Source organism: Magallana gigas, chromosome 9 (genome assembly GCF_963853765.1).
Source record: "Magallana gigas chromosome 9, xbMagGiga1.1, whole genome shotgun sequence".
Taxonomy (NCBI): Eukaryota; Metazoa; Mollusca; class Bivalvia; order Ostreida; family Ostreidae; genus Magallana; species Magallana gigas.
Genome location: NC_088861.1, coordinates 45850238 through 45994416, shown reverse-complemented (window position 1 = coordinate 45994416; position 144179 = coordinate 45850238). Strand labels below are relative to the sequence as shown.

The following is a 144179-nucleotide window of genomic DNA, read 5'->3' as shown; positions in this document are numbered from 1 at the left end:
TATTAAGGTCTTCCGTTTCCAACGGAAGACCTTATTGTTTTTCTTAGGTTTCTTTTTCCCTATTATTAGGGTCTTCCGTCTTCAGCGGAAGACCCTTCTATTATTCTATTGTTTCTTTTTCACTTTTCTTATTGTTATTAAGGTCTTCCGTTTCCAACGGAAGACCTTATTGTTATTGCTTTGTTTCTTTTTCCCTATTCTTCTATATTATTATTATTTTTTTTTCTTACAAATTTTGTGCACGCGAGATCTCGAGAACTACTCAATTGATTTTCATGAAACTTTAGGATCTAATAGAAGATGATATGAACCGTATTGCAATTTTTTTTTATTGATGACGTCACTTCCGGTTTTGAGATATAGTCGTTTTATCGATTTTCAGAGGGGTATTTTGTCGGCAGTACTCCTCTTAAACTATAGCAGATATAAACTTGAAATTTTCAGCGATGGTAGACGGAAGACTGAAAATGTGCATGAAGGTTTAAAATCATTTCGATCGCAAAAAGTGTCGAAGCTCGCCTGCACCCGAAAATTGAGATTAAAAAAACGTCGTAATTTTTTGTAGTTTTCTTTAATTATCTCTTTTCTGAAAAATATTTTGTTAAGACATGTAATGTAAAAAGAGTTTCTATTTACAAGACCTTTCTTTTAAAATTAAGAAAAAGGGGCTGGCCCCTCAAATTAGGGAACCAAAGGGCTCTAAAGTCTTTAATCTGTAGCCCTTTACTGAACGATATTTTGTGAAATGTTATAGAAGCAAATATGTTTATCTCACAGTTATGTATCCAAACAATGTAATGATTTTTCCATGTGTTACGTAATTAAGGGTTTTTAGGGGCCAAAAGTCAAAATTTTGATCACCCATATCTCAGAAAGGAAAAATATTTTGTAATGCAATACAGAGGAAAAATTGTTCAAATTAATGTTCTTAACAATATGCAACCTTCAAAATTTTGTTAAACGGCCCCCATAAGGAGATAAAGGATCGGCCCCTAAAACCTTCTTTCTCATATATCTCCAAAATGGTAACGAATTTCTAAACACTTGTTGAACAAAATTTGTTTAGAATTAAATGAACTTTCATTTAATATGAAAAAAAGGGACTGGCCCCTCAAATAAGGGGACCAAAGGGCTCTAAAGTCTTTCATCCGTAGCCCTTTACTGAGAGATATTTTGTGAACAGTTATAGAAGCAAATATGTTTATGTTACAGTTATGCATCCAAGCAATGTAATGATTTCGTAATTAAAGGTTTTTAGGGACCAAAAGTACCAAATTTTGATCACCCATATCTCAGAAAGGAAAAATATTTTGTAATGCAATACAGTGGACCTTCTTTCTCATATATCTCCAGAACGCTAACGAATTTTTAAACACTTGTTGTTGACAAAATGTTTTCAGAATTAAATGTTCTTTCATTTGATTCCAAGAAAAAGGGGCTGGCCCCTTAAATTAGGGGATCAAAGGGCTCGAACTTTTTTATATATAGCCCTTTAATGAGAGCCATTTTGTGAAAGGTTATTAATGCTAGATTAGGAATAATACGTTTCTATATCCTTACATTATAATTATTTTCTCTTGCGTTACCCAATTACGGTTTTTAGGGACCAGATGTAAACAAAATTAATCTTTTCAATCTTAAATGGAAGAAATTCAAGCATGTAAAAAAGCAATGTAATAGAACTTATAAAAAGCGATGCAATGAAGCATTAGTACTTCACTCCTGTTTCCATATAATGTTTTGCTGTCGAGAATCAAAGAAGATGATGTCATATTTTCTTCTAAAATCGGACGGAACACCTCATCGTTGCTCGCAACGAGATCGTGTCTAGTTATTTTTGGGGGTTTTTTCTTACAAATTTTGTGCATGCGAGTTCTCAGAAATGGCTCGGCCGATTTTCATGAAACTTTTAGATCTGATAGATATTGATCTGAACCTTATTGGAAATTTTTTATTTTAATGACGCCATTTCCGTTCGGGAGATATTTACGTTTTAGCTATTTTTGGAGGGTCAGCTTGTCCGTCGTACTCCTCCTAAATGACAAAAGATATCAAATTCAAATTTTCAGGAATTGTAGACAAATAATTGTAGTTTTGTCTAAAGTCAATCATTTATGTCTGGCACAAAAGACGCCGAAGCTCGCCTGGACCCAAAAATTGAGATGTAAAAAATATAGTGATTTTTCTTGGTTTTCTTCATCTATCTTTTTAATCAAAAATATTTTGTTAAGACATGTAGAACAATTAAAATTTATTTTTGAAAGATCTTTCAGAGGACATCAAGAAAAAGGGGCTGGCCCCTCAATTTAGGGACCAAAACGTCTCTGAAATCTTTCTTCCATAGCACTTTACTGAGAAATATTTTATAATATATTTAAGAAGTAAAAATGTTCATCTTACACATATAAAACTAAACATTATATAAATGTTATCATGCGTTACGTAATTAGGGGTTTTAAGGGGCCAGAAATCCAAAAATTCGATCAATTATATCTCAAAAAGGACAAATTATTTTAAGAAGCAATATAGAATAAAAGATGCTTAGAATGATGTTTTAAACAATATTCAATTATAAAATTTTTGTTATCTGGCCCCAAAAAGGAGGTCAGCCCCTAAAATGTCCTATCCCAGATAGCTAAAAAACGGTAACGAATTTCTTAACGCTTGTTGAATAAAATATGTTTAATATCAAAAGACCTTTCATTTGATGTCAAGAAAAAGGGGCTGGCCCTTTATTTAAGGGCCCAAAGGGGCTCTGAAGTCTTTCTTACATAGCACTTTACTGAGAAATATTTTATAATATATTTAAGAAGTAAAAATGTTCATCTTACACATATAAAACTAAACATTATATAAATGGTATCATGCGTTACGTAATTAGGGGTTTTAAGGGGCCAGAAATCCAAAAATTCGATCAATTATATCTCAAAAAGGACAAATATTTAAAAGCAATATGGAATAATAAATGCTTAGAATAATGCTGTAGTTAATATTCAACCATCAAAATTTTGTCATATGGCCCCAATAATGAGATAAGTGGTCAGCCCCTAAAATGTCCTATCCCAGATAGCTCAAAAACGGTAACGAATTTCTAAGCGCTTGTTGAATATAATATGTTTAATATCAAAAGACCTTTCATATAATGTCAGGAAAAAGGGGCTGGCCCTTTATTTAAGGACCCAAAGGGGCTCTAAAGTTTTTCTTCCATAGCACTTTACTCAGAAATATTTTGTAAAACTCCGATTAATTATAATTCAAAAAGGACAAATTTTTTGAAAAGCAATATGGAATAAGAAATGCTTAGATAGATGCTCTAGTCAATAATCAACCATCGAAATTTTGTCATATGACCCCAATAAGGAGATAAAGGGTCAGCATCTAAAACAGTCTTTACAAAAGACTGGTAACAAATTTTTAAATACTTGTTGAACAAAATATGTTTTTAATATCAAAAGACCTTTCATTTGATATCAAGAAAAAAGGGATAGTCCCTCAAATTAGGGGCCAAAAGAGCTCTAAAGGATTTAATCTATAGAACTCTACAGAAAAATATTTTGTTATATGTTTAGGAAGCACAAATGTTTATCTCACATTTATTTAACAAAAAATTATAATTATTTTATCATGCGTTCCGTAATTAGGGGTTTTAAGGGACCAGAAATCCAAAAACCTTCATAACGTATCTCAAACAGAACAAATATTTTAAAAAGAATTATTTTGAAAATCGATATAGAATAAAAAATGCTGAGAATGATATTCCTAATACTATTAAACCAACAAAATTGTTGTGTTGCCCCAATAAGGAAATAAAAGTTCAAATATCAAAGTCAAGGTCATATTACCTTCAAAAAATCGCACGGAAGACCTCCTCGTTGCTCGCAACGAGATCATGTCTAGTTATTATTATTATTCTTTTTTTTTCTTACCGATTTTGTGCAGACGATTTCTCAGAGATGGCTCAACTGATTTCATTCAAATTTTCAAGATTAACGCGATTTTATCTGAAGTTTATCGTTTTTTATCCATTTTTGAAAATACACTTCCGGTCGGAAGTTATCGTCCGTTTACGATTTTAAAAAGTCAATTTTGTCGGTCGGGTTTCTCAAAAACGAGTAAAGATAAAAGGCTGAAATTTTCAGAGATGATAGATGTACCGTTTTTCTGGTGCACCTCGGTCAAGAGAATGTCCGCCGTTACTTCCGGTCGTCACCGGAAGGAAATTTCAAAAATTGAATTTTTCGACTTTTTTATTTTTTAATATTTTTCTTTGAAATGTTAACATCTTATAGTGACCCTTTTACTGATTAAGAATATGTAATTTGTTTAAAAATCGATCAAGGCATTCTCGAGAAATTAAGCGTCAAAGTTCTGAAGCGGAGTCCGAGTAGCTCAGTCGATATAGTCGTGGACATGGCCCAGGCGACCCGGGTTCAAGCCCCGAGTGCCGCAAATTTTTTTTTCATTTTTTTCGCTTAGATTTCTGTTTTTATCTTTGAATTGTTAAGTTTGATCTAATCTATTCAATAATTGAACGGAAGACCCACTCGTTGCTCGCAACGAGATCGAATCTAGTTCTTATTAGGGTCTTCCGTCTTCAGCGGAAGACCCTTCTATTATTGTAATGTTTCTTTTTCAGGTTTTTAGGGTCTTCCGTCTTCAGCGGAAGACCCTTCTATTATTCTTCGGTTTCTTTTTCACTTTTCTTATTATTATTATTATTATTATTATTATTATTATTCTTTTTTTGTCTTACAAATTTTGTGCAGGCGATTTCTCAGAGATGGGACGATCGATTTCTCTCAAATTTTCAGGACTGAAGCCTCGTTATCTGAAATTTATACCGCTGAAACAGATTTTGAAAATTCACTTCCGGTCGGAAGTTATCGTCCGTTTACGATTTTAAAAAGTCAATTTTGTCGCTCAGGTTTTTCAAAAACGAGCAAAGATAGAGAGCTGAGAATTTCAGAGATGATAGATCTATCGATTTCCTGGTGCACCTCGGTAAAGAGAATGTTCGCCGTCACTTCCGGTCGTCACCGGAAGCAATTTTAAAAAATGAAAATTTTCAACTTTTTATTTTTATATATTTTTTCCAATAAGATGATAGTGACCCTTTTACTGATTCAGAATATGTAATTTGTTTCAAAATCGATCAAGGCGTTCTCGAGAAATTAAGCGTCAAAGTCCTGAAGCGAGAGTCCGAGTAGCTCAGTCGATATAGTCGTGGACATGGCCCAGGCGACCCGGGTTCAAGCCTCGAGTGCCGCAAAAATTTTTTCTTCATTTTTTTTGCTTAGATCAACGATTTTATCTTTGAATTGATAAGTTTAATCTAATCTATTCAAAAATCGGACGGAAGACCCACTCGTTGCTCGCAACGAGATCGAATCTAGTTTTTTTTTCTTTTTCTTTTCTTTACAATTTTTGTGCAGAAGATTTCTCTGAGATGGGTGGTCCGATTTTTGTCAAATTTTCAGCATCGATCTATTATTATATAAACTTGATACCCTTTTTATATTTTGTAAAAATCACTTCCGGTTCGGACTTATCCGCCATTTTGTCATTTTTTAAAAAGTTCTTGTCCACGTATCTCCTCAAAAACGAGCAAAGATAGAAAGCTGAAATTTTCAGGAATGATAGAGGACATGAACGTCTAGCCTCACGAGGAAAATCATTGTCCGGAAATTCCGAGTACGGAAGCTAGCTGGGGTCAAAATATAGGACACGTTTTTGACGAAAACGTCTTGTCCACGCATCTCCTCAAAAACGTCCAAAGATAGAAAGCTGAAATTTTTAGGAATGATAGAGGACATGAACGTCTAGCCGCACGAGGAAAATCATTGTCTGGAAATTCCGAGTACGGAAGCTAGCTGGGGTCAAAATATAGGACACGTTTTTGACGAAAACGTCTTGTCCACGCATCTCCTCAAAAACGTCCAAAGATAAAAAGCTGACATTTTCAGGAATGATAGAGGACATGATCGTATAGCCTCCCGAGGAAAATCATTGTCCGGAAATTCCGAGTACGGAAGCTAGCCGGGGTCAAGATATAGAACACACTTTCGATGAGTTTTCATTGTCCACACATCTATTTGAAAGCGAGAAAAGATAGAAAGCTGAAAATTTCAGGAATGATAGAGGACATGATAGACTAGCATCACGAGAAAAATCATTGTCTGGAAATTCCGAGTAGGGAAGCTAAATTTTAAAACTCATATTAAATGTGTTATAATGACCTCAGACTAATTTTAAAACATAATATCTAAGTTGCATTTTAATTCTACGTCTAATAAAATCTTTTTCCAATTGATGGGATGAAATTTAAATTTTTTTGAAAATTTTAAATTTAATTAAATCGTTATAAAATGACCTCAGACTAATTTTAAAACATAATATCTAAGTTGCGCTTACAATTTTTTGTCCAATGAAATTTTTATCGAATTAATTGTATGAAATTTAACTTTTTTAAAAATTTAAAATTTAATTAAATCGTGTTAAAATGATCTCAGACTAATTTTAAAACATAATATCCAAGTTGCACTTACAATTCTGCGTCTGATGACATCTTTTTCGAATTGATTGGATAAATTATAAATTTTTAAAAAATTTTAAATTTAATTAAATCTTTATAAATTGACCTGAGACTAATTTTTAAATGTAATATTGAAGTTGTGCTGACAATTCTGCCTCTAATGACATCTTTCTCGAATTGATTGGATGATTTTTAAAAATTTTGAAAATTTTAAATTTAATTAAATCGTGTTTAGATGACTTCAGACTAATTTCAAAACATAATATTTAGGTTACGCTTACAATTTTAAGTGTGATGACATCTTTCTCGAATTGATTGGATGAATTTCAAATTTTTAAAAAAATTTAAACTCATTTAAATTGCATTAAAATGACCGCAGACTAATTTTAAAACATAATATCTAAGTTGCGCTTACAATTCTGCGTCTGATGACATCTTTCTCGAATAAATTGAATGAATTTTAAATTTTTAAAAATTTTTAAACTCACTTAAATCGCGTTAAAATGACCTCAGCCTAATTTTAAAACATGATATCTAAGATGTGCTTAGAATTTCGCGTCTAATGACATTTTTGTCGAAATGATTGGATGAGTTTTAAATTTTTAAAAAAATTTAAACTCATTTAAATTGCATTAAAATGACCTCAGACTAATTTTAAAACTTAATATCTAAGTTGCGCTTACAAATTTGCGTCTGATGACATCTTTCTTGAATAAATTGAATGAATTTTAAATTTTTTAAAAATTTTAAACTCATTTAAATCGCGTTAAAATGACTTCAGCCTAATTTTAAAACATGATATCTAAGTTGTGCTTAGAATTCTGCGTCTACTGACATCTTTGTCGAATTGATTGGATGATTTTTAAATTTTTTGAAAATTTTAAATTTAATCAAATCGTGTTTAAATGACATCAGACTAGTTCTTAAACATAATATCTAAGTTGCGCTTTGAATTCTGCGTCCAATGACATCTTTCTCGAATTGATGGGATGAATTTAAAAAAATTTAAAAAATTTAAATTTAATTAAATCGTGTTTAAATGAGATCATAAAAATTTTTGAACATGATATTTAAGTTGCGTTTTGAATTCTGCGTCTAATGATATCTTTGTCGAATTGATTGGATGATTTTAAATTTTTTGAAAATTTTAAATTTAATCAAATCGTGTTTTAATGACATCAGACTAATTTTTAAACATAATATCTAAGTTGCGCTTTGAATTCTGCGTCCAATGACATCTTTCTCGGATTGATTGGATGAATTTAAAATTTTTTAAAAAATTTAAATTTAATTAAATCGTGTTTAAATGACATCAGAATAATTTCCAAACATAATATCTAAGTTGCACTTACAATTCTGCGTCTAATGACATCTTTGTCGAAATGATTGGATGAATTTTAAATATTTTGAATTTTTTTTTATTTTTTTTTAAATCATGTGAAAATAAATTATTGGACGGAAGACCCACTCGTTGCTCGCAACGAGATCGAATCTAGTTATTATTCTTTTTTTGTCTTACAAATTTTGTGCAGGCGATTTCTGGGAGATGACTCGTTCGATTTCCTTCAAATTTTCAGGGCTGATGCCTAGTCATATGAATTTTATACCGCAGGAACAATTTTTAAAAATTCACTTCCGGTCGGAAGTTAACGTCGTTTTACGATTTTTAAAAGTCAATTTTGTTGGCGATGTTTCTCAAAAACGAGTAAAGATAGAGAATTGAAATTTTCAGAGATGATAGATCTAGCAATATCCTCGTGCACCTCGGTCAAGAGAATGTTGGCCGTCACTTCCGGTCGTCACCGGAAGCAAATTTAAAAAATGAAAATTTTCAACTTTTTGTTTAGATATATTTTTTCAAATTAGATGATAGTGACCCTTTTACTGATTCAGAATATGTAATTTGTTTTAAAATCGATCAAGGCATTCTCGAGAAATTAAGCGTCAAAGTTCTGAAGCGGAGTCCGAGTAGCTCAGTCGTTATAGTCGTGGACATGGCCCAGGCGACCCGGGTTCAAGCCTCGAGTGCCGCAAAATTTTTTTCTCTTTTTTTCGCTTAGATCTATGATTTTATCTTTGAATTGATAAGTTTAATCTTATCTATTCAAAAATTGGACGGAAGACCCACTCGTTGCTCGCAACGAGATCGAATCTAGTTATTATTCTTTTTTTTTCTTACCGATTTTGTGCAGACGATTTCTCGGAGATGGCTTGGTCGATTTCTCTCAAATTTTCAATATAAACGTGTTTTTATCTAAAGCTGATATATAATTTTTATTTTTGGAAAAAACCCTTCCGGTCAGAAGTTATCGTCCGTTTACGATTTTTAAAAGTCAATTTTGTCTGTCGAGTTTCTCAAAAACGAGTAAAGATAAAAGGCTGAAATTTTCAGAGATGATAGATCTATCGTTTTGCTGGTGAACCTCGGTCAAGAGAATGTCCGCCGTCACTTCTGGTCGTCACCGGAAGGAATTTTGAAAAATTGAATTTTTCGACTTTTTTATTTTTTAATATTTTTCTTTGAAATTTTCACACCTTATAGTGACCCTTTCACTGATTCAGAATATGTACTTTGTTTAAAAATCGATCGAGGCATTCTCGAGAAATTAAGCGTCAAAGTCCTGAAGCGAGAGTCCGAGTAGCTCAGTCGATATAGTCGTGGACATGGCCCAGGCGACCCGGGTTCAAGCCTCGAGTGCCGCAAAATTTTTTTTCATTTTTTTCGCTTAGATCAACGATTTTATCTTTGAATTGATAAGTTTAATCTAATCTATTCAAAAATCGGACGGAAGACCCACTCGTTGCTCGCAACGAGATCGAATCTAGTTATTATTATTTTTTTTTTCTTACCGATTTTGTGCACGCGATTTCTCGGAAACGGCTCAACTGATTTACGTCAAATTTTCAGTTCTGATAGGTATTGATCTGAACCTTGTTGGAAATTTTTTTTGTTTATGACGTCACTTCCTGTCTTGAGATATCATGGATTTATCGGTTTTTACAGGGGTATTTTGTCACGAGAACTCCTCTTTTACCATTTAAGATATGATGTTGAACTTTTCAGGGCTGATAGACGAAAGACTGAAATAGTGTCTAATGGTCATTAATCATCTTTATCTCAAAGAGCGCCGAAGCTCGCCCGAGCTTGAAAATTAGGATAAAAAAGGCGTCGTGATTTTTCTTGGTTTTCTTTGAATATCTCTTTTCATGAAAACATTTTGTTAAAACATGTAGAACAAAAAAACTTAATTAAATCAAGAGCTTTCATTTGAAATCATGAAAAAGGGGCTGGCCCTTCAAATAAGGGGCTGAGGGGGCTCTAAAGTATTTTAATAATAACTTTTTACCGTGAAATATTTTGTGATGCGTTATAGAAGCAATTGTGTTTATTCTTAGGTTATTTACCTATACATGGCAATCATTTACTTCTATGTTAAGTAATTAGGGATTTTAAGGGGCCAGAAATCCAAAACTTTGATGCTCAATATCTCAAAATGAAGAAACATTTGGATAAGCAATATTTAACAAAAGATGCTCAAAATATAGAGCTTAACAACCTGAAACCATAATTTCCTTGTTATGCGGTCCCTAAAAGGAGTTACAGGGTCGGCCCCTAAAACGACCCTCTCAAGATATCTCGAGAACGGTACATAATTTGTAAACACTTTTTGAACAAAATGTGTTTGAATTGACAAAAGCTTTCATTTGAAATCAAGAAAAAGGGGCTGGCCCTTCAAATTAGGGGCTGAGGGAGCTCTGAAGTCTTTTAATGATAACCTTTTACCGTGAAATATTTTGTGATGCGTTATAGAAGCAATTATGTTCATTCTAAGGTTATTTACCTATACATGGCAATCATTTACTCCTATGTTACGTAATTAGTAATTTTTAAGGGGCCAGAAGTCCAAAACTTTAATGCATAATATCTCAAAATGAAGAAACATTTCGATGAGAAATATTTAACAAAAGATGCTCAAAATATAGAGCTTAACAATAATCAACTATAATTTCTTTGTTATGCGGTCCCTAAAAGGAGATACAGGGCTGGCCCCTAACACGACCCTCTCAAGATATCTCGAGAACGGTACAAAATTTGTAATTACTTGTTGAACAAAAAGTGTTAGAATTGACAATAGCTTTCATTTGAAATCATGAAAAAGGTGCTGGCCCTTCTAATAAGGGGCTGAGGGGGCTCTTAAGTCTATTAATGATAACTTTTTACTGTTAAATATTTGGTGATACGTTATAGAAGCAATTATGTTCATTCTAATGTTATGTACCTGTACATGGCAATCATTTACACTTATGTTACGTAATTAGGGATTTTAAGGGACCAGAGGTCTAAAGCTTTGATGTTTAATATCTCAAAATAGAGGAAAACTTTGGAAAGCAATATTTAACAAAAGATGCTCAAAATATTGAGCTTAACAATGTACAACCATATATATTGTTTTTATCTGGACCCTAAAAGGAGTTTTAGGACCGGATATCAAACGATTTTTCCCAGATATCTCAAAAACGGTAACCAATTTCTAAATACTTATTAGTGGTACACAAAAATACCTTTTGACTAAAATGAATGAAAAGGAGCTGATCCCTCAAATAAGGGACACCAAAGGGATAGATAGTCTTTCACCCATTACTCATAGATCCCGCCTCCTTTTCCGATTACGTTTCGTTGATGAAGGTCAAGAGTAAGGTCATTGCATATTCTAAAAATCGGACGGAAGACCTCCTCGTTGCTCGCAACGAGATCGTGTCTTGTTGTATTTATAATCAAAGCAATGGATTTCAATCAGCTGAATTTATAGAGGATTTGTAAGATGAAATAACTGTTATATGCATATACTTATTAATATGTTTGTGAAGATTTTTTTTCTTTACATTTAAAAATGAGATTTCAATAAATGTTATATGTACATTAATTTTCTTAAAACTTCAAATATTGGTTTTTATTATAAGAATTATTATTTTGTTCTAAAGTGTCACAAAAGGATATTACCTGAATAAACTATTTTCTTTTATAAATATAGAATATTTCCATTTTATTGTATGTAACGTTACACATCATCTTATATATTTGATATTTTTTCTTTTCAATAAAACCAGTACCATTAACGAGGCCGGGTCTAATTTTTTCTGCCGTAGATTTTTGAATGAAATTTTTTACATGAGTTTCTACTGATATAATTATTATTTTAAGATAAAAAAATAAGACATTTACCACACCGTTTGTTTAAGGGGTCATCTCAAAGTTTGTTAATTTTTAACATAGGACCCTATGGGATTTTGCTTGAAATGTATCAATTTTGCACATTTTTTACAATTTCTTAAACTTCTGCCCTACGCAGCACAGTTAAGGCTGTCAATAAACTCCGTTCAGACAAAAAGTACGGGAAATGTGCATTATGACATCACAGTATATTACAAACCTCGAAAGTACTTATTAATCTATTTATTAGTAAAATTAACTTATACTAATCTTTTAATTAAAAACAACAAATGCTATTACTTACAATTTTGATGTCCGTTATATCGTACACACTGAAAAATAAGCGAGATGTCGTTCTCGCTGTACTACAAAATATGACGTCATATGCTTCAAAATGATGCATTAAGTTAAATCATTGAAGGCTATCGTGCAGTTTTATAGCGAAGAAAAATAAATGTCATATATTAACAGAAAAGTATAAATGAAAATTTTGTTTAAAATTATTATTAGTAGAATGCTACCTATATAGTCTTATTTTCATTTTGTTAAAAGTATGCATCGTATAAAGAAGCCACCTCGGTTTTGTATAAAATATCGTATATCTAAAATCTGAGTACCTAAATAAATCACTTAATTGCAAGGGCATACACTTACCTGATCCCGACAAACTTTTACATGTGAATTTGAAATATGCTATGTAACTTAAAAACTTCTACGATTCTTGTAAAATCTTACAAATTAATTATTTTTTAATGAAATTAACCCTGTGACCTTCAAAATTATTCAACATATGCATTATGAATTACGGTTTCTACTAAAAAATATTCTTATCTTAAAAAGTTCGCACCGTTTTTCAAAATCTACGATATAACATCAAGTTATTTCATAATTCAGTTGTGAATTTTGACATGATTATGCCCTTGCAATATTGAATTTTTTAAATGACCTCAAAACCACAAATACATCTGCTTGTACCATGCGACTGCCATATCACGTGACCACTATGAACATAAAATATTGTACTGTTATATATATATATTAGAAATATATTGCATTTGAGTGACTGTTATTGATTTTAAAAAGGACATGCCAGTTTAAATAAAGTATAGGTGTTTTCATCACAAAAATTTGCCCATATTTTTGTTGACCGCCTTAACTGTACTGCGTAGGGATTTATTTTTCTATTCTACATTTTAAAGTTATTGCTAAAAGGCATCAAATGGTGAGATAAAAAAAAACCTTTTACCTCCTGGTTTGTTCCAGGGGTCTTATCAAATTTGTTTTTGGTATGCCCAATTTCCCAGTTTGTCAGATAATGGCTATTTTTTATTTGACAAAGACAAAACTGGTGATCGTTATAGTATTATTAAAACATTCAGACATATTTTAGTAATAAATAAATATATAACTTCACACATTACAGGTCATTTATATAAAATACATGATTACTGTTTTGAAATATATGAATTTAGCTATATTTAGGCGGGTTAAGAAAACGTGACAGAGGGCTAGGCTTGCTGAACCCTCTTCACGTTTTAAACCCGAGCCCAAATATAGCTTATACTTCGAGACATTTATGTTTATTCCACAATATAATATCAATTTTACGCATTAAACGAGCTATTTTCAACAAATTTCGCTGAATATCTGCAGTTGAAACTATCACGCCATGGCGTCAACAAAGCAAAAATATGACGTCACGATACAAATGAAACGCTGCGCGAAAGCGTGCGTACTTGTTCTGTACTCGGCCTCGTTAAATTCCATCTTTGTTGCAATTTCAATTTTCTTCAGCTTTTATCTTTATTGATTTCTAATTATTTATCTTATCCGTAACTATGTTCGATTGTGAAGATTTTCTTTTTTTAACATTTTAAGTCTTTGACTTCTTAAAACCATCGAATCGATTTTACCACCCTAAACAAACAATATTCCTTTGTGACGGAATAATGAGTCGTCCCTTGCCAAATAATTGGGTCCTGATTAAACAAAAGTAAATATATTATTGCTAGGAAGCTTTCGCGAATCTGAAATTAATCAATATAAATGTAGACTATAAGATTGTTTTCAACCATCCTTCTTTATATTTTGGTTTTTAGACGGGGTCACGTGACCCCTTCTATTGGTTTACTGTCAGCCGAAGTCTCAAACCGGAAGGCACGCGTAGAACACATGAATTGAGTCTATGCGTAAGAAAATAGTGCAGAAAGTTTTCATGCATTTCAGTTAATATGTATTATAAAAACACGCATTAAATCTTTTTAAGTCTTCAGTGTATGAACACAATTCTATTTAGAAAATAAACAAATAGTTTTATTGATCAAAATATTCTTGCTTGGGTTCAAATGTGGAATAAGTTACGTAACTGAATGCACAACGCCGTTGAAGATTCAATTGGTGTACGAGTTCATTGATCAATAGAAGAGGTTGATGTTGGAATCGGTATTAGAATTTCCAAACGCAATGTGCCATTTTTGAAAAGTTGTGAATTTTACTTTGACAATCTTTCACCTTATTAATACCAAACTTCATGTGCAAGCCGAAGTTAAAATCGGGATAGGTTACACACAGATGTTTTACAAATTAAATAGATATTTCATTGGCTTTCAGTCTACTTGAGGTGTATGACTGCTGTTCGTCTCTAAAGGAATTTTGTACAAAGAAAATTCAAACAAGTCTGAATTTGGCTTCTCGTTCGTTAGCTCTTTAGTTGATTAAATTGAATTCGATTGAAGAACCAAGTTAAAAGTTAATGTTCATGTTTTCCGGCTGAGTTGAAATCAGGGTTGGGGTGAATTACATTGTAAAGTAATACATTACATTAAAATTACTTCATGAATTAGGGCATTAAATTACCATTACCTAATGATCTTGAAGTAATGCATTACATTACCATTACATGAGTAAAGTAATGCATTACGATTACTTTGTGTAAAGTCAGTAAGTTTTAAAAAAGTAATTTAGTAATTTAAAAACTACAATAAGAGTTTATGTAAATATTTCATAAATAAAACATGGTTAAACATATTTACAGGTGCATGTTCATGTTCACTATCAGGTTCAAATTTAATGACTAATACAAGATTGCTGTTGCACTTGTAGTTCTTAAAGTAAGGTTGGTCCCGTAACATGTACACGCTTATGGCGGAGTTGCCAATTTCTGTTATTTATGTCTCTGATTTTCGGAGTATGATTTTTAATGAAAGGAACGGTTGTATCGTAATTCGTGTAGGTGATGCACGAGTTTACACAAAAAAGAAGTTATGGCGATCGGATTTATATTTACCTATTAATTTTGCATGAATCGCAAATGAACAAAGGTGTCATATAAATAAGTCAGTTTTAAAAATCAAAATGGCGACCATGACCAATCTTTTTATTGTTAAAGTTCTTGGAATCTTATTGTAAAAAAATATAAATAACATATAAATTACATGAGTAAAGTAATGCATTACGATTACTTTGTGTAAAGTCAGTAAGTTTTAAAAAAGTAATTTAGTAATTTAAAAACTACAATAAGAGTTTATGTAAATATTTCATAAATAAAACATGGTTAAACATATTTACAGGTGCATGTTCATGTTCACTATCAGGTTCAAATTTAATGACTAATACAAGATTGCTGTTGCACTTGTAGTTCTTAAAGTAAGGTTGGTCCCGTAACATGTACACGCTTATGGCGGAGTTGCCAATTTCTGTTATTTATGTCTCTGATTTTCGGAGTATGATTTTTAATGAAAGGAACGGTTGTATCGTAATTCGTGTAGGTGATGCACGAGTTTACACAAAAAAGAAGTTATGGCGATCGGATTTATATTTACCTATTAATTTTGCATGAATCGCAAATGAACAAAGGTGTCATATAAATAAGTCAGTTTTAAAAATCAAAATGGCGACCATGACCAATCTTTTTATTGTTAAAGTTCTTGGAATCTTATTGTAAAAAAATATAAATAACGTCAGGTGCCTGTGTTTGCAATCGGTATACAAGTGTTCACTTTGTTAATTCAGCAGTTTAAGAGTTTTCGGGGCTTTCATAAATTTTTTATTACGGATACCGTCCGACTTGTGGATTTTCCCTTGGATCACAAAATTGAATAAATAAAATGATTAAAATTATCTACTTTGATATACATGTAGTTGTTTGATTTTCCCGGTTAGTAGTATTTTTTTTTTTTTACATAAAATACCGTTGTGTCAATTTTCCACAATTATGAAGGTCGGGATTGAGTAAAATTTAGACAAAGTATCAGACAATTGCAAAAAGCCGGATTAACATCGATTGTAACAACTAATTCAAACTAATTTTTGGAAGCATATTCGAGGAAATCAAGGACAATTACAAATTCAAACTTTCAAGACCACGTCTTTTAGTACTCTCAGTACTTTGATCTTATTAAGTATAGAAATTAGCAAGTCTACAAAACATTCCTATTTAATCATGCCGTTAACTCTTTGTCTTAGATTTCGGGAAGGGTTGTTCAATATAATGTACAAAAAATTTTTTGAAGCAGAAATTAGACTTCAATGGTCAAGTTTGATGGTATTTACTTTTTTTGCTGATAAAGTAGTATTTTTTTTTACCGCTGTTTGGATTATATTTTATTTATTGAGGTTTTATTAATAGTTTGAGTTGTGAATGATTTAATTCGCGGAACTGGCTACTGATATTTACGTAATTCTAAAAATATTCACATTGGCATCTAACTATAAAACTAAATGACGCGAGTGTGTATTTTCCCATTTTCCCAATAAGTAAATGTAGGTTTGTCTTCCAATCCAATATGTCTATTTGATAAAGAATAAAGGAATCTATTAAAAGATAACTTTTATCGATGATATATACTTCTTTGAAAGGTTTTGAGAAAACTATGCATATTGCATCAAATTAACTGTTCAGTGTAGTGTTAATGTAGTTAATTTATCTTAACAGAAAATGTGGAGAAAAATTCAAGATACACATTTTAAAAGGATTCATAATTTAATTTAAATATAATTCTTTCAAATAAAATAACGTCCGGATGGTCTTTAAGTAGTGCTTTGTTTTTTACATTTATTCTTTTCGATCAACATTTTGCTTAATTCTTAAACTTATTTTCTAATCAGCTAAGAGCGTTAAAATTCTATCGTTGAACCTGAGAAAAAAAATTGGCATGAAATTTTTATGTTTCTTTTCAAAAAACGGGAATTTCCAGCTAACTAGACATTCGATATTTGTGTTTGAATAAATTAAGGTTTGTCTTGCAAATTAATACGGATTTGTTTACAAATTATTTTGCAATATATTTAAATAATTTTCTTAGTACATTGAATAGTTTCTTGCCTTTGTAACTCAATAACTTTTAAAAAACTGATAAAATTTAAATGCCCAATATCTAAAAACTGTTCGTGACTGGATTGGTTTATCATGAACTTGATTCGGTCTAGATGTCCTTAACTTGAGAGACTTTCTGGTTTTCAAGGTCGTTCAAAGGTGCTCTTATACGACTAATGCGACCAAAAGAAAACAATGTGCTGTCAATTAGGTATAATATGATTTATATGGCACATACTTAATAAAGGAAGTCACTGTAAATTCCAATCTTAACATGAATTTAATATTAGTCTACTTATATCACTTTGATTATCCAGCAAGAAAATGCCTTTTTATGAGAGAGAGAGAGAGAGAGAGAGAGAGAGAGAGAGAGAGAGAGAGAGCAAATACTTTTTTCAAAGAAATATCTGATTTTAGTTTTCCTTTTTTAGTAACGGGTAAACATTAACATGTTGTAAAACTATAACAATTCGTATGTAATTTATACAGTTGCAATGTTTTAAAGATTTTTATCAATACCCATTGATATTCTTTCCTGTTTTTTCTGTGTATATTATAGATTAATCTTTTTTGTTGAAATAGAATTATATTGAGAATTATTTGTTCTTCACTTAACCAGAGTTGCAAAAGTAATATATATATATATTATATTTCGTGCAAAGGCGGATTTTTTAACAAGTTATTTTACAACATACTTGATTAATTCTTTAGGTTCATTGATGTGTTTATCCCTCTGAAACTCAATAGCTTAAAAACCTATAAAATTAAACGCCTAATTTTTGAAACTGTTCGTCAATGGGTGGTTAAGCCATTAACTGGATTCTTTCTATATGTCCTTTAAATGGAAGACTTCTTGGTCGTTAAATGATGCATCTTTTGATTTGTGCCACCTAATTATTTTAATATGTTTTCAATCAGGTATAAAATGACACACACACTTAAAATGAAGGTCGCTGCATATTTCAATTTTAATTTGTATGCATTACATATCTGCGAATTAACAAATTGATAACCAAGCCAGAAAAGGTAAATCAGAGAGAGAGAGAGAGAGAGAGAGAGAGAGAGAGAGAGAGAGAGAGAATATATATAGGGATAACGGATAGATAAACATTTCCTTCTTTAAAAAGGAATGTCTAAGTTATTGTAATATATTGTAATTCTTTAAAGGAAGCTTAACAAATCATATGTAATTTGTCTCCAATAAAACTGATAAACTTGAGATATATATTCATTTACGATTTTGACCGTGGTGTTTTTTTTTATGATTTTTTCCTCAGGTTGTTGACCTTGAAGTTCTATTTTACCAGGCTAAGGCTAGCACCCACTCACAGCAGCCACTAAGCCCGTAGAAGCTAGCAGTCAATAAGGAAATTGATAAAAGTTCTAAGAGTACTAAAAAAGAACATTAAATTTTACTTTATTATCGGCATATTTTAATTGATATCAAGGAGATTTATGCATAGATAATTTCTCTGAGCATTAGCAACTTCGGAGGCAGTAAAGATCGTCTGGATCAAATTATCATTGCGTTTGTGTCTAAGTAATTCAATTGAATATAGGTGTTTGTCTATTCATATGCTTAAAAATTGATCCCCAAGTCATTTTTCTTCACACACAACATAACATACACCGAAAATCATAAAAATCCTCATATTATTACAAAAATGGGAAGATCAGACTTCTTACATTGTGATTTAATTCTCCTCAACAAATTACCCTCAATTGAAAACCAATAATCCAATGATACAGGGGATAAAAGTGGTCCATTATCTATCTTATCTTTGAAGCGTGCATCACACAAATACCAGGGAAGTGTAGAGGACTTATTGTGCTTCTATTTCCCGGTCTCAAATTTGGGCTGTAGGGGTAGCACCAAGTGGCTCCTTAATATTTTCTATGAAATGGGGATGAAATGTCAAATGAAGTTTGGATGCGCTAAACCTACCCTTTGATGGGTCATTTGAGCTTTCTAACACTTGTTATGAGTACCTCTTGGGGTCTTATACATAACCATAGTGTTTATAAGTTCTCGTAATCAATATCAAGGGAGATATAAACCCCTGTAATGAGCCTTGGGTGTTACTTGGTTGCACCCCTACAGCTCCAATTTGAGAGCAGGAAATAATAGCCCTTTAAGTCCCTACACTGCCTTGATTTTCATTTTAATGCAAACTTCAAATATAAGGAAGATGATGTTCCACCTTTTACCCCTATTTCATAGTGAAATGTTAAAATATGACAAAGTTTGTGTGAGCGAGACGACTCTTTTATGGGTCATCAGCTTTTAACACTTGTTATAAGTACCTCTTGAGGTTCTCTACTTAACCCCAGTGTTTCTTGTAATCAAACTCAAGTCAGATATAAATCCCTGAAAAGGGCCAGAACCCTTGGGAGCCACTTAAAGGGGCATGGTCACGATTTTCGACAAACAATATTTTTCCAATTTTTATGTTTACTATGCGTTCGTAAGGCATTTTCTAATAGTCAATCAAAATTCGAGTGTCATTCGTTGAGTTATAATTACAGAGCTTACAATTTTTTGCCATGTAAACAAATCGTTTGTTTACTTTTTGAATGTTGAAGTGAAAATTCCAGTTTTAGACCAAAAATAATTGTGTTAAACGTTAGCAACTGTTTATCTATGATTAAAATGAATTAAAAAACCCAAATCAGCTTAACAGATATTTTTAACGGGTATATTGAACCTATGTAAACAAATACAGGGCAAGAGCCTTGTTTACATGTCAAAGAATTGTGAGCTCTGTATCTCTTTTAGAACTCCATGGATGACTCTCAAATTTCATTTGATTATTAAGAATAGTAAATATTCTATTTAAATATAAATTAAGAATTGTAAATAATAATATAAGAAAATTAGAATTTGGCCAAAATCGCAACCATGCCCCTTTAATAGTACCCCTACAGCAAAATTTTTAGACAGGGAAATAGTAGACCAATATGTCCCCTTCACTGCCCTATTATCCGTTTGATGCACACTTCAAAGATAAGGTAAATAATAAACCACTTTTATCCTCTATATCATTGTGAAATGCTTAAATAAGAAAAAGTTCGTGTGAGCTAACTGAACCCTTGTTGGGGTCATAGGTGCGCTTACACGCTTATTATTAACACCTCCTGAGGTCCTATACCTAATAATAGTGTTTCTAAGTTCTTGTAGTCAATTTCAAGTGATATAAAAACTCATGAAATGAGCCCGAACCCCTGGGAGTCACTTGGTGATACCCCTACAACCCAAATTTGAGGCCGGGAAATAGTAGCCCCATCTGGTTACATTTTTCAAAAGTTTTAAATGATAAGTGGATTCGATTAAAAAATTAAAAAAGAAATAGTTTCTGAGTTATTTTTTGAGCAACGGCATGGTTTAGTTATCCTTATCAATAAGTGCATGAACATAAATTTGCAAACGCTCAAATATTTGTATTCTATGGTAGTAATGTTTAAAGATTTTTGAAGTCATCTTTTCGTAAATTCTATTGTCGATACAACTACCTTGTCAGCATATACAATTTTCCACTGGATCGCATGCTGACTGGCGTTTTCCTACTAATTGTTAGACCATAAATAATCACCTAATTGTCTACGGACTTTTCCCGTTTTTCCCGATTACGACAAAGAGCACACGGCACGCGTGACCGGTCAGCAGAGGATGATCACTCTTCCTAGGCACCTGATCCTACCTCTATCTTTTTTTAGGTCCGTGTTGCTCTTCTTTGATTTTGCATTTCGTTTTAAAGATTTTTGAAATGGTTCATGGTTTGTTATTGTCATTTTTTTTCATGTCTATTTTTTTGTTGGCTGTAATTTATTACTGTGCTACTCATTAATTTCCCTTTATTCATTTAATTAGAATAGTTTAGTTCATTTTAGATAGAGTTGCGACAGTGATCGTATCAAACTGCACCCGTTTATTGTGGTATTATTGTGGTTTATTGTGGCATTTTATATTGGTATATTTTACGTTACAAGAGTTTTAAAATATTAATTCTTATCACCAATGCTCAGATATATATAAATCTACTAAGAGTTAAATAGAAGAAACAAGTTTTGGGACGATATTCTGATGTTTTCTTTAGAAAAAATAATTTCCAACATGCTTAGACACCAAACATTTGTTCATTATTCGATCAGGTTTTGTCATGAAAATAAAGCTATGTTTGAAAATTATTTGGCAACATTCTGAAATCATTTAAGTACATTGATTTCATACCTTTGAAGCTTAATGACTCCAAAAACCGTTATTTTTTATTGCCTTGTGTTTAAAACTGTTCATCGATTGATTGGTAAACCACGAACTGGATTCGGTCAATATGTGTAAAAACCAATAAAATTAAATTTTCATGTTTTAAACTGTTCGTCGATAGATTGGAAAACTATTAACTGGATTTGGTGTTCCGTCCTTTAAATGACTCCCTGGTCTTTAAGGTCAATGGTGCTTTTCATCAAAATAATTCAATAAACTATTATTTAAGTACACGTATGGAATGACATATGGTTAAAAAAGGGGATGCACTAATAATACCGACCAAGAGAGAGAGAGAGAGAGAGAGAGAGAGAGAGAGAGAAAGAGAGAGAGAGAGAGAGAGAGAGAGAGAGAGAGAGAGAGAGAGAGAAGGTCATGCTGGTAGAAATAGAAATTATTTTGTTTCAAAGGAATATCAGACTTATTACTTACGCATACATGTAAGGTGGAAAAATAATTTCTTCCATAATTACATTTTGTAAAATATTTTAATGGTGAAAGTACAATTCATTACTTACACAAATTAACTTGCATCAAGCATAATTGACAAAGTGAGTTATATTTATCTCTAAATTTTACCTGACTTATTATGACCAAAAAATTCGAAGAGATAACTTGTTTTCCTCAACAGTACATTTTTCTTTGGTATGAATTAAAAGATTGGAATGATATTGTTTTTGGGAAATGAATATGAGTTGTACACTTAATATATCATCAATGGAGCAATTCTTGTACTTTTTTCTGGTTCAAGTTCCGGTTTAAGCTCGTTTTATTATTTAATGCATACATGTGAATATGATGTAAACAAAAAGTTGTTGTTTTCTTTTATTTCTGTGTTTGTTATTTAATAATTTTTTATATATTGAAATAGAAAAATTAATGGTAAATAATGGCTGTTAATTCAGTCAGCAGTGATGCTTCAACAATCATTGCAAACTATGACCGTAATATTGATTGACACATTGGAATGGTCACTGGACCTTATGGCTTGGACTCAGTGCATACCATCTCATCTGATGTTGGCAAGGTTAAATTGTTTCAGATATTAATAATGTACCTGTTATAGCCTTCAACAAAAAATAATGATCTTTCTCAAGCGGTTTATGAATGAATCACGCACTTTTTTGGTTTTCGATTTTGTTATTTGAGAAACTAATCTCCATATTAATTTAAACAGAAACTACTCATCAGACATAATGTAAGTTATTTTAGATTAATTTACACAGGTGTCAATTAAACAGTAAAGTATTCCAAAATACGATTCGTGTATACCAATGATTTATTTATAATGCAATAAAAGAATCTTCATATGTCATCAGAATAGACTAATTTGGCGAGATGCCATTTTATTTGTTGTTAGTTTAAAAAAAAAATTCCTGTAAATCAAAGTTTATTTTGCAATGCTCTCTATAAAATAGCCTAAATAAAATTTGATGGCTTAAAAACAATTAAAAAAGTACAAAGTTATTGTGGTTATTTAAAATTTATGAGACAGGGCTGATGTGTAGATTTAACTTCATTGGCAAGTATGATTCACTATGTAATAATGTAAGGAATGGAATCATTTTGAGGTGGAAGAGTTATCAAACAGATCACAAACATCAGTTGATACCAAATTGACAATTTGAAAGCTATATGCATGATATTTTCCTCTATCTAAATAAAGGCTTGAAAATATTTCTTTACACGAATGAAAAATGTTAAAAATCAAATTAAAAGTATTTTTTTGTTGAATCGTTGATAAAAATTCATTGTAATTAAACGACAACGATCGCAAAGCGGGTGTGACCGGTCAGCAGAGGGTGCTCACGCCTCCTAAGCTCCTTGGCCTACCTCAATCGTTTTAGAGACCCGTGTTGCTCTGCTTTGAATTTGTGTTTTTGTTTTATGGATGTTTTAGATGTTGACAGATTGTTATTGGTATTTTTCATTTTCTAAATCATAAATATTTTATGTTTTCCGGCTGAAACGTTACTCTCCTTTTGCCCATATTGCAGATTAAAGGTTAAGACTGAAATTAATCTTTAAAAAATAATGCTTTTTTCCATTAGATTTAAATATGGTAGAAATGTCAACGAGTGAAACGTTTGCTGATTAACTGTTTTGTTATATTACCATAATTCTTTGTTTTGTAATCCTATTTGCAAATACAAGTTCGAAAAAGGAGTCTACAAGTAAATGTTTTGAGAATGAAATGGTCTCTCATAAGTGAAATGTGCATTTAAAAGGTTAAAACGTTTTTCTTCTACTTATTGTCTTTCGAAATGATTTATTACATCTTAAAAACGACACAAAGTTTGATATCCGACAATTCACCGCGTACGTTGCAAAACATGAAATACAAACTTGTTTAATAACCTTTTTATTATTAACATCTTTTAAATTTGCATTACAAACCTATACAACAACTCATCCATGGCTCCTGATCCTATTTCAACCTTTTGCAGAGATAGGTGTTCGTTTTGCTCTTGTTTAGTATTTTTCTTTTGGACTTTTGATTTTGAATACTGTTTGTTATCACCACATTTCATGTGTCATTTTATATGTATTTTAAAGGCTTATTGCATTCAATGTTTGGACTACATTATGATAATCAAAAGATATGTTTTTCTTGTTTCATTTCCATGGCATATCTTGCAGAGACCATGTGTTTCTTTTTCCATTCACTAAAAAGATATTGTAACAAAGATAATTGTTAAAAACTTTTAGTTGAATTCTGCAAGATGTTCATCAGATATATTTAAAAGTTTACATTTTGTACATTATTTCCATTCAACGAGTCAATATTATATTCATTTTAAAAATGTTTGATAACATGGTTAACAATTTTTTCCCTACACTATTCCTATAGAAAAATTACTATATTATATTTACATATTCCGTGTTAAAAGAAAGACAATTTTTTTAATTTTGTACATTTACATAGTTTTGGTCTGAAAAATCATATTTTCAATACATGAGCTTGAATACAGAGGATAGAAGTTTGATTTCACATATCCAGTTTGATTTATTTTCCATACAGTTTAAAAAGTCTTTTATTGCCATGCTTCTAAAATATGGGTAACGTTCGGGGAATGGGTTTTCAATATTAAAACATGTTTTAATTTGACGGATTGTACCACCACTCAGAGAGTGAAGAGGATCAATGTGATCAGAAAAAACCCTCCAAAAAGGAAAATAAATAGTACAATGTTCATTATATATCAATTTGTTAAAAACATTGAGACTGACCATTCATGCAATGCTGTGGGTTGTAACGATTCTCTGATACAAATGTATCTGATGACGCATTGACCCCATCTCCAAAAATTGTCCAGGGTCATAATTGTTAAAAAAACGTATGTTTCTTTCATGTTTTGAGCTAAACCTGGAAACATCTCCTTATAGTTTTGATAAAACAGCATGTGAAATTCGGAGATATAATTCACTTTTGTCAGTAACGTCTGATACGAGTCTCCTAAAAGATTTCAGCAACCAGAATTAAGCTACGGAGAAAATCAAAACCCCTCTCTCTCTCTCTCATAAAATGTGATTTGTTTACTGGAAGTCCGTGCAACGTGAATGCCTAGATCGACCGTAACTTTCCCAACCGGTATATATACCCCAGTGGCAGTAGAGGGACGATCGAAACAAATATGGCGACCAAATGTTTTTATGAATTCATGTCAGCATTCATGTATTGGGATCTTAATGCTCGTTTTATGTCATCACATGAATACCAAAATGACGTCTATAGTACATTTGCAATGAAAAAGATTTAATGCAACAAACGTGTCATGGCTGAAGCACTCAATAGAATTTAATTTCACGCGTCTAGGGAAAAAATATCAATCCTCTGTTGATTTTATATTCTATTTAAAAACAGGATAAACTCATTGGATCATTTAGAAAACATGATATCGAAAACGGATAAATTTGATTATAATAATATTGCAAATGCTTTTAAATAACATTGTTTAATATAAGTGCTGAATTATCACAATAATTGTACCATTAGTTTTCATCTCAATAATTTCACAGTTCGTTCATGCATATCTTTTACAATGAGATTTCAATGCAATGCTATGAGATTTGAATGCTATGCATGCGATGAAAAATGTACAGTGAGGTACTGTTTTATAAGAAGTAGCAGTGGATTTTCGATTCAGCAGTGTGAACTAGGGTCATATCTCTGTCAATGTAAGACTTCTGAATGAACCTGTTTTACCATGTCTACTAAACAAAAGAAAAAGTTATAATATACTTTTAATTAAAGCGGAAGAAAGATATAAGAATTAAAAGACAATTATCTAAAATTGCAAACAATGTATATTATAATATTTTAAAGCACAGTTAAGATTCCTGAGGTATAGAACTCAGACACTTACTGAAACTCTAAATTTGTTTATAAAAAATATTTACAAAAAACGATCACCTTATAATGATGAAAATTAATGTTTAATGATGAAAAATTGAAACGTACGATTTTTATATATTTTCACCGTAATTATTACCAAGACACCCAAAACTACATAAGGTATTTCGCCACATATAATTTTCACATCAAAATGCTATGATTCTCATATAATTGCGCTGATATGAGATGATACAAAAGAAAGATGATACATAATCAAATGATAGGGATAATATAATTCTTATATGATTTAATTTTAATATCAAAATTATATGATTTTAATAACAATAAAAAGCACTTCATTGCAGTATCATATGTTACGCAATTGTTTATGTAGTAATAATGTCCCTAGAAAAACACCCAATATCTCCACGTTCAAATGGACGTGTCTCTTGTTATCCACAAGTCATGAATATCAATATGTACTCAAAAATAATAAATAATAAATAACTCAGGAACAAAATCATCAAGAATATCTATAATAAAATTAGTTAATTACTGTTATCGTTAGATTTTTTCTCTTGTCGTCAATACAATGACGTTGGTTACCCCATTTAGGGCAACTTTAGCACTCAACGTTATAATTTTATCACACACTTAACACAGTGTAATTAATCAGATTAGAAATGAATGTCCCTTTTTTTTTTATCATAAATAGGCAAATATTAAATACAAACAAAAGGACTTAACAGTGTATTATCAGGTACCGAATTCAAGTTTTCAGAAAACGAAGAATTGTTGCAGGTATAGAGTACTTCGCAATAGTATACAGCTTCTGAAATATTAAAAAGTTCCTGCTGAAAATCTTACACTAATTCAACTTTATTGATATCATTAATATTTCATGAATAATCATTATTTCAATCATTGATATCGGTTATATATAAAGGGAAGAGCTTCTCTTACAACAGCAGCGTTTACTTGATGCGTTTAATTAACGCGTGAAGATTACAAAAACCTTCATCGTTGATACATGCAGAATCATGTCAAGCATTTATCTAAATAATCTACAACAGTAATACTTTTAGTTTTAAGTAAACTGAGTATTGTCTATTATCTTTATATTTTACAGTATTTTCCCTTAAAGAAAACTAACTTGATTTTTCATAGATATGCAAAACCTGATGTAAAGCACTTTCAATCTATTACCATAGAAGAAGTAGAATTGCATCGCTGAATACATTAATACGTATAACAGAAGTTATCGATCAACGAGACATGACGTTATAATAGCAATTTAAATTATTTAGGGGTATGAATACATATTCCGTATTCTTTTTTATTGAAATGTCGAAATATGTATCTGACAAAGCAAGCAATTTTAAAAGACGTCTGTCTTATTTTAACAAGCTGTGTTCATACCCCCTGAGTAATTTTAATGGCTAATATAACGTCATGTCTTGTTGATCCTGTATAGATTACTTCTGTTATAAATATTAAAGTGGTCAGCGATGCAATTCTAGCTACGTAAGTAAAAACATGTCTGCGTCCAATCAAATCATAACTCCTAACAGGAAGGTTTCTAACTAAGGAATACCCCTCAGAACATTAAAATTCGACGAAGTTAATTTTTATCAATTTCGAAGAATGTATACAGTGGAGCCTCCGTAATCTGGATGCTTTCGTTCCTTAGCCCGTTCTTCCAGATAGATGGAGCATTCAGATATCTGAAATATGCCACATTTTGTCACATGTGATAATTTATTATATACCCATCAATTTTACTCCTCTGATACTGTCATTTTACAGAGTGTGATCCGATTTTCCTGATGACGTAGTACACATAAAATAACGTTTGTATTTTAGCGCGTTAAAAAGAGTTCAAAAAAGCAATGTGATAAAAGCAAACGTCATAAAATTGATTTTAAAAAGATCTTATACCTTGAAAGTTATTGTATGGGTGTGTTAGATACGGATTGCGTAGTATTAGTTTTAATATTGCATAGAGGAAATAATTGAATTTGCAATGTACTTAAAAACATAAGTATTAAACATAAATGCAAGTTTGTTCCCAATCTAACAAGTTATTTTCATAATTATTTAAATGTTCATAAAGATATGGGTTTAATGGAATATACCTTTTCGACGCTTTTAGAAAATGATATTGCATTTAGATAACTTCAACTGCATTCAAAGTTTTAAAGTTCATTTTCTCAACATATATTACGAAGTTAAACCCTTGGAAATATACACATCAAAATTTCATGTTTCCTTATAAAAAATAATAATTATTTCAAACAAAATAGTTCCCTTAATGCACTTTTATTACATGTAGTCTATTTGCCCTTTCTTTCATTCCTTTTTTATTTTTTTCCCAGTTCTGCTTTCTGTATTTCATAATATGTGATGCATTTTTAAAAGTTTTATATATCAATGCTACTGATCAATGCTCATGTGTATATATTTTTTTCAACCTAAAGTGTATTCAAATCAAGCCAAACGAATTTAACAGAGGTTCTTTAACTAGAGTTCAACAGGATAAACAAGCAATTCTATACAAATTCGCGTTAATCGATAAGTTTTTAATCGCATGGATTATGATACAAGTAGAATAAGTAATCAGTCTTGGGTTTAGGGAAAATCCAGTCCGGATAATGACAGATGAAGGACTTACTGTCAGTCCAAGCATATATTAATTTTATACTCAAATTGATAACGGTATTCGATAATTTTATAATTTCAATTTTGTAAGTATTATAGATGAAATAAAAATAAAATTATAGTTCATACTTCTCAATGAATTCAATCGAAGTCTTGTAATATTAATATCATTTTAGAAATAACTTTCCAGAAACAACTGGAGGGACAGTGAATGTTAAACCGAAAAAACAAATTTCATTATTTCTGGTTGTTTAAAGGATCTTATCACATATACTTAATTGAATTGTCCAACATTCCAGTCTTCAATATGATTGTTTGAAAAAAAATCCTGAAATCCAACAAAGTTGGGTTGTCCTGATCATTCCTATTTTATTTTGTATAGTTGAAATCTATGACGGTTTTGTAAAGGCTTCAAAGACCTTCGACACAAATTACTCAAATTGTACATGCATATCAACATTACATAAAGTACATTAGTAAAGGCGAGTGGGATTTTGACTGCACTTACAACTCTTAAGATATTAATGAAACTGCATTGATAAACAAAAGGCCCATGGGGCCACATCGCTCACCTGAGCAACAATGGGCGTTCAAAAGATATTGTGCCATATGGTCCCTCGGTAGAATAACAAAAAATAAATATTGTAAAGTATGTGACAATCACTGCTCATATCGAACACACCCGATTTTTTCCCCCCATAATTCTTTGCAACGTGCTTGGCCGACCCTAACAATAGGCGCTAAGTTATACCCGGCCGAGCTGTCCAGCAATAAAGACGTGCTTAGTGTTAGAAGGGGGTATCGTGTTAGAAGCCTGTGTGGCATGTTTTAGTTTCACAAGTTCAGCATTTGACGCGGACACGGATAGCTGACCGTGGTAAGTATTTATTAAGTTTGGTGTAGTTTATTTGTAAATTTTTGCCTATTTATTAGTTTTACGCAGTGGTCCTATAAAGTCACCTTGACCATTGTTCACTGTAGAGTTAGCTGTGTGTTCACTGATGTGTGACTTTAGCGAGAGTGTTTTAATAGAATTCGTCTTTTTCTATAGTACAGTTTTTGCCATTGCTGTATAAAGTAACGGTGATTTAAAGGGCTATTTTCTATGCGTTATTTTATTTTACAATTTATTGTCACTTTTTTCACTTAACTACTTGGGCGGAAGTGCGTCACCGGAAGTTTCAGACGCCATATTGTTTACTGTAAACAAATAACTTAGTTACCATTTACTTACACTATTTTGAGATGTTGCCTTTAATATATTACTATTTATACTTAATCATAGTTTGATACTATCAGTGAGATACTTATACAATGTATTATACAATATTGTTTTTATTATGGTGTTATGGTGTCACTTGTACACTTATTGTAGTTTCATATTGTTGATGTTGAGAAGATAACGATGTGATGGTGATGTCGATGACGATGTGATGGTGATGTCGATGACGATGTTATGGTGATGTCGATGACGATGTGATGGTGATGTCGATGACGATGCGATGTTCATGTTGATGACGACGATGATGATATGGTAATGTCGACGACGATGATGATGATGATGGTCATGTCGGTGATGATGATGAAGTAGATGATTATGATGTTGACGATAGTGTCGTTGATTATGATGACGATGGTGATGATGATGATGATTGTGGGGACCCAACTACTTTAGTTGTGGTTGTCCGTAGTTGGTCCAGGACTACAGCCCCGGAGATTCGGACACTCTTCTAATATATTTTTGGTCATTTGTATAAACATCAAATTTTTTCTTGTTGAGTGAAAGGTGTGTGAGTGTTTGTGTGGTTTAGTGTTTATATTTCTATCTTTTCTTTCTTTCTCTTATTTTTTTGTTAATAAATTTTGTTAAATTTAAGATGTCTTGTTGTTGTTTGGAGTAGCCTCCGCTCATCCCGTTACAATTGGTGGCAGCGGTGGGATGAGTTGACTCCTCCAGATAATACAAGATATCTTTATAAGTGAACAGTTGCCAAGGTTTATTTTATTTTTCATTTTTTGATCTTTTTTGTAGTACATTTAAGAGCAAGTGTAGGTCGTTGTCGCCTTTCCCCTTGGTGAGTACATTACGTTAGGCAGATTGTTTTGATAAAAGTTAAGAAATTAGTCCCTTTATGAGATAATTTTGAGGTAAGTTGGTCTGTCAGTCAATACACCATGTCTACTGTCAAGGAGATGCTGGAGCTACTGGAAGTGGGGACCAAGTTGGGGATGAAGGATGAAGATTCATTAATTCGTGAAGGACGAACAGGCCAGAATGCGGGACGAACGTGAGAAACATAGAGTCGAGAGACAGGAGGAGAGAGAGCGCGACTTCAAACTACAGATGGAAAAAGAGCGCGCCGCAAGAGAACATGATGAGCGAGAGGACGCCCGATTGATAGAAGAAAAGAGACATCAGCAAAAACTAGAAGAACTGGAACTTGATCACAAACTGCAACTCGAGGGATCTCACATGAAGCCGAGTGTTGTGACAAAAGAGGAGAAAGAAACTTCTCAAGTGATAAAAGGACCAAAACTTCCTCTGGTTGAGGATTCGAAAGACAACATTGACGCGTACATTCAAAGATTTGAGATATACGCAACAAAGCAGAAATGGAATAAAGACACGTGGGGGACTCATCTTAGCGCATTACTCAAAGGAAAGGCACTGGATGTGTTCGCAAGACTCTCACCGGAAACAGCACTTGATTTCAACGAGTTGAAGAACGCCCTGTTGAAACGACTTGACATGACGGAGGACGGTTTCCGCACGAAGTTCCGATTTTCAAAACCAGACGGAAATGAAAATTTTATGCAATGTTCTACCAGACTGGACAGTTACCTTGAGCGGTGGATTCAGCTGTCTAAGACTAACAAGACATTCGATGATCTGAAGGACTTGTTCTTACGTGAACAGTTTTTATTGTGTTGCTCGAAAGAACTTGCCTTATTCCTAAAGGAGAGGATTCCTATGTCGATCCAAGACATGGCGCGATACGCGGACCAGTTTTCTAATGCCAGAACAGTGACATCCTCTTCACTTACGCGAAAACCACTCTTTGACAGACAACAGCAGTCCGATAGACAACCACCGTACAAAGATTCCGTGCAACAAAACCAATCTGGAAATGCAGTGAAGTGTTATGAGTGCGGACGACAAGGACATAAAGCCTTTAACTGCAACTTCCGCAAAAGTCCGAATAACAGGCCGTTTAATTCGAGCGAGAAACACGAAACAACACCGAAACATACTTACCCTAGTGATTTTCAGCGTGGGTCGTACAATAATGGGAACCATGGATATCCAGGACGCGGTAGAGGTCGCCAAGGAGCCGCGAGTGTCCTCGAGAAACATGGAAACTTACCGTGTGTTGGTGATTCGGTTGCTTTCTGTGAAACGGAAATGCCAGTTGTGAAGGGATATGTTGGCAATAAACTAGTGACTGTGCTTAGAGACACAGGTTGTAGTGGTGCCGTTATTCGTAGAGAACTGGTAAACGATGACCAACTAACAGAGACATCTCAACGATGCAAGTTAGCAGACGGTCGTATTATTGATTCAGATGTGGCTAGAATTGATGTCGATACTCCTTACTTTACCGGAAGTGTTGATGCTTGGTGCTTTGATTCGCCTTCGTACGATCTTATACTTGGTAATATTCGTTGAGTAAGGAAACCACATGAACCAAATCCTGCCTGGATTCATTCCGTTGAAAACATCGCAGCTGTTGACACGCTTGCGCAACTGAAAATGAAACAGTCTCCATACAAGCCATTGAAAGTAGCGGAAGCAATACGGGATGTATCGCCGGAGGATATCTTACAAGAACAACGAAACGACGAGACACTGAAAAAGTTATGGAGCTTAGCTGAGAGTGGACAGCTTAAACATTTCAGTGATGGCGGATTTTCAAAAATGTGTGAACGGAAGCAAATGTTGTTCAGAGAATTTTGCAGTCCCAAAGTGTCCAATGGAAAACTTTTCCGACAGTTAATCGTTCCCCGGAAATACAGAACTATCGTTATGAAGATCGCACATAAAACTTTGATGGGTGGTCATCTGGGATCAAAGAAAACAACCGACAGAGTAGTGTCCGAATTTTACTGGCCAGGAATTCATTCAGACATTAGACGGTTTTGCAGATCATGCAGCGGACTATTCCGAAAGGAAAAGTACCCACAGTACCGTTAGGGCAAATGCCGCTTATTACAGAAGCGTTTCAACGAGTAGCAGTTGATCTTATAGGCCCTCTCCAATCAGTTACCGACAAAGGGAATCGTTACATTCTGACGCTTGTCGATTACGCAACCCGTTATCCTGAGGCTATTCCACTTCCTGGAATTGAGACAGAGCGAGTAGCGAAGGCACTGGTAGACATCTTTAGTAGATTAGGAGTTCCGGTCGAGATGCTAACAGATCAAGGATCGCAATTCACATCGGACGTAATGAAAGAAGTGAGCCGTTTGTTGTCATTTAAACGGATTACTACTACTCCGTATCACCCCATGTGTAATGGACTCGTCGAGCAGTTCAATGGTACGTTGAAACAGATGCTAAAGAGGATGTGTGCTGAGCGACCAAGAGACTGGGATAAGTACATCAACCCATTACTCTTTGCATACCGTGAAGTACCACAGGAGAGCCTTGGTTTTTCGCCGTTTGATCTTCTCTATGGACGTACTGTTCGTGGTCCGATGACAATTCTTAAAGAACTTTGGACAAAGGAAATTCCTGACGAATTAAGACAACGTATCAATACGTACTTGACTTACGCACACGATTGGAAGAAACATGTGACATAGCTCGCCAAAACTTGGAGAAAGCTTCAAAACGTCAGGGCAATTACTACAACAGAAAAACGCAAGGTCGTCAGATGAAAGAGGGAGACACAGTACTGGTTCTTCTACCGACAAAGTCAAACAAACTCCTCATGCAATGGAAGGGACCTTATAGTGTAATACAGTGTAATACAGAAGATAGGACAGATGGACTACAAGATCGATATGGGAGGCAAGCTGGAAACTTTCCACGCAAATCTTCTTAAGAAGTATGTTGAACGAGATACATTGAACTGTGGTGTTTTGTCAACATGTGCAATTTCACTCATAGACTTTGGTGACCTAGATGCTGATGAACAACAGGACTCTATTCTGATGCCACCTGTTACTCAAACCGAAACAGCAAAGGACATAAAGTTTGCAGACAGACTAACACCAGATTTCAGTTGGAAACTGCTAAATCACTGTGTGATTCATTCTCAGATGCATTTACGGATATACCTGGAATGACGAACTTAGTGGAGCATAAGATTGTGACATCCTCTGAACCTGTGCGTGTGAAACCATATCCAATTCCGTTCAGAACAGAGAAAACAATTACAGAAGAAGTTCAGAAAATGCTACAGTTGAATGTGATTGAGCCATCATCTTCCCCTTATTCAGCTCCAGTTGTCATAGCTCGGAAGAAAGATGGAACGAACCGATTTTGCATTGATTATAGACGACTGAACTGTGCTACGGTATTTGACGCGGTACCAATGCCCAGTCCAGAAAGCATATTTTCCAAAATGACCGGAAAGAAGTTTGTGTCAAAGATAGACTTAAGCAAAGGATACTGGCAAGTACCGATGGCTGACGAGAGTAAGCCGCTTACAGCCTTTTCCACACCATCCGGATTGTACCAATTCAGGACAATGCCGTTTGGTCTTGTAAACGCGCCGGCAACATTTAGTCGTATGATGAGAAAACTACTTCAAGGTATGAACGGCGTAGAAAACTTTATCGATGATGTCAATGTTTTTACAGATACCTTTGAAGAACATCTACACATACTGAAGACTGTGTTCGAACGGCTCAGAGATGCGGGACTTACGGCCAGACCGACAAAATGTTTCATCGGATTTGACAAGATTGACTGTTTGGGACATATGGTGGGCAACATGTGTCTAGAACCAGAACAGAACAAGATTGATGCAGTCAGAAATGCGCCAATACCACAAACCAAGAAACAGGTTCGTGCCTTCCTAGGCTTAGCAGGATTCTACAGAAAGTTTATTCCATATTTCTCTGCGATACCCATTCCACTTTCTGATCTTACGAAGAAGGGCCAACCAAATAAAGTTATCTGGACTGAAAGTCAGCAACGAGCTTTAGATACATTGAAACACATGTTATCAGAAAGGCCAATAATGAAGTTGCCAGAGTTTAATGAAACCTTCATTTTACGCACGGACGCTGCAGATGATGGGATAGGGGCTGTGCTGTTACAGATGGAGAATGACGAGAAACTACCCGTAGCGTACGCCAGTAGGAAACTTCAACCAAGAGAAAAGGCATACGCTGTTATCGAGAAGGAGTGTTTGGCGGTAGTGTGGGGAATAGTTCCATCAGTACCTTTATGGACGCGAGTTTCTACTTGAAACTGATCACTAACCCCTGACCTACCTCAACAAAGCAAAGACAGAGAACTCCAGACTGATGCGTTGGGCTTTGCAGCTTCAGCCATACCGCTTTAGGATCATTGCGATCAAAGGAAGCGACAATGTGGGAGCAGACTACCTGAGTCGTCAGTGAGATGTATAGTAGACAGTACAGGTATGTATATAGGTTTTATTGTAAATAAATGAGAATTTTCAAAATTCAGTGATTGTTTATTTGAAATTGCAGGACAATTTTTTAAGGGGGGGGGGTGTGTGACAATCACTGTTCATTACGAACACACCCGATTTTTTTCCCATAATTCTTTGCAACGTGCTTTGCCGACCCTTACAATAGGCGCTAAGTTATACCCGGCCGAGCTGTCCAGCAATAAAGACGTGCTTAGTGTTAGAAGGGGGTATCGTGTTAGAAGCCTGTGTGGCATGTTTTAGTTTCACAAGTTCAGCATTTGACGCGGACACGGATAGCTGACCGTGGTAAGTATTTATTTAGTTTGGTGTAGTTTATTTGTAAATTTTTGCCTATTTATTAGTTTTACGCAGTCGTCCTATAAGGTCACCTTGACCATTGTTCACTGTAGAGTTAGCTGTGTGTTCACTGATGTGTGACTTTAGCGAGAGTGTTTAAATAGAATTCGTCTTTTTCTATAGTACAGTTTTTGCCATTGCTGTATAAAGTAACGGTGATTTAAAGGGCTATTTTCTATGCGTTATTTTATTTTACAATTTATTGTCATTTTTTTCACTTAACTACTTGGGCGGAAGAGCGTCACTGGAAGTTTCAGACGCCTTATTGTTTACTGTAAACAAATAACTTAGTTACAATATACTTACAATATTTTGAGATGTTGCCTTTAATATAATACTTTTTATACATAATCATAGTTTGATACTATCAGTGAGATACTTATATAATGTATTATACAATATTGTTTTTATTATGGTGTTATGGTGTCACTTGTACACTTATTGTAGTGTCATATTGTTGATGTTGAGAAGATGACGATGTGATGGTGATGTCGATGACTATGTGATGGTGATGTCGATGACGATGTGATGGTGATGTCGATGACGATGCGATGCTCATGTAAATGACGACGATGATGTTATGGTGATGTCGACGACGATGAAGATGATGGTCATGTTGCTGATGATGATGAAGTAGATGATTATGATGTTGACGATAGTGTCGTTGATTATGATGACGATGGTGATGATGATGATGATTGTGGTGACCCAACTACTTTAGTTGTGGTTGTCCGTAGTTGGTCCAGGACTACAGCCCCGGAGATTCGGACACTCTTCTAATATATTTTTGGTCATTTGTATAAACATCATATTTTTTCTTGTTGAGTGAAAGGTGTGTGAGGATGCTTTGTTCCAAATTTGGTTGAAATTGGATAAGCGGTTTTAGAGAAGAAGTTCAAAATGTAAACAATTTACAGACGGACAGACAGACAGACGGACATACGGACGGACAGACGGACGACGGACAAAATGTGATCAGAATAGCTCACTTGAGCTTTCAGCTCAGGTGAGCTAAACAATGACAATAACAAACTATCAACCATATCAAAAACTCATAAAACGAAATACTAATTCAAAGCAGAGCAACACGGATCTCTAAAAAGATAGAGGTAGGATCTGGTGCCTAGGAGGAGTGGGCATCCTCTGCAGACCGGTCACACCTGCCGTGTTCTCCTTGTCGTTATTAAATAAAGTTTTTAAAAAAACTGTTTAATCGAAATGAGAGAAATAGATTTCTATCATTTTTAAAATATCACATCATCAGATCTGCCTATAACTTTGGCATACTATATTTATGGTAATAAACTAACTAAGATTTCTTTTTAAAAAATCCAAATATCTTAACTTTTTGATTTAATCACTTTCCAAAATCTTGGTAAATAGCTCTTCTTCTGAAGGAAATAACAATAGTCTTACAATGACCACTACCTTCTGGCCCTCTTTGATGGAATTGTAAAAACTTATTCCAAATACATTGTCGACTTTTAAGATCGATCAGCTAGAATACCTTTATGATCAAATTTTTATGACTTGTTGATCTTGGGTATACATATAAAACACCGAAAGTGGACATCTGTGAATAAAGTTCCAAGGTACCGAACGTTAATATTAACGGTTACTTAAAAACGAATGAAATATGTGATTTATGAGGCAATCAAGTATAAAGTTTTGGGTTTTAAACACTCCTTTTATGTCATTTAATGAATTGGAAGATCAGAGTGACATCTATTGTAATTTTAAATATTTAAATTAACAAAGTTAACGTTTAATGGCTAAACCACTTGATAGAATTTAGATTTAAATTCTAGTGATAAAAGTTATTAATCTTCATTGATTTATGATTTTTAAATTCTTTTAATTAGCAAAGTGAACACACCGACGGAGTATTTAGAAGAGAAATCTATCGAAAATGCATGAGATTGATTTTATTTTTCATTGAAAATTCTTATACGTTTATTGTCAGTAATGAATCATATACTGCTTCCAAGTACTGCATTATAACATTAACTATACAGAATTATTTGTTTTGCCTCGGACTAGAATGTCACGACGTCATTGGACGAAACGCGTCACGTGATTGCCTTATAAATCTCTTTACACGGCAAACGTCAAAATTTATACGGCAACATGGCGGACGTAACGTTAGTTGAGCTGATTTTTTACACAAACGGTCCACCATACTTTTAATTGATAAGCCCCAAAATATTAAGAGTGATCCCCCCTTTACCCGTGACGTAGGCTGATAATTACGCACAATGGCATCCAGCTGCAGGTTCGTGCAGACGACGGACGAGGAGCGAAAAAATAAGAGAATTAAGCTCAATTCAGAAAATACATTACAATCAAACAAAGGAGCAGCGAAAGTGTTTAAAGAATATTTACATCAAAAAGGAGAATCGGTGGATTTTGAAACATTTGACAACATGAAACTGGACGAATGCCTTGGCCATTTTTATATGGATCTCAGGAAAGTGGATGGCAGTCACTATAAGGTAAACTCACTTGAGGGCATTCGTCACGGACTAAACCGACACCTGAAAAGTCCACCATTCAACAAGAAATATGACATAATCAAGGACCCTACTTTTACTGACAGTAATACTTGTTTTAAAGCTGTTCTTGCTGAGACAAAACGTGTCGGAAAAGGGGATGTTCAGCACTACCCCAGTCATTTCAGAGCCTGATATACAGAAACTGTACACAAGCATGCACCTCTCCATAAATACTCCACAAGGACTGTTCAACAAAGTTCAGTTTGATGTACGGATGTTCTTCTGTCGCAGGGGCAATGAAAACATGCACGGGATGACAAAAAACACTTTCAAAGTTTTCACCGATGACAAAACTGGCCGAAAGTACGTGAAAAAGGTAGTGGACGAGCTAACGAAAAACCATAAAATTGACAAAGAATCGTCTTCAGGAATAATGCCAGAAGTGCCAGGTAGGTGAACTGTTCATCTTTGTTTTGAATTATAAAAAATATCATATTCAAATAATGTACACCAAACTGTTATTAAGTGTTCTTTCTACATGGATATTAAATCATATTTTTAGGATCCATTTTTTGCCCAGTACTCTCCTATGAGATGTATATATCAAAGTTGCATCCAGAGTGTGACAAGTAAGTGTAAAAAAATAAAAACAAAATAGATTTATAGATCAAAAGTATATATTTGTTTATATTATAAATTAACACACTTAATACACATTTCATAAAAATAGAAAGTAATGCAAATTCATCCTGATTAACACGTCGAACCTCTTTTTTTCAGACTATGGCAACGACCACTAGAATCGTTTGTTGACTCAGACAGTGTTTGGTTTTATAACGCACGAGTTGGTGAAAAAAAACTCAGCACATTTCTAAGCCAAATTAGTAAAGCAGCTGGTCTTTCTAAAATCTATACCAACCATTCAATTAGAGCAACCGGTGCGTCCATTTTGTCAAAGTCCATGTTTGGTCCGTCACAGGTAATGGCAGTCACAGGACATAAATCGGTTCAAAGCTTGAGTGTGTACCAAAGAGTCAGTGATGATGAAAAAATGATGATGGGCGACTCTTTAACCAGGAACATTCTGCCTTCAATGCCAGCGCTGCCAGACTTAAACAAGCTATTCTGCCTCGTCCCGCATCACTAGCTTGCGCTGTCCGTCACCAAAATAAGACTCTCCAGGAAATTCAAAATGTTGATCTTGAGCTGACCAACATCAATATGAATGAGCTGTTTAATGATTTTGAGGGTCAGGAAATCACATGTTCCCAATCAATTTCTGTAAATAAGACCAGCCTTCAACCAGCCTCCCTGTTCAGCAATTGCTCTGTTACCATCCATCAACTTACAATTAATCAAAAATAAATGTGACTGTTTTTCTTCAAAACAAAAATGTTAAAAACTGTTCATCACTGTTGAGATTTTAACGTTCATTAGATAAATTTAATTGTTATTTTAATAAAAATTTGTTTGTTTGTTAAACATTGTTAAGCTTTGTCTATTAAATGAATTCAATTGTTAGATGGTATTTTGTTTGTTTACATACAAAACTTTAGGTCCTCGACAAAACAAAACACTTATTAGGTTCGATACTGACTCTTTACAGAAATTTGTGGGGTCGGTAAAGTCCATAGAAGGCTCGGCTCCGCCTCACCTTCTATGGACTTTACCGACCCCACAAATTTCTGTAAAGAGTCAGTATCAAACCTAATAAGTAATATTGTTATGAATTTGATACTCCATAGAAATCTATAGATGAAATTACGGTATTCAATAATATAAAACACACTACACAACCGTTAACGATCAAACGGTTCATTAATGATTAACGTTTAACTAATGGTTATTAATTGCAAATCTCGGAAAAAACCTAATATACAGTACATTATTTATTTACTTTACTGAAATTTAAGCATCTTTATGGTGCACATAGCTCTCAAACAAAAACCAATTTAAATACAAAATCAGAAATATTAATACGATTATACCAATTGTCACTGTGGGAGATACTAGCAGGAAAGAGGAGTTGAGTTTTATATATGTTTGTACAATTTTATTTTTAAAAAGTGAGATAAACAAAGGAAGACTCCTTTAATGTTTATATTCATGTAAAAAGAAAAACAACTCTATACAACTTTCTTTTAAAAATAACCTATAAAGAATTCAGCTGCACGACAATAATTTATATACTATTGTAGCGTGCAACCCTATTGAATATAAAATATGAAAGCGGATAGGTACCCTCAGTTATCTTTCTGAGGACTAGTAGTTAAATATTCAATATATACATATACTGATTATAAAAACAAATCGACTGCCTGTCGTAGAATCAAGTATGTACAGGTATATATGCGCTGGCTCTAATATACAGGTTAGGCTCTTATGGCTCCGGCTCTTATAGCACGGCTCTTATGGGTCGGGCTCTTTCAGCGCGGCTCCGGCTCTTCGTGGCTCCTGCTCTTCGTAGCTCCGGCTCTTACAGCACGGTAATTATTGTTTATAAATTAAATAGAAAAACAAATATATACACAAAGTCAGGAAAGACTTGTTCAGTCACTTCTAGACTTCGTATATAATAAAAAACAAAAAAACCAAAACACAATTGTAATTCTAAAGACAGTTACCTAATTATTTTCCAACCTTCCTGTAGCGCAGCTTTAGCATCGACTGACTTAACGCGCGAAACACTTCCTTATATAACCTTTTCAAACAACACCACCTGGCGGACAAAAACTAACTAGAAAAACTGTTAGAGGCAGAACGACAGTTTCCGGATTGTCACACTATCAGTTAATTCGATACGCAAGGACATGCTCTTCGTATGAACAATTTCTAAGACGAAGCAAGCTACTGACAAACAAGTTGATAAAACAGGACTTTCAACAGTCTCGTTTGAAGACATCTTTTCGTAAGTTCTATGATCGATTCAACGATCGACCTTGTCAGTAAATACAATCTTCCATTGGGTCGCATGCTGACTGATGTTTTTCATACTATTTGTTAGACCATAATTAATCACCTAATTGTCTACGGACTTTTTCCCGTTTTTTACGATTACGACAAAGAGCACACGGCGGGTGTGACCGGTCAGCAGAGGATGCTCACTCTTCCGAGGCACCTGATCCTACCCCTATCTATTTGGAGTTCCCTGTTGCTCTGCTTTGAATTTGTATTTCGTTTAATGGATTTTTGAGATGGGTCACGGTTTGTTATTGTCATTTGTTCATACTTCCATGAGACCAACGACAATCAGAGAAAAGTGTCTTCAATGTATAATCAAGTATTTCTTACGTATCCAATTTTTTTTATGGAATAAATATCATCTGTAAATGAAATTAATTCCGGCATTCCAACTTAGAGTTCTTTTAAGGTAAATTCTGGTTTACAAATAAAAAAAATATCTAAAATTAGCAATCATACAATCTTAGACATAATTTAAATAAAAATAAATAAAAATTAAAATAGCGTTTGATTTTTTTTTTTATAAAAAATTCACATGATCAATGATCGCACATGCTTTTTTAGCATTTCTTATGAAGTATTCTTTTATAATAATATGTCAGCTTGTACATGTACCATTTTATCTATAAGAATTTGACTTTAAACCATTTGCACTTTATTATGTTCTAAACATTGAAATTTTAATTTAACAAAAAACTGCTCTGCAAAATTGACTTGCACGTCGATAACGAGGCGGTAATCCCAGGACAGACAGACGACAAGTCTTCACTAGATTACGCTTTTTTCTCTGAAGAGGATCGAAACAAAGCGGGAAAAAATCAATTCTTAGCGAGGAAAAGTAATGAGGTTTGTGAGCACAACACAATCACTAGAATGGTAATGTAATTTACGAAACTTGAGTCTTTAAAGCTAATTGAAAGTTTCGACATTTTTTCAAACTTTTTATTTGTTAGTTAGAAGTAACTGAATTCCTTACAGATATGCTACGTTTTAAAATATTCAACGTCCTAATTTTATTCGAAGATAAAATGTTAAGATTTAATTGTTTGTCCCTATTTTAGGTCCACTGCGTGATAGGTGCGAAGAAGTCACAAAACCAGTTCCTGTTTAACACAAACTAGTAACTTGTTCTTGCAGGGATAGGGATATGGTATGCATATGTTTCAGAAACATTTAGCTTAAGTATAAATGTTATGTAATGGTCTAATTTCATTTATATAATTGCAATTGATTGAATACATTTCTCTGTGGTCAATTTACTTCACCGTCATATATCATTCAAGTTTAATGGAAAGGTTTTTGATTAAACAGATCTTGAATCTCACTCGTGCTATTGAGAGGAAAGTAATGTGACCGTAATGATACGACCCGCCATTCTGTTCGTATCTGAGACTATTCATTTGCCAGATGGAAAGGAAATCGCTGCTCCTTTGAATATCCAGTTGTCTTTTCCTTGGAATTTCGAGGCAAAATGCAAAAATGTACAATGTAAAATCTTTTCTATTTATCCGAAAAAATTATTGTGAGGTCTTTGATCTTAGTTTTTCATTAAAACAACAACAAGATGTAACCATGAATAGTTGTACATGTAATACACATGTATATATTAGAGTTTTTTAAATGAAGCATTTTAAGTTTTATATAGGTATAACATTAAAAATTAATTAAAATGATCTTGAAATAAAATTTCAAAGTGTGTTATCACAGTTTAAGGTTTTGAATTTTGCAACAAGTCTCCTTGTGTTGAATTATCTGGTCTGTAAAAGTTTAAAACAATGGTTTCGTTGGATTTAACAGACGATTTGTTCTGAATTTAAAGTACTAGCAAATATACTTACAAGGAGGTCACGTTTACATGAATAATAAATTATGGCTAATTAGGATATTTACATTAATTTAGATTCGATATGGTACAACTGAAAAGAGTCAGATGAACACACTGAGAGAGAGAGAGAGAGAGAGAGAGAGAGAGAGAGAGAGAGAGAGAGAGAGAGAGAGAATAATACCTGTTATTAATTTAAATTCATATTAGTAGGAAAACAGAGGTAAAATTATCATTTTTATAAGTACGCTTAAGAGAGAGAGAGAGAGAGAGAGAGAGAGAGAGAGAGAGAGAGAGAGAGAGAGAGAGTATCAAAAGGGGGAGCCTTATAGAGATTATTTTAGGCTGTTGACGATAACGTCAAGACCGGTCAGCCGTAGATTTTCAATCCTCCATGACACAAGATCCTACCTCTATTTTTTAAAAGAGGTCTGTGTTCGCTCTGCTCCTGTTTTGTAATTTTCGTTTGTAGCTTCTACGTTTGAACGCTATTCGTTATCACGACATGTCGTTTCCAACGGAAGACCTTATAGTGATTGTAATGTTCTGTATTATTAATATTTTTTCCCCTATTTTGTCCATAAGAATTCTCAGAGATTGCTGGATAGATGTTTTCAGGGTTGATAAAGAATGATAATATTTCGAGGTTTTTTTCTTCATTTTTTCAAAATCCACTTTCTGTCGTCCCTTTCCTGTCCCGCGGCAAAAAGCTTTGGACAATGAGATCTCAGAAACGACACAGACTTGTACATCCAAAATTTAAGGGATTATAGACCTATAGTTGTAAATATGTTCAAATTATTTTGTTTTGTTCGTCGTAACTTTCGGTCGTCATCGGAAGCACTTTAGAAATTATACTTTTACGCATTTAATCTATTTCACAGAGAATTGAAATATAAGTATTAATGCTTACATATGTCATCTATCCGATGTTAAATAAACATAAAAATTATACTTCAGGTGAGATATCTCAAATATCTCAGGTAGCCTTTTTAAAAAAAAATGTTTGAAGCGCGAGATCTTAGAATCTGTAAGTGATCCAGACACGAAACTGACATGTACAAGGATGATAAATATTTGATGGAAAATGTGATTAACTGTTTTCATTATGTCAACCGTCACTTCCGGTTTCAACAGGAAGTGTTCAAACAAATCAAGTTGTTTAAAAGTTAAACTGTTTTTCTTTGACAACTTTAAATAAATTGATAGACAATAAAGTCCTGTTGTCTAATGTTTAAAACATACTAACTTTCATTTTCATTCAGCACTACCGTTTATCCGTTTCCTGTCCCGAGACAAAAAAAAACATGAGTCCTCGAGTTCTCAAAAACGATAATGACTTGAACAATCAAACTTTGTAGGATGATGTATGAAAATGTGTTTCGATTATTTTGTTTTGTTCGGCGTAACTTCCGGTCGTCACCGGAAGCACTTCAAAATTATTTTATTAATTCTAAATGAAATGAATATATCATTTTAAAATCTTATATGTGTCATCTATACACTGTTAAATAAGCAAACGATTTCTTCTTCCGGTGAGATATCTCAAATAGCTTTCCTTTTTACAAATTTGATGCCCACGAGTCACGAGTTTTAGTCACTGTAAGTGATTGAGACACTAAGCTTTTATGAATAATAGACATTTGATTGAAAATGTGTTTAACAGGTTTTATTTTGTCAACTATCACTTCCGGTTCTCACCGGAAGGGTTCAAACAAACCATGTTTTTAACAAGTTTAACTGACTTTCTTGAGTGTTTCATCTAGCATGATAAACAGTGATGTACACTAGGCAAATGTTCGAGAGATACCAGCTATTGTTTTTATCAATCACTTCCGTTCGTCCGTTTCCGGTCCAGAGAGATCAAATATTGTTTCAACGAGATCTCCGATTTGGCACAGACGTGAACAACCAAACTTTGAGGAAAGATTGACTTATGATTTACAAATGTTTAACCTGTTTTGTTGGATCGTCAGAGAAATTACTTCAAAAATTGATCTCTTTTTCATTCTCGTTGTTTGACATGGAATAACGTCTGGATATTTCATTCACAATAATTATCATATCTATTATTTTTTCTATGTGAGAGAAGCAATGTATCACAGTTCAATTGATACATGAAAATCAAAACGGAATACCTTTTTATCGCTTTTGCAATAAGAATCTAGTATAAAACTGTAATGATATTAGGATGACGATAAGGATGATAATGATGATTAAAGTACGAAAAAATTAAATCTTGATGGATGAACATGTATACATTAATTAAACTTTTAGTTTAAAAGTTTTTCATGTCTATTCAACACGATCGATGGTCTGACACTGCAGGTTTTTTTTTTTTTTTTAGATTTCATTCTTCAAGAACATGAACACGAATTAACGAAAGTTTATTGATATAAGAAATTGAAAACTATAAACACTCTTAAAAATCTAAAAATCATAGCTTTTACAAAGAGAAAAGTAATAAAACGCAAACTAAAAATAATGCAAAAGATATATTCACAAATCAAACACATGAAAAAACATTAGAGTATTTACACTCATTCAAAAAATACTAGTAAAATATCTTCATAGATTGAAAGACAGTATTCCAACAATGAGATAAGAAATATACATCCACCAATACTAGAAATATATCCAAAAAAGAATACCGTTGAAAAAACACCATTACAAATCGTAGAAATTCGGTGCTTACATACAATTGTAACAAACCAATTTAACTACATCTATGTTTATTTTCTGTTTATCTGGTCAACGTATTTAATCATTTATCTAAACTTTAAAAAGAAAAAAAGTGTCCTTGTTTCGCTTATTCGTTATTTGGCCTTTTCTTCTAGCACAGGTAACTTTGTGTATATTCAAGTAAACATATTCGACTTGACTTTACATTGATGTATGTATATGTAATTCCTATGAATACATTTTATACGCAATTTGTATTTTCAACCGCTGAGTTTGTTTTCAACTGCTGAGATTTCGAGATTTAACTTAACACGTAATATGTGTCGGGTTCGATGTACTTTATCTGCATAGCGTCTTTTGTTCTAAGGTCCATCCCGGCTTTTCATTTAACCATTTACAAGCTAAGAGAATCAAGAAGAAAAAAATAGTGGATATTTGGTCTAAAAACTACTATCAAAAATGCGTCAATTAAAAAACACCAAATACTAATTACATATATTTTCCATTACACCGAGTTATATGGGACTACGGGCAAGTATTATGAAATGTTGTCCTTTATGAGTGCCATGTTAATGTTAACACTAAACTTACTATAAAAATGTAAACTCATTATGATTAATATATGACCAGCATCTGTTAACATTTAAAAAAAAAGTAACATTTAAATCAATATTAATTTACCTACATTTGAAAAAACCAAATCACACTAAAACACACTGCCGTTTCATTAGTTCGGCTTAATATGGTTTGTTTTAAACACTTTAAGTTTAAAAATGGAAAATGGGTTGGTCAAAAGATGAATGCAATGAAGAAAACAAAAAAATTTACAAAATCTTATATTTTAAATATATTGTAAACATGTTAACTTAATATTTAAAAATGAGGTGACAACAATTGACAAAACAAAGACATATTTTCAAAACTTATATCAGAATTATAGTTACTTTTGCTTCAAAGAGGTTCGCTCCTCTCTTTATGGATAACCTCTTATCTGAAAATTTTGAATCATATATTGATTCTATTTGTATATTTATATTTTATAATGCCAAATAAACCATATTGAATAAAATTGTTTAAAGAAAATTATATATTAACTGAGTTTAGGAGGGACTATATTTTGTGGCGAAAGGTTTTCAAGAAGAAAATGAACGATTTTCATAGCTCAATAGTGTTAGAGTACTGTTATTTTAGCCTCCTAATTTTAAGCGCAGACTTAACTTCCAGATAGTTTGTGTATTACGATATATTCATGTTCGTAAAAAACATTTATGAACAATATTTTGAATTTCTATCGAAATATTTTGATAGTTCCAATTTGGCATGTTTAGTTTATATTTCATAGAATCCAAAAAATAAAAAATAACTTTAGTTTGTGCCTAAAATAAGCTTATTTCACGTACCACCTTATATAGTAGATAAATATTTGTTTGATTTCTTCAAATAAGTAATTTCCATGCCAAATTTTAGCAGCAATTTCAGGGAAATTATCATTTCTGTTGGGGCCCCAAATTTCCAAAAAATGACGTGTGCCATAGGTCACAAATAAAATAAATAAATTTCCTTTTTAAACGTATAGATTAAACACCCAATTTCTACCCCTCCCTCATCCCTTCGCCCCCATTATATACCCCCCCCCCCCAAAGAAAAAAATATATTGCTGATAATGTACATTTGTGTATATACATCTGTATAATCATATTATTTTAGAGAAATGAAGCAACAAAGAGCTAGAGCTACGAAGCATCAAAAATTGCCCTATCATTAAAAATTACCATATTTTGGTAAAATATAGGGTAGAATCTTAGCTTTTCATAACTGTTTTTCTTTTTTCGATATCTATCATACTTTTTTATGAACAGAGTTTATAATATGGCATTGTTTTGATGAAAAATGTAGAACAGACGTCATTTTTGTTAAGTAACGTCATGAAATGATAAAACTACGTATGACTTGAATCTATTAAAATAAACAAAAAACAAATGAAATTATCATGTAGACATTATAATTAATTTATGAAAATAAATTTATTGATGAAAAAATACCATGAAAAGCTTATTTACAATAAAGTTTAAAAAATATTACAGGGACCAGTGCTGAAGGTCAGTATAACGGCGGTACATTTAAATATGTCGGTGTCATAAAAATTCTTTTTCCTGCAATTTGAAACTGCATGAAGTAATGCTGATGATGTGCAGTGTATAACTGAGGATTAATCATTGAATTCTACCAATGTAATCACAAATTATTAAAAATAAACATTTAATATGACAGAGATACGGCAATTGAATTTAATAGAGATGTATTTTGATGCATTACTGTAACAGTCTGTGTACATTATTCTACATGCTTATTTTACTTGTTTCAAGGCTTCGATATTTTCATCCAATCCTGGCGCTTTACAGCAGTTAGATGCCAGGGTTCAGTCCTTTGAAATGTTTTATTTTCCCATTTTCCCTTGGGCTCACCGTGCGTTCATGTGCGCTCACCGTGCGTTCACTTGCGCCAGCTCTCCGCTCCGCTCCGTTCCCGCTCATCGTTCACAAAACGCCCACCGTGCGTTCACAAAGATTTCGCCTTGCGCTCACTGCGTTCGTTTAGTGTTCACTTATTGTTTAGTCAGATAATATTATATTTAGCTTATAACAATACAAACATGTAGTTTATTGTTATTATTTCCTGATTACCAACGAAAAACAATGTAACAATATCTCCCGGGGCACTCCAAATAAATCGTTCATCTTGCGTTCACATAGAGTACATATATCGTTCACCGTTCACTTTGCGCTTGCGCTCTGCTTACGCTCACAGTTCACCGTTCATAAGCGCTATCCAAATTCGGCTCAGTGTGCACTCGTCGTTCGTTTAGAGTGCACTCACTGTGTGCTCACCGTTCACGAACTGTTTAAGTGAAAAATAAAACCTTTTAGAGACTGTGTATATGTAATGGATATACTAGTATGCCGAAAGCAGTTTCGAAGCCCGATATAGGGCCGAGAACCGTGATATTTTTTCATACAGAAGTGTTTAAGGCATATATAGTACTTAAATCACTCCATTTAATATCATTGTTGATTCCTGAGACAGTCCAATTTTAAAGAATAACAAAGACATCGCAATTGGGATTAATATATTAGACTTCTATATACTGAACATGCTGATAATGTATTCTAAGCTGTGTATACCAAACGCCGTCTTCATCGAAACGGACAGAATCGAACTTTTAAGAAAGGAGTGTAACTGCATGTAACGGTTCACCGGAAATACATTGACCACGCGACGAATCAACACTGATCAACAGGTGGCTGAAAAAGAAAAGACATATGCATTGGCAAAATGTTTTTATGCAAGGGACGATGGCTTAATATTCAATTACAGCTGTACTTACGAATTAAATAATCAAGTTTTTTGACGGAATAAGTTAAGTTTATCATAAATGTACATGTTTACACGTGATGTCGACTGTCTTTCCCCCGCAGTAATCAGGAACACGTACTTGTGTAAAAAAAATCACTTGCATCTTTCCTTTCGTTTAATGCATTTCACCGTTTGACAAAAAACCCACAACTAGCTACTTATACATGCTATTGATTATTACATAAAGGTATAGGAATATATATTTACTTACGTACGTACAATGTTAACTTTGCCATAATTTAGTTTTTCCCTGTTTGTTAACAATGTTCATGTATCTCATATTCTACTGCAATTGAATAATACCGTGGTACATAGAAATAATGCTTTTTGAAAGTGCAGACTTTACTGGTAAATTGTATTGGCAAAATACTGAAAGAACTCAACGTTACATGTACAGATTCAACTGACGTCGCAAACGTCAAACTATGACGTCATTGATGATGCACGATGTAAGCATGAATACACAGTATAACATTACTAGATAAAACATGTTAAAGTTCAGTTTATATGCATTTCTTCCTCAAATATTTAATAAAATGATGATTTTGTAAATAATCACAAATAATTCTTTATCATTATGAATTAAATTCTGCTATTTCAATAAAAAGGAAGCAAATAATTTCCCTAAAATAGAGTGGTCTGTTTTATTTTCTGATTTTGTAAAATACATATTGGCCACACTTGAGTACCTCTACAAAATTTTGCAGGCAGAAGCATTTATGCAATATCTCTCAGTTTTAAAAGTTTCAAAGAGGTACTCAAGTGTGGCCACATTCAAATTTTGGAAATACTGCAGTAAAATCTACAATTTTCAGCTATTTTTAACGATCATAATATGTTTGGTGATGCGCATGTGCTAAACGGTGGGGCCGAAGTAAAAAAATTTCATGTGCATAGAAGCAGAATATTGTGCCCTACATTATAAGTAATCACAATTTGTATTGTTTCAAACTTGAGTTTTGTGAACATTTTAAGGCACATTTTGATGCTTCGTGGCTCTAGCTTTTTCAGGGTTATTATACCAGTAAGTGTTATATGTATTATATCACTTGTATCTGCTCTTTCTTTTGTGAAAGTTGTATTTAAATAAAAAAAGATAAAAAAAAATAATAAATTAAAATAAATGAACATCTTAAGCCCACATCTTTATATCATATTACATGTTTAAACCAGATAAAAATAGTCTTTTACAAATGCCAAACTTTAAAAGCAAACTTTCACGAAAATATAGTAGTAGATATGTGAGAAAGAAAATAACGTTTGGTGTTAACAAAAGGTTCTAATTCATTAATTTTCAGTTTAGTTGCCATAGAAATCTTATTGTTTGACATAAAATTGTACCGGTTGGGCGGCTGGTTTTTCATAAAGTCTGCGGAGATCATTAGTTTGTGGCATTTCGTAAATGGAAGTTGAAGACGGTGGTCTGGAATACAGTTGATCAGACTTCTGAAACAGCCACAGATCGTCTGGGTTTGAAATTCCTGTTATTACCGTTGTTTTGCTATCTTGAAAGTTGTCTTCCATGGTTGGCTTTAATTTATTTATGCTTGACCTTTAATAATGTAATGTGATAACAATTACACTGACCATTTGCTTTAAAGATATTAAAAATAACTTCTACAACTGTTTGCATTTAAAATAAAAAATTATTTGAATATCATACCACTAACGTTTTATTAAACGTTTTTAAAGCTTTAAAGCCATAAACTATTACTTACTTTGAAAATAATTTGTGTTTGACCATGTATCCAGTAACGAACAAAATCATAATCGCAAAGACAGCAACTGCTACGCTTAGACCTATTACTTCCAATTGTAAAACCTCTTTGGTATCTTCATGTCTGTTTTTATATTTTTTGGTGGTTCTAGAGGCTTGATCTGTTTCCGAGGATGCCTTAAGAACTGTTGTTGTTGAAAGATCTGCTGAGGATGTGGAGGAAGCTGGATGGAAAGAAGTGGTTGTAAGATCTGCTGAGGATGTGGAGGAAGCTGGATGGAAAGAAGTGGTTGCTGGTTCTGTGGTTTCTGTCGTGTTACATTCTAAAACATACACAATCCAAAACATTCAAATAGTTCAAAACTCCCTCCAGGAAATGAATTTTGAAAAAAAGTTTCTGTTAAGTAAAATAATCCAACTTTGTTATGATAATCAAAGCTTTTTAAAATTCCGTAAAAATTAAACATGTGTTTTAATTTTATACTGTATAACGAATCGTAATTGTTATAATTCTTATTGACACAGTCAATTAATTTATTACGAACATACCCCAAGTCCAATCAAATGTATTGATTGACGGCAAGCATTGCCAACAGCTTTCGTTGCTTTTAAATGTTCCCCTTTCTATACACGTTCCATTTATGTAACAAAATCCATTCTAAAAGAGGGCATAAGATTATTTTTAAATTATGTTAAATGCAAATCACAAAACACACTAACTGTCAAGAGGTAGGTATAATATTAATTATACTTGATATCATTTGAAAACTAAAATATACCTGAAGTGTGAAATAAACACTCCCAGATTCGTTATTGAATGTTTGACAGGCAGACTGGTAAATGTATACTGTATGCGAATCCGTAAACTGAGTGCCATCATTAGAAAGATTAAACTGAAATGACGTAATCCATGAATTCCCAGAACCATACTCAAGGCTGCAATACCCTTCAAACATAGTTCTTTCTTCTAGTTTTGTGTTATATGATGTTGATAATGCCACGGTATTGTTTTCATTGTTCTAAATATACAAAAAAGAACTGTATGGAAGCAACGAATGGTGCTATTTATCAATATTTTGCAAAATCATTATGTGTTGTTAATGTAAGAAAGTTGCATATTTTACCTCTTCCCTTGTCACAAAACAAGATGTCCTCATATTTTCCAAGAAGTAATTGCCATAAAGCGTAATATCGTCACAAGATTCTGATGATTTGTCACAAACACCGTCACCAGATAATCTTGTTATTGTAGGTGGAGACAAAACATCAAACGAGCAATCACTTCCCCCGTATCCGTCATTGCAGGTACAATTCCCTTCAATCACAAAGAAGGTTCAGTATTTTTTTCTTGTTTTACATAATAATGCTTTCAATATTTTTTTGTTATTTATATTTCTTCATACCTGATGTGCATATTCCATTACTGCTACAATTGTTTGGACATAAATTAGTGATAAATGCCGCAATATCCGGATGCTCATTTGCAAATGTAGAGTTCAACAATATATATGTTTGACATTGTACAAGGCCTGTATCAAGATGCAACTGAGTAAGGTTATGATCCCCGGTAATCTGTCAGAATATTACAAATATTACAAAAAACATTTTCCTTTACCCTTTTTTCAGGAAAACATGGGGAAAAAACAGGTCCGAGAAAATATAGCATGAATACAACAAATGACCTTACTGTTAGATCATTAATGCAGTTAGCAAACGTTTCATTGGTGAAGTTTGGAACAACCTGGAGGCAAATGTTATAGTGTGCAGACTGTTGAAATGCATCATCGCATATATTGAAGGCATCTACCTCGCTAACTGCTTGTCGTTTGACTCGCTAGAAAAACAAGTTATAAACAGAAGTAACATCGTTTCTTGAAAGGATTTTAAAGGTAAATGTGTATGTTGTTAGTAAAATCAGAGTTATTCAGATACCAGTTGATTGTAAAATTCGTTAAATCTCGTTATTCATCATATATATCATTGAGCACTGAGTAATCATTAAAAAACGACATAATTATCATTGTAAATCAATTTGTTAACCTATTATTAGCCAATAGTAAAAATTGTGATTTATTTACAAATGCATAAAACAACTATAAATAAGACCATCCTCTGATGTTAGAACATATATACCGTTTGTTCGACTGATTTCGCGTCCATTTCTTGAAGGGATGTGAGAATCTCCAGGTCTCGTTTTTTCCTCCTTGAGCTGCTGCTGTGGAGTACACAGTGGTACTCCCGGCCTCTAACGTTTGTTTTGCATTCAGTGTACTGTTTGTAGCTGCAGAGTGTTTTCTCTTTATCACAAGTGCAGAGTTTGTGCAAATATGAGGACAACGGTGTCAAACTATCAAAAGCAGTCTGTGAATTCGCTAGAAGGTCATCTGAACTACCAGCGGGAAGTCTGTGAACGGATCAACATAAACACTTATGAAAATGTTATAACAATAAGATCAGCAGTAAAATCAACAGTAAAATTAAAATGTTATTACTTTAAAAGAAAAACAAATATCGTTATTAAACTCACTGCCATGACAGGGAGAAACCATCAGGTGGATTATGGTAGCTGTAGGAGTATATATTGTCATGGGTACCGTCCCTACGGCGGAGGTCATTAGTCCTATCATTGTCCAGTACTCCACACAATCCAGACGTTTTACCTAGATCAGCCACTGTGGGGTACACTTCTAGGTTTATGTACCAGAAAGACCAACCGTAGTTGTAAAGGAAGACTTTAACAAATGTTCCGGTTGGAAATATGATCTCAAAGAAAAATTAAAATCATGAACAAAAAATTAATAGAATATATAGTTATGCTTTCTTTAGAGGCCAAGGTGTTTACAGATGAAAGAAAACAAAAGAAAGGTTGATTCAATAATATCAAGAATGAAAAATAAAAAAAAACCCATCGACAGCAAATTAAAATCAACCTTATAAACTTTGTCTGTTTCTTTGATGACTTTGAGAGAATTCTCTTTACAGATAGGAAAGTTGATATACTGCCTCCGATAACAAGCATCGATGGTAAACACATCCTGTCCTGATCGAGCTGCCACTGCGCAGACGCAACGAGGTCGTCCCCAGCAGTTTTCGTGGCGGACTTGCACCTATAGTTTTATTCGAATAATCATAACAACTTGACGTTTATATTTAACGCTGAGAAATATAGTTTTGATTTTACAAAATGGTTACCTCCTGTAAATGAGCAGCATTCTTATAAAATATATACGTCTTTCCGGTTATACATCCTGTGCTTTGGCATTCATAATGGCTGAAACGACAATGATAGTATTGAAAGTAATATGATTTCGTCCGAATTCTAAAGGCAATTTTTGTTCATTATTACAACATTAAATGCTTGAAGAATTGATCACTTTGTAAACTTACGCATGATTAGAACAAATTTTTGAAAAATGTTCATTTTGTTAGCATACTGCGACTACCAGTCTAAATAAACACCTAAATAATATACATTAGTATAGCTCACAGTCCGTCGAACGTTGTTTGATGTGGATCGGCATACGAACTACAGCGTTTCCCCTTCCATGCTTCCTTCTCGTCTACAACGTTGATCTAACGAAGAAAAAGAGGCCCACGGGCCACATCAATCACCTGAGCAATAATAGGCATGATAAAATCAGCTTAATGGAGACAAAATGTGATCAGAATAGCTTACTTGAATGTTCAGCTCAGGTGAGCTAAAACATCCAATTACTGTCAAAATGCAATATATTGACACTCTAACACGTTTTAACAGTTTTAAATTAAAATAACTTACATGAACGTCATGAAAAACAACATCAGAAAATATCATGGCACCTTGTCCGCTTGGGCTGTTTGTTTCTAGTCGCAACACGAGCTTGTAGTCAGGCATGTAATAACCTTCATCATCTGAATTGAATATCTCTATGGTATGGATCTTGTACCATTTTGTCTCATCCTCATAATTTTGCTTTTCTCTAAAAATGTGACTGTCTATAGTTACAGAACATTTTCTCAGGTTACCAATCGAACTCCTTTTGCACTTTGCCTCAGATTTTCCAGGAAACGACAACTGGATGTTCAAAGGAGAAGCCGACTGCTTTCCATCTGGAGTGTGAATAGTCTCAGATGCAAATGGAATGGTGGGTCGCATCATTAACGTAACTGTTCCTTTCCTCTCAATACTTAGCGTATGATTCAAGATCTGTAATAATATATTTTTATTCAGAATTCAGCAAATGTCTTATTATATTGTGATGAAGTTGAATTCAGTTTATTTTAGTTTTGTATTTGTGTAAATAATTATAATTTTGGGCTAAGTTGTGTTCCATATTTCCAATCGAGAGTGTTCGTAGTAGGGCTATTATTTTTTTTTTAGCAAAACCGGTTTGGTCAGTTTGCTTGTCAATTGTGCGGCCACGTTGGTGAATTTGTCGTCCAGGTTGTAACTAATGGCGAATTCCAGAATTTAGTCTGGTAAACTGGTAGCCAGAAATACTGTAAATCGGTTTGGACATTTGCTTTTCTCCAGCCGGTAAGTTTATGTAGATATTTTGTCAGTTTTAAGGTATATTTAGGGGAACGTGGTCTTTTAGTTTCGTTGTATTAGCTAATACGTCTAAAGGTTTTTGAATATGTACTTATTGTTTCAGTGCAGTGAGGGTTATAGCGTCAAACCAGGTGTGTCAGTAGTGAACGTCAGTTAAAGGCTAAGCGTAGAATATGTGGGTGAGGACTAGGACCGTGAAATATAAACGGAGCAAGGCAAGACGCAAGAGGGACGTACGGGAGCCCGTGGATGGTGAACGTCAATGGTCAGGAGCTCTGCCTGGATAGTCTTTCAGTGAGAGACCTTCGAGTCCGGAACTGCAGACTGGACATTTTGTGTGCTATGGAGGCCCAGTGGTGACTATTTTTAGGGCAGCTGTTGCAAATGTTTGAAGTCAAACTTTCAATTCTATTCAATGATTGAATGATGTGCTACATAAGCTAGTGATAACAGGAAATTCTTCAATTACAGATAATGTTCCAATTTTTTTCTGTAAAATTACATATAACAGTATGAATAATTTTGATTTGTTTGTTTATTCTATTACATAAATTAATAGCTTTACTTAGCTTGTGTTTAAAGCATTTATTTGTTTCTTATATATACGGACAATTGAATGTGTTTAAAGTTAATCCATATTATTTCATTGTCAGTGGTATTTGATTTACAATTTAGAGTTTCATTTCGTTCTTAGTGAAAGTGAGAGTGTATGTTTCTTGGTGTGAGTATCTTCTTATTCTATTATTTTGATTTCATTTTTGGTTAAATGAATTCATTCTGTTTTGTTTATTTTACTGTTTGTCGTTTCGCAATTTACGCCACAAAATCCAAAAATAACTTCATTACACATATATATATATATATTATCAAATTGTCTAATGCTTAGGTAAATGGGATACATTTTACAAAAACATTCTAATGAAAACAGTTTATGTCTTTTTTAAAAATTACAATTTGATAGAGTTTAGTATTTTTGAAACCTCTATTCCTGCAAAGAACAGTTTGCTGGATTTTGAAAAACATGGAAGGCTGTGTTTTGACTTCTTCACTCCTACAGCACAGTGAATCTAAAATAATATAAGACAAACAACAACTAGAGTAACAAAACGCACTATTATGAATTTATTATTAGCTAAATTAGAATATGTGAAAATTTTGTTTTATTTATTTCATTGTTAATAGTTCTACAACAGCACGAAGATCATCCCATTATTTCGTCCCATCATATCTTCCCGCCAAATTTATTTATACCCCTTTAAAAACAAGTACCATACCTTGTAAATTACACACATATGAGACTGCTACATGTATACTTATCATGATTTTTATTTCTTGTTTTTGTTTTCATGTCCCTTAAGCTACTGAAAGAAACGCTTGTATTAATATACATAATTAACTTACCCAGGTGTTTATCTTTTTCCCCGCCTTGTTTAGATCGGCTGCGGAGAGAATAGCGTCATCTAATGACGACTTGTCGACGGTCTGTCCTTGGATCACAGTCTCGTTATCGACGTACCAGTCAATGTGGTAGAGCAGGGAGTCATCATCAGAAGGGGTGAAGGAACAAATCAGGTTGACAGAGGGGTCGTACTGAAAAAGACCCGGAACTATCGCATGTTTCTTTTCTGTCCACGTGATATTGTGGAAGGAAACTCGAACGTTGTCTACAAATTCATCCACACCTGTAAGAGAGTTAAGAAGCTTTTGTTGAAATAATATGGATAATGCTTAGAAGTGAAACTGAGTTCTCCAATGTGCAAATTCACCAATTCTATTATTTAATTTAATTATCATTTATAACCCAGTCACCTCTATGTTGTACTTACAATCGTGTCCAAGCTCTGCAACATTTGAAAAAAAAAATATTTCATGGAAAAAGTAAAGATAAAAACAAGTTATTTTATCAGTCTAACTTTTGTGATATCCATGGCGATTGCCTGTATAAAATAATGCAAAATGATTACCAAAGCAATAGGCAGCGTTGCAGACATCCAGTGGTATAAGCTTGTAAACCAGAAATGTTGAACAGTTTTTGACATCTATTTCATACGTGTTGGAACAGTCGTCAATAAACCCAACTTCACATGCTGTTAATGTCTGTGTGTCCCCATCAGGAGGAGTAGGATCTAAACAGAAGAAAAAAACAAAGCACAAAATATTTCGAAAAACTGACAAAAGCATTAATATTCGTATGTCATGCTCTCCATGCATCAAAGATGTGATTATAATTAAAACACCACAGAAAAACATTGAAATGATCTTATATGATATTTCTAAAATGTTAACTGGCCATAGGTTTTGCTTAGAAAGTCAATGTTCCAATCAATATTTGACAAAAACCATAATTGATATCGTCATCAAAAACAATCTTATAAAAAAAAATATGCTAAATTATGATGAAAACTGATTTCAAAATGATGTTATCAAGAGGACTAATATTATGCAATCTAATAAATGAAAAATATTTGAACAATATACCTTTTAACCAAACTGGGTATAATGTGTTGCATTTCCCCAGGATTGGTGGTGACGTAGACATCACGTGAGATTTGGCTCGGTACCATCCCTCTGTAATATATCTATCACAGAGTGGTGATCCGTCCATATCAAAAGTTGGCGATCGTTTAGTTACGTGGTCAATCTCATTATAGTTCCCGTCAAGACATGGATCCTGAGCTTTAACACCACAGAAGTAACAACTAGATTAAAGTTTCTAACTCTATTACTAATAAGTTTTTGCAATCCTTTTGATCAAGATATAAACAAAATATGTTTTAATAATTTTTTTTTTTAGAAATAATCTTCTGTTTCTTATGATACTCTCTTTTTTCGGAATTAAATTTGCTATTCAACCTTTTTAAATGGGGTATTTTGCAATACGTATTTAAATAAACTAAGAGAACTAGTTTTATCAAGTATAACCTTTTTTACAGAGTGATCCACAACTATGATACCGTTAAAGTAAATTCGTCATATAGAAATTAGTATTTTAATTTTAGCATAAAATCCACTGAACTAATTCATTAATTGCATCAATAATGTTTTATGGTTAGAAGTTAACAAACCCAGATGGTGTCAAATTATTATCAACATTTATGAATAATCCTTAATTATAAGTGCCGTCCGTGTATCTCTAAATTTGGTTGTTTAGGTCAATTTTCAATATAATTTCTATTACTGTCCCAAAAAAGAATTTTAGATAAAAACAATCTGGTGGGGGGGGGGGGGAGTGGAGGGGCATCTCCTTTAAACGCCCCCGTTTTATGCATACATAATGTATCCATATAGACATAGAATGCAAAAGTATGTTCATTAATGTTTACAAATGAATGTCTAAGGTTTACAACCAATCTGTCGTGGTATGAAAATGTATGAAATTAAAACACGCGAGGTTATGCATTATTATCCATTTGCATGGATATTTTAAACCAAAGTTGTCAGATTCAAAGGATCTCCCCGATGAATAACTCGCCTAACACTTTCCGCCATGATATCAATTAGTCAACCCCTTTCTGTGCACCCAGCTCTAGAAATTTTTTTTTCCATTCATACTTAAGGCCCAATAATTGTTCCATCTTATTAACTTTTTGTAATAATTGAAGACCGATCCAAGGTATCTGCCCGCGATGCATGATGAACTCGTCCTACACTTTTCGTCAATTCCTTGGTTACCCCGTTCTGGAAAGTTCTACCCCATTCTCTCACAAAAGGTCGTGCTTCGTAAGCGAATGAGTATCAAAACTAAAATCGCCCACTAAAGAAACGAATTGACTCATTTTATTTATTCAGTATCTGTCAAATCATAACGTCTATGTATTTTCCAAATAGGATCACAGTAAATATTTTTCACCTTTTACGTAATCATTCAATATCTTTTCATTGCAAGTATATATTTTGATAGAGACTATCCCTGACTTTGATCCGCCAATGTGTGTCCACCGCCTTACTCTCGTTTTTGCTATTTCGGGCTTGTTTATCGAAAATGAAAGTAGGTTTTTGATTAATTTCACAATAATAATTTATCAGTTAAAATTCAGATATACCTTTCGGACATCATCCCGCATGTGTTGAAATACCATACTGGTAAGCAAGTACTCTGGTGCAAGCATTTTGTAGTTTATTTGCAAAATGATTTAATTTACAAGTAAAGATATCTGTGAGACAGTGTTATATTGTAGTCACTTAATCTTAAACATTTATAAGGAATAAACCAAATAGATTAATTGCAACAATTCAAACAAGTATATCATCAACATAATATATCATACTTGTTTAATTAGGATAATTTTCACTAAATTACCCAAATCTAAAATTATCAATTTGATTTGCATATGTTTTCATATATTCAAAAATATTTGCTTGTGATGTCTTTCTGCTACAACTTTTCTCTCCCAAATTGTGAAACAGAACAAAAACACAATAATATTACTGACAATGATACTGAAAATAATATTTGAATGTTGACGTATTGATATAAATGAAGAAGTATCGTTTGAAATGCTAATATTCTTATATCATTTATAGTGACGAGTAAAAAATAAAAAAATACTCAACACTTGTCATGACACCAAAGAGTAACTTTCAAAAACACTCGGCAAACTTAAACTAACCTTCAGAGCGAGGGTTATTGCAATTCATAAAGCATGGCAAGGAACCCGTGATCGCGCTTAATTTTAAATCCTTGGCAAATATTATTTATATAATATATAAAGCAATAGACATTTTTCTTCCTTGACAATGTCCAATGTTCACTTAAGTGGACAATTAGTCTAACATTAACGGTTGGACTTATTATAAACGCATGTCTTATGTCTTTGAAAATTATGACAAATCAAGCATATTTTTCGATTCGCACTTTGTGATATATTATCATAATGCATAACATTATCCGAAAGTGATTTTGAGTATGATTAAAATTTACGCTATTGTAGACTGATTTGATTAGAAGAACGTAACCAAATCATTGCGGAATGTGTAGGATGAGTTCATCTTGCAAATGGCACTTATCTTGAATCTACCAACTTATACTTAACCCCCCCCCCCAAAAAAAAAAAAAAACAAAAAAACAAAACCCAAAAACCAACAAAAAAAATACACAAACGAAAAAAATGTACTTGATGTATAAACCACCAGTTAAAGCCCGTTATTCGTGTTTTAAATTCATTTTTTAATCTTATCATATTAAATAGATCTATAGTCACAGTTAAAAAAAACTATTCAACCTTTTTACAACACGTATTCTACATTATATGCTTTAAAAACATATCTACAGAGAACACGTAAGCTTATTTTGGAATGAGGAAAAATTACCTTTTATCACGAAAAACAGGAAACAGAACCCAAGCCAAGAAAACATTCTTTTTCTTCGAGAGTAAATCTAAAAGTAGCATCCATTAATTTCACATGTTTCCAATACATGATCACTACTCCCCGACTTTTCTTTTCTTCTAAGAAATAATATTTTAAGCCTTAATGTGAATCAGCAAAACTAAATTCACACCTCTATTTGTCATAACATAAAAATTATTTTTGATAGATAATGATTTTAAATACCATATTTAATTTCTGCCAGTCGACAAATGAATTTCATTTAGGTAAATCACTGGTTTGAATTGCACGATAGAATTCGGCAATATATTTCTAAATAGAAAAAAAATATCAATGTACTGATTTCTTTGAATATGTATGTGTTAAGAAAATACAAATGATATTTCGTTTATTTTTTACTTTACACAACTGTCCTTTTTCAGTATAATTAACGCAATATTTCACTGACCTTCGCGCGTTCCATGTTCAATGAGCAGTCTTTAAACGGATAGCAGATTATGTATACAAAGTTGTGTTTGCTTTATACACAGATCGGCCAATCCAGTTCTCGTACGATATAATAGGAGGTATATACTTTGCTTTAAAAAGAAACATATTATCATTCATAACAAGTCAGTTAGAATTCATGGTCCCTAGAGACCCAGTTTAGGGACGAAAAACCATTAATGATAATAAGTTGACAGTCTGGTCAGCTTGTAGTTCTGAAAAAAACTAGAATCGGGCCATTCGATTTTTGAAACTGATTGTAGGGTAAAGACTGTTAACAGTGGTCGTTACTTCTACTAAGTGAAGAATAAAATTCCAGCTTTATGAAGATCATACTGCACAATCATACTGCTGATATTTATGTCCACCAAGATGGAGTTACCCCGCACACGTCGGGACAGGTTATTGAATGGTTACAGAAAACATTCGGTCATAAACTGATTTTGTTTAGAACGGACTGTGTTTGGTCAACACATTCCCTGATGTAATCCAAATTGATTTTTATGGATGTACAGTACCGATCAGATCCAACCTAACAGAAAGTAAATCCCAACTTAACCCTGGGTTTACTTTCTGGGTTTACTCTGGGTTTACTAGAGTGGACCCAGAGTAAACCCAGAGTAAACCCCAAGTAAACCCAGATTTGACACAGAGAGTAAACCCCGATCAGAAGTTTACCCTGAAAGCAGACGCTACATGTGTATTCGGAATATACAAGGGGCAGGAATCACAGGCAGTAAGTTAAAATACAGTTGTGCTTCACACTTCAGTACGTATAGTTGACTCCAAAAGTAATTCTCGAGTAAACCCAAAGTAAACCCCGAGTAAACCCAAAGATAACCCCAAGTGGACCCACATTTTCAAAAAGTAAGCGCAAAGTTAACCCAGAAAGTAAACCCGGGGTTTAGTTATGGTTTACTCTGGTGTGAGGTTGGGTCTGATCGATACTGTAGTTTGAAAAAAACCCACAGTGTATGCACCAACGCCAAACACTCTTAAAGACCTGAAATTAGCAAAGCATCGAAAAATACGAAAAATTACTCAAGACGTACAGAAACGTGATCAATTACGCTATAGAAAGACTTGAACTCGTGATTAAACTAAAGGGGGTCAAGTAGATCATGTATTGTAAAAGACAGCATTACAGTAAATTGACGCTTACGGCAAAATTAATTCATTTTCCATGACTTTATTACATGTTGCAAACTTGACGGATATATTGAATTACGGTTACAAGGAAGTAAAATTGCCCGTCCCTGAGATTTCGTTATAAGCATGTTTTAATTTACATGTATTTGGAAACGGATGATATTTATATGAATATGCAGAAAATGTTTGACATTTGCTGCATAAAATGTAAAAGAATGTATTGAAAATTAGGCTATATTATAAACAACTTTATATTTTCAATTATTGTCCTAAAATTGAAATTTCAAACTGATTTTTTTAAATAGTGATTTTTTTTTTCATGGAATGAGTAAGATGAGACAGTTCCTATTACTGCATCCGTCTATTAAATCATTTCTCATTTCTTTCCATTTAAGAACGTTTTGCGTTGTAAATTGTTATATATTATAAATTGTACATATTTTAATTACCTTATAAAAGTATTTCTAACCGATTCTAGCCCTAAAAGTAAGACAAATACAACGTGATAATTTGTATTTTGACGGGCACAGAAAACAATGACACTGTGTTTCATCGCTGCATGATTCAAGGTCACCAAAAGTGCCTAAAAGAAAGAGTCACCTAGATTTACATCATATCTTTATTTCCATCAAATTTTGCCGTTAATAAAATCTATCTTCAGTGGAAATTAACAAAAGCAGAAGAGGATAATAATCAAACATTTAAACAATGCGTGTTTGAGTTCACCTGCACCGATCTGTCCTCAAACTCAACCAAATACCTCTTTGCTAACACAGAAATGTCAGACACATGTCATACTTTACGATGTAATTTCCACGTGCTAGTTTGCATGAGCCGAGTTCTTAAGAAAAACTAAATTCAGTATAATCAATACACCAGAAAGCGGAGCTGCTCTTTAAAGGGAAAAAACATATGATTATATGAATAAATAAGCACATAGGTTAGATTTCATACAAATATTAAATTAAAATCAATTGTTTATCGATGAACAAAATAGTACCTGTTCAAAATACAATTGAAAGAAGCTATTAAATATTGTATCAAAAAAATATCAAATATTTTGATAATTTAGTTACCGGTAATGAGTCCTAGGCCCGAGGCCATTTAAAATTGGAAAAGCCCACTTTTGTTCTCTGTCTTACTTTTCCAATACATATTCCTTTTGTAAAAGTATGACTGAGGTCAAAAATGTTATCTAATCTAACGTGTATGTTCCCGGGTTCTGGTTCCAGTATTTTGAGCCAAAACGTTCAAACTGAATCTGGGCATCAAAGAATGCAAAACGTCCTAGCATTGCTAAAAGATTCAAAACCTTGAAGAATGTTTTATATGATATATCCTTTGGCAATAAAGGCCTGTATTGCTAATTCATGTGTCAAAGTGCAACCAAGACACAGGTAAATTAAATAAAAATGTTGTTATTAAAATAAATTAAGAAATATTACGAAAGTCGTCGCTCCAAGACTGGTATTTATCTCCGACTTTTCCATGACAATGCAACTGCACGCAAAGCACGCATCATGACCGAATATTTTGGGGCAGAACATGTTACTGCTTACCACAACCCCCAACCCCCGTTTTCTCAAAAGTTAGCCCCGTGCGACTATTTTTATTCCCAGAAATTGAATTCCACCTATCTGGAAAAAGATATCAATTAGTGTATGATGAATGTCCCGAGGAATACGAGAAATATTTCTTAAGGTAATTTGATTGTTTAACAAGTGAATCTAGCAATTTATTACTGTCGATGACAGCCAAGTGTCATTATTTTTGGAACATTCATTGTATGTATGTTATTTAAAGGAAAATTTGTGATGTTTTTTTTCTATTAACTGTATTTGAACAAATTATTTTAATGATGTTCGTACAAATCATTACATGTATGCATTAAAATACCTCGCTATTGATTTTAGTAAACCTACGTCAGACATTACAGTACCTTCTAATAAAATAAATACCAAATACTCTTATAAATGGATGCCAGCGTTAATTTTTATATCCTACTTGGTAAATATCTTAAATGTAATAAGAATTTTGTTCATTTCATACAAGTATGAATACTTTAGAACGATCAGTTGTTAGCAAAAGCTATCATGTAAATTGCAAATATATACGATCAATAGGCGGGAATGTAAAACTGCTAAATTTATACTTAATGTTTAAAAACAATATTAAAACATCGCATAAAACAAGTACATTTTGACAAAAAAGATGGATATTACGAAATTCTTCTGAATATATCTTAAAAGATTCCAATTTAGAACTATCAAAACATTGTCTCTAGGTTGAGATGGAAAAAGTCAAGTAAGAGAATTTATGCAATTTTAAAAATCTGATATCTGACGAGTAACTTCTGAATATCTTTCTTGCCGAAATATAGAATAAACACAATTGCAGTATTGCAATATTCTGTCAGACAAATGTTTTAGTATTCATGCTGGATAACTTCTAATTCGACTTCGATTGTACTAATTGCATCAAACATTAAAAGTTGAGACAGGAATGTTCTCTAAAATTCTCTTTATTGTTTAACAATTATCCTTTTAGTACTATTAGTAAATTTACAGCAAAGTGTTGAATAATTTTCGTTAATTTGTACCTTTAACATTTTAAAGGTTAAACTAAAGAATGTGCGCATTTTCTTTTTATAATCATCTCTTCAATTTCGATAAAAGCACTCCATGTATAAATAATCAACTGATTTCAATAACACCACCTGACCTAACTAAATACATGTAGCCAAACTGCTGTTCAATGTCTATTCGTAAATGGGAAACGTGATCAGAGAACTTACAAAACGGCAAGCAACGAGGAAGTAAATATAGTCAGCATATTTTCAAAAACAAGAACAATTCTTCTTTTCATGAGTTTAAAAATAGATTTTAAACAAACCTACCCGTCAATTCAATGATCTATCTCTATATTTCAATCATTGCTGTCTATTGAACGTACATATTCATGCAACCGACCCCACAGGGATTAGTACAGGTCACGATTGTGTTTTTTATTAAGTTTAAAGACATGGGTCCTTGTCTCTGAACTTGAAGAGGTTATTTAATTTTATAAAAGATATTGTGTCTATTGTAATATGTGTCCTTATGCACTGGAAAAATCCCCTACTGGGCATAACAAATTCAGGTTTCAATGTCGAACTTCCGATTAGCATTTAGAGATACCAATGCAAAAACTGCAGTTTTGATATATCTTTAAAACATGTGCGTTATAAACAGAAAAGGAAGAAAAAAAACTTACTTAAAAATGCAAATTCACAAATAGGATATTTCACGGGAAATAATGAACAAAGAAGTTTTTGCTATTTATAATTTTGTCACTTTTTGCTTTCTAAAAAGTATCACTTTTTTTGTATGACAATGATAAACAATTCTTAAAATATTTGAAAACTGTTACAAGAAATGTAACTACACAATACAATAGCAAATAATATGGAAAACATTTCTGAACATAAAACATTTTAAAAATTTATCGTATTGTTTTACAAAAGTAAAAAACAATACGATTGGACACAGTAAGTGAACTCAATTGACATATTGAGCTTTACAGACCTGCAGCTAATTATAAAGATAAATCTTAGCAATAATTAATATTCAATGATTATTAAAAAATATTTTGCATTTTCACTGAAATCCTCAATAAGCGAACATTATAGATTTAATGATGCAGCGTGAAATTGTTGAATCTTTTTTGTCTGTTAGTGTACTTAAAAATTTTCTTACAAAGGCTTGTTTCTGTCATGAAGTAACCCCATAGTGTAATAAAAGTGCAATGTATATACCTACAAAAAACGTCAGAGAAACCTATTCTTTAAATTACAATCCATAGTTATCTCGCTTTTACTTGATTAATAAAATTCAATTTTGATTAAATTTGTTTTTAAATACAAGAAACTTACAAGCACATGTACTTGTTTTGGATAACAATTTAATGATGTCGTTAAAATTTAATGTATTTCGGTTGTAAAAATCATTATATGACAAAGATAGTTACGCTTATAGCAGTTTCAAGCAGAAGAATATTGATATAGCGATTAGTAGCTGGTGGTAATTGATCAAATACAGTCGAAATTAGTTCACAATATTTATTTTATTTTCATGGATCATTTTCTATTTAAACAAAATAGCCTGTCACTGACATAACTCAATAAATTATATTTATTTAGTATGTATTGCATGTATTTTTCTGCATCATTCCCCATGACAATTAAAATCTAGGCTTTTTGATATCATCGACATTTGTTTCTTCAAAAAAATGGACGTCGTAAAAATGCTTACCTTGCATTGGAAATCTAAAAAATTATTTTGTTAAAACCCATTCTGATTTCACACAAAAGTACTCTGAAGTTGACATTAAAAATATGCTTGAGTTTCTGATAGACAACATCTATGTAGTTTTTGGAAATCAAGTCTTCCAACAATTTGATTGAATTCCAATGGGTAACAATTGTGTTCCATTGTTAGTAGATCTATATTTGTATTCTGATGAAGCTGAATTTATTCAAAAACTTGTACGTGAAAAAAAATCACTAACTGTGGCCTTCAACTCAACATTAAGGTTTATCGACGACGTATTATCAATTAACAATTGTTATTTCCATAATTACGTCCACTTGATGTATTCCAGTGAACTTGAAATAAAAGATACCACAGAGTCTGTGTTTCATATTTGGATATTTTACTGGACATGGACATTGATGGTAACCTAACAACAAAGCTTTATGATAAACGCAATTACTACAATTTTTCTATAGTCAACTTCCCTTACTTATGTAGCAATATACCTTCATCACCTTCATATGGTGTTTTGTCTCTCAGTTGATTCGATACGCAAGGGCATGCTCTTCGTATGAACAGTTTCTAAGACGAAGCAAGCTACTGACACACAAATCGATAAAACAGGATTATCAACAGTCTTGTTTGAAGTCATCCTTTCGTAAGTTCTATGGTCGAAACAACAACCTTGTAAGCAAATACAATCTTCCTCTGAGTTGCATGCTGACTGCCGTTTTTCATACTAATTGTTAGACCATAATTAATCACCTAATTGTCTACAGAATTTTCCGATTTTTCCCCGATTACGAGAAAGAGTACACGGCAGATGTAACCGGTCAGCAGAGGATGCTTACTCCTCCTAGGCACCTGATCCTATCTTTATCTATTTGGAGGTCGGCGTTGCACTCCTTTGAATTTGTATTTCGTTTTATGGATTTTTGAGATGGTTCACAGTTTGTTATTGTCATTTTTTCATTTCACAGTGAATCTTAAACTATACAATGTCTTATTCACAGCCAATACAGATTTCAGATTTTTCATAAAAAAAAAAAAAATAAAACTCTTATAATATATATAAGAACATAGATATTTTTAAACAACAAAATCATGTTTAAATATGTACTATTTAATGTACAATAAAGATTTCGCATAGCATTCTATAGGTGCCTTAATGAAATGTCATTCATTTAAAACTTAATTACATCCTTTCTTTTAATACTCGAATCATCTAATCTTAGTGGTGCATATAAGGACCTGACGATTAACTTAGTACCCAAAATTAAGTCACTTTTAACTAGTTTTGAATTTTGCATTTTTTTCTTTTTTAAATTGTTAAAGTTTTATTTCCTCGTCGAGTTGAGGCCTAGGATCAACGAACTATATTAATAAATTCATCGCTTGGTCTCGCATTGAAAAATAAGGTCATAATAATATATATTTTTTTGTTATTTCACACTCTATACATATGATGACAACATTATCAAACATTCGAAATTTATGTAATATTATGTCCATATTAAACGTAAGTGAAGTTAACCTGCATCCTGTAATAGCTAATTTTATCAAATTTGTTTTAACCTATTCATTTTATACAATAACATAATTGATAAGTATGCATTTAGTTGTATGTATTGTTGTCAACTCAAAAGGTCACAACGCATGCTATATATTAATACACAAGTCATGTTTTCGATATTGTTTCACTGATTATTACTAAATCCTGTTTTATGGGGAGTATCTCTAGCATCAAGGTATATTTCCATTTGATACATTAAGATTTAGAAAAAAAACAATATTGGTAAGTTGATGCTTCTTAGATTTTAGTGTATTTTCTTTCAAAAGAAGGTTTCTCTGACCTAAATTTTACGCTTTGTCTTCATGCATTGTTAAAAGGACATAAACACGATTTAAGATGAAAATTTTATTTTTGATTTCTATGTATAAAATAGTTTATTTTTGTATTTGGAATGATTCACTAAAGTTTGAATGTTAGAAGTCATGTTACAAGCGAGATACAGAGAAAAGAAGTCGTTGTTATGTAAACAAAGCTCGAGTCTTATATTTGTTGACAAATACAGTAAAGTAAAGAAATTCCATTTCTTTATCAAAATAACTTGTGGAAATAAGACTGATTCAGTGGGTTCATAAATAATTTCATTACAATAGACAACAACATTCGATTGAAACTTATACCAATACAACAAATATGTAAACATTAACAGAACTCGAGCTTTGTTTACAAAAGAAAGAATTCTAACCTCTGTAATTCGCTTGTAACTCGATATTTGACTTTAAATTTTGTCAAAGCATTGAAAACATCTATATTAACAATAATATTCTAGACATAAAAGTCGAAATTTTTTTTTTTTTAAATTTTGAGCTCATATCGTTTCCAAGTCCCTTTAAATGTTTTCATGTTTAACAATTTTCAAAAGGGCTTCAAGGTAATATGCTACACGAAAATTTCGTTTGATGAATAGATAAGTATCATTTCTGAAAATTTTCGTTCTTCATTTAAAGAAATGTGTCGTTATTATCATACACGAATTTTGTTTGTATTTTCTATGACAAAAGAGAAAATTCTGTTTTGGAGGCAAGTACGCACTGATGAGTTTAACCTTTGTTGTGAAAAAATACGTGATATAAGTCGTGTCCAGGCCTCGCCGTCGCCAAGATTTTTATATCTTTAGTCCTCAACTTAAATTCATAAAAAAGTGCATGGATACGAGGTAAAAAGTCAGACTTGAGGCTAAGTATTGACTTGAGGGAAGTTGGCCACGGCGGGGCCAGCACTGTCAATAAAACGATCTTCTTTTTAAATAAAAAAAATAAAAAAAAAATAAAAAAAACCACTATTTATTATTTTCTATTTCCTAAAAGAGACATGTCTCATAGAAACAAATATAAGGCAATCAATAAAAAAAATTCAATGAAGTGGGCAAAATTTTAGATATATTGGAAATGTTGAAAATTAAAAAAACCTTATCGAAATTAGACAGATCCCAAAAAATATCAATTATTATTAACTTGTTATTGACATTAGATATTCATAAATTGGCATGTGTTACATATGATGCATGTATACATACATATGTATACATATGATATATATTAAGAGTAATCAAAAAAGTAATAATTGAGATCATGAAATCAACAAAAGACTTCATGTTTTCTGCGATGAGGATAAAATTCAATTTGGTTTTATTCTATCATCGTATTAATAGTGATTTAAGGTGTAATATCCCTCTGCTTTATTTTTTTTCATACATTTAAAAAGAATGATTTCATTTTCTTCAAAGTCAAATGCAACAAAGTGATAGGGCTCTGCTAGATTTTTCATAAATTGATAACGTGTGTAATCAGGATATGAAGAAAACTAGACTTAGTGATTAAAAACCCAAACTTTTACCATTGCAGCTTAAAATTAAAAATATCAAATGTATATGAAAATAATATATAGTGATAAACAATGTCAAATCATGTTACAAAACATTGTAAAGCGCTTCTTTTTTGTTTAGAATAGTCTTGTTAATTAAATTAATTTTTAAAAAAATAATCTAATATTAACAGTGCAGATAGAAATAGGTAACAATATATATATATATATATATATATATATATATATATATATATATATATATAACCCAAAAGCTTGCTTTTCCAGTGATAATTTATAGGGACTTGTCAACACTCGAACGTCTCAGCTACTTATAGCAAAGCTTATCAGTATATTCAACAGTCGGCATAATAATAACAATAGTGTTGTGTTGTGCATGTACTATGCCTAAATAGTAGTCAGGGTTTGATACATAGTGCACGAGCCGGAGCTTAAAAATTATCAATACCACCTTTCAAATACACTTAAAAAATCTTCGCTTCACCCATATTACTTACAATGTTTTGTTGCTATTCAATTTTAAACCTCTGCAGAGATTTGAGCAAATTTCGACGCTGCCATTTTGCTCTGCTCCAAACATAACAATGTGGTGTCAATATTCAAAGGGCAACTACTCTAATTTAAAAATAATTCCAAAGGGCAACTACTCTAAATATTTTAAGAACTTACTGAACACGATTTCTGTGTTAAATAATATGATATATCGAGATGAATAGGTGAGGTGGCGGCCAATGACGGCCATATTGCCTAATATAAATCCTCAAAGAACCTACATAGAGATATATGAGGCAATCACGTGCCATGTTTAATCCAATGAAAGTGTGACATTTCAGTCCGAGGGAAAAACAATATTACTTATTAGGTTAGTTACTGACTCACTACGGAAATATATTGGGTTGATCAATCTCATAGATGGCGAGGCGAAGGTGTTTTGTTTTCTCGAGGACTATCAAGCGACATATTTATTCACAAATAGCGATGATCTACGCAAAGCCATGTACAAGATGCCTTACATCTCGTCCAATTTAACTCATTTAAACTCTTCAAAATTTTCAATCTCACCTTTCAAATACTCTTTCAAAATTTTTGCTTCACCAATGTTTACTTACAATGTTTTGTTGCAATTCAATTTTAAATGTTTTCTCTCTTTCCTCTGCAGAGATTTGAGCAAATTTCGACGCTGCCATTTTGTTCTGCTCCAGACAAGGGCAACTACTCTAATTTTAAAGAATTTCAAAGGGCAACTACTCCAAATACTTTAAGAACTTACGGCATGCAGTTTATGTATAAAATACTATGAAATGTCGAAATGAGTAAGCAAAGCGTCGACCAATGACGGCCATATTGCCTAATATTATTTCTCACAGAACAAATATAGAGATATATGAGGCAATCACGTGCTATGTTTAAACCAATGAAAATATGACATTTCAGTCCAAGGGAAAACAAATATATATATATATATATATATATATATATATATATATATATATATATATATATATATATATATATATATATATATATATATATAATCATCATCATCATAAAAACTGCGAAATAATATGACTGAATTGATGTAAAGGACATTTTTGATGTTTTATCATTGTCATATACTATATGTTTACTAATAGATTGCAAGTGAATAATGCTAAAAATAATGAGAGAAAAATAACACTGTTTACATATTAAACATGCAATAACCCCAGAAGTACATGTATGGGAATAACCTCTAAATTGATCACTTGGATGACTGTCATGTAAAGAGAGACTAAAGAAAGATAACTCGTGAAAGAAATGTCTAACCATTATTCCGTAAATTAAATGCCAACATACCGGTTATGAGCGTTAATAACAAACATCTTTAAATTTTTTGGCCCGATGTGTTCAATACAATTTAATCTGATAAAACTTTCAAACTGATTAAAATTAGATTGTCTCTTATATGAGAAATTTGTAAATTTGAAGCAAAACTTAATTTCTTTTATAATTTGAATAACAATACATTAAATAATTTTTAATGTTTTGGGTTTTCAAAAATTTAAAACAGATGTCCTTATGTTGTCCTTTTTGTTCCGTGCGTGTTTCAAACAATAATTACGGATGGCTTTAACAAGGGAAATAATCTTCATTTCAAGTACTAGCAAACAAACGCAGCTGAACGTTACGTTGACACGAATGATCATAAATGATTATAATACATATTAGGTTTATTTAGAATAAGTACCACCGACAAATCAATGTGAAATGGAAACAAATGATAAGTTGGTTAAACACGTTATTCTTTTTTTCAGAACATGCCAGTTAATACAGAATACGTGGGTTGTCTAACTAAATATAGGACATTCATCCCATCTGTCAGTATTTGTGTATTGCTTAAAAATGAAATATATCTTCTCTTTAAATTGCGAAACAAAGCCTTTAAGCTAAATTGAATTAAAAAAATAAAATTATATTTCCCATGACTTTTAAATCTCAAAAATTGGAAAACTAAAACAAATTAAAAAAAAAAGGGGGGGGGGGCTACAAATATATCAACCATGTTATAAAAAAGTTGTTAACGGATTAAGTTAAAAAATGTACCTTTCAAAATTCCGTTTAAAAATTATAATATCAAATGAATGTTCCATTGATTATTGCGTTGCCAAATCCATTTACTTCTTTCTCAATTGCAAATTTTCCTAGAACTGAAATTTATCAAATGTATTTAAACGCTATATCATTATGAAAATTTGCCGCTTAAAAACCAAATGTTTAAACTTTATGTTAAATGTCTTTAAATATTTTTAGACAATTCTTATAAATTAACTGCAGCAGATGCAAATGCATTTTATGAAATAAACTTATAAATTATGTAATCAGAAATGTGTAATTTTTATTTTATCTTTCTGGTTTTCTTTTTATTTTATTCTCTATAAAAAACCAGTGCATTTTTTTAGACAACATTTTGTACTTTTTGTTAGTTTTTTTTTATTAACTATACTCAAAGAACATTTTGTTTGTAGACGTTCTATTTGTCAGTATAATACACATTGGAGATAAATAATATTAGCATTTTTTTTTTACTTTATATGTGTTGATAAAAAATAAAATCAATATTTTGGCAAGTCTATCGCAGTTTCATTCACGTATCAATGTTTCAAGCAAGATTCAGAACCACACACGTAGTTCAGACAGATATATCATACAAATCTGGATTATAATGTGTAATTTAATTGATATGTATATAAAAAAAATAGTTAAGGTAAAACGACAAATTGAACAACGGTCACAATGTGATCCTTTTGACATTAAATGACCCAATGTAATAACTTATTATACAATCAAGGATGTTTAAAAAAAAGGAGGTCAAATTACCAGAATCAATTACAGTGGAATTGACTGTCAAAAACAAAATAAAAATCATTTAACCCCTTAACGGCCAAGTGCGCCTTTTGACGCATTTTTATGCGCGCTGAGAGAAAACTGCTGATATGATGTAAAGACATGGAGTACAATGAAAAAATTGATATATTTGAAAACAAGAGAAAAACAGAAATTTTTTTTGTGTAAGGTCATCTAAATATCAAAAAATATGATTGAAATATGCACGTACGTGCAGAAAAGCAGTCAAACGTCATGAAATATAAGAATTTGGGCTGATTTATAATTAACCAATCTTAATTTTCTGAGCAAATTTTCTAGTTGAAACTACCATATATAAAACGATTAAGATTTTTACTGCAATTTTCGTATCGGACATGATATTGTATGATTAAAAATAAAAAAGATATCCGCGAATGAAAATCGGTTGTTCTGATCGTGGAAAATAGATGATCTAAAAAGCGTGTTCAAAAGAAAATTAAAGGAATTGGATATAGAAAGAAGCAAGCCATTTTGACGTTCTATTAGCTTGGACAAGGCGTTATAAAAAAGAAAGACTAGGCTACAAATAATTGAAAAAAAAATAATACAGATTCCCGACAGGTTCAACAAGGTTCCAGTTTCTAAAAATAAAAATTCACGTCACATGTTGGTTGTATAGCAACAATGTAAACAGCGCGGAAAATTAACATGGCTTCCCGTGACGGCGAAAGTGACAGTGATTCATCCGACAACGATTTGTACAGCAGTTCTGCGGGTTCAGACATTAACATTGATGATTCTTTAGATTCTTTTTCATCTGATACGGATGAGGATGATGATCCGAACTCCCAGTCGTCCTTAGAGACTTTCTCTAGTCAGATCAGCGATTCAGAGGGTCCCGGTTTTTGGTCCAGCGAATTGCATCCCGTGTCGGTCGCACCGTTCTCAGAGGAAACCGGTCCAAGTCACGATTTGACGCCGAATGACAACATTTTGAGCTACTTCTTTTTGATGGTATCAGAGGTTTTCTTTGAGAGAGTGTCCAATGAAACCAACAGGTACGCTGCTCAGGAATTCGAGAAAAGAGATCACCGTGACGCGGATTGGATTGACACTTCTCCTCAGGAAATCAAGGCGTATTTTGGCCTGCACATCCTTATGGGCACCAACCAGCTTCCAAGTGTAGATATGTACTGGTCACAAAACAAGTTCTTAGGTACAGTATAAATCATTAGAACTAATGTTGCAAAATTCATGATGAATTCGAGTAGGCTAATTACTAGTGTCAGTAAACACGCATGCATAGTATGCATATGTTCTAAACTGCAGAGTAGCAGGTGCGTGTTGAACAAATTACTTCTCATGTGATTTTTTTTGTAACACAATAACACAAGATACTATTATAAGAAAAGAATATGGATTTTATCAATATTAACAGTATGAATACATGTTTTGGTGTTATAATTAATTTTATTAGGCCTATTTATATTATGTAAGAAACACCCTCCTCCAAATAAAAAGAAAAACCAGCTACATGTAGGTTATATCTAAAATGTATCAACTAAGTCGGTTATTCTAATTGAATCATTTTATTTTCTATGCTATTCGTTATTGCATGGTTATAGTTATTATAATACTCTTTTGTTTGAGATCATTTATTATGATCTAAATCTGTATATATCTATGTTATAGGAAACCAAGGATTCAAAGACACTATGAGTAGGAGCCGTTTCCGGAGATTGACAGAGTATCTACACTTGAATGACAATACAACTCAAGGCCCTGTGGGATCTCCTTAGTATGACTGGTAAATAAAAGTAACATATTGTAGAATGCAGTTATCATAAAAGTGCATTATCACCAGTGTCAAAAATGTAAAAATGTCATCATTTTAGTGTTGAGACATTAGTTTTTGAAAAATAAAGTTTCGTAAATGCAGTTTTGTGTAAATACAAATTGAGTAACGCCAGTTACTGTAAATTCCTTATATTACGCGAGTACTTAATTCCGCGATTCAGGTGTTTTGTATCAAATCGCGAGAATATAAAATTGCGATCAGCAATTTTTTGTTATAATTTCCTATAGTTCAAAACTGTCTGAAAAATAGAAGCGAGATTTTAAAATCCATGAGAGTTGCTATCTATAATTCAAAATTTGTTTTACAAAAATATGATTTTGTTCAACAAAACATATTTGGCATTAAATGTCTTACAGGCTTCACAAGATACGCCCATTGATAGAGATGACTAGGAGAAATTTCCAGAGGTATATGATGCCTGGACAGTGTCAGAGCATAGATGAGGGGATGATACGCTACAAAGGTCATTACTTCGCAAAGCAGTATACACCATGCAAACCTATCAAAAGAGGGATGAAGGTATTTTTTCTCAATGATTTCTTTTTTTTGCTATTTCCAAAGATCTATTTTATTATAGTTGAAATAATTTATCCAAACGCAAGAAAACAAAGCATTAAAGAAAAGCATATACAAAATAAAAGACAAGAACATGCAGTTCAATATCAAACAAAAAGGACTAAATTCCATTTGAAATACATGTACAGTGTACCTTGCTTATCATAAATGACCTTGGTTATATTTATGACTGGAAAAGTAAACAGGCAATAGGACATATAGACAAAATATTTTAACCCCCGGCCATCACATTAAAAATACAAAAATTGTTCTACCTAATTGCCTAGGGAGACTTTATTTAATTTACTTTCTTATTCTCTAGAATATAAAGTTTGTCCATAGGGAAGGGGTGGGGGGGGGGGGGTTAATGTAGCCCAAGGACTACTGCATTCATCTGTCCTAAATCAGTCCTGCTAAGAAAATGCTTTTGATGAAATATCTCTGGGTTAATTTGCTCTGCTCTGGGTTTTTTTTTAATTATCATTGTAGACAAATACATGTACTGACTGGCTGATGATGTAATGGGAAAGGTTAGGTGCACATTGTCATGGTCATAAACAACAATGAAATGTCTTGTAGGTCTGGATGAGGTGTGAACCAAACGGATATACCAACGATTATAAAATCTATTTGGGCAAGCATGACGAGATGCAAGGACATGCAGTCTCTTGGAGAACGGGTGGTTAAACATTTATCCAAACCACTTAAATGGAAAGGTCACCACCTTTTCTTTGACAGGTAACAAACTAGTCTTTAATGCTTTTATCTCTATGTATATACTTACTTTACTTACTTGCTCGGGGGGGGGGTTCCTTGCAGCAAACATTTCTCTTAAATTTACATATAAAAAATGTATATGAAGTTGGTCCCCCCACTTTTCTACTTTTCAGGGAGCATATGGAAATTGAAAGGAAATTAGCAGTGGGTACAATACGCACCCCCCTCCTTTTTGAGAAGTTGTAATATTTCCAAATTTCATTTACTTTTGAAAGTGGGGAGTAGGGCAGACAAAGGAAAGTCTTTCCTTTGTCTGCCCTACTCCCCACTTTCAAAAGTGATGCTATGTCCATCAGTTACATGTATACCGGTATATGAAAAAAAGTAAACCTCAGAATAATGAAATGCATACTGATACAACTTCTGACAATATTGTTATTTGACATTTTCTATTTATAGGTACTTTACATCAATCCCATTGCTTCAAAATCTTGAAGTTAATGGTATTTATGCTTGTGGTACCATCAATACCAATCGCAAAGGATTCCCTAATGAGCTGAAGAACCCAACTTTTAGTGGTCGTGGTGATACCGAGCAACTGCAACATGACAATTTGGTTGCAACAGCATGGAACGATGCCAAACCAGTAAGTGACTAATTTAAGATTGTTGATGGGAGTGTATATTGTTGAAAAAAGCATGTCATCCATTTGGTAAATCATCATTTACTTTACAGGTTCATATTGTTTCAACCACATCAGATCCACTTGGAGATGGTCCAACACATCGTCGAGTACCTGGGGTGAGGTCATATTAATACAGCGGCCACCAGCTGTTGCTGCCTACCAGGAGAACTACTATGGTGTTGATCGTGCCATGCAGTATCGCTTCAAGTGTCCCATTGGTCGACAGTCAAGAAAGTACTGGAAGTACTTTATTAATTTCATCCTGGAAGTGGCCCTGGTCAATACATTTCTCCTTTGGAAGATGACCCCTGGTGTGGTGAAACCAAGGAAACATTATTCGTTAGGTGATCTTCATGTTGATGTTGCCATGAGTCTTATTGAAGATTTTTCTAACAGGAAGCAGCCTAGGCATTTAGGAAAACATCTGATCACAGCAGCAGGTTTGAGTGAGCATCACAGCATGAAGTTAGAACGACCTCGTGGACGGTGTAAATGGTGTGCAAAAGAGGGCAAAGAGGAAGGATGTTGTTTATGGATGTGACAAGTGTATGGTACATCTTTGTCAGGGTGCTTGTTTCCAAGCATATCATGTGCAAAATCAGCTTCCAGTTTTGTAATGAATGCATATGATGATCAAAGTTTGCATATTACAGAATTCATTGTTACTGTCATTTGTATCTTTATTGTATGTCACATAAGTAACTGTATTTTTTATTTGTTATATTTCTCCTTTAGAAGCAATTTACTTATTAGAAATTAAGAGAGAGAAAGAAAGAGAGAAAAAGAGAGCGAGAGATTTTTGATTATAACTTCTAATCTGAAAATGTTAGAACATAATTTAGTGATACCTGTATTATATGGGATATACGGTAGTTGATTGGCAAATAAACAAGAATGTATTTTGAGGGTAATTGCTGTCTTTGAATGGATTTTATAAAAACGAATTATCATAAACATTTCAAGATTTAGTACATTCATGTTAGGGTTACATTTTACTAAATATTACATGTACACATGTATATAAACATTTGAATACTTTAAATTTGGAGTCGCTGTGAATTTCAAACACATCAATTTATTTGTTAATTTTTTGTTTACTATCATTATACCATATCACATTTTTTTCTCATCAAATTTGTTTTAGTTGAATGTATCAATGTCTGCAAATTGTCCATGAAATACAGCATTATAATCATAAATGTATTTCAAAGGTTTCCTTTATTACTTGATAATTATTTGTCTGTCTTCTAAAGAATTACACTGGTATATCACTATATTCGTTTAGGCTCATACATTGACATAAATTTGAATTAGTGCTGGTATTTAATGTGTGTGTAATTGATTCCATTTACATGTAGTTAAGAAGTAATTTTTTTGCATATAAAGTGATCACACCTAATATGGAATTGATTAGACTAGTGTATACAATGAACTAACAGTTTTTATAGGTTTCCCAATGTGAATTCCTGCTTTGTTAGATACGCTTACTTTGACTGTATGAGCTTACTCTTCACATGAAACCATTGTCTATTCTTGTCCAAGCTAAGATACTTCAGAGGTTACCTTTGATGTTTTGTGACATGTAAACTGGTTTTCAATAAAATGTTGCCATCTTCTTGCTATTACCACCCTTTGTGTAAAGTTTGATGGCTGGCAAACAGTGTGTTCTTGAAATATTATTCGTTATTTGATATGGACAGAACTATATGTAATAATGTAATAATACATAGAAATTAACCTTTGACCTTTTAAAATTAATGATATTTGGAGAGAGCAGAGGTATCAACTTATAATCGAAGTTTTATAATTATCAATAGACTTGCAAGATATCAGATGGTCAGTTATAGATATATTTTACTATTAATAACCATTTAGAATACATATTTCTGTTATCATTTTTAACGGCGCCAACGGTAAAAAAGGAAAGCATTTAGATGCTAAATGGGTAGATTCAAAGGTTAAAAAATACTATAACTAATTTTTTTTAGCACACAACATGGAATTGCATAAATAATTGATAAAGTTTCTTTTATAAAGTATTTAACATTAACGCATGTTAAATCATGTCAAAAAACACTCAAAATACATCAAATGTTGTGTACGTGACCATATTGTGTTGCCATGGTTGCCATAAGGTTGTGACACACAACATAGTATGAACCCTTGGTATCTGACCTTTCATAATATATATGGGTTACCTTATGTAAAGTCTTTCAGAAAATGTCATAAATTTGATTTTAAAATTGTTTGCTAAATTCATGCAAAAACTGTCAAAACTGCGGCCGTTAAAGGGTTAAACGAATAAGAAATCCTAACTATAAAAGGATGACTGCACTTAGCGCAGGGTTTCGGTCTTTTTAGGTCGCTAATGTTGCATTTTTTTAACCTATATGTAATATCACTTTTGTTTATCTTAACAAAGAGTCTTGTCAATTTCCAACATAAATTAAGTTTAATACTGTGATACAATTAATTCCTTCCATGTTTTTCTCTTTACAAATTTCGAAAAAGAGTGATCACTTATCTGACCTTGATCGAAGATAAGATTGATGTTAATATGCCTGAGAGGTGACGCTGACACTATCAAAATGGTACTAAAATAAGACTGGTGCGAATAACCATGCCATACATAAAAAATATGTGATCACTTTTACGTTAGCTCTTTCTATTCTATATGGTACAAGTGTACTATTTACTATGGTTTCAACGATAAGACCACGCCCATGTAAATACAGAAGACTTCAAATCAATGCTTGACAACTTAACGTGTTTGAAAACATTGTCCTATTTGGCACATAACACTTTACCTCACACGTCAAGCGACAGAATTTTGCATTCACAAAGTTAGCTGAGGTGAAAAATCAAGTGGTGATTTATAATATTCAACATGTATCAACAACTGGTTTCAACAGTGAAAGTGAAAGTAAGAAGAAGCAGTTTTTTTCTCATTTAAACCATAAGCGCATGTTTGTCTAATAATCTCCCATTGCAATATAATCCTAGACAATGCAAAACTACAACTACTGTTAAACGTAAAAAATAAACAAACATGCACTGTATGTAAAAAGTCGGTTTAAAAGTGGGCCTCCTCGTTATCGTATGGAGATTCAAGAAATTGTGATGACCCCCGTCTATGAAAAGAAATTTGTACTAGCCAATGGTAACAACATACGTTTATTTAACGCTATTAAAGTTGAAGTTTGGATGTTGACCATTTCTGCAATTGAAAGAAAACTTCTTCTTTCAAAAGTTCATTTTTTGCAGATAGCATTAAGTGCAGACATCCTTTGTTATATAATCTACAGTTTAACAAAGCCATGGTTTTTTTTTTTACATAAATTGATTTTGTATTCTTGCATACATTGTCGAGTTTAGAACCTAAAACGCATTATTTAATAGTTTTCTCTACACATTACATAAATGGAAAATTATATGTCGAAAACTTCGGAAAATATATAGATGGCAGAAACTGAAAGAGTAATGAGAGAGAAAGAAAACTTAAATATAAACCCGAAAACATGCTTTAAATTAAACCTTATCTGCAACATCGCAATAGTATACAACTCCTAAATTATGAAAGAAGAGTGTTTTGTTCGTTTTTAAATACAATAAAAATACCAAAAATACTTTAGTAAGTAGCTTAAACGATAAATCTAATACTAGTCAAAATAAACGAGGAGAAAATGCAATATTGGCCGAAAATTGCATCATTCAATACACATTCTTTAATTCATCTTAAAGCGGTTATTTAATCAATATCATTCTTAAGATGATAAAATGAGTATACTTACCTACATATTGTAACTTTTATTGATTGCAGCTCAATAAGTTCAAGAGAACGTGTTGCACTTTTTAATGATTGTAGATCCCTGCATTGAAAGCAACCTGCTTGCACTAAGTGACCCGGGCACCCGCTCCATGCACCGTGAGTACAAGCAAGGAGACGGCCATTGTACGGGCTGGTACAAGGCAGACTCCCTCATGTTGACCCAGTGTCCGGGACTCTTGAATTGTGGGGCCATATATCCAGTCTGGATGAATGGTAAAATTGGTCAATAAAAACATTTTCCACGTCGTTCTATTGTAACGACGTTATTTCCAGTATTTTCGTTGTAGTTTTTGCTCATTATTTTAGATCCCTGCATTGAAAACAATCTGCGCACATTAAGTGACCCGGGCACCCGCTCCATGCACTGTGAGTACAAACAAGGAGACGGCCATTGTGACATCAGTCTGACCCCGGGATGGTACAAGGCAGACTCCCCCATGTTGACCCAGTGTCCGGGACTCCTGAGTTGTGGGGCCATATATCCAGTCTGGATGAATGGTAAATTGGTTGATAAACTATGTACAGATTTTCTTATATGTTTTGCAGAAGTTTTATATATTGTAATCTTTATGAAATCAATCTTAAAATATCATAAATGCTGTTGTCTTTGTGATCGTATTCATATGTCTATAAGGAATTGTTGTCTTTTTATTTTGTTTGATTTACGATTTGTTAAAAAAAACTTCTTAACACCAATAACTGTAAAAACATCCTTCTTATCTTAAGTAAAATAAATCAGAATTGAGAAAAAAATAACAATAGAGTTTGTTAATTGGGTCAAATGTCATGTCAGGGACGAATCCGGGTCAAGGTGACGGGGTCGTTACTAGACAGGTGTGTCAGAGGGGATTCACCGGATGTTGTACTACGTCATACGACATCAAGGTCAAGAACTGTGGTTCATACACTGCCTACTGCCTCAGACAACCGTCAACCTGTCCGGCCCGCTACTGCTTCGGTACGAGGGTACTATTGCTTGATTTGTAACCTCTTTGACATTCACTAGTATCACCGTTAGGGCACTTAATCACACACCTACTAGTACTGTGGTTTCATTGATATTCAAGTGTATCAATTTTCATAGATAAAGTGAAAAACACAGTTTCAAGGATACGTAAATTCGGGGCCAATGAACCTATCAAAAAAAAACTGTTAGTAGAAATTTCACTTCAATGAACATTTAATTGCATGGATAAACTTAACAACGAAATCCACGAAAATTGATATTCAACGAATATTGATGAAACCACAGTATTTCATGTAAATCTTATCTACTTCACTTAACTAACTACAACAATTTATTTGTAGTAAAATTAACCAACATTTCTTGCAAAACATGACAAGTCTTAACAGTTGTGATGAATACATGTAATCTTCTTTTACTGGAATTCAGTTCTAAACTATCTATTGTATCATGATAATTAAATGGCTGGCAGTTTTTTAAAGCATGAATTATTTTCATTGGCTTTATGTCTCACAAATTCTAGGTAACGGACGCTGTGCTAACAACGACAAAGGAAAGGACTCCGACAAAGACGGTAACCAGTGATATTTACATTTTCAAAGTCTTAAGTTTATAATAAAACTACAAATAATTTTGAATATGCTCTTTCAATACTGAGTACAACCGACTGGGAGCATTCTGAATGCAATATGAGTGCACCCAATACATTTGTAAGAATGAAACCTTGATTTAATAAGATTGAGTCCATGAACTTAAACATCTGTTTGATCATTGTATATTTTGAAAAGTCTTGACTTTTAAATTTTTAACTATTGTGCCATCATTTCTTTTTTGATGAGAAAAAATTAAACCATAAAGATTAGCAGTTACAACAAAGAATATTATTTGGTCGGGGATTAACAATACAAATTAATATACAATCCATATTGAAAACATGCTTTTAAAATAAATAGGCTCTTTTATATGCACCCAAAAATATGCATGAATAGTTTTAAAGACTGTGTTACATCGAAATTGATTATTGTAAAAGTTGGTTTTTCAATTTGAAGTTGAACTGTGGTTAGCATTAACGACAAATTTGAATATTTAATTTAAAACAGTGAGTGGCTAGAAGAATGAACATGAAATGTCCTTAAAAATAGCATGTACATTATTTTTGCTTCCTAGTTACCTCTGCTTACTTTGAACAATGAGTATACTTTGCAATTCTGATTGGCTAGACTTAGTATTTAGTTATGGGCTATGCTACATGTATTTTGAATACAGTTCAAACCTATCATATTTCAACTCGCAACAAAAAGGGTAGGGTTATTTTAATATTTCTTGAAGGGACCTGACACGATTTGAGCTCAAAATTGTAGATTTTATTTTCCCATTTTTAAAGTTTAGGATGGTTAATATGGGTATTTTTAACGTTTCGTCAGAAAGTCAAATATTGAGTGTTTTAAAGATATAAGTAATAAGGAATCATTCTTTGAATATTATCAGGTGGTAATTTCGATTGGGGCGTGGTCAAACTATTATTAAGCCCTTCGGGCTTTAAATGATTTGACCACGCCCGATCAAAACTATTATCTCATAATACTCTCAGAATGATTCACTATTCCTTAAATAATCGTTAGTATAACTTATTATGAATATTCATGAGGATAAATATATAGAATATTAGAAAGATATATTACACATGCATATTCATTTCTTGCAGACAACAAAGCACACAGCCATTCGACTTTGGAGATCATACTGGGTGTCATTTTAGCTGCTCTAATTTTAATTTTGATAACTTTGGTGTACAGTTGCTTGAAAAGATACAAGAAAGGGTATGTTCATACTTTCCTTCCTACCAATATATTCTTTATAATTATAAGTATCTAACTTTAATTATAAATATTTCATCATTTGTTTTCAAACGCGTATTCCCCTCCGTGATCACTGCTATAGTTTAGTCAAAAGCAACCTTAGAAGTTGATATCTATTTTTGTTTTGATAAAATAGACATGGAAAGACAGGATCCGTTGTAAACATTCAGAAGTCTGAGGCAGACAGAGAAACGACCATGGCGAATCCGATGTATAGGTCAGAATTTGACAACCCACCCCCTTATAGCGAATAGTGGATGTTGGAAAAAGATATACTTTCAGCTATAACTATAATATATTCAAGGTTGTGTTTGTAAGAAAGCAGCCAGTACATATATAATAATACTGTACAACATAGTAACTAAAGGCATTTCATTTTTTTCGCCGATTGAGAGTCAAACTGACAAAATAAAGTCTGTTTAACTATTGTGTTTGTGCCAAGATGTTTTGTTTGCTTGTTACACTGTATTATTTCAGTTTCGTGTTTTGTACTTTGCATGGAGTTTTGTTTTTCTTTTTTTAAACATATCCACCCATGTCTTTTCCTGTTTATGAAGTCCACCCACTCATTTCCTCCCTCTTTAAATGTTTTTGTTTTACAAGGTAAAGCTATTCTTTGTCTCAAGTTACCATTTTAGTCACGTTTTGACTATGTACAACAGAACTGGATATATCTTTAACAGAAGTTCAATTGAAATTGATATTCTTAAGGTGGAATAACACATCATCACAAAATGGCTGACCGCTGATCAAAACGACATTTCGTGTTATTAAAAGGATTTTATGGACTTGAACATGTAACTTACTCCATAGACGAGTGGATAAAGTGTTGGACTTACGATCCGTAAATCCCGAGTTCGAATCCCGCAGTGGCTTTTGTGTTACTTACTGGAATAATTATTTTAGATATTCATTTTTTATCCCAAACTGATTTTTTTCGCTTATTTGACATTTGTACAGTTTATTTTTCAACATATCTTTCATTATCAAATTTCCTGTAAATTTGAGTGACTTTTCCCACGTGTGTTATTCCACCTTAATGGGCAATCCAAGATTTCTCCAAGAACACATCATCTTTTTTTTTACATTGAGGGATTAACTATTCCTTACGGAGATTTATAATGGGAATATTTATATCTTTTTCCATTCGGAAGTACTCGGGACACCTCGAACAATTTTCATATCTTATATGTCTGATGCAATGCAAAATCTCGTAAACCTTTAATTGTTGATGTGTGTTGAAACCTGGCATGAGGTTGGGACAGAGTATAGTACTCTGATACAAATATAGTTTGTACATGCAGAGTAAGGCTATCGTTCTTGTATATCATTATTTATAAAAAGTTTGATATGTAAATAAATATAAATAAGTTAAATGTGTTTTGGTTTTGTTCGTCGGTATAATTTAAGATGATTAAATCTCCAATTTGTACTTACAATAATCGACGTCAGTTGGGGAACATATCTAACCATGAAATACAGAGTCTAAGTTAATGCTGATATAAGTGGATGAACGTATTATATATAATTTCTTAAATTACATTTTTTGTTTACAATTTAGCAGTAATTATACCTTTTATCACGAAAGAATGTTAAGCAAACATTAGCTTAAAATCAGTTTTTATTTTTACATTTCATTTAAACATTTAAACAATATGTTTTTAGAGGGACTAAGATACGAATTGATCTCAAAATTTTAAATTTTATTCTTCCATTTTAAATGTTATGAATGATTAATTTGGGTATTCTTAATGCTTTGTCAATTGAAGCCATTCATTCAAAATGTGCAATTAAACGATTTTATACATAAATAATAAAAGATGATCTAAAATCGTGTCTAAGTCCCTTTAACGTTCTATATGTGAAAATAAACCCTATATAGTTTGCCTCATTAAAAGCATATGTAGCGTATTTTAGTGAATAACAATAATATAATCTGAATTTTCCCTTATTTCTTTACTAAAAGATAGGACTTTCACACAAATTACGCTTTATAAGTCAATTGCAAAAAAAAGATACAAGAAATCAGAAAAATATTTTTTTATTTTTACCGGCACGGTAAAAATTTGAAATAGACCTGCCTTACATGGGTCACGTGACATCCTGACATCCATTTCGGTCTATCAACAACCATTGCGACGACGAGAAACATGTTTATACCGTCAAGTTTGACAGATTTGGCAATGAAAGAAAAAAGAGACAGATTGACAAGGATAAGAACAAAGGGATGATTGTCATTGGAGACCATTTAGATTGATGGAATAGGATTTAAAGCCGAAATAAACTCAAGTTTCCATCATGTAGTTGTAGGGTTTTGCTAGTCAGGTTCGTGCTGCATGTGCTCCATGCCTTTACTTAATATTTAAGTATTGACTCCTTATTTTTTGAAAGATATAGTCTCATAACTGCAACGGTGTGTGCATACAAATTGAATAATGTTTATATTAACATTTTTTTTAACTTCTTGCCTTGTACGCAAATGCGAATTATACCTCATACTATACTGTACTATCCTATGGGTAAGTTTAAATAAATGGAAGAGCCACTGTAACAACCACAAGCTTGATCTTTGATTTTCGCTTGTGACGTTGTATTTATCAGCGTTCAACGTTTGTGACGTCACAATTAAAACTCGTGATTTAACCTTTTAGTACCCTGTCTGTGTTACGGTGGTACATCTGCAGTAGCTTTAAATGCAAAATATATGTGAAATGTAAATATTAAAGAATAAATAAACACTCTCTGTAAATGCATCCTTCAGGGATAGGGGGTATTCACTCATTTTACCGTGTCGTTGATGCTAAAATAGTCATTATCATGAAGTTGTAGCTAGGTCGGGTTTTGGTATTCAGGTGCGTACATGCTCTATGTGTACCATGTCTTTACTTAATAAGTTATAAAACACAAGTGGATTTTCGTTGAGAGGGATTTAAGAAAAAATAAACACTCTTGGTACATACATCCCTCAGGGAGAAGGGGTATTTACTCAGTTAACCGTGTCGTTGATGCCAAAATCGTGTTTCATCTTTAATACATATGATTAATAATTTATATCTTTCTACATTAATGAATATCGGAATAATAATGCTTGGAGTATCATCTGATATAAGAATTATCTAATTTAAGACGTGAAAAACGTGATTCTAATTTGTAAACAAACTGTTCCTCCATCGTTTTTTTCCCGCACTCATACGCAGTGGCGTTTTAAATAGCGGATACTATTAATATTCATCAGACGTGTAGCAAAGTTTAAAGACAAATAACTAAAGACAGAACTCATTGTTTCCATAGTTTATCCCCTATACGAATAAATGTAAAATATTTAACTAGTTCAACAAGAAACTTGTTTATTATTTGAATGTATTTATGCATCAGTTATGTAAAATAGTAACATTAGTCGAGGAATTTGAATCTGCCCCCAGGTCCCAGCGATTTTACATTTTATCTTTACTACACATGCGGCACTTAGACAGGTTTTAATGTTTTTAGACTGCTTTTAATGAAAGGAATTAAAACAAGGGTGAAATGATGTAGGATATTTACGTCAAAATGATTGTTGAGTAACAGAGAAATGAAGAAAAAAATGAAACAAATTTCCTTACTTTTCAATTTTATGATGATAAATGTTTTGAAATAACGGTTTTATAAAATTAGGTAAAATATTTATATCATTACTTCTTTGTATGAAAATTAAAACAAGAGGGACATACATGAAAATGTTATTCTAAGAATTGCGATGATTTTATCAAGATAAATTAAATTTGATATGTGTAGTTTTAAATAATGATTCTTACTAATATGGACTGAATACTAAAACACCTCTAAAAGGAAAAGAGAAATGTGTAACTTAAATGGAACACTATTGATTAGTGTCAGAAGGTGTATGTTAGAAATGGTGGTTTCCCTTAAGTTTCCATATTCAGTAACCTCAATAGAAATGGGAATTTTTGGGAATACTTTTTTTTATCAGAATTTTAACAATTTCGTTGCTATGGAAATTAAAATAAACATTGAAAACAATTATTCACATCATTCAAATTTCCATGTGTTGATACTTGTGTAGAATAATTTTTTTTAACGCAAAGCATGTCTGTTAAGCAACTTTTTATCTAAAAGTATGGACCATGTGGATACTTAATATTTGAACACGTTTTTCTTATGGTTTTATTAGCGTAGCCAGTATTAGTTTTGCAGTATTTGCTAAATATATGACATTTAAAAAGCTGACTACATATGTTTGGTAGTCTTTGTGTATTGAAATCCTTTTTATGTGAACAATACTCATGCTATTTTCCAAAAAGATTCAATACAGCGAGATATTCATGCCGAATATTTGTCAACTGATTATCGGGCAAGTTTAAAAGGTTAAATCCATGTGGAAAAAAATTCTAATGCAAATACATGTAGTAATATACGATGGTTAAAAGTCTGAAATAACCAATGGTTTGTACTATTATTTAAAAAGACTTCATTATGAGTTTAATAGTCGTTACTTAACAAATTTATCATGCCTTTGATGTTCGATAGTTAATTTTTGTTCATTTGTTACGCCTACGTTTTGAATAGAAGTTAAGCTTGTTTTAATAACGATTGTGGTAATAAAAGAAAAAAATTACTTTCTGGTAAACTGTGTTCATTATGCATGCCAACGATCCAGCACATTGATCCTGTTAGATGAAGAACGATAATTATGCTTATAGTAAATATTTCAAATGATAAATGTAGAAAAGCAAGATTTAGGAGGGAATCCTTTTCTGTGCACAGTTTTCCAGACAACAAGTTTTCTATGTCTAATTCCTTCAACAGTTTTTATTTGTATTTCATACATCTTATCAACGGAAAAGAGCTGAACTTTCCGTCTTTCCAAGAAGTAGACATTATTGAGTTAACATAAATCCGAACACTACAGGCGTGATTTATTTGCATTTCTGGGTTCTTTTGAATCTAGCTTCTGCTATATTTGAACTTGGAAAACTTTGCTTTAACTTATAAAATGTAGTTTCTAAGTGGGTAATGAATGTTTAACAATTCATGAAATCAGATCTTACACGAACCGATTTTCATTTTTATTTTAAAAATAAATAAATTAGAATTGCAAATCGCACACAAACCCACTCAAGTTATAATGGCATTAAAATGTTTTTACCTTTACATGGATTGTGTCACTTTAGACTGCACATTTTTTTGTACATGTAAGATAGTCATAAATGTTGTAATACTAGAATTCAATTTCTAATGGCTTTTATTATCTCGGTTATTGTATTCTGGGGCATTTTGAATGAAAGTGGCCTTTTGATTGGAATTGTGGATATGTATTTCGGCTTTAAGAAAATATCAAAGTAGAAAGTCAGTTTAACCTTAAATATAGCAGAAAAAACGGCCTTATTTCTACTGTCTAATTAATTTTTTATTTGGACCTATTTAGTTATTTTACCTTTAATGCATGGGAAATGAATCATTTTTTTTTTTTTTACATCTGATTTTAAAAATAAGTACATCGTCAAGTTAAACGTCTGGTGATTAACAGATGGAATTTGGTCTACGAATTTTTATTCAGCATTTTTTTTTTAACATTTATAAAATACAATTGTTAATGATTGTGTATCTTACTTGAGTAAACTCAGATGACCTATTGCTATCCGTTTTCGTCCGTCGTAGTGCCTCGTGCGACGTGCGTTAACACTTTTTCATTTATATCTTCTTCTTAAAAACAACAGCGCTAATTGTTACCTTTTTTGGTGTGAGGCATGTCTATGGTAAGAGGAATCTAAATTGTGAAATTCATGGCTCTACCACCCCCCGGGCACCACAGGTGAGGCCAAATATGAAAAAAGCCAAATTTTCAAAAATCTTCTTCTTTACTCCCACACATGTGAGGAAAAAAACTGGTTGCATGGCTTTGATGTCCATTAAGCCCTTTACCAAAATTGTGAAATTCATGACCCCTGTTTAAGGGGTCCAGGCTCTAGGGTGGGGCTAATATTGCGGTATAGTAAAAATATATTGAATCTTATTAGAATTTTTTTTTCTCTACTTACATATATATTTGTTAAAACTAAATGCATGATTATAATGTCCATGAAGCCCTCTATCAAAATTGTGAAATTCATGACCCCTGGGTCAGGGGTTCAGGCTCTCGGATAGGTCCAATATAGTAAAAAAAAATCTTTTTCTTTAAGACAAAGCATATTAACAATCTTTTAAAACGGTTTGAATATTTTGAATCAGAAAGCTAAAGACATTTTATCCAATTGTCCAAAACAAAATGATGGTTCGTCGCGGGTTAATCAATTTCTAGTCAAACTCTGGTTTAAATGAACGTAAAAAGTAAGTAAATATTGAATGAAAGACGGTGAAAGGCTAGTAGAATGGACAATTAATGTCCTGACAAATATCATGCGCATTATTTTTACTTCCTAGTTACCTCTGCTTACTTTGAACAACTAGTATATGTTACAATTCTGATTGGCTAATATAAGTATATAGTAAAGTGTAATTCTATTTTGAATAGAGGTCACTGTATACCTGTCTACGCACAACATAAAACGGTAAGATTGTTTTAAAATGTTCTTTTTAGTTTTGAATTTGTAAACATAAAAGTATTTTAAAGAGAATGAATAAAGTACATACAATCTTACAGTTATTTGTTTACAAAATGACTATTAAAATGTTAATTGGTTTTTCCATTCAGACAAATAAGTTATTTTTATTATTTGATTATTTGAAAAACATAACATCGAGCCATGAACTAATGAATCAGAATTCATTTGCGCAATACTTACAAATGATTTTTGAATAAATGAATAAATACAAAATTAAATTATGTTACTCTTTTATCATTAAATCTCTAAATGAAAATGTCGATTTATACATGAAGTGTTACAAAAACATACAGATTTATTTATAATACTTTCAAGTGTCTTCCTTCAGAAAAATGATGATTCTAAATGTACATCTGATTGGTTTAGACGCAGGTTATAATCCGTTCTATTACCCTAAGCGTTAGCAACATACTTGGCAACGGGTAACACAGCGAATTGTCACGTAGAATTCACCTCAACTTAAATGAGCAAAATTCAGCCTTTTTCTTAACAAATGGTTGTAGAGAGGACACCAACGAACCCCTTCATATTTTTCATATTTTTAAATCTTCAGAATAAGTCTGAAGCTGCCCAGTTCGACAGCTGTCCTGAATACTAAAAGGCATTGTCCTGTTCTGGTATGCATGCTATTCAAACAAAATGACACGTAGGACTTCATATTTATTGCTTTTATATCTTTTGGTAACATTTTGGCCAGTTTCGGGCAGAAACAAGCCAGTTCAAGAAATGTTTAAATTTTTATTCTCAAATGTACAATATGGCCGCACATCCCCCTTAAAACCCGCTTTAAATTCATTATTTGCTAATTCTATAGCTGAAGTATTTTGTGTTAACGTTTAGATTGTCAATATTAATTGTATGATTAATGATAAAATATGGTACGAACGAACTGTTTTTAAAATCAAAAGTCCAAAGGAAAAAATACAAAACAAGAGCAGACCAAACACGGACCTCCACAAAAAAATGGAGGTAGGATCAGATGCTATGGAAGAGTTAGCATCCCCCGCTTACCGGTCACTTCCGCATTGCTGCCTTTGTCGTAATCTAATAGTGAAAACGGAACAAGAAAATCCGTAGACAATTCGAGGATTTATAATGGCTTAACAATAAGTATGAAAAATGTCAGCCAGCATTCCAGCTATCTGAAGATTGTATTTGATGATAAGGTCTTTGTATCGACCGTATAACTTACGAAATGACCAATTTTATCGACCAAAGATTTACCCGGTGTATTGGTCTAAGTGGTTTCTTCTCTTTTACCTGACTTTGTGTTTCATAATCCGTGAAAACATTTGCCAACCAGTAAGACCGCATTTCAAAAATCTAATCATTACAAAGTGATGATGAAGATAAGAAAGCAGTTATAATAGCTTGCCTCTTGGTGCGATGTTATGTTTGCAAGCTTCATGGCGGTGCAAAATTTTTGGTGAATAGCTTGCCATCTTGGTTATTTTCTGCATCATTGATTCGCTGCACGAACTTGTGTCCTACATAACTTGTGAGGGTCAATACCTGCATTTTGATAAAATGAATGTTCAAGTTGCTCTCATTTGTGTATATTTACATTTTCCAGTATCTTTTCCTGTGATTACACTATTTATCGATTTTGTACTATATAACCCATAACGTCAAATTGGGGCGCTAGCGGGGTTTGCTTATTCATATTTAAATATTTAATCGTACAATGACTTAAAATTATATAAATATAAGTAATAAGGAATCATTCTTTGAATATTATAAGGTGATAATTTCGGTCGGGTCGTAATCAAATCTATCATAAAGCCCAGTACCAGTTGAAGAGCCAAACCAACTGCACATCAGAATTGCAATGTAAGTGAGCTCTTAATTAAATGTAAATTTGATTAAAATTGCATCAGCATTTGTAGGAAAAATAAGATTTTATCTGTTATATAAATATATATGTCATTTTTATTATTTTGTTTTAGAATAAGAAGTACTGTTGTCTGTTGTTTAAAACAAATTGCTTTGTAAAGTGGTGTTTTTTATCAAGAATGTTTTCTAAAACCTTAGAGAAATTCATTAATAAAATTTGTATTTCATAAAAAAAAAGTTATTCAAATAAAATTAAAATATTCAGTACACTAACGAAAGCACCTGAAACGTTTGTTTGTTTTGAAGGCTCTTGGATAATTAAAAGTATTGATCATTAGTTTTAAACAGGTCATTAGACACAAAAACAGAGTTTATGATCATCATATGGCGGTTCGAGCACTCTATGTTATGGTTTCCGAAAATCATTTTTTATCTGGATAATTATTTCGAAAGTTTCGTCACATACATATAAAAGTGCTTGCTTGTAATTTTTCGATTTCAACAATTTTAGATGATATCTGAGAGTAAAAAGCTGAGCTCATTTCTTGGAATTTTCATATTAGCAGCATCAACATCAGGTAAACCTGTTTCATCATCAAATTTTTTCGAAATGGTAAAACATAACGAGTAGCTGTTGCTTTGTACAAGGAAAATATATCCTAAACGACGCATGCTAATGATCGACTTTTGTAGCACAAGACCCGTGTTTAGATGGCAATGCTCTAGATCTCGATAATTTGGCCAAGCGATCCCCCTTTTATGCAGTCGATTCCACACCACTGTGTGACAGATATATATCAGAAGCGTGGTACAAAGCCGACTATTATATGATGTCCACGTCAGCACCCAGCTTAGCTAAATGCGGAACACTTTGGAACAATTTGGCTCCAACTCAACGGTATGCATTTGAGTTTCGTTATACAATATGTACATAAATTATATATATGTATCTCAAACGACTGTGTAGTGCGCTGCCAGCGCGCTATGTTCCGTTTGCCATCGAAAGCAAGATTTTTGTCTTGCCTAGATGACCGAGTGGGTAGCGCGGTGGCCGCTCACTGGAGAATGGGTTCCAGAGGTCGTGAGTTCAAGCCTCGATCGGGGCAGAAGTGGAGCTCCAACAAAATTGAATTTCCCTGTGCTTTATATATATAGCGGATTATAAAGCGTAAATTGCCCCAACCCAGGTTATACGAGTATAACTTGGGTAGACATTGAGTTCATTTCTTAAATAAATAAATAAATATATATATATATATATATATATATATATATATATATATATATATATATATATATATATATATATATATATATATATAATCTTTTAAATGTTGTTCCAATTATTATTATCCGTTCTTTTATAACCAGAAAGTGTTATTTTTTAGGATTTTTTTTTTAGCTTTTGTATGTAAATACATATGGCTTTTCCCCTTCATTTCTATCTTGATCTTTCTTCCGTCATTATTCAGGTTCAATTCCATCCGATGGTGGCACACATACATTGACAGCATGTGAAGTCGGGTTTTATAATAATTGTACAAGACAATATGATATTGATGTTAAGAACTGCTCATCTCTCCTCGTCTACAGGCTCAAACCATCCGATGTGTGTAATTCCGCATACTGCTTTGGTAATGTGTTACATGAAAAATCATGATCTTAATGGGTTTTTCTTAAGCTCACCTGAGCTGATAGCTCAAGCAAGATTGTCTCTCTGTCGTCCGTCCATTCGTCCGTCAGTCTGTTCCGCCGGCTGTCCGACTGTAAACGTTTTACATGTTCGACTTCTTCTCCAGAATTACAGATCCAATTTCAACCAAACTAAGGTCAAAGCATATTGGATGAAAGGGATTTAAGTTTGTCAAAATGAAGGACCAAGTCCTCTTTTAAGGCCAAGTAATTAAAAATGGCCGGTATTTTTCAAAAATCTTCTCAAAAAACATTCGGCCAAAAAATCTATAACGTTTAAAATCATCCTCAGGTAGTGAAGTTTTAATGGAAATAAATAGAATTTTTTTTTATAAAATCATCTTATAAAAAAAAAATACTGAGCCTTGTGCGGAAGCAGGTTGTAAAGATAAAAATTTGTTCAGATCATTATCCCTGAGTGCCGTGTGAGGCGACAATGCGAGGTCAAATTTATACGAAGATCTGAATAAAGGAAAATCCTTAAAAATCTTTTTTAAATCATCATCCCCGGGGATAGGATGTTGGCACAATAGGGTTGAATTTTTTCATTGTAATATATAGAGGAAACCTTTACTCAAAAACCATTAAACAAGAGCTGTTACTTGTGTGGAAGAATCCTTAAGTAGTGTAGATTCAAGTTTTCCCAATCTATATCTTCTGGTGTAAAGTGGAGTCAAATAATTACATAGAAATGAATGTAGAAAAAAATTAAAACTCCTTTTCTTATAATCCAATTGACCAGAAAATTGTTACTTGTGTGGAAGTATCGTAAGGTAGTGTAGATTCAAGTTTGTTCAAATTATGGTCAATTGGTGGTAAGGTGAGGCCACAACGTGGGGTTGAATTTCCACCTAGGAATATATTGAGATAAGGCTTTTAAATACTTTTTTAAAAACAGAATCATTCGCCAAGAAAATATGCAAGCTGTGTAGAAAGATTCTCAGGTAGGATAGATTTTTCAAATCATGATCCCTGGGGAGGGGTAGGGTGGGGCTACAATGGTGGTCGATTTTATTTTAAATAAGAATAAATCGAGGACAATTTTTAAAATTTTTCGCCTAAAAACCATTTGCCCTGAAAAGCTGTAATTTCAGTGAAAGTATTCTCAGATAGTGTAGATATAAGTTTGTCGAATTATGATCTTCAGGAGTAAGGTGGGCCACATTTGGCGGTGTAGAGTTTAATTTTACGTAAGAAGAGAATCTTGGAATCTTGGTTCTTTTCTCAAGAACTCAAATGTAATTATATATGGTAGTTATATGCAATGTTTTTGACATATTGTTGATTTTAAATTGACTCTCAATAGACTGTCCCTGGACGACAATTTAAAGGTCCCACAAGGGTTCAAAGTTTGATGTATGTAGATTAAAAGGATGATTAATTTTTAAAGATCTTCGTGAGAACTGTCATACTCAGTTTGTGGTTTGACTATGAAACCACCCTGTTACTAAAAGGTCTAATGTTTAACATGAGATTATGAGAGGAAAATGTGAAAATTATTTTATACAGGATCTAATCTAGTACATTTTCAAATAAGACTCCACACTTCATAAAGCTGATTTTATAATGGCTTTTGTTGCTCAGGTGAGCGGTTGTGCTCATGGGCTTCTTTTGGAATTGATAATCCTGATTCTGATTGTGCATTATCCATTCCAATTTCTAATTTCAAAAAAGAAAGTAAACATTTTTTTGCAAATACCTAGGAATAATATAAAACTAGCTAAATGTTGGTTCTTTAAAGGATTTTTGTGATGTCCAAAATTCTGACATAACTTATTGCAATATATAAAATAAATTTTAATTTATGATATCATTTAATTTGTAGAACCAAGTAATCAGTGTAAGTAGTCTTTATACTTTTTATGTTATTGGAATGATTATAATTCAATTAGTTTTTCGGTTTTACCCTTATTGATTGTACTGCATATAAATTGGGAATTGTTAAAGTCCTATAATTCAATCGACACTAAACTTTTATTTTAAAGATGCTAGTAAATATTTACATTTGCAAATATGTTTCCGTAAATGAACATACGCAAGAGCAAAGGTTTATTTCTGCGTAAACTTTTCAATAGGTATAAAAGTAATATTTTTTGACGTTATGAAGATCACTGCACGCTTGTTTGGCTACGGTTGCATCATTTAAAATACTGAAAAAAAAAACCACGTTTATGTGTTTACAATTCCGCGCAATTTGATTTTCTCAAACGTAAATGTAAATAATATAGGGCAATGTTAAAAAGATCTTAGAAAGTACGACATCAAATCTTCTGAGTAGCCCTTTGGGCATCAGAGGTTTTTATCAACACCCACGAAGTTTATATTCCGGCGAACATTTTGTACGTTGCTGTTTATTTCTTAAAGCTTTTTTATCAAGTAACTGTTTTATAGGTGTAAATGAGTCAATAGCCGAGGCTCGTGTAGCTTTCCATAACATAACGTGGACAACAATGGATTTAGGATATATAAAACAGTACGACCCCTCTGTCAACCTGGTTTGTTTCTTCACCCCTTCTGATGATGACACCCACCTTTACCACATTGACTGGTACGTCGATAGCAAAATTGTAATCCAAGGACAGACCGTCGACAAGTCGTCATTAAATGACGCTATACTCTCTGCAGGAGATCTAAACAAGGCGGGAAAAAAGATCAATTCTTGGGTATGTCCTTTTTTATTTTTAAATATTGACCGAGTGAATTTGTTGAAATTTAATGAACAATAAAATGAAACTTTGTCATATCTTTCCAGATTCACTGTGTTGTAGGCATAAAGAAATTCAATAACATGTTTCCATGTTTTTCAACATCGAGTGATTTATTCTTTGCATGGATTGAGGTATGTCTGTAAAATTGACAAATAAATTCCAAAAATGTACATGTATTCATATGATTTCATTCTACTCGAAATGTCGAAAAAATTGAACATCAAATAAAAACATTTTTTTTTTACAAATTGCAGGTCTTAAACCATACCCTTTCCATTGAGAGAAATAGCAATGCAACTTTGATGATACGTCCAACTATCCCAATCGTTCTCGAAACAATAGAAACTTCTTCTTCGCAAGTTACAAGTCAATTAGATGTTGAATTGTCATTCCCGGGAAGGACGGGGATGCATTGTCAATCTCAGGGCAGTTTCCGTCAATGCAGAGTAACCATTCAAAGTTTCACGTACAATGAAAGGCAACTTTATGAGGACCCGTCCAACTGGTACAATGTTACGAGTATGCTAATACACAATTATGATCAACATAAGTATGATCTTGCTGGGCCTAAACTTGCTTTACGGTTGAAAACAAGCAATACAAACGGAGGAGGAACTCAAATATATGGAAATGTGACCCTCCACGACGTTCAAGTAAGGACAGACGATGTTATATTTTTTCAGCCGAAAAGTTTAATTAAATTGATGTGTTAACAATTCTTAATGCACATATGAAATTAAAATGAAAATACTTATATAGGAGGATACAATTGATAAACGAGAAGAAAAGAGTAGTGTGAAGGTCAATGAAATAACATACTCAACATTTAATTTAATATTTTTATTCAATTTCATAGTTATTAACCATAGAATATGAGTAATTGTTCAAATGTTAGTTTGACATTTTTGTTCACTAAAGCCGTCAAAATATGATTACATTTTCAATACACATTTTTCATATTCTTTCTAGATAAATATATTGGACAATAAAGCGGAGTGGAAAGGCGAACGCTGTAGTTCATACGCGGATCCGCATCAAAGAACATTTGACGGATAGTAAGCAATGCTCAACATAAACAATAAACACTGAGACTGATATCTTTGCATTCATAACAATAACTTGATTGTGTTTCTTTTCTTTAAAACAGTGTTAAATAATGTATTCTGTGAAATTATCACACTATCCTATAATACAAATTTGTTTTATGTGTAAAATACGATTTTAAAGGGTAAATCATTGTTTTTATCCTTTTGGATAAATTGTCTGAATCAAAGTTTCACACCTTTTAATTTTTCACCTCCTCGGGAAAGTTTAGTTAATTCCGGCTTCACACGATGTACAATATTTTTTCCAGTGACTTAATTTATGTACCATTTGCTAGCACGGAGTACTTCTTAATAACATATCATTACTTTTGAAAGTTTAACAGTTTTTAAATATCATAACGTTTATCATAAACATGACATAATTCAATCCTAAAATAAAATAGGATGCAAATTTAGTCAAATTGTGTTATTCATTATCTTACTTATCTTTTTAGAAGCATTATTTTAATGTTAATTAACTGTTTTATGTTACATTATTTTTTAGTAAATATGAATGCCAAGACACAGGTTGTATCACAGGAAAGACGTACATATTTTATAGGAACAAGGAGCATTTCCAAGAGGTTATATGTTACAAGCAATTTAGATAGATATAAGCAGATATTTAAAAGACTTTTAGAGGCTTATTTATAATGAACTATGTCAAGAAGTTGGCAAAATTAGATATAAAAAGACAATAAGGTTTCTGTTTCAAGAAACAGGTTTGTTTCCATTTTTTCTTCTTTCATATGTAATCATTTTTAAAGTCACAATATTTGATAAAAGCTAGGTTCAATTTTAAGCTCACCTGAGCTGAAAGCTCAAGTGAGCTATTCTGATCACATTTTGTCCGTCGTCCGTTCGTCTGTCCGTCCGTCTGTCCGTCTGTAAACTTTTTACATTTTGAACTTCTTCTCTAAAACCGCTTATCCAATTTCAACCAAATTTAGTACAAAGCATCTTTATGGGAGGGCAAATATAAATTGCAGAAATAAAAGTCCGATCTGTTTTCAAAGCGGAGAAAACCTTGAAATTGTAGAAAAAGGGCGGTGTTTCTTTTTTAAAATCTTCTTCTCAAGAACTACCGAGGCAAATTCAACGCAGTTTAGCATATATTATCCTTATGGGAAGGAAAATATAAATTGCAAAATTTAAGGGGTAATTCTGTTTTAAATCTGACTTATTACGAAAATAATAATAAAGGAAAGGCGTGTTTCAATCAGTTTAATAGCTTCGGACTCGGCATCCGGTAAAATGGGTAGGCAAGACTTTACAAAAGATTGGCAGTTATTAATATGCCAATCTCATTAAAATTTCAGGATATTTGATGGACTAGTATATTTGTATTCGCTGTAAATATTGCTGCAAAATAATGCATATTTGGAATTAATCTGCCCCGGCTTTTATTTTGCCACGGCCCGGGTTTGCAAACCCATTTTACCTAGACTCGTATTCCATACTTCTAAAACGAGGTTCTTTGTTTAAAGCAGCCATGACATTATAAAAAAGGATCGATCTGACTATGATGAATTTGCTTGTTGTGCAACAGTTCGCGTATGATGGGAAATTTTGAAACATGCAAAATATATTGGTGCCGATTTTGTGAAGTAAATTGAGGCTAAATATTTCAATGCGTTGACAGTTTTCACACATGACGTTGGTGTTCGCTTGTTCTGATTTTCGTTTCGTTTTCATTCTTTATGCTTTGTAACCTGGAAACTATCGTCTGTATTTCGTGATTTTTACGTATTAAATCAAACAGAGACTTAAGTAAATCAAACAGTTAACTGTTTACCTGCGCAAATCAAGCAAAATCTGATGTAGGGGTAGGTGCCTACTGAAATACAATTCATTCTATCGGTAATTCGGCATTATCTTTTGCGTAATGATAGATTAATGCAATAGGTTTTGTTGAGATGCTCGGCATTTTCTCGAGTTTATTCAGTTTAAATAGAGTTTGATATCGCTGACGGAAATATGTAGGTATATACATGTATATATATGATTCATTTCGAAAAAAAAAAATTGTGTTCTTTATTTGTTATACCTGTAGTGCATGTTTCTTGTGTTTAATTGTTTACAATTTCTATTTACTAACCATATTTAAGTGTTAAGCTTCGAAATATAAGCAAGATAAAGAGATTTGCTCACAATTCTATGTTTGTACACAGATCTTAAAAACTAAAGATTAAAAAAGTAAAAAAATTGTCAATATTTATTAAGAAAATTTTCAAAGTCTGTTCTTCCAGAAACCAACTTTAACAACTTATTGTATTGTAAACTTAGCCTTTTTAGCTCACCTGAGGATGGGGCCACAATGGGGGGGGGGGTCGAAGTTTAACAAATGAATATATAGAGTAAATCTTTAAAAATCTTCTTCTCAGAAACTAATCAGCCAGGAAAGCTAAAACTTGTGGAAAGCATCATCAGGTAATGTAGATTTAAATTTGTGAAAATCATGACCCCTGGGGGTAGGGTAGGGCCACAATGGGGGATCGAAGTTTAACGAAGGAATATAGAGTAAATCTTTAAAAATCTTCTTCTCATAAACTAATTAGCCGGCAAAGCTGAAACTTGTGTGGAAGCATCCTCAGGTAGTGTAGATCAAAGTTGTTTTAAAGTCGTGAAAATAATAACCCATGGGGGTAGGGTAGGGCCACAATGGGGGGTCGAAGTTTAACATATGATTATATAGAGTAAATCTTTAAAAATCTTCTTCACAGAAACTAATCAGCCAGGAAAGCTGAAACTTGTGTGGAAGCATCCTCAGGTAGTATAGATTCAAATTTGTGAAAATCATAACCCTGGGGGTAGGTTTGGGCCACAACGGGAGGTCGATGTTTTACATAGGAATAAACAGAGTAACTCTATAAAAATCTTCTTCTCAGAAACTAATCAGTCAGGGAAGCTGAAACTTGTGTGAAAGCATCCTCAGATAGTGTAGATTCAAAGTTGTGAAAATCATGATCCCCAGGGGTAGGGTGGGGCCACAATGGGGGGGGGGGTCAAAGCTTAACAAAGGAATATATAGGGTAAATCTTTAAAAATCTTCTCAGAAACTAATCAGCCAGATGATTCTTTATAATTGTTAAGACTTTAGCCCCAGGACAATTCTTTGGCCTCACGAGAAGGTTCAGAGGTTGATGTACGTTTATATCCCATAAATAAACTATTGTTAAGGATCTTTTTAAGGACTGCAATACTCAACACATGATATGACTATAAATTAGTTTTTTTGTTACCAGATTTTACAAAACCACGGCGCATGGTAACGTTGAAAAAATGATGTCAAGATGACGCATGTACAGTTAATAGAAATACCCAATCTTTATATCACCCTTCGTCTGTTATGCTTTACACCATACAATTGAAATCGGCACTATATCACTTGCCATCTAATTTGTTAACATTTGTTCGAGAATCATAAGTTTGTTCCTCGAAGTATTCATTTGTTTTACAGCATGTCTTTAAAAGCCCTGAGGTCAGATGAAGTTGTTTATAATTACAGACATTCAACCCTCTTTAGTACTTTTGATAATCAAAATACAAACACCCCCCCCCCCAAAAAAAAAATGTAATACAAATAAATAAAACGTGAAAATAATTTTTTTACTTTTTTTTCCACTTTTGAACATTTTTACAGTTTGTATCGGCTTTTCCCCGAGTTAAATCCATATTGTTTATACTTTTCGTTGCGCCGTGACGTCCGACAACGTCAATGTTTTAGTCAATTTTAAAGAGGACTATCGGTCTTTAGTTACTGGTATCTGTGCAACAAAGCTATTTATCCCGTCGTTATTTGGTACATAAAATATCATGGCAGTTTTTAAATCAAGGTTTTAATATTTTTTGGTTTTAATCCCAATTTTGAGAGATGTGACTTTTAACATAATATGGTTTATTGTTGACATAATACACATTTTGACCGTGCGCCGTGACCTCATTTTTGCAGGATTAGATTTTAAAAGGATCTTAAAAATAAAGAAATATGATATTAAAGTTTTGCATTTCAAATTGCTTGAAAATATTGCCAAATTATGTCTACTAAATTTAATATTAATAAGACGTTATGTAACATAGCTTAGGCAAAAGTCTTCGTATTGTTTGATTGACCTTTGTATACTCAGTTACTCAGTAAATATTTACAAACTGTTGTGCCTGGAAAAATAGAGACAAATAAACGTGACTTATTTTTAAATGATTCGATTCGATGATTATTCAGATTAAATTAAAATTTTTTACATCTTATATGGGAGTAAAAATATATTCATTAAATTGTATGCCAGATAACACTTACGTTTAATATTTTTAGGTACAAGTCCGTCATGGGAGTTGCTGGGGACGACCTCGATGTGTCTGCGCTGTAGCGGCTCGATCGGGGCAGGATGTGTTCACTATTGATGCGTGTAATGGGAGCCAGTACATAAACTTTCCTATTTGTAACGATAATGCTCTCAAAGTAATCAAAGAAACAGACAAAGTCTACAAGGTAATATAGAATTTCATGTGACTTTACATTTTAGTTGTATTTTTTACAGAAAAAACATCATATTTAACGATGTGTCGTCTTGTAGATCATATTTCCAACCGGAACATTTGTTAAAGTTTACCTTTACAACTATGGAAGCTCTAATTGGTACATAAACGTAGAAGTTTACCCCACCGTTTCTGATTTTGGTAGAACGTCTGGACTGTGTGGAGTACTGGACAATGATAGGACTAATGACCTCCGCCGAAGGGACGGAACCCAGGACAATATATACTCCTATAGCTACTACAATCCACCCGATGATTTCTCCCTGTCATGGCAGTTAGTCTCTATTTGATGAATTATATACGTTAAGTCAGAAAAACAACAATGCGAAAAATTTTTGCAGAGGCAGAAAAACTCTAAGTAACTGTATGTTTAACATGAACCTTAATCATTTTTGACGACACGTCAAATGTGAAAAGAAATAGATTGCTCATATATTTAACTGTGTCCGATAAGTCTAAATTGTATTACTATATTAAGCCGGCATTTTCTTTTTTAAATTGCATATAGTATAGTATAACAAAATTTGTAACATATTTAAGTTGCTGAGTACTGTGCCATTGCTGTTTTTAGAATAATTTAGCTTAATTAATTCAGTTTTATTACCGTTTCACTGTTTTATCAACAGTCTTCCTGTAGGAAGTGTGGAAGATCTTCTATCCATGTCACCAACAGTGTTTGATCAGCTTACGCCTCTGTCTACATACCTTTACAAACTTTGCACTTGCTATGATAAAAATCACACTGCAGCTACGAAAAATACACTCTTTGCGAGACAAGCATCAAAGGTCGGGAGTATTATTGTGTATTACACAGCAGCTCGAGAAAAAAGAGAGACCTGGAGTTTTTAACACGACTCCAAGAAAACTTTGACGTGAAAACAGAGAAAGTGGTAATAAGTATTTATCCACCCTAGTGATTTTTAAGGATATATTAACACTAATGTTAGGTTATGATTTATTTATTAAATCAATTTAAAGTTATCTGATTATTTCTTTCAGCGAATGAGAAGACAGGCGTTAAATGAAGTGGAAGCCAATGACATGTGTAACGAGGCGTTTCAACGGTCAGCATACTACGATACCTGCCTCCAAATGTTTCCCAACTTCAACAATGAGACTTTAGTCAACTGCATAAATGACCTTGTTGTAAATAACCTCACAACGAATTATTGCGTGTTATTTTTAAGTCTATGATATTTTTATCTCTAATTTTTCTTAAAATATGAAATATATTAAGACCAAAAATTACATATCCCATCCTTAGTTACAATACTGAATGGCATTTAAATTCGTGTAGTATGTAAAGCTTCTTATATACATAATCGTCTTTCCGGATGCACGATGATTTTTCAGAAATTGATAGAGTATCCGTGTTGGTGGCATCGAATAAAATAACATTCAATATCGTTCTTTTTCAAATCTTTCTTGCAGATGACTGGAAACCATAATCTGACTCAGTTACACCTGGATACGGCCCTTGGACAATGTCAAAACTATATCCTGTTGAACGACACAGCAGTGAATGAACATCCCGATGTCACAACAGTAATCGTCAATTTATGTCCAAACAACTGCAGCAACAGAGGTGTATGCTAATCAGGTAAGCACACACACAAAAGGAAACGGTCGCATTCGTTTAAAAAAAGAAATGAAAATCAAGTATTCAAATTTCTGTATTGTTTGTGAAGGACAATGTACCTGTGATTATGGGTTTGGAGGAAGCGATTGTTCCTTTGACGTGTTATCTCCTCCGACAATAACAAGATTATCTGGTGATGGTGTTTGTGACAAATCGTCGGAACTTTGTGAGGACATCACTCTTTACGGGCACTACTTCTTGGAGAATATGGGAACAAGTTGCTATGTGACCAGGGAAGAGGTAATGTGAGTAAATTTGTTTGAATTACTTCAACAACATACTTCAGTAATTAGAACAAGAATTGGTTGATAAAGTATATTTCATGTTTTACAGATTGATGATAAAAACACTGTTACATCACAAATCTAGTACACGGTGGAATTACAAGAAAGGACCCTTTATGAAGGATTCTGTAGTCTTGAATACGGTCCAGGATCGACGTTTTACACTACTTTCCATTTTAATTTGTCTAATGATGGAACTCAATTCTCGCCTCTGTATACTGTTTACGTATACCAATCTGCCTGTCAGACGTTTCAAAACATTTCTGGAAACATCAAAGTTACTCTTCAGGCAAGTATGAACGGCGGAATCAAAATTGTAAATAAATGGATTTGACATTTTTTACGGCGCTTTTTTGAGTATAAAATTTGTCGTTAAAGTAAATTGTGCAGTTGTTATCATACATTTTTAGAGCACCTTTTGTTACATAAATGGAATTTGCACGCAAAGTGGGACATTAAAAAGTAAAGATAGTTGTTGGAAGTGTTCGGCCTCATCCAATGCATATGACTGGACATGGGGTATGTTCGAACTTTAAATATATATTGTTTTCAATTTGACACGTTCCAAACTATTCGAACTCTTCCATAAAAAATGCAATGAAAACAAATGTTAACGTGAAAGATATAACACGTTATTTTTTGGTTGACCTAACAACATTTTAATCAAAATATTTATTTTTAAGAATTTACTTTAAAATCTTTAAATCTTAATTATTTTTTTATATAAGGATTTAATTGTGTAAATTTACTTGTGTCTGTTTTAGACTGTACCAATACAGAGACGACATCCACGCTTACAACATTCTTCTCATCAGTTTCGACCACAAAATCGGCTTTAATGCGGGAGGAAAGATTGTCGGCAGTAGCTATAGGGCTCATCGTTGCAGTTACTGTTGTCATTGCTGTTATTTTGGCCATTGCTGGATACTTGATTAAACAAATGAAAAAGTACGTATTCATTATGTATGTTTCTTAATACAACCATGAAATAACATTGCTATATGATGATTGCTTTTTGCGATCAATGTTTGTACGAGGAAAGGTTTTTCATTATGATTTTCATTATGTGTCTTCAGATTTCAACATATATGATAAGTTCTTTGCTTTTAGGAATAATGATGGACATTGCACTCTCGATACCTCAAAAGAAAACGACCTGAATATTTACCCAGACAGCAACAGAACGATGGCCAACAGAGGTAACTTTAAACCCGCTGACCTCCTGCAATTTAATTCGCCAGCCGACAAGTTCTCGAGACCATCGTCAGCAACTTCTACGAGAATGTTGCCTCCCCATCAGGATTTCAGGAAAATGTACGATCAAAGTCATCTCGACAAACTCTTTGGCGCCAAATGAAACTAAATCTTTTAATAGAAAAATCTTCGTAAATTCATAAATAGCCATGAATTTTCAATGTAAATTGAAATAACTGTAATATGTGTATATTATATAATATGTCCGTTAAATAATACTTATTTCTTTTACAAATACAAAAGATTTCAATAGATGTACAAGTTTTTTTTTTCGTAAAACTCGAAATATTAATTTTTATTATGAAGATTGTTAGTTTGTCCTATTCATGTTTGTAAAAAATAAATATACCATTTTATGATATGTAACATCATCAGGTAATTTTTTAAAAATTAAAACAATAACACTATATATAGTCTTTTTCTTCTTGTTTTCCAATTTCAATTTTCTTATGTGATTATCTTTATTGAATCTGTTTTAGTTAGTAACTATGTTAGTTTGTAAGATTGAAACATTTTTTTAACATTTAAAGATTTGACTTCTGAAACATAAATTCCACCACTCTCAACAAAATGTACTCCTTTACGACCGGATTTTGAGTCCCTTGCCAAATTCTTGAGTCCAGAGTTAACATACGTAAATATATTTTTGCTAGGAAGCTTTCAAAAAACTGAAATCAATCAAAATAATTGTACTTTATAAGAATATTTTGAACCATCCTTCCTTTTTGAAGCCAAAATAAGACTTCAATGATGCAATAATTAAGCTACTTGAGTGAATAAGCTAGTTGAGTTTTATTTATATGTTGGTGGGGCACTATTTGTTTTTACCGCTATTTGGAATTCTATTTTATTAAAAATTAGGTTTGTCTTAAAGTTTTAATCGAATAAACTATTCTGTTATTTGTATGTGTTTTTAATGACGTACTTTCTAAGTTTCATAAACAAAAATCTATAACTTGACATTTCCGTGCAAGGGCATTGGTAAAAAGGATTTAATACGCAAAAATGGCTATTGATATTTATATAATTTTCAAAAGATAACATTGTCAACTAACTTTAAAACTTTCTGACGCTTTTATATGTATTTTCTCATTAAAAGTAAATGTTGGTTTGTCTTTAAATCTAACAAGTTTATTTCATAATGAAAAAATATTGTTTATTTTTCTTAATAAAAAATGTGAAGTAAATTTCGGGGAAAGATACGAATTTTAAAAAGATTTATGTTTTGATTTAGAAATAATTCTTTGAAATGGAATATTGTCTGAAATGTACTTTAATAAGTGTTTTGGTTTTCACATTTTGTTTACAGTTCTGATTTGTTTTCATTTTTTTGGCATATCTATTATATATCAATGCAACTGACCAATGCTTGATTCTATCTAATAATCAACTTAAAGTGTTTAAATTCCAAGAACAAAATCTTTGGCACGATATTTTGATGTTTCACTTCGAAAAACAGGAATTGGCAGCAAACTTGACACTTGACTTAAGGAAGCATATGGAATCTGAGTTACATGTAATTCCGTGAAATCACAAATCTTAGTTATTATGTACATATTCAAATATATAAGCAACGAAACGTAGACCAAAAACAAATAAAAAATACTGAAGACAATTTTTTTCCAGAAATTAGTTTGTATTACGTAGATTTACACATTGATGACGTCATGACTGAAAGTTGAATGTCGTGTAAATTTGATCGGAAAGCATTGTAAACATATCTAAAATTTAACTAATCTAAGAACTCTAATAAAGTATTGTGGTATGATTTATTGAGATTTGAACATAAAAATACTGGGAGAGATGTTAGTTTTATCAATCATTCGCTAAAAGGTATGTAAACATCCTTTTATTTCTCGGCCAGGCTTTCTTCTGCTGTTGTTTATGATATAAAAATCCGACTAGAACAACACTACCCCGTATATATTGAACTTGAAATTTTATACGTATCGTTAGTTTGATCAATGCTCAAATTGAAAAGTGCTGCTAGAATCCCATGTTTTGTGTTGTTTTGATGCAGCATACCGTTTTTCGTGCAAACTTTATAAAAGTTGGGAAGGTTTTACGAGAACCGGATGGATAAATAACTAGTTAATTAATAAGAACATAGAATTCTAGGAGCGGTTTTGATTAAACTGAGATGTTTTGCCTTCACTTGGTATGTTTATTTTATTTTGGAAACCGCGGGGTAGTGTTGCTCCATCACATTTTATGTTAAGGAATATACGTAAGCTATTTATAGTTGTCACGTGATAATGCACCAATGTGGCATTAATGTACTACCCGATTTTATTGCACTGACATCTGTTTTAAAGGATAATACTAAGTTTTTGATCTAATTCAAAATAGTTATTGAATTTCACGATTTTGAATAAAACAGTCAAAATAAGACGCTAAATTGCCCATATGCTTCCTTAACCTCTGCGATATTTGTGTTTTAATAAATCAAGATTTACCTTGCAAATACGGATTTAATTACAAATTGATTTGTAACATAATTGAATAATTATGTTAGTACATTGAATCGTTTCGTGCCTTTAAAACTCAATAACTTTTAAAAACAAAGTTTAAATGCTCATTATATTTAAAACTGTTCGTCACTGGATATGTAAATCATGAACTGGATTTTGTTCAGATGTCCTTTACTTGAGAGACGTTCTGGTTTTCCGGACGTCAATAATGCTCTTATATGACTTATGACTTATGCGACAAAAACAATTCATTGTAGATGTATTGCCAGTAAAGTATAAAATGGCACATACTAAAGGGGGGAAGTAACTGTTAAAGAATTAACATTTTTTTTAAAAAGAAATATTTAATTTTTGATATAAAATCTATAACCAATATCAAAGTCTGATGATAGTGATGTACAATTCATCCACTGAACAAATTAACGTGTATCAAGCGTAACTGGCAAAAGGGCGAAATTTTCATCTTCGAATTTGATCTGCCCTTATATCAAAATTTTAGAAACGATATTTCTGGTTATTTTGTTTATATTGACGGCACGTCTTTTTTTCGGATAGCTTCAGTATCTGATTAAGGGAATGTGTGCTTAACATACCGTTACTGATATTATCATTGTCTTTTTAAAGGAACAAATCGTGCGTCATTGTCTGGTTCAATATCCGGTTTTTGCTCTCCTTGATTTTTCAATGGATAAACATTATTTTGTAAATATGTTAACTTGAATGCAATTTATAGAGTTGCAATGTTTAAAAGATTTATTTTTATTACGATTAATGCCCATGTATATGTTTTTATTTGTTTTTGTGTAAATAATTTATTTTTGTTTGTTGAAATAGATTATATTGAGTATATTTTTTTCTCTACTCAATAAGAGTTGGAAAAGGGATACTTCAACCATCATTGCAAACTACGACCATTTTAATGCGATTAAAATTTCAAAAGTTATGCTGTATTCGGTTTTATCATTGTTTTTTGTCGGGAAGTATTCATTATTGCTATTCGGTATGGTATTTTACTGAACAATGTGAATTTAGTTGAATTGAATGAATTTTTCAATCATTTGCACAAGTATTTGTTGAAATACTTTCTGACTTTGATTAACAAACATATCTAAAACTTGACAATGACAAAAATTGGTGTAGTGGCATTGGTAAAATAAATATGTCCTTATAGTTTTTACTGATATTTACAGAATCTTTAAATCCAGTCAAATTGCTAAAACCCAAGAGTTGAATAAAAGTTCAATCTTACTGGACATTAAATATTTGTGCAATGTTTGGTTTTGTCGTGTGAATACGAAATTGTTCGCAAATTATTTTGCAATATGTTTTACTACATTGAACGTTTATCGCCCTTGAAACTCAATAACTTTTAAAAACCGATAAAAGTTAAATGCTCATTTTTTTTAAAAACTGTTCGTGACTTGATTGGTAAACAACGAACTGGATTTGGTTCAGATGTCCTTTACTTGAGAGACTTTCTGGTTTTCCAGGTCGTCAAACGTCAAACAATGCTCTTATAAGACTTATGCGACAAAAATAAGTCATTGTATATGTATTGCCAAAAAGGTATAAAATGGCACATACTTAAGAAGTGAAGTCACTGTTTATTCTGATCTTAGCATGAAATTAATATATATCTGCTATTAACACATTGATTGTCTTGGTAGAAAAATGCCTTTTTATTGCACACACACACACACACACACACACACACACACACACACACATAAGCAGATATGCTGATATAAAGAACACGTTTGAAGTTTCGGTATCGAACGTGTTAAGTTTCGGTATCGACAGTGAACCACCTTTTGAAAATATGTGTCAAATTATACCTGATTTTGAACAAGTTGAATTGATTATAATCTGCATGCAAGAGCTTATTGTTTACTGAAGAACATGTAGAACATTTGAAAATAAATTGTTTTTAAAATTGGAAGCAATGTATGGTTATTGCGTAAATTGAAATTTCTATGCTCAGTAATTAACATCAATTAGTAAATTTAGTAGTCCTTTTATGGTTATAATTACCAGCATTTCAATTTTTATTATTCCGAAGAGTGGTTTATGTCTAAGCTCCTATGAAAGTTTTCTAGTCAAATGCAATGTCAAAAATTCAGGAATTCGGAAATTTAAGCTCATAAATCTATGACAAATAATATAAAAAAAATATGACAGATCAAAATTTTGTATAGAAGCCTAAAACTGGTAAATAGGTCATACATCGAACAATAATATTTTGCTTAAACCAAATTAATTATTACAGACAGAACCCAAGCTTAAAGTGTCCTCTCTATCAATAATCATTTTGATATTCTCTCTCTCTCTCACACTCATTAAAAGTGTAGATGATTACTGTGGCTATAAGTAGTTATGCAGAAATATTGAACACGCATGGAGTTTCGGTATCAACAGTGATTCGCCTTTTAAAATTATGTGTCATCGTGGACCTGATGTAGAACGCGTATAATTTTTGATTGACAACCCTCCATATCAAGACATATTGATTTCAAGGACATACAGACCAATTTAGGTCTTAGTTTACCAATCCATTAACGAACAGTCCCAAATAATAAGAGGATTCAATTCTGTAGGCTTTTATAAAAGCTTTTGAATTTCAAATGACTGAAACGAACCGATGAAAATTTTAAATCCAAAAAATATCTTTGTGTATATATGTTACAAAAAATGTGTTACGAAATAGCATATCGAAAAACCTTGATCAAATGTTAACACAAATATCAATTATATGATGGTATAAGGTTTTATGTCCATAATCGGAATATTTTGCATTAAATTTTCTTTTGATTCAACCTTAATCAATCTGAGTTAATAAATACATAGAAGTCAGCATTGATCAGTATAATAAAAACTAGCAAAAACAAACCGTCAAACATCTCAAAAATCGATAAAGCAAAATACAAATTCAAAGCGGAGGAAAACAATTACTTAATGGATTATTTTAATCCATCATTTTGCATTTTTCTGCAGCAGTCAATGTTTGTTTACGTTTTAAAGCGGCGTAGTAATACACAATGTAATACAGAAAAATCTCACACTGCTGTCTCACACTGGACAAACTGATCTCACACCGATGATCATGCGAGAAAAAAAATATTATTCTAATAAATTTCAAACATTTTAAAAAAATCTTTGATTTATTTCGAGTTCTACTTGTTTTTCTGAAATGGAAACAAGGAAATAATTATAATGAACATACACATTATATTGTATACGCATAATATAAGATATAAGGTATATTTGTCATAACAAATATTTGAAAATGGATTGAAATACATGCCACACCTTTTATATTGCAAAACAGATATAGTAATGAACATTGTAAATTTACAAACAAATATGTGTTTTAATAGATTTGGAAGTGTTAGTATCATTTGGCACTAAATAGTTTGTCGAGATGATTTGGATCGTACATTTTCCTGAAATCCTGATGGGGAGGCAACATTCTCGTAGAAGTTGCTGACGGTGGTCTCGAAAACTTGTCGGCTGGGAGGAAGTTATTGGGGTTTAAGTTACCCCTGGTAGCCATATGTCTGTTGCTGTCTAGGTAAATATTCTGGTCATTTTTTATGGAGTTGTCGAGAGTTAATTGTTCACCATCTATCCTAAAAGCATAGAAATTAACATAATGTTAAAGTATAATAAAAATTAGACATTACCTTATATAAGAATTAAACGCAATTTGTTCATTTCATAACAATAAAACGTATTAAATAAACGTATTCATTGCTCACTTTTTCGAAATCTTTTGTTTCAGCATGTATCCAGCAATGGCAAAAATAACAGCAGAGACAACAACAATGGCAACTATCAGACCTATAGCTGCTACCGACAATCCTTCTTCCTGGATCGTCTGTTTGTTTGTTTCTTTGTCATCGGTGTTCCTCAAGGTCATAGTTGTTCCAGATGATAACATTTTTGTTGGTAAATACGAAGCTGTAGCCGAAGCGGTAGATGTTTTATCATGTTGTTTTGTAGTCGATACAGGCGTTTCTAATTCAGAGTTAATTGTTGTTCTTGCACTTGAATATATTGTCTGTGTTTTCGACGACGTGTTTTCGATGGAAGTCGTAGAGGCTATCGCTGAAGGAGGCGTTGATATTGTCGAAGATGCTGTGTGAAATGTTGCCGACATAGGTGTTGTTTCTGTACTGGTACAGTCTAAAATGCACACCCGTGGATTTGCGTCATTTAATCAGTATATATAAAAAAGAATAAACTACTCAGTTTTACAAAAAAATGCTTAATGTTATATGAAATGTTCCTCGGATTGACATATGTATTGATATATTTTACATCTAATATATTCATTTTTGTATTTATTGCATTTTCCCAAAAAACTACATTTGACAATTTTGAATAATTGTCAATTAGGATACATTGTTCTTTTAGGGATCGTATATACCCAAGATCCAGTCAAATGCATTGGATGAGGCCAAACATTGCCAACAGCTATCGTTACTCTTAAACGTCCCACTTTGTATGCAAGTTCCGTTTATATAACAATAGCCGCTCTGAAAATGCAACAACTGCACATTAGATTATAGCGAGACACTTAATACTTCGTAATGCTTGATATAAGGGAATTAAAGTCAAATACTTCTAAAAGAACTGTTAGAGTTGAAATTTTCATTCAAATATGGGTACTTGCCTGAAGAGTAACTTTGATGTTTCCAGAAATGTTTTGAAATGTCTGACAGGCAGATTGGTATATATAAACAGTATACTGGGGCGAGAATTGAGTTCCATTATTAAACAGATTAAAATTGAAAGATGTATAAAACGTAGATTCTTGGGCATATTTAAGACCACAGAATCCTTCATAAAGGGTCCTTTCCTGTAGATCTACTGTATATGAGATTCTGGACGCTATAACGTTATTTTCACTCATCTGTCAAACGTAAATGATGAATTTTTATTACTTACACATTTGCTACTTCTAAAAACAAAATTATATTGTGGAAGTATAATCATAAAAAAAATTAAACTGCTTTACCACACACATTACCTCTTCTCTAGTCACATGACAAGTTGTTCTCATATTCTCCAGAAAGTAACTCCCATAAACAGTGATCTCATCGCAAAGTTCCGTAGATTTGTCACAAACACCATCACCAGATAATCTAGTTATTGTAGGTGGAGATAACACGTCAAAGGAACAATCGCTTCCTCCAAATCCATAATCACAGTTGCATTGTCCTTCAAAATCAATACAGACATACTTGATTTTAATTTCGTTTTTTTTAACGCATGCAACCCTTCTTCTTTCTGAGTGTGCTTACCTGATGAGCATACACCTCTGTTGCTGCAGTTGTTTGGACATAAATTGACGATCACTGTTGTGACATCGGGATGTTCATTCACTGCTGTGTGGTTCAACAGGATATATGTTTGACATTGTCCAAGGGCAGTATCCAGGTGTAACTGGGTCAGATTATGGTTTCCAGTCATCTGTCATTTTTAAACATTTGAAAAAAGAAAATTTTTTCATATACATTAATGCTAATTTATCCAATGCCACCAATACGGATACTTTATCATTTTTTGAATAAATCATCGTCCATCCAGAAAGACGAATATGTTAATACTTACATACAACAGGAATTTAAAAGGATTGTAATTAAATAAGTGATAAGTAATGTTTTGATGGTAATATATTCAACTTTTTAGTAAAAATTAAAGTTAAAATTGTCAAAGAATTAATAATAACACGCATTAATTCATTGTGACGTTACGTACAACAAGGTCATTTATACAGTTGACTAAAGTCTCATTGCTAAAGTTGGGAACAATTTGGAGGCAGGTGTCGAAGTATGCTGACTGTTGAAACGCCTCGTTACAAATGTCATAGGCATCAACTTCGTTTAACGCCTGTCTTTTTATTCGCTGAAACAAATGATCAGAAAACTTGAAATTGACTAAATTAATAAATCTAAACGTAACATTAGTGTTGATCTATCCGTTGAAAAACACTAGGGTGGAATACTTACCACCAATTCCTCTGTTTTTATGTCGATGTTTTCTTGGAGTCGTGTAAAAAACTCCAGGTCTCTCTTTTTTCTCGAGCTGCTGTGTAATACACAATGGTACTCCCGACCTCTGACGTTTGTCTCACAAAGAGTGTATTTTCTGTAGCTGCAGTGTGTTATTTTATCATAGCAAGTGCAAAGTTTGTAAAGGTATGTAGCCAGAGGCGTAAGCTGATCAAACACTGTTGTTGACATGGATAGAAGATCGTCCACACTTCCTACAGGAAGTCTATTGAAACAACAGTGAAACGGTAATAAAATACATAATCATGAAGCATAAATCAATTTGAAGAGGCAATGGTAATATACTCAGCAACTTAAATATGTTACACATTTTTTTACAGTACATGTTTACTACATGCAATTAAAAAATGATTTGCTAGCTTGACATAGCAATGCATTTCAGGCAAATGGTTACAGTATAAAAAATATATATTTTTTAAAATTTTTACATTGAAGTGTCGTCGATAAAATGTTAAAGTGCATGTCATACATACGGTTAAATCGAGTTATTCTGCATTTGGGAAGAAAATTATGATTGTGCTTTTTATGCTTTAACTTAAAATTAATAAAATTGAGACTAACTGCCATGACAGAGAGAAATCATCGGGTGGATTGTAGTAACTGTAGGAGTGTATATTGTCCTGGGTTCCGTCCCTTCGGCGGAGGTCATTAGTCCTATCATTGTCCAGTACTCCACACAGTCCAGACGTTCTACCAACATCAGAAACGGTGGGATAAACTTCTACGTTTATGTACCAGAACGAACTCCCGTAGTTGTAGATATAGACTTTAAGAAATGTTCCGGTTGGAAATATGATCTAAAAGATTACACATCGTGAAATATTATTATTTTTCTGTACAAAATACAACCAGAATGTAAAGTTATTTAGAACCTTTTCAACACCATATGTCATTTTATATAACCTTGTAGACTTTGTCCGTTTCTTTGATAACTTTGAGAGCCTTATCGTTACAAATTGGAAAGTTTATGTACTGGCTCCCATTACATGCATCAATAGTGAACACATCCTGTCCCGATCGAGCCGCTACTGCGCAGACGCATCGAGGTCTACCCCAGCAACTCCCATGGCGGACTTGTACCTAAAGATATGAAACATAAATGTTATCTGGCTTGCAATTAGATGAATAAATTTTACCCCCATATAAGATTAAGTTTCAATTTAAGCTGAATATATAGTTCGATCATGGGAAAATGAGTTACTTTCATTTGCTTATATTTTTTTCCAGGCTCAAAAGTTAACTGAGTAACTGAGTATACATATCAAATCACTCGTTTACTGTGGAATCATTAAAATTCGTGGGGGCCAATTTTCGTGGATTGCATAAATTTTACAAGTTCATGTGGACGTAATTTCGTATACCTACAAAAAAATATATTACTTTTTTGCCTTAATTTATAAGTTCGTGGAGGATGTTAATTTGTGGGTCAGAGGTACCCACGATTTCCATGAAAATTTAGCCACCACCAAATCTAATGATTCTACAGTATTTATGGAATACTAATAAGAGTTTGAAAATAATTATATGTGAAAGTAGAACAGATGGAAAATACATCTGCTTCTTAAAACAGAAATTTTAATGTTTCTTTACATCAAATTGTGCAAACGTCTTGATATTATTTCGAAATAAAGTACGAGTTTTCGTGAATGTTGTAGAATAACCTCCGAGGTCGAGAAATGTTGTTCAGAAAAATAAAAGCCGAGGCGAAATTTATTTCTATTCTAATAACAGCTCCGACTATCAGCTGATCGGTTTATCTATATAAAGAGGAAGTAAGTCATATTTTCAAGCGAGATGAATCTGATTGGTTGAGACGGCTGTTCCGCGTAACCCAAAGATTTGTTAGTAATAGCTGCTTCGGAATGCGTACCGGATAATGTGTTGACGGAGGGTCTTGGAACCGCTGAAATTAGCTCTTTGAAATAAACCATAAAGGGAATAAACATTGCTTTAAAGGACACTAACCAGTATTATCAAAGGTTTTTTTTAAAGAGCAAGTTTTTACAGTTATAAACTCACGATCGACTCGAGTTTAGTATGCGTTTAAGATCTTATAATTTATTGATGACGTTCTTAGTATATCTGAGAAAAATGCCCACGGCATTATTTTGATCTCTGCAATAACTGTAGTAGAAATCAAAATATCTGTTTATATCATATAACACATTACCTCTTGCAATTGCTCCTTGTTCCTATAAAATATGTAAGTTTTTCCAGCAATACAACCCGTGTCTTGGCATTCATATTTACTAAAGCGTAATGTAACATAAAAAAGTAAATTGACATTAAAATAATGCTTATTAGGAGATTGAAAAAGACATGAACAAATGACAAAAAGAAACCATCTCACAAACGTAAAATATTGAAAAACACAAATTGATTAAATTTGCATCCTATTTTCTTTCAGGATTGGATAATGTCATGATTATTATAAACGATTTGATAATAAAGACTTATAAACTGTCAAAAGTTATGATACATAATATTATAAGTAGTGCGTGCTAGCAAATGGTACATAAATTAAGCCACTAGGAAAAAAATTGTAGACCGTGTTAAGCCGGGATTAACAAAGCTTTGCGGGGGAGGGGAAAGTTAAAAAGTGTGAAATTTTGATTCAGATAACTTATATTTTACGATAAAAACAATGATTTATCCTATAAAGTGGTATTTTACACATATTATGATTTTGTTTTGTAAGATAGTGTGGTATTGTCACATAAATACAGGTAATGCTGTTTAAAAAGGTAAGAATCAATCAGGTTAATACTGCAGTCGGTCATTGTGTTCATATTTTAACGTTAAACATTTATAAAACCTCTTTATATTCCGTATGATAAGTGTTGTCTTTAGTTCCTAAAATGTCAAACTATTGCTTACTATCCATCGAATGTTCTTTGGTGCGGATCCGCGTATGAACTACAGCGTTTGCCTTTCCACTCTGTTTTCTTGTCCAATATATTTATCTAGAAAGAATACATGAATTAGAAATATGTATTGAGACTGAAATCGTATTAATTTAGATTTAATCCATATTGTGACGACTTCAGTGATAAAAAATGTTGATTCAAGATTTGAACAATTACACATAGTAAATGGTTTTAAACTATGTTAATAAATAAAATATCAAATTGAATTTTGAGTATCTTAATTCATTGATCTTTACACTATTTTTTCTACTTGTTTATCAATTGTATCATGGTATTATCCAATATTAATATTTTCCTTTTAGTTACCTGTGCATTAAACATTGTTATACATGAATTACATGAAACATTTCGTCTGAAAATATACATGTATCATAACATTCTTTGCCTTACTTGAACGTCGTGAAGAGTTACATTTCCATATATTTTGGTTCCTTCTCCGTTTGTATTGCTTGTTTTTAACCGTAGAACTAGTTTAGGCCCAGCAAGATCATACTTATGTTGATCATAATTGTGTATTAGCATACTTGTAACGTTGTACCAGTTGGACGGATTCTCATAAAGTTGCCTATCATTGTACAGGAAACTTTTAATGGTAACTTTACATTGACGGAAACTGCTTTGAGATTGACAAGACATCCCCGTACTTCCCGGGAATGATAATTCAACATCTATTTGACTTGTAACTTGCGAAGAAGAAGTTTCTATTGTTTCGAGAACGATTGGGATAGTTGTACGTAGCATCAAAGTTGCATTGCTATTTCTCTCAATGGAAAGGGTATCGTTTAAGACCTGCAGTTTGTAAAAAAAAAATGTATCTATTTTTTGTAGACAATTTTGTGATACTTCGAGAAAAAAAATCATCCCAATACATCATTGGAATTTATTTGTAAATTCTATAGACACACCTCAATTCCTGCAAAGAATAGATCGCTCGATGTTGAAAAGCATGGAAACATGTTCTTGAATTTCTTAATGCCAACAACACAATGAATCTGGAAAGATATGATAAAGTTTCCTCTCACTGTCTATTAAATTTCATTAGATAGTCACTTTGTCAATGTTTAGCAATAGGAGAACATACCCAGGAATTCATCTTTTTCTCTGCTTTGCTTAGAACGGTTGCGGAGAGAATAGCGTCATCTAATGACCATTTGTCGACGGTCTGTCCTTGGATCACAGCCATGTTATCGACGTACCAGTCAATGTGGTAGAGCAGGGAGTCATCATCAGAAGGGGTGAAGGAACAAATCAGGTTGACAGAGGGGTCGTATTGTTTAATATATCCGAAATCATTCTTTTTCCACGTTATGTTATGAAAAGAAACATGAGCCTCAGCTATTGACTCATTCACACCTATGAAAAAGTTATTTTAGAATCTTTAATAAATAAACGAACAATGGTGTAATTGTTCATAAGGATATGAATTGAGTTGGTGACGTAATAAAAAAAACACATCCCTATCAACTTAGTTTCTAAAGTTTTATTGTTGTTTATTATTAAACCCAAACACCGTCGGCGCATGAAATATTTACTGTCTTGTCAAAAATATAACTCGTTAAAAATTAAAAATGAAACAGAAATTTACGTTTTTGCTCCTCTTTATGTTTATATAACGGATCACATTAGCTTAGTTTAATGTGCATCGAATTTAAAATTAAAACCAAACTCAATAAAAGTGCAGTACAATTATTAAAAGAAAACACATTAATAATTATGATTATTAATTTTTCTGATTACAAAACAGTATATGATATACTTACACTGATTACTTGGCTCTACAAGTTTAATTAATCAAAAATAAAAATCAATATATTTCATTTGTTTCTATAAGTCATGTCAGAATTCGAGACAACACAAGACCCACCATTTAACTAATTAAATATTATTTCTAACGATTTGCAAAGAAGTGTTTGTATCTTGCTTTTTAAATAAGAAACTTTGATGGCTGTTCCAAGATGAAATTTTATTTAACCAAAAAACAATTTTATTATCAATTACATGCTTCAGAATGATTTTTAAAAAAAACATATTACCAAAGCAGTATGCGGAATTACAGACATCGGATGGTTTGAGCTTATAGACGAGGAAAGATGAGCAGTTTTTAACATTAATATCATATGGTCGTGTACAATTATTGAAAAACCCAACTTCACACGCAGTCAGTGTCTTATTTAGACCATTGGATGGAATTGGATCTGAATAATGACAAAATAAAGATAAAGACTTTATAATTATAGGTATTTACAGTCTGAAAAAAAAACATATAAAAGAATAACAATTTCTGGTAAAAATAAAAAAACCCCAACAAATACATGTAATAATCGAAACCTTTATAAGCGTTTTACATGCGTTTTGATATGTTTAAGTGTATATTTAAGAAACACCAATACCTTATAACAAATCCAGAATTTTGTTTTAAATATTATCTTAGTGGAACAAGTGCGTAATAATCAGAAATTATTATTTTTTTATGAAAATTAAACTTCAAAAACTAGATATCTATTATCAGCTAAATTCAAAAATCTAAATTTCGATGTATATTGTAACATATCATTCATCTACATTTTATCATGAAACTCAAATGCGAAATAGAGATACCTCTGAGCCAAATAGGATATGTTGTACCGCAATTAGCTAAGCTGGGTGCTGACGTGGACATCATATAATAGTCGGCTTTGTACCACGCTTCTGATATATATCTGTCACACAGTGGTGTGGAATCGACTGCATAAAAGGGGGATCGCTTGGCCAAATTATCGAGATCCAGAGCATTGCCATCTAAACACGGGTCTTGAGCTACAAAAGTCAATCATTAGCATGCATCGTTTAGGATATATTTGCCTTGTATAATGCAACAGTTACTCGTTATATTTTACATTTCGAATAAATATGTAATTTGATGATAAATCAGGTTTACCTGATGTTGATGCTGCTAATATGAAAATTCCAAGAAATGAGCTCAGCTTTTTACTCTCAAATATCATCTAAAATTGTTTAAATTGAAATATTACAATTACTCTTATAAATATGCGTTTTGAATTAATAATGTAGATTGAAAATGATTTTCGGAAACTATAATAAAAAATGATGATAATAAACTCTATTTACAAAAAATGAAAAGTTTAAAATCAATGATCAATAATTTACACCATGCAGAAGCTTTAAAAATAATCATCTTAAGTAAAAGACGTCTGCTTACTAAATTTCCTCTTTCAGATGAAAAAAAAGTTTCTTCATGAAATGCACATATCAAAAATGAATTTAGCTTAGGCTTTAGAAAATGTTTGGATAAAGCACATTTACAAAGCAATTAAAATTTAAATACTCGCTACAGTACTTTTTTGTGCAAAAAATCACACACACACACACACACACACACACACACACACACACACATACTTGCATTATGCCGAAACTCACTACATCAGACTTTACACCTGAAATTCACTACACTATGTTCTAGTTGTGCTATTCAATATATATTAATATTTTTAAGTTATATAAGACATCTTTTTACTATTCTGCTATTTGAAATAGGCAAAATCTCTTTGTAAAAGTTTATGATTTTATACCTGATAGTCACTACATGAGGTCACATGACTCATTGTGAATACACACCAGAAACTCACTACAGTGTGTATTTCTTCCTAATTTACCCCAAAGTCAATACATCTAGCTAGTCATGTGATCGATTGAAGATTCAAAGGAAATTTACCACATAAACCATTTATTACTGAACACAGAGAGAGAGAGAGAGAGAGAGAGAGAGAGAGAGAGAGAGAGAGAGAGAGAGAGAGATCTAATAATTTCAGCAAGCTGCAAGACGAATTATTCTAATACTAATTCTAATACTCAGGCTAATCTAATCAATTCATTATGGTATACTCAAGATGCATATATTGTCAAATTTGTGGAGAACAATATATACTAAGTGAATTCTGGATAAATAAGATTAGACTGCATTTCACACTTTTCTCCACATATGCACGTTTTCTATTTAAACTACATTATATTTAGCACCAGACCCTACTTCGATACAAAGAATCTTATGTTAATTACATATATAATTCAATTATGTAAATTCATTCAACATTTTATGTTATAAGTATTGTAATTTGAAACATATACGAGACAGTAATATTTCTTGTCAAAGGACATGCACAGTCTAGTACCATTGCAACTTGTATGCTTTTATTAACTGTTTTGCCTATAAAAGACACTTTACACTATCACTGTATGACTTAAATAATTAGGATTTCTTGCTAATTTTTACGCACCCTATCAAGACTGAATTTATAAGAAAATCTAATTGAATTGAAAAGTCTTCATGTGTGTTTCATTTCTTTAAAAACATATACTGTTTAAATAAAATAAATTCCTATTTGCCACTTGCTTTGTAAAATCTAGACCTGTGGACTTTGAACACTTCTTCAAACAAAACATAAATCAACTGCAGAATCTTAATTATCATTCATTTTATTTTAGGATCAAACAACTTTAAGCTAAAATTTAAAAGTACATAATTTCATAGTAATTCATGATATATGGAATTTTGTTTATGAATTCAAATAATTTCAATCAATTATTGACATTATCATGCATGATGCGTGCCCTTCTTTACATTTCTGATCATATTTTATCAATTAAAATATCAAATAATGTCTACCCATTTCTTCCATTTCAAAATGTTTCATGGAATAGGAAGTAGAATAACAGACAAAAAAAAAAATGTACATTTGTATAAGCCAATAAGCATTTGTCACAAATGCATGCACCCTGTATTAAATTTAGATACTGGCATAATGCTATTAACAAATTGATAATACAGCACAAACAGTATGCATTCGAACTTCATTACGGTAACATAATTATAACACATAGAAATTTAACGTTGCGACCACCTGGAATTTCATTTTCTGCAACTTCTCAGACGAGAGGTATTATGTTTTTGACAGCAAACTTCACATTGCGCCAAGTGAAGCCTGATAATGCCTTTTCCTTCCTAATGGCGTTTAAACAGTCAAGCTGACCAGGAGTTTTCCCTAGTTTGATAAAGTTATTAAACTGTCGCTCCAAGGATGCCTTTCTACAGCAGTCCATGTGTGACGTTGAACACTGGCTGTGAAAAAAAATAAGATTTTATTATTTTAAAATTGCTGTATCTTTATCATATTTTTGTCATTAAGGTTATTTGTTCTTCAGCCCAAATGTATAGTCTTTATTCAAAAATTGGTATCCTTCCTTTGAATGTTAAAACTGTATGAAATATAGTAAAAAGATATTCATTCATTCATTGTATCCAAGAATTTAAACAAGAGGCCCAGGGGCCACATCGCTCACCTGAGCAACAATTGCCTTAATTCTGATCAAATTAGCATAACAGTATCAAAATATCTTGACAACTAAGTACAGTAAAAACTTGAAAATCTGCCAATTTTTATCCACCTCTTTATTTTTGGTAAATACCAAGCCCCTTTTGTTGTTGTACTTGTAAGAAGATTTTTCTCTATTCCTAAATAGCCCCCCCCCCCATTTTGTGGCACCACTTTTCGTTATGGAATCAGGGTTTTATCAGACTTAAATCTGCATAACCCGTGCTTTCACACTAAGTACTGAGTTTAGGACCGAAAACTTTCCCAGAATATTTTTTAAGATTTTCTCTATATATTCCTATGAAAAAAACCAAACCGCCATCACGGCCCCGCCCTACCACTAGGGACTGTGATTTCGCAAACTTGAATTTACATAGTTACCCAAGGATGCCTCTACACAAGTTTAAGCTTTTCTGGCCAAATACTTTTAATAGTCTTAAAAAAGAAGATTTTGAAGATTTTCTCTATATATTCCTATGTAAAACTTGATCTTCCAATTGTGGCTCCACCCTACCCCCAGGGACTATGATTTGAACAAACTTGGATCTACACTACCTGAGGATGCTTCCATTTTAATTTGAGCTTTTCTGGCCTAATAGTTTTGAGAAAAAGATTTTTAAAGATTTTCTCTATATATAATTTATCCCCCATTGTAGCCCCACCCTACCCCCAGGGACCATAATTTGAACAAACTTGAATCTACAATACCTAATTTATATGCAATTAAGTTACTGTCACTAATGGCAACTGGCAGGTGGTGTCCGTAAAAAGTTTTAAATTTATATAATCAAAGATAATACCTTGTCCTTGAGCCTCAGGTTTTGCATGGGGTGGGCATGATGATCTCTCTGTGCTTAGCTTTTTACTTTTACATGGAACTGCAATACAATATACAATGTTAATTACATCTCGATAAAAATTCACCTCAAGTAGCACAAAAGGTATGAAATTACACAGTATACACTATTTACTATTAACTAGAAAATGTAGTTAACTAAGCTCTAAAACGACCATAACTTTTAACCTTACAGGACATCTTTGTACCGGTAACCTAGCCAACAAGCAATTACTGTGCATATACATTATGTAATGTGTTGAATTACTTAAAGTACTTTGACCAAATAAAACCTCAGGTTATGAAACTTACAGTGTAGTGTTTTATCCTAGATACATTATAAAAAAAATTGGGAATAAAATACAAGTATGAGGTCAGAATGTCCAGTGTACCGGATTGCACAGTTGGCAGGTTGAACAGTGCACACCCTACTTATATTTGAAACATTTGTTGCAATACCTTCTACTTTAAAAGGCTACCTAACTCTGGAATATTAAAAAAGATCTGGATCTAATCAACTGAATGAAAAGTACCTTCCATAGGGGATGCAGTGTTGGAATCATCATCAACTTCTTTTTCACTCTCTGTTTCAGTATCAATAGTTTCTATATTGAAGAAAAGACACATCAATAAACAGCCTTGAAAATTCTTGGGGAATAGACAGAAAATAAAAACATGATTTATAAACACACCTTTGTCAGCGAAATCAATTTCATCAAAGTCTGCTTTTTAAATGTGCATGATTAATGTATATTGAAAAGAAAACTCACTACGTGTGTGAAGATAATGTATATTGGCAAGGAAACTAACTACATGTGTGTGGTAGTTATTAAGGAATAAGGAATCATTCTTTCAGTACATGTATTATGGGGTGATAATTTTGGTCGGGGCATGATCAAATCCAATGAAGCTCGAAGGGCTTTATGATGGATTTGACAATTTCCAGCAGTTGTACAATTAAATATTTGAATATAAATAAGCAAACCCTGCTTGCGCCCAAATCATACGTTATTTGAATTTAATGGACTGTATAGTACAAAATCAATTGTGTTATCATATGTTATCACAAGCAAAAACACTGAAAAAGTTAATTTAAATGAATATGGACAAGAAAATTTACTACATGTGTGTGGAAATGTATATTGGCAAGGAAACTCACTACATGTGTGTGGTAATTTAAATGAATATGGACAAGGAAACTCACTACATGTGTGTGGTAATTTAAATGAATATGGACAAGGAAACTCACTACATGTGTGTGGTAATTTAAATGAATATGGACAATGAAACTCACTACATGTGTAGTAAATGTACACTGGCGAAGAAATTCACTCATATGTGTGGGAAATTCATTCAAAATGGAAAGGAAATTCACCACATGTGCAGGAAATGTGTACCAGTATTTGTTATGACATATGTTACACATAAATATTAAATACATTTTAATACATGTACATGTATCAAATCAAAATGAACACTAGAAACATAAAGTAAAAGTAACCTTCATTGTTCTCCTCACTGTCCTGGTTGACGTCAAATGGGTTATCGTCAAATGGATTATCATTAGGTGAATCTTAAAGAGAACAATAGTTGTAACAATTTATTATTAAATTATATAGTATTTATTACTGTGCAGTTCTGAACAACATGTACTCTCGCGCAGTAAACTCAATATTATACAGGTTAAAAATTAATTGATTCACTGATTATACTAATTCTTGTTGTAAAAAACAATATGAAATGTTAAACCATGTGCATTTTTTTTTTTGAAATCCTTTTGACATTTAAATCACATTAACACATCAACAATTATTAAAATTGTCACATACTTATCGCCAAGGTAGGTTGGCTTCCCCATAATCATATCTTAACTCTTCTCCAGCTTTAATTTCTCTATTTGCAAAGAGGCAGATCCTTGGATAATTCTCGGTAACCAAAAGGCGCATAACACAGTTATTCAATGGACTTCCGACTTCCTCGTCCTTTATATACTTCCCCTTTCTTTCAGTGTTAGTTGCATCAATGCTACAAACAAAACAAGATATCTGTGAGCCAATGCTCACTAGTGATACCCCCGCTCTGATGTGAATATGCAAAATAAGCAAAGTCGACATTTAACAGAAAGCTGGCATCCGATTGGTACAGAAATATATCCCACAATATGGCATGCCTAAACAAATAGTGTGTTAAAATTTCAAGCATCTGCGATAAATAGCTGCTGAGAAATCTTTGAGGAAAATTTGTTTGAAAATTTTGGCTAAAATAAACAAAGTACTCATTTAACAGGAAGATGACGTCCGATTGGTAAAAAAATATATCCCACAATATGGCATGCCTTAACAAACACTGTGTAAAAATTTCAAGCATCTCCGATAAATAGCTGCTGAGAAATCTTTGACGAAAATTTGTTTGAATATTTTGGCTAAAAATAAACAAAGTCATTATTTAACAGGAAGTTGACATCTGATTGATACAAAAATATATCCCACAATATGGCATGCCTAAACAAACACTGTGTAAAAATTTCAAGCATCTCCAAAAATAGCTGCTGAGAAATCTTTGATGAAAATTTGTTTGAAAATTTTGGCTAAAAATAAACAAAGTCGTCATTTAACAGGAAGTTGACGTCCGATTGGTACAAAAATACATCCCATGATATAGCATGCCTATACAAATACTGTGTAAAAATTTCAAGCATCTGCGATAAACAGTTGCTGAGAATTCTTTGACAGAAATTTGTTTGAAAAGTTTTGCTAAAAATAAAAAAAGTCGTCATTTAACAGGAAGTTGACGTCTGATTGGTACAAAAATATATCCCACGATATAGCATGCCTTTACAAATACTGTGTAAAAATTTCAAGCATCTGCGGTAAACAGTTGCTGAGAATTCTTTGACGGAAATTTGTTTGAAAAGTTTTGCTAAAAATAAACAAAGTCGTCATTTAACAGGAAGTTGACGTCTGATTGGTACAAAAATATATCCCACGATATGGCATGCCTATACAAATACTGTGTAAAAATTTCAAGCATCTGCGATAAACAGTTGCTGAGAAATCTTTGACGAAAATTTGTTTGAAAATTTTGGTTAAAAAATAAGCAAAGTCGTCATTTAACAGGAAGTTGACGTCCGATTGGTACAAAAATATATCCCACGATATGGCATGCCTTAACAAACACTGTGTTAAAATTTCAAGCATCTGCGATAAATAGTTGCTGAGATAAATGCGATAGAAATTTTTGTTACGGACGGACAGACAGACGGACAGACAGACAGACAGACAGACAGACGGACGGACGGACAGACAGACACACAAGGGTAAAACAGTATACCCCCTCTCCTTCGGAGCGGGGGTATAAAAAGCAATTTTATAGATTTTTGCAGGGTTGCACCCGGTATTTAATGAAAATGAATTTACACATATGTGTGAAAGTGGGACTGGTTTGATCATCGGTGGCTATATATAGCTCAGTTGGTAGAGTACATATCTAGTGATTCTGGATGCCCTGGTTCAAATCTCTGTTTGGCCGTCATTATATTTCCAATCCTGTTACGTATGCATGGTGTTATTTTAGTCATCAAGCAAAGATGTCAGAATGATTTATTCACTGAATTATAGTGTAATCATGGTAATAGAAAATACCTAATCATTGTATAAAACTTTTTATCTCATGCTCACTTTACTTTCCTTTATAAAGTGCAAATAGTTAAACAGGATATCATTTTCATCTCCATATTTAGTTGAAATGTACGTAACAATGATTTTTTGCCAATTCTCAGAACTCATAACCTGCCGCAAACACTGCAATTTCTAAAAACAAATTGCCAGGGTGGTGAGAATATTCAAACACAATTTTTTTTTATTAAATTCTAATTAATTTTCTGTCATCAAAATCTGACCTAAATTGTACAATTCCCAGCATCTAGTAAACTGTATATGGATATCAATTTCACATTCTCATAAGAACCAGAAAAAGTTGTATTACAAAAAAACTAAAATAGGTAAATAAAACAATTGTATCTCTCTCTCTCTCTCTCTCTCTCTCTCTCTCTCTCTCTCTCTCTCTCTCATAACAATCACAATAAATATATTATATTTGCTTACCACTTCAGACCATTCCACTTAAAGTAAAACATATAACTAGTATGTTTTATTTTGTGCTTCATTTCTCTTTCTTCTGCTTCCTTGGGCACAATTCTCTCTCCAACATATTCTACCAAAAAGCTTCCTTTTGGAAAATTTTGAGTTGCAAAAACCCCATATCCTTAAAATAAGAAAAAAAATATTGGTGAATATTTTGCATTACATGATTGTACAGTGCGTTCACAAATCATGTACAAAACCTAATTTATTTATAAATGCCTTTTATTATGGAATTATTTGTATAATTGTGATTATCAAATGCAAGGGGCTAAAATTGTTCCAGAAACTAATGACATTTTTCATTTAAGGATCTGCATAATCAAGGGAAACAAATGTGTGAAACTGAGTAGATTGGTACATAAAAACAAAGAAATGATACTATTTTCTATTACACTAGACTCTGACCCGTGCATGCACGGTTTGACATATTGCATATGATATCGGACATTCACGAAATAGATACATCGACACACCATATTTACATAACCAAGCTTTAAGCCTACAATAATGCTATTAATTTCACTACACTCTGCTTAGTTAGAATAATCTAACTGTGTCTCGGGACAGGCCTTCACCACAGTTGAAATGCCTCTCATATACCCGTAATGTAGCAAAAAATTGCATAATCGCTTCGAAATGGTTTTGGAGAAAATTATTGAAGCTGCATTGTGATTAACAGTCAAATTATTCATAACAAACCATTTTGAGGCTGTAAATACCTTTCTTCTAAAAATTTAATTCATATTAATGAAGAATTCAACACTTTTTTACCAATGTTTTTTACTCACTTCGAATTTACACAACATGTTGACATTCAAACTCTCAGGATATAACACATTTTCGATGAAAATTTAAACATATGTGTATTATCGTTTCTGAGTTGATCCATGCAAGTGTGATATTGTGGAAACATAAACTAAAGAGCCTCCCGTGATTTAGCGTGAATGGAATGCACATGCGCAAGATTGTAGAATAAAAAAAATCCAGATGATTCCGGATTTTTATAAGGAATTTTCGTTGATTATTAATAAGCGAAGCTTGATTGAGAAAAAATAAAAACAAACTGGTAATCTTCAAATACCAATGATGTTTAAAAAATAAAGAACAAAAGCTGTTCTCTTCTGATTTCTCGATATTAAAGCCCAAAAATTCGAGTCTTTTATTTTAATGTATAGTAGTAATAGATGTGTATCAACTCACCAATTCTTCTGTTGATCAATTCAACTTTTAATGCATCACAGTCCAGTCCAGAACGACACATAAATTCTGCCTCTCTTTTAGGGCTTATTCGTTGTTTCTAGCACATAAATAAATTACTCATTAGAAAAAAGTTTTATTTCAAAATATGCAAAATTTGTCTTTTAAACTATCACATTGATTTTAAAATCAAATTATCTTAAGGCCTTCCATTTTGGTTTGCAAACTCCTTTTCAACTATTTCAAGATCAAAATAAAAACTTTATTAATATTACTTATATAATGCACACGGTCATAATCACTTGTCCGAATGGACAAGAAGGAAAAAAAGTTAATGTAGAGCCCTGACACCGTGCATACATAAAAAAGATATATTACATACATAAATTAGAATGCTAATTTTATACACAAACAGTCCCTGAAACATTCTACGTAAGCACACGCTGAACGGAATCTGGTGAACGCTAATGAAAGGTGAACTATGAGCGAAGGCAGAGTGCACATGAAGCGCTGAACGCTGAACGGTGAACGATATGTGAACGCAAGATGAATGATTTATTCGGAGTGTCTCGATGGTTATCCTTACATTGTATTTTGACAGAAATCAGGAAAAACATGCTAATAAACTACACGTACAGTGCTGCTATCTTGAAAGTTGACAAAACAGTCCTATCCTATCGACTATCCTGCAAATGATATCTATCCTGTATTATCTTTAAAGTTATACCATACCATTTATGCATGTTTAGGAATAACAGTTCAATAAAACCAAATTTAAGACCATAATATTAATTTTATCAACAGATAATCGAGTAATGTAATGATAAAAATGTCTTAATAATACATAAAACCATTGTTAATCTATAAATTAACACGCATTTATGCTTACTATCTTAAGTTGATCTGTTCAGTAAGACAGTTTATTGTCGAACATGGATATGTTTGTGATTTGGAATCGAAGGAATTATTATTTGAATCGTGAAAAATACACAAATACAATGTCTGTTTCTTATATTTATATATATATATATGTGTCGAATCGTTAGTTGATTGAATTCTTCTGTTTTTAAACGACTGGACTGACTATCTTAAAATGAATCATTAAATATTATTTGTGTATCAATTTATCGCTGTATTGTGTAACATAAAATTTTCACAGTAACTGCATACTTAAGCCATTTTCAGATCAACAAAAAAAATGCCTGTTTAGGAGAGTGATAAAAAACAACAACAGCAAAAAACAGACCTGCTCAAGAATGTGTACTTTAAATTCCACGGATTAAATTCTAATTAAAATGATGCTTTATGTGTAATATTAGTTTCCTTTCACCTTAACGCAAGGTTTTTTTCCTCATTTTGCTGAGATCGATTCTTTTCATTTTTGAAGTTCCGAATGAAAATGAATGAAAACGGACTGAATTGGAACGATAAGTGAACGGTGAACGATAAGTGAACAAAGGTGAACGCACAATGAGTGCTTTCTGAACGGTGTGCACAGAAGGAGCGGAGTGAAGAGTGCAAGTGAACGCACTGTGAGTGCACGGTGAATGCACGGTGAGCGCATGGTGAATGCACGAAAAAATGGGAAAGTAGATGGTTTAAGGGACTGTAATACTTCATACTGTCGCATTGTTTTTTTTATTATCATAAATTTGATAAAACCATTGATTAATTCACTTTTCTGTTGTGATAATTTCCCTTACAGACAAAACAGACCAGGCAACTGATTTTGTTCAAATTGCTGATAAAACAATTTGAGCATATATTGTGACTGTATGACAATTATAGAAAACTTCAATATGTCACACTAAGCAAAAACAAGAATAAACATCTAAATATGAGAATTTGAGATATCACCGGTAAAATGTTTACTTAAAGAATGAGAGATATGCACACCCAAATAACTTTAACATATCAATGGTATTCGATACACATGTACTGTTGTTTGAAATATACCTTAAAAATTCAACTGTATGTACAATGTTAAAAATTTCACTTACTGCAATTTTCCCCCTTGAATAAGCTGCCATCTTTTTAGTTGACTGCTTTATAACTTACATAAGCTAGAAAAAAGAAGAAGAAGAAGTTGTACATGAATGCCAATACAAATTAAAATGTGAGTTATATGAGATGCCATACTTCATTAATGTGAGTTTTGAGATATTATACTATATGTATATAAGGTGGATAATTATTAACTTTTCACCTTAATTATTATTATCATTATCACCTCATGATGACTATTGATTTATCACATGAAATCCAATTCAGTGAAAATCACTATACATGTACATGATGTGTGTGGAAATGTATATGGACAAGGAAACTCACTACATGTGTGTGGTAATTTAAATGAATATGGACAAGGAGACTCACTACATGTGTGTGGAAAGGTATATTTGCAATGAAACTCACTACATGTGTGTGGTAATTTAAATGAATATGGACAAGGAGACTCACTACATGTGTGTAGGATTGTACAGGTAACTCTCGATAGCTGGAAGTCCATGGGTCCAAGGAAAAACTTTGAAGTTTCAAGAGTTCGAGTTTTCAAGAGTTCGGAATTTTCTGGGTTGACCGACGACTTTTAAAATTAGTCTTACCGGATGTTATGATTAAGCCATTTAATTAGTGCTAACCTTACGCTCATGCTTAAACAACGTTTTCTTTTCAGTAAAATATACAGAACTGGATGTTTTTAAAACTAAATTCAAACAACTATTGAATAAATTCATAATATAATTATTTATTTTATGCATCATATTAAGACCAAATTGCTCAGTACTACTGGAGTGCGAGACGATTAACATGTCATAAATGTGATAACTAAGTATCACCCATTGTTCCCACCGTAAGGGTCCTTCACCAGCTGTAAGAACTTGTTCAGCAATATAATCATTACAATGACAATGATGCTGATAAGCATATATACTTTTAACAGTTTTATAATTCTAAAATTTGACCATGGCTCAATATTATCGTTTCATCTCAATTAATTTCTCATTTTCATTGCGTCTCCATATTATCGTAAAACGGTTGTGATAATTATAGATTAGGTATTGGTATAGTCAGTCATCAAACAATTATCACCTTGCAGGACAAGTGCCGCCTGAACAAACAACTCGTGACACAAGTCCCGCCTCTAAGGTGTTATTTAGGTATAGCGCTTGGAGATACATGGAGACTTTGAGGTATCGAGAGTAAGAAACTATAGATTATGAACAGGACTGCAGTTGACTTAGAGAGATCAAGCTAGGGTTTTCGAGAGATCAAGAGTTTGAGAAATCAATAGTAAATTTGCTTATTTATATAGGGGAAAAAATCGAGACCCTAGACTCACTTCCAGCGATCAAGAACTTCGATCCAATCAAAGTTCGAGCCATTGAGAGTTACCTGCATATTGGCAATGAAACTCACTACATGTGTGTGGTAATTTAAATGAATATGGACAAGGAAACTCACTACATGTGTGTGGTAATTTAAATGAATATAGACAAGGAAACTCACTACATGTGTTTGGTAATTTAAATGCATATGGACAAGGAAACTCACTACATGTGTGTGGTAATTTAAATGAATATGGACAAGAAACTCACTACATGTGTGTAGGAATGTACATTAATTGGCAATGAAACTCACTACATCTGTGAGGTGAATTTATACTGGTGTAATTGGGAAACTTGCTATATGTGTCTAGGAAATATATATTATATTGGCAAGAAAATTGACACTACATGTGCATATGAAATACATAAAATTGTTGGCAATGCAACCAACCATGGTAAATGTTGATTGCAAGAAAACTCATTACACAAGGTGGGTTAATTCACATGTATAAAATAATGTATATGTTATTCAATTGAAACTTACTGCACAAGATTGGTAAAGAGGCAACACACAGACCATGAATATCAGGCATTATTACATGATTGTCCACTAATGCGCCAAAAGTATGTCAATTTTTTGTTTTTCCCTATATATTTCATCGAAAACAAGACTTTTTTTTAAAAGGTTTTCAGGTCGGATTATTGGTCAGATTTTGAAGAAGTTGATATTGATTTCCAGCATAGTAGATTCAATTTCCACTTGTTGTCGTACATTAGTTTTTGACAACTCATTTGTAAAATTTGAATATTTCAAACAGAACACTGAGATAGTTTTTAAGAGCTCTACTATATATTTTTTGCAATGCATGAGCCGAAAAATCTTACTTTGAACTGTTTATATTAAATTTCAGTAATAGAAGGTTGGAAAAATATTCAAATAAGATGCAAAAAGAGCTAGAAAAATTCTTAATGTATCAATCCAAGTCTTTTCAATGTACATGGTCAAAGGGTTTCATTTTAACAATTCTAAAAAAAAAAAATTTCAATTAATATATGGTGAAAAGAAAAATAAATTGACCTACTTTTGGCACCTGAGTGTACATACATGTATATGTCCCTGATTTCCTGAACTCAAGTATAATTTAAGCTGGTCGATTGGGGAAGGGGGGGGGGTGCATAAAAAAAAAACCATGAGAAAACCTCTTTATTTTTAACCATATGTAATTTACATCAGCTCTAGTTTAAAAAAAAAGAAAAAGCAACCATCTGGTTCTTTTTGGGGGCAATCTCAAAATACAGGTATATTTTTCTATAGGAATATTTAGAGAATTTTCATTTTCCACACTTCGTAGCAGATTTTAAAAAATACTACAATAGAGATTTTCTTTGAATTGTGATATCGCGATTAGCAATATCATTTTGTACCTTATATGTAAAAAATACTAAATTCAACCATCTAGTTTAAGTGAGGGTCATCTCAAAATATGAACAGTTGATAAATTTTGCTATATACATGTATTTTGGGTACATGTATTACAAATGTAGATTAACTGCTATGATGGATTCATTCAAAATGAAGCAAAATAACCCTGGAGATACCATCATTTAGTGTATACAATTTCAAAGGGTTACGATTTTTACTTTTTCTTTTTTCCTATATACTCCTACAAAGCTTCATTTTATCATAATGTCGACATATAAAGCAAGATCAATGGCAATGCTCACCTACCAAACCACAGAAAAATTGTTGAAAAAAAAATTGTTTATCACGTGTTTTTTGTGTTCAATTTAATAAATGTCTATATCTATATAAAAATCATAAAAGGTTGAAATACACTGTATTTTACTCGATCAGAATGCACAAAAACATGAACCATGCAAACTAAAGTCAGCCTCAACCTTAAACCGGATGAGAATTGCGCAGATTAAACAACTCATTTTAAGGTTTAATTGATTAACATTTTAGACAGAAAATTAGAAAGTAAAAATGCTCATATTCATACATTGTCAGTCCAACCAAATTGAAATTAGACCATACAATTAGACAACTCATACATCATGCGCACACTACCGAGAGAGTTCTCCATACATGTATGTATTTGTTTTATCTCTGTAATATAAATAAAAAAGGCTCTTGTAATTTTTAAAACAACAATTTGGGTCAATACTAATATCAAATCTCCTCTTGCTTGATCTTAGATTCAGATAACCACAGACATAGTCAAAATGATGTACATGTAGCTAGCTGGGTGTTCAAGAAATAGACAACTAGACATGAACAATTCATGAATTACATGTATTACCATGATGACTTCAATCTAATGTTTCAACATGTGCCCTATTTGCAAAACATCCTTGTTTATTCACCTGCCATTTTTTATATGCATTGTTCCATCCAGATATACCACCCCCTCCCCATCTAGAATTTGAATTTTTCCTTTAAATGTACCACCCTCAAGTCATGAGATGTGCTGCTACAATCCCCTTCCCCTGAAATAGTTTTATTTGTTTGTGTCAGAGAGGAATTTAGTGTTTTTTGTTACCAATATTCTGGGTTGGATTTCTGCAGACTGCCCCCAATAGGCATTCCTGTATCTTGCTATAAAGTGATGTGAAACTCAGAAAGGGGCTTATTTTTAAGGCAATTTGATTCATCATCTGATAGTCTATAGAAAGATAGATTAAAGACTGGATGGTGCACCTTATTCCTTAACCACAGAAACTGTTTTTGATATCTATTTTTACTCTTTTTCTTCACTTGACTTTAACTTTTTAGCATCCGAATTATTATTAAGCTAGTCAGAAACTTCAACTTAAAAGTAAATGTCCCCTAGGCTACCTCTTTTGTAATTTATAGTAAATCTTTAATTTTATTCATACAGTCGTTGACCAGTTCCGAATAGTTCATATGTTGAATAGCAAATAGTTATGGAAATAAAAGTTGGAGAAAAAATCATTACCTTTAATATAATACACTTATAATGGTTGTTTAAATTTTGCAGTAGTTTCATTTTTTGCGGTCATATACATGTACGTATTCAATACTACAGTCTTACATTAGTCAACCAATATTAAACTTTTGCTTTGCCAGGTCATTGCAATGTTATTATGTGCATAAAATAGTCTGTTGACGCCTTATATTTTCACATGTAACAAGATTTCTTCTATCAAAAGTTGTTTGGGTATTATTCTTATATACCCATATAAGCATGCAGGATATAAATTTTAAAAAATGCAGAAGGATGAAAAATCTTATTAAGCTGCCATTTTACAAATTCCAAAAACTCAATTTGTTTTTGTCTGTTTCAGGATTATATGAAGAAATAGATTAAAACAATTACTTCTGGAATTCATTAAATTTTCTTACTAAGTCTTAAATAAATCATATTGAACCACAGTAATGATAAATGGAGGTGCGGCAACTGTACTCCGACAAGATATTAGAATTTAGAAACTACATGTAGTCTAAAGTATTGTTATAGTGATCTTGTTTGTTAAAACCATGCAAATTAAATTAACTGTATAGGTTAAAAGAATTGCCAATAGCTGGTTGGTATGCATCAAACCTCTTTTTCAAAAGGTTCAATTGATGGTGTTTAAATAGGGCTAAAACTTTTTATCTGCATTCGATTTCCATGGAAACAGCTATGCTATTCAGAACTTGTTGATTTATTCGTAAATGGTAAAATGGCTTCCAATATAAGTTTTTAGGACAAAATTCTAAATAAAGCAATATTGCATTACTATCAGCAATAATATAGCGTACATCAGCCAAAGAAAAAAATAGATTTCAAAACAACACCCAGGAACATTTAAAGCACCGCCAAATCTATACCCTATTCAGTACTGGTCAATCTATAGAAAGAATAATCTTACCGTGACCAGGTTACGCTCAGGTCACAGTAAGAATTCGTCCCATATACTTGCAATGTAGCAGCTGCAAAGCGGATCTGCTTCGCATCGACTTTAAGTCTGTTAAAAACAATCTGCAGGGGTAAAACACAGCATTTATATTACAAACCTTTTTGAAAATGCATATGTAATTAAGTCCACAAAATATTCATTATTAATATAATGGGTCATACAAAGGCATTTTGTTAATATATCTGTGGTAGAGTTAGGTATATTGCATTCCTACTAGCTCTGGCTAGTGGGTTAACCCTTTATCTCGCTCGGTAGAGTGCTTGACTGGCGTGCCAGAGGACCCTGGTTCAAACCCCAGCAGAGGCAAAAAGTGTCTCTGTTTGAATTTGCCTGCCATTTTGCACTCGAAATATCTCGGATTTTATCATTAACATGGCGACCAGTGATTTCATTGCCAAAACCGTTAATGTGATAAAATGGGATTATAAATGAGCAACATTGTAGGTATTGGAGACCAATCAAATGAAAATATAGGCAAGATACAACCGAAATATTTCTTTTTTCATTTGCTACTAAGAATTACAGTAAAGGGCACAAATTCTATCATTTAACCGGGTTAGTTGGACATGTGTCATTTTAAGAATAGACCATTCTATCTAGTCAATCGACGGTAATAATTATTGTTTATCATTGCATTGCATCGATTTTGTTGATCAAAATCATACTAATATGTTCCAAACATTTCTCATTTATTTAGCAAAATAATTTTATGAAAATAATACAAGAAAAAAAGACATGTTATTTAAAATGTCAATTTTTAAAAAAAAAAATGTTATAACCAAGCTATGTAGCTAAATTAGGAGATTGTGCTGGACTTGATCACGTTACATTACAAGTGCAGCTTTTAAACACATGCACATGCTGACGAAACGCAGAGAGGTTCTACACTTTTTCACACGTTCAACTTCTCCTACAAGATTGTCACTAATTATTCAAACGACTTACAGTTCTTACGTAGCTTCTTTTCCTTTTTGCGGGGCTGTAGTAATTCGTATAAAGCATGCAGCATGGAGGCCAGAGGGGTTTGTTTTGTGACATTTTTTTTACCGGATATGTCGTAACACTGTCAGGTCAAGTCGTACACAGACCAATTCGTATACAGGTCAACTCGTATACAAAGAATTGTTCTCATATGTATTACAGGCACTCAAATCAATAAACTTCAATTTAAAAAAAAATAGAGGCAAACTTCAATGAATTTGAAAATGAAGCAGAGTAAAATTGTTTAAATAATTACCTTGTTAAAGAATATTTTTTTACTTTTGGAGAGTGTTTACAAGATTCAGTATGTATTAGCTCTCTTGTAGGTTTTTTGTTTTTGTTTTACAAGTTTGCATTGATGTCATTAATTATAAGGATGAATATGGTGTAAAAATTGATCCCGAAAGATTTGGGGGGGGGGGTATTGTTTTTATAATGATTTATTAAATTTTAAAATGAAAAAAAAATGAGTTTCCTCATGGGGATCAAACTTCATATATATCTACATATAGGATTTTTCCTTAAACTTATTAGAACCATTTCTTTGTATCAATGTAATGAAAGATAAATAAGGGTGCAAATGATAATAATAATAATAAAAAAAAAGATTTAGAGAGTTTTCTAAGTGATTTACTGCATGTATTAAATTTTAAACATTAAATTAAAAATTATTGGTTTCCTTATGGGGGTGTAATTTCTTAATAAAAGGGTTTTCCTCAAACTAATGCTGATTATTTGTTTGTAATAATGTCATTAGGGGGAATTAGGGTGTACATTCTGGTCCTGAAAGATGCATGTGGTTTCCTAAATGTTTAACTATACCTGTCAGATCTTTCAACGATAAAAAGAAATTAATGTGTTTCCTCATATGGGTCATAGTTTATGATATTAGGATTTTCAAAAAAAAAAAAGGATAAAAGGGGTTTTCAATTTAATACTGATTTTTAACATTAAAATGAAAAACACGGTTTTTCCTTTGGGGTGCAATTTGTAAATGAGCCTTTCCCTTAAACTAATACTGATTATTACTTTGTATTAATGTCATTAAGGATAAATTAGGGTTTAACATTACTGATTTTTTAACGTTAAAATGAAAAGTTTGGGTTTCCCCATGGGTGTTTATGTAAATAATAATAGGATTTTTCCTAATAATTATTCTAATAATCATTTCTTTGTTTTAATGCAAGGAAGAGTAAATTATGGTGCAAAAATTAAGCTCATGAAATTGAAGGGTTTTTATAAATGATTTACCGTACTGATTTTTTGGGGGGCATTAAATTGAAACTTAGAGTTTTCTCATGAGGGTGTAATTTAATGAAAGAATTAATGTGTGATTAATATAGAGCAACAATTTGCTAATTTTTCTTGATTGATTGAAGAGAACTTTACTAAGAAACTCCACAATTAAAGCCGTTGAACAGAAAATATTTCTTTATTTTGGATAAAATGTGTTGGGTGTAAATTTGAAAGTTCAGAAACATATTGTTTATTTCTTCATGATTAATTGTTTGTTGTGAATTCCAAAAGAGAATATAATTAAAAGATTCCCCAGTTAAGACCTATGAAAAATTGTTGACCCCCTTGAGGAAATCCATATTTTTCTCCTCTTGATAAAAAGTATATACTGTAGAGAGTCTAAATTTGAAAAGTTCCAAGTTAATGTTAATTTTTTCTTCATTATTCTTTAATTACCCGAACTAATAACAACACATTTTCACAATTAAAACCCCTAAAATGTTTAGAAGAACATGCAGGAGGCACATAATTCTCGATTGTGCTACATGCAACTTGTTAAAGTCCAGAGGAAATTCTAACTTTTTGAGAGTTAATCAAAAATTTCAATGGTATACTAAAATTGTAATGAAATAAATGATTATTTTAAACACAAATTAAAAAAAGCACACACTACATGTGTTTGACTACTACCGAAATTAAACCCAGTTAAGCGTAAAAGAAAACCATCTTAACCATCTACAACTTTATGAGGTGACACACACAAAGACATGTAAATTTTCCTCAATTTAGCTGCAGAATAACGAAAAATCAGATGTCGCATTTAAACAAATGATCTAAAATTATATATTCGAAAGAAAATTGGTGTAAAAATCAACAAAAGATTAATTTTTCATGAAAGAAATAAGTGATCGTACCTTCTTTTGCGTTTCCATTATTTCCATAGGAAGTTGAATTTGCGCATGCGCAAATGTGGCAAGGGGGCAAAGTGTGTAACATCCCCATTAAGACTCGATATCGTGTGTAACAAAATTCATGTGTAAACCGGAAACTCACACTTTTTATAATTTTGTATTTTCTGGGTAAATCATGGTCGAAAAACCCGATTTACGGGGTTCTGCAAACTTACTACACGGATTTGTGTCGTAGGTTTTGAAAATGTAGTAAGTTGCACGTGTGTAAACTAGTACATGTCGTAGGTGTCGGCATGTTACAAACGCACACACACACACACACACACACACACACACACACACACACACACACACACACACACACACACACACACACACACACACACACACACACACACACACACACACTGCAAATTACAATTAATTAAACAATTAATATCTATCTCATTTTTCTGCAAACCCTTATGTAATTTTATTTTAATTTACATATTATCAAGAGTTAACTTACATTGCAATTCTCATGTGCAGTTTGTTTGGCAATTCAACTGGTACTAGAATCAGTTTTTTAAAATCTTCTATAACAATCAAACCTAATAAAAAAGGAAAAATAGCGTGACTCTTAATCTGAAATACAGCTCATTATAGATAAAGGGGTGTACTGAATAGCTTTTAACAAAAGAGTTTTGCAGATGACCAATGTCAAGGTCAGTAAGATACGAGATCCATTTCACTCTTTTTAGAATTTTCAACCAATAAGTATGAAAAAAAACACTATGAGAAGATACTTTAAATAGAAATCTTTAAACTATTGTTGAAAGGTTTAAGCCATTTTTAAATGGTATCGATTTTTTTTGAAATACAAATAATCTATTTTTGCATTTGAATTAGATCTTTTAAAGTGGAATTTCAATTAACCCCTGAATATAAGGGTTTATAGAAAATTTGTTCACGTTCAACATATACAAGTACTCTGAAGATAATATAAAAGAGATTGTTGCGTTGGAAACAGGTCTTCCAGCAATCTGTTGTAATTCCTATGCGTACCAATTGAGCGGCATTTTTAACTGACTTTTTTTATATTTATCTAAAGCGAAATTTATTCAAAGACATGTACTTGAAAAAATGAAACCACTTAATGTGACCTTCAAATCAACACAGGTCTAACAACGACGTATTATTTATCAACAATTGTTACTTCCAATCTTACATTGACTTTATATATCATAGTGAACCTTAAAAAAGATACCCTAGAGTCCAAGTCATCTAATATCAATTTTTCTATCGTCAACTTTCCTTATTTATGTAGCAATAAACATTCATCACCTTCATATGGAGATTTTGTCTATAAATTTAATAAATATGCAAGAGCATGCCCTACAAATGAACAATTTCTTAAACAAGGCAAGCTACTGTTAAACAAGTTAAACAAAAAGATTATCAACAACGTTTGAAATCGTCATTTTAAAAGTTCTACGGTCGATCAAAAGGCCTTGTCAGCAAGTACAATCGTCCACTGAATCGAGTGCTCACTTGCGTTTTCCAAACTTATTGTTGGACCATAATTAATCAACTGAATGTCTACGGCTTTTTCCGTTTAACGGATTACAACAAAGAGCACACGGTGGGTTTAGCCGGTCAGCAAAGGATGCTCACTCCTCCATGACACCTAATTCTACGGGGTTTTTTTTATTTCAAAAGGCGCGTGTTTGCTCTACCTTTATTTTATATTTTTCCTTTGGAATTTTGATTTTTAAACAGTTTTCGTTATAATCACTTTTTATGCATTTCGACTCGAGACAAAAACCAATGTAATACCAAAAAGAAAAGAAAAGTTGAACAACATTCTTTAAATTCGGTTTTCTTACATTCATTTTTTAAGGTAAAATCAAACTGCTCATGTTTTATTCATCTTATTATTATATTAATTGATTTGATTCCGACCATATCATCAAAAATTAACTGTTCTAATTTGATTTTGTAATTTTATTTGTAAGATTATCTGATTGTTCGTTTCCTTGTGCATTAATTATATAATAGCTCATGAGTCATTAATGCAAATGTTCACGCCGTCTAAATAATTTAAACATGTTTACCTTGGTTATAAGACGACATTGGGTTTTGAATAAAATCTTGCTTTTAAAATGAATAAAACAGTAACGCAGGCTTCATTGGTTATTTGTCTGACTTGCACAAACACCGAAGCAAAAACCACTTTACCTAAAGAGAAACTCTTATGTACCTTGATTCTAGAATTAATGATGAGTTTTTCTCTCTTTAGTAGTTTATTTGTAATTTTCTTTGTTAACATTGATAACAAAAATACAAGAATATATATATATATATATATATATATATATATATATATATATATATATATATATATATATATATATATATATATATATATAAAATTCTTTACAACTTACGAAAATAAATTTATCTGGATTTCCATTCAAACACTATCTCTGCTCCTGTTTTGTTTTCCTTTGCCTGAATTTGAAAACAGTTCGTTATCACCACGTCATATTACTGAGATTAGGTTTAAATTTGCTCGAGGTGTCTTTATATTCTTCAGCGTACAATATTGGAAGTAACATAAGTGTATTAGAAAAATTAAAGGTTTTAAGTGCTCAAACCGAGATGATTAAAAACACTTTTTAGGTATTTCGAAGCTTAGCATGTATTTGGAAGCAATTATATTACCATTGTGGTTTAAGATATAATAAATTTTAAAACATATTGAAAAAAAAGCAAGAAGAATTTAAGAACGCTCTCTACTAAGGGTTAGAGATATAAAATTTAGAATGTTATAGAGTTAATTGTCATGAGTAAAAACTGTTCTAAACACAAAAATGTATCAATGAAATGAACTACTTTTTTGAGTTTTTCATTTTACACATATGACAAATAAAAGTGATTGATTCATTGGCGGAGACATCACATAATCTTTAAATTATTTCTATTTAATTATACAATTTTGTACTTTTCATTAGAAGTGACACAGATTTTTTGTAGGAGAGATAGAGAAAGATGCAGGTAGTGTATACATGTATAAACCATTCTCTATATATATACTATAAATAAATTACTTTGACATTACGTTCAATATGTTGACTATATTACGGAAGTAGGCTTAAACAAATGTTGGCTTTTTGCAAAACAGAGGACATTATAAATATATTTTTTAAGATTATGTGGCAATACTACAGTGTTTTTAACGTAACGGGCATGTTTAATTTCAGCGATAATCTTTTTTTTTCTAAATTTTCTAGTATTTATTACAGTTAATTAAAGTATTAAAACAACATGTTTAATCCTTTAATCAGTCAAGTTAGATTCGCATGATTTTGTAATAAGTCTATTTCAAGCACCCATCGTATCTTGACCCATAATTATAATTATACATGTATTAGCACCAAGCAAGAGAAACACGTTGATTGAAAGCGGTTAGACATATCATTCTCCGAATAGAAATTAACAATTACTCCCTTAGTTTTCTTTCAAATGAATATAAGATACGAATACATATCCGATATTTAAACATTTATTAGAATTTAAATTTATTTAGACGCTTAGATTTTAAATAAATGGAATTCAATCAATTATGGACGGTATATTATTGAAATATGGAATATGTAAATTCGAATTCTTCGGAACAATCTGTACTGTTATCTTGCAAATGTTAAAGATACAAAGGGGTATTAGATTACATAAACTTTAATTCGTATGTAAATAAGTTTGTGTAGCTCACAGGGTTTTGTGTACAAAAAAAAATCACTAAAAAAGTGAATACCGTTTCGCTTCATCAGCCAATTTCTGATTTAAAACATTAAACTAAAAAGCGCCAACTCCTAACTCTTTTTTAGATAATTCGTCTTAAGAATCCCGCTTTATTTTAATTCTCTTGAAGTCTACATCAACAATTGTCATTTTTTCCGTCCAAAATCGATAACTTCTTGGTTTTTCTTTAGCTCACAAGAACTGAAAGCTCAAGTGAGCTTTTTGATCACTTGTGTCTGTCTGTCTGTCTGTCTGTTTGTCTGTCTGTCTCTATGTTTGTCTATACACTTTTTACATTTAACTTCTTCCGTAAAACCACTGGGTAAACTTAAAACAAACTTGTCACATAGCATCACTGGACAAAGTTGATTCAAATGTGTTAAAATGAAGGACCACGCCCTCTTTCAAGTGGAGATAATTACAGTACCGATCAGACCCAACCTAACAGAAAGTAAACCCTAACTAAACCCTGGGTTTACTTTCTGGGTTAACTCTGGGTTTACTTCGGGTTTACTAGAGTGGACCCAGAGTAAACCCAGAGGAAACCCAAAGTAAACCCAGAGTGGACACAGAGAGTAAACCCAGTCAGAATTATACCCCTGAAAGCAGACGCTACTTGTGTATTCGGAATATACAAAGGGTAGGAATAACAGGCAGTAGGATGGTAAGATAAAATACTAGTCTGCTTCACACATCAAATTAAAAGAAAATCGATTTCATTAATTATCTCTAAATAATTATGAAAAGAAACAATTTTGGTTTCTTCTTTAGTGAGTATCCCCTTAACAGGGAAACAATGTGAAAGTGAAGCTGAAACCACTCTTATTTGCAATTCTACTAAGGATGAATGGAAAGAACTTTGCCGAAATGCAATAATATATAAAACGCCAACCACTTTGGTCACTTAGTCTTCAACATTTGGAACATACCTGCAAGTTTTTAGAACTGATAAACTTCTCTTTTGGGTATGAATCAGATGAAGTGTCGCGTAAGCTTTGTAAAATCACAGGAACAGATTCTGCCAATCAGTCATCTGAAATGCGACTGAAGGAAACTTAAAGATGGCAAAGCATGACCATTCAGCCACCTTTTCAGACCTTTCAATTACAATTCAGTTGAATGAATGGCACAGCTTCATCCTTTGAAAAAAGGTCAACGATATCGTAGAAAACGTTATTCTAGTAGTATGTCTGTCCTATATGAAAGTTGCGAGCATCTATTGCATCCAATTATCAATTTATTGACTTTAAATCGATATGTCACGTTGATATACAAATCGGACCATGTAATAGTCCGTATCATTCTCGGATTAAAGGACGGTGACGTCATTCCAGAATAAGTTTATGCTGTCAGTTTCGGAAGTCATCACAGTAAAGATGAAGGGCATGCGCTCATTGTTGTGACGTTATCTTGTTCAAATATGTGTGATTTAAATTTAAATGTGTTCAGTGTTTAAGAAATTGTGTATATGTGTTCGTGATAATATTATTTTAAAATCTAAACACCAATTATTGTAAACGAATTGCACCAAATACTTGTTTGGTGGATTTATTCTCTATTATCTATATTTTTATTATCGAGAAAATAAAGAATGTTTGTCTGTCTATTTATAATAATCCGTCTAAAAAAAATGAATAGAAAGACTCATTAAGAGCAGGATTGTGTATTACTAGGACTGCACATTTTTGATTATGCATTTAGATTAATGACATTGTTGGATGCGGTGTGATCTCATTGTTGTCATGTGGGTGTGTTGCTCACTCAGTTAAATATGGCAACCCTATTAGTTAGTGTTGTCGGTAAACTATTTAGCTCGATTGGTAGAGTGCTGAGTTGCCATGCCAGAGTACATGTTCAAAACCCAGCAGAAAGAATGTTTGTAATTGTTACATATAGAAATTATATTTCTTTTTTTTATAACAAGTTTGAAAATAAAATACGCTGCTAGAAATTTGGTGGTACCTCGTTATTCTAGTATGGGTTGTGTAAAGAGATGTTTTCTAGAGATAAACAGT

The 144179-nt window shown here is 32.4% G+C and overlaps 7 protein-coding genes and 2 long non-coding RNA genes across 11 annotated transcripts; 6 read left to right on the top strand and 3 right to left on the bottom strand.

The window, feature by feature from the left end:
* The first annotated feature begins 30588 nt into the window (after positions 1 to 30588).
* LOC136271922 (uncharacterized) lies at positions 30589 to 31980 on the top strand. The gene has a single exon (XM_066072515.1). The coding sequence runs from the start codon at positions 30589 to 30591 to the stop codon at positions 31978 to 31980; it is 1392 nt and encodes a 463-aa protein (XP_065928587.1).
* A 5978-nt stretch (positions 31981 to 37958) lies between these two features.
* Positions 37959 to 39168, top strand: LOC117681559 (uncharacterized). Its single transcript, XR_010709328.1, has 3 exons — positions 37959 to 38219; positions 38333 to 38399; positions 38551 to 39168. It is a non-coding gene; the product is annotated as an uncharacterized lncRNA (long non-coding RNA).
* Positions 39169 to 49768: 10600 nt separating this feature from the next.
* LOC136271673 (von Willebrand factor D and EGF domain-containing protein-like) lies at positions 49769 to 60716 on the bottom strand. Its single transcript, XM_066072063.1, has 21 exons — positions 60674 to 60716; positions 60451 to 60537; positions 60208 to 60274; positions 57376 to 57573; positions 56862 to 57023; positions 56724 to 56738; positions 56299 to 56579; positions 55878 to 55964; positions 54145 to 54552; positions 53854 to 53939; positions 53559 to 53637; positions 53297 to 53473; positions 52894 to 53129; positions 52500 to 52770; positions 52054 to 52200; positions 51770 to 51938; positions 51491 to 51681; positions 51146 to 51385; positions 50916 to 51024; positions 50368 to 50689; positions 49769 to 50201 (listed from the first exon to the last, which is right to left on the bottom strand). Exons 2-21 carry the CDS (start codon positions 60451 to 60453, stop codon positions 49967 to 49969), a joined length of 3483 nt encoding a protein of 1160 aa, XP_065928135.1. The 5' UTR covers positions 60454 to 60537; positions 60674 to 60716; the 3' UTR covers positions 49769 to 49966.
* A 12369-nt stretch (positions 60717 to 73085) lies between these two features.
* On the top strand, positions 73086 to 75960 carry LOC117688095 (piggyBac transposable element-derived protein 4). 2 transcript variants are annotated; one of them, XM_066072048.1, is made up of 4 exons: positions 73086 to 74104; positions 74581 to 74695; positions 75103 to 75265; positions 75881 to 75960. In XM_066072048.1, exons 1-2 carry the CDS (start codon positions 73597 to 73599, stop codon positions 74685 to 74687), a joined length of 615 nt encoding a protein of 204 aa, XP_065928120.1. In that variant the 5' UTR covers positions 73086 to 73596; the 3' UTR covers positions 74688 to 74695; positions 75103 to 75265; positions 75881 to 75960. The 2 variants fall into 2 exon arrangements, with proteins under 2 accessions (XP_065928120.1, XP_065928121.1); XM_066072049.1 differs by having other exon boundaries at positions 75791 to 75953.
* A 3842-nt stretch (positions 75961 to 79802) lies between these two features.
* On the top strand, positions 79803 to 83616 carry LOC136271921 (uncharacterized). The gene is made up of 7 exons (XM_066072514.1): positions 79803 to 79863; positions 80569 to 80745; positions 80839 to 81030; positions 81326 to 81490; positions 82020 to 82070; positions 83202 to 83316; positions 83492 to 83616. The coding sequence occupies exons 1-7, from the start codon at positions 79803 to 79805 to the stop codon at positions 83607 to 83609; spliced, it is 879 nt and encodes a 292-aa protein (XP_065928586.1). The 3' UTR covers positions 83610 to 83616.
* Positions 83617 to 91740: 8124 nt separating this feature from the next.
* LOC136271676 (uncharacterized) lies at positions 91741 to 102698 on the top strand. Its single transcript, XM_066072069.1, has 13 exons — positions 91741 to 91787; positions 92302 to 92368; positions 92484 to 92688; positions 93263 to 93424; positions 95308 to 95322; positions 95874 to 96145; positions 96235 to 96321; positions 96445 to 96843; positions 97160 to 97245; positions 97781 to 97859; positions 101588 to 101764; positions 101850 to 102085; positions 102438 to 102698. The coding sequence occupies exons 6-13, from the start codon at positions 95933 to 95935 to the stop codon at positions 102658 to 102660; spliced, it is 1500 nt and encodes a 499-aa protein (XP_065928141.1). The 5' UTR covers positions 91741 to 91787; positions 92302 to 92368; positions 92484 to 92688; positions 93263 to 93424; positions 95308 to 95322; positions 95874 to 95932; the 3' UTR covers positions 102661 to 102698.
* Positions 102699 to 104040: 1342 nt separating this feature from the next.
* Positions 104041 to 105303, top strand: LOC136271678 (uncharacterized). Its single transcript, XR_010709615.1, has 3 exons — positions 104041 to 104253; positions 104499 to 104682; positions 104845 to 105303. It is a non-coding gene; the product is annotated as an uncharacterized lncRNA (long non-coding RNA).
* A 4843-nt stretch (positions 105304 to 110146) lies between these two features.
* Positions 110147 to 138983, bottom strand: LOC136271843 (von Willebrand factor D and EGF domain-containing protein-like). Its single transcript, XM_066072383.1, has 20 exons — positions 138893 to 138983; positions 119378 to 119444; positions 119059 to 119256; positions 118494 to 118655; positions 118221 to 118235; positions 117542 to 117813; positions 117366 to 117452; positions 116851 to 117249; positions 116411 to 116496; positions 115704 to 115782; positions 114437 to 114613; positions 114095 to 114330; positions 113471 to 113738; positions 113220 to 113366; positions 112763 to 112931; positions 112489 to 112679; positions 112132 to 112371; positions 111886 to 111994; positions 111215 to 111641; positions 110147 to 111085 (listed from the first exon to the last, which is right to left on the bottom strand). The coding sequence occupies exons 2-20, from the start codon at positions 119442 to 119444 to the stop codon at positions 110851 to 110853; spliced, it is 3564 nt and encodes a 1187-aa protein (XP_065928455.1). The 5' UTR covers positions 138893 to 138983; the 3' UTR covers positions 110147 to 110850.
* LOC136271441 (N-lysine methyltransferase KMT5A-like) lies at positions 120934 to 138674 on the bottom strand. Of its 2 annotated transcripts, none has more exons than XM_066071474.1 (9): positions 138388 to 138674; positions 130007 to 130069; positions 128010 to 128106; positions 126771 to 126930; positions 124497 to 124692; positions 124169 to 124240; positions 123201 to 123272; positions 122633 to 122710; positions 120934 to 121579 (listed from the first exon to the last, which is right to left on the bottom strand). In XM_066071474.1, exons 2-5 carry the CDS (start codon positions 130034 to 130036, stop codon positions 124497 to 124499), a joined length of 483 nt encoding a protein of 160 aa, XP_065927546.1. In that variant the 5' UTR covers positions 130037 to 130069; positions 138388 to 138674; the 3' UTR covers positions 120934 to 121579; positions 122633 to 122710; positions 123201 to 123272; positions 124169 to 124240. The 2 variants fall into 2 exon arrangements, with proteins under 2 accessions (XP_065927546.1, XP_065927547.1); XM_066071475.1 differs by lacking the exon at positions 138388 to 138674 and adding an exon at positions 136202 to 136313.
* Positions 138984 to 144179: the final 5196 nt, after the last annotated feature.

Excerpts from the sequence above, each read along its gene's own strand:
- LOC117688095 (XM_066072048.1), top strand. The coding sequence starts at position 73,597 with ATGGCTTCCCGTGACGGCGAAAGTGACAGTGATTCATCCGACAACGAT. Across the intron at positions 74,105-74,580 it reads GTCACAAAACAAGTTCTTAG|GAAACCAAGGATTCAAAGAC; the intron begins GTACAGTATAAA and ends TCTATGTTATAG.
- LOC136271673 (XM_066072063.1), bottom strand. Across the intron at positions 57,024-57,375 it reads ATACCCAGTTTGGTTAAAAG|ATCCTACTCCTCCTGATGGG; the intron begins GTATATTGTTCA and ends TCTTCTGTTTAG. Across the intron at positions 51,939-52,053 it reads ACTGCATTAATGATCTAACA|ATTACCGGGGATCATAACCT; the intron begins GTAAGGTCATTT and ends ATATTCTGACAG.
- LOC136271922 (XM_066072515.1), top strand. The coding sequence starts at position 30,589 with ATGCGGGACGAACGTGAGAAACATAGAGTCGAGAGACAGGAGGAGAGA.
- LOC136271441 (XM_066071474.1), bottom strand. The coding sequence starts at position 130,036 with ATGGCAGCTTATTCAAGGGGGAAAATTGCA. Across the intron at positions 128,107-130,006 it reads ATTCAAGGGGGAAAATTGCA|AAACAACGAATAAGCCCTAA; the intron begins GTAAGTGAAATT and ends TTTATGTGCTAG. Across the intron at positions 124,693-126,770 it reads AAGTGGAATGGTCTGAAGTG|CATTGATGCAACTAACACTG; the intron begins GTAAGCAAATAT and ends TTTTGTTTGTAG.
- LOC136271921 (XM_066072514.1), top strand. The coding sequence starts at position 79,803 with ATGGAGATTCAAGAAATTGTGATGACCCCCGTCTATGAAAAGAAATTT. Across the intron at positions 80,746-80,838 it reads ATATCCAGTCTGGATGAATG|ATCCCTGCATTGAAAACAAT; the intron begins GTAAAATTGGTC and ends TCATTATTTTAG. Across the intron at positions 81,031-81,325 it reads ATATCCAGTCTGGATGAATG|GGACGAATCCGGGTCAAGGT; the intron begins GTAAATTGGTTG and ends ATGTCATGTCAG.
- LOC136271843 (XM_066072383.1), bottom strand. The coding sequence starts at position 119,444 with ATGATATTTGAGAGTAAAAAGCTGAGCTCATTTCTTGGAATTTTCATA. Across the intron at positions 113,739-114,094 it reads GATTTCTCTCTGTCATGGCA|ACTTCCTGTAGGAAGTGTGG; the intron begins GTTAGTCTCAAT and ends TTGTTTCAATAG. Across the intron at positions 111,995-112,131 it reads ACATCAAAGTTACTCTTCAG|AGCGGCTATTGTTATATAAA; the intron begins GCAAGTACCCAT and ends TTGCATTTTCAG.
- LOC136271676 (XM_066072069.1), top strand. The coding sequence starts at position 95,933 with ATGGATTTAGGATATATAAAACAGTACGACCCCTCTGTCAACCTGGTT. Across the intron at positions 96,146-96,234 it reads GAAAAAAGATCAATTCTTGG|ATTCACTGTGTTGTAGGCAT; the intron begins GTATGTCCTTTT and ends ATATCTTTCCAG. Across the intron at positions 101,765-101,849 it reads AAACAGACAAAGTCTACAAG|ATCATATTTCCAACCGGAAC; the intron begins GTAATATAGAAT and ends GTCGTCTTGTAG.